The sequence below is a fragment of the Falco rusticolus genome, chromosome 6, assembly GCF_015220075.1.
Source record: "Falco rusticolus isolate bFalRus1 chromosome 6, bFalRus1.pri, whole genome shotgun sequence".
NCBI classification, from domain to species: Eukaryota; Metazoa; Chordata; class Aves; order Falconiformes; family Falconidae; genus Falco; species Falco rusticolus.
In genome coordinates, this window is record NC_051192.1 from 33689604 (window position 1) to 33804535 (window position 114932).

General features: G+C 43.0%; 1 protein-coding gene across 1 annotated transcript; it reads left to right on the top strand.

Moving 5' to 3' along the window:
* The first annotated feature begins 31742 nt into the window (after nucleotides 1-31742).
* Nucleotides 31743-92748, top strand: RSPO3 (R-spondin 3). Its single transcript, XM_037392885.1, has 6 exons — nucleotides 31743-32025; nucleotides 32247-32392; nucleotides 67276-67467; nucleotides 68966-69112; nucleotides 71488-71685; nucleotides 91687-92748. Exons 1-6 carry the CDS (start codon nucleotides 31949-31951, stop codon nucleotides 91878-91880), a joined length of 954 nt encoding a protein of 317 aa, XP_037248782.1. The 5' UTR covers nucleotides 31743-31948; the 3' UTR covers nucleotides 91881-92748.
* Nucleotides 92749-114932: the final 22184 nt, after the last annotated feature.

Below are 114932 nucleotides of genomic sequence, written 5' to 3' on the forward strand. Positions count from 1 at the left end.
ATTTTTGAAAACTTTACTAAATCTTGAGTTTGGGCAACACATGACAAACCTCAGTGCCATCTGTAATTGTTGTAAACCTAATAAATCATGTCATGCCATGCATGACAAATAGATATTTCATCAGCTTCAGTGAAACTTTCTATAACAGTGGGAGCTACTTCACTGATTAAAGAAATACTGAATTCTGTTCCTAGGTATATTTATAGAAATCCAGAATGATTCCAGTTACAGTCAATCAAATTACTTTAGCTCCCCAAAGAAGTTGCACCATGACGCAATTGATATCATCACTCAGTTTTCACTCATGTGGAACATAATATTGTCCACAATCTGCAAGTGTCTTCTAAAAAATCTATTTATAAAAATCTATACACAACTGGAAAAGATTTTCAAGGTTTGCATTTAATCATTTTGCTCTCTGAATTGTGAAGTTTTTCTGCATTGTATCATGGTCATGCTTTGCATACCAAAAGATATTAGTAATGGCTGTTAAAGTATCATGTCATTTTAAAATAATCAAAATCACAAAACTGTCATGACATTTGACAGGATCACAATTTGCAAGAAGAGAATTATATGAATGCAGGAAGCTGAAAGGATGGTCACTTTCTTTATTGCCTCATATTATCTTCATTGGATATTAAACTTCCTACAGTGTTTCCAACACAGACAATTATGTGGGGGAGATTGTTGAAAGTGTTTTCTGTCTGCTCTTAATTGGCTCCTATTGATGCCCATGAATTCAGACATTCACTTCAATAGCAGACTGTGTCCAATGTTAGGCACGTTTGAAAATAGCTTCTGCAAGTTACTAGTGACTGGGAAAAATGCTTTCCTCAGGCTGAGCCCTTCTTTGGTTAAGTATTGTCTCAAAATAGATCCCACAGTGGGACAAATGTGTTTGTTGCTTAGATATGGTCTGCCAGATTTTCATGTGGAATATTTCAAGCTGAGGAGGGAGAATGACCTGTACCGTGCAAGTTCTTCATGGGCGTTTAACACCCACAGTTTGAAACTTTAGCTCTGTTTGTTTTCTCAAATAAAACCCAAGTGCATGTTTCTGGGCCCTAGGTTTGGACCAGACCTCCTTGCCAGTGAGGCCTGGCAGGAATGACTGAATAAGCAACCGCTTTGGGTCATGCTAAAGTAACACTGGCCGCTGGCTGGGGGGAGCAGCCAGAACTTGCAGTTGCTCCTGGGCTGGCAGCTGGCTGACAACTGCAGCCTGCTGTTGCTGGCCCTTCCCCTGACCTTCAGCTCAGCTTTTTGCTACTGACTTTGGTTTGGTCCTTGAATCCAGATCTTCATCCTAAACACTGACTTGGCCCATGTGTGTCCTATTGCTTAAGCAAAGGTCATGTGTTACATTTTTCAAGCGTGGACAGTAAATCTTAAGGGTCTCATGTCTTCATGAAGTGTTTCAGAATATGTCGCCCCTGGTGGATTTAATTCAGGTGCTCCCTGGCATCTGGGTTAGCTGGGTGTGGAGGTGAATGGCAACAGCAGAAAGCCATCCTGCCGTTACTGCATCCAGATGTAAACACCTCTCATATGAGGTGCTAGCACTCGTAAGGACATATCCTGTGACTCACGGTGCTGCATGAAGTGGCACTACTCTGAATCATTTTCATTACATTTTAGGAGACCCTGTTCCTTTCCAGATGCCTACTCCGAAGTGCTCACAGCCCACCAACTCAGTTACATTTCCTTCCTATTTGTTATGCTACATAATTCTGTCTAGGATCTTTATTCTAACAGATGGCAAGACACAGACGCTACAGACCTGTTCTAGCTGTAGACATTAATCCAGTTTCCTTCCATTTTGTAGCCCCAGAACAGATTTTGTGACGATGTGTACAGCAGAGCAACCTGGCAGCTGAGGAAGACAGCTTGGCTTTGTTAAGAAGATCACACAAATTACAAGTGGATACAGCAGGTTTTAATAACTACAGCATTTTCTCATGCTGATTGTCAGTACTGGAACAGAGTTCTAGGACAGTAACACCATGCTTTCTGAGGTAGCCTTTATGAACTTGCATGAGGGATATGCTCCAACCCAGATAAGGACACATAGAAATCAGAAAGACCTTATCAAGCCAGAAATGGGTTGTTATTAACTTGACCTTTAAATGGCCAAAGGTCTGTGGTTTACAACAGTTTAATGCTGACAGTTGTGGACAATATAATGAAAGGTGAGCTGTTGCTGCTGTATCGGTACTGTTGAAGACTTCTAAAATCCCTTAAATCCTCTAACAAATCAAATATTGGGGCTTCCATCTGGTTTGTTGAGTTGGTCATTGTAAGGAAAGAGAAAAAAGACACTGTAGGCTAGTAATCTTTTATTAGCTTTTAGTGCTAACATATTTTGAGGCCCAGGTAGCACTGGAAGAGCTGAACTTGGCTAAGGAGTAGAACCTTGGTAGGAGTATATTTGCCTGTGTTTATGACCTTCTTTAAGCTTTGGTGACAAAAAAATACATTGAAGACTGAGGAAATTTGTGTGTTACAATAAAACACTAGAAGTTAATTCTCCTGCCTTCTCACACTGCATTCAAATTTCTGTCACAAAGGAAATCACTCTGCACCACTGTGCCAGCAGAGATTGAAATTTGGACTAATAGGAACAGGATGCTAAGTGAGGTTGCAGGACCCCTGTTCACTGCAAGCTGCTGTGGGATCTGTACACTTCGCAAGTGCTTGAGGCTTAAAAGGATCTCAGGAGAGCCAGGAGATTGAAGTTACACACTGGGCTTCCAATGCAAATTTCAATTTCCTCTGAAAATTCAAGAGGTAAAGCAAACCCATATAGATCAATATACTTATGCCTGTGCATCCTACAATTTCACTTGCAAGAATTGCTGGATTTTTATCCCTAGTGCCTGTGCTGTGCCCCATTTGGTACCGTGAACCACTTTTTACATATATGAAAATGCAGTTTCTCTACGTAGAGGCTGTCCTGAGTCACATCTGCTGGAGACCAAAAGTAAAATAAAGAAAATAGAGGTCTTGCCCTCAACTAAAGCTTTATGTGAAAAATCTCACTTCAGCTCAGTGAATATTTTACACTTAGGTAAGTGATTTGTCAGTACTAGACAAAAGCTGGACCAGTTAATGGCCCCACAGTAAAAGTAAAGACAGCAGTCCATGGGTTGCTGTGTGGTTGCCTTTTCTCTGTTGTCCTCTCCAGTCTGGTCTTCCTTCTTATCCTTACGGAGGTCAAAGAATCCCAGTTTGAGGTCTTCTTGGCTGAAAGCTGTTTACTTCCCTCTGGTCCCAAAGCTGCTAATGACTGCTCCAGCTCTACTTGCCTTTCTGCTCCTAGATGAGCTTTAATAGCTTCCATTTTTCGTTATGAAAATGGACTTTCTTCTTGGGAAATGGTAAGTAATTGGTCCAAGTCATCATAGTATGGACAGGTTCTTAGTGAGCTACCAGATGAAAACATTGGTTTGGCTTAAGGACACCAAGAATGTCAGGTGCAACAGATTTTCAGAGACTTACTGGGGCAACTCCAAGTGCAAAACACTGCAGACAGATTGTTATGAACAGTTCTGAGAAAGTCTTGGATGAAGTTCAAATCACTGAAATGACTAACGCATTTCAGATTTGGCCAAGAAGTGGCATTTAGCCTTCATTTTCAACAGAAGGGCACCTACCATTAAACATGTTCTCTCTGACACATCACTTTTTACCAACTTCACTGTTGCAGAAATTTAATCACTGGTTACTTTTACTACCAAAGCAAACTGTTATATGAGGTTTGTGTTCAGATAGGATGATTTGTATCGTATGTCCAAAATATGTTTGCTGCAGGCTGGGTTCGCTGCTAAGTAGATAAACCACATCTGAAGCACTAATGCTCTCATAAACTGGCTTGTGCTTTCTGATCATTTCTTTTAAACACAGCTTCTATTCAGCATCAAAAACATTAGCACTTTTCAGAGAAACCAGATCCCTCAGCTTTGACACATGATTTAGCACCCTGATCATTACACAACACATGGTTTCAAAGTGTCTGTTGCAATTTTAAACATGTGTGATGCTACTTGAACTACACTGTCTTTTTCACAAACTGCCCTAGGGATTTTATTGAACATATTTTCAATCAGGTTTCCTGGCACTTTAAATATAGTTTTCTCAAATAGCAGAGAACTTTGAAGCACTACATGAAACAAAATAACGCAGTGTGGACTAAGCAGGTGCAACTTTCATGGCCTGTACTCAGAGGTGTTGTGAATTCACAAGTGGTTTGAGTTATTCCAAGTTATTTTTGATCTGTCTTATCCCATTTTGGCATTTGGAGAGAGTCTAAAAACAAGTATAACACTAATGCCATGGCTGCTGGAAAGCAACAAGAAGTTTCTCCCTGCCACTTTAATTTCCTCCTTTGGTATTCCGAGCCATTTGAGGGAGGGAAACTCCTAGCAGACAGATTGAGCACTTCCGAGGCAGCACTTGTTTATATCAGTATGGAGTTTTTCATGGTCAAAGGAGTGGGTGGAAGAGTTTAGTTTGCAGTGGGATGCCCTCTTTCATCCAGCTCACCACAGGCCCACATAAGTGCTAGTAACAACACTAGGGAAGGCTGTGGGAGGGAAAGACTGAGCCCATAGGACAGGATGAGACCACCAATTTCAGCAGCAGATTAGATTTATACCAGATTAAAATGATCCTGGAGATATGGCATGAGTAATACCCACTGCTCACAGCCACTGAAAAAACAAATCAGCACAGGCTACGCTTATTGCTGAACCAACTCCTTCCTTACAGCTTCAGAAACACAAAGCTGTGCTGCTGCCAGCAATAGAAAAGAGCAAAACATGGCTCAGAAACTCCAGCCTGCAAGAAGATGAAGGAACTGAAGATCTCTGCTCTCCCCTGAGCATCACTGACTGCAGTGCCCTGGGAAGAAGAGGCAGGAAATTAGGGCTGATGGGAGCAGAGCACTTTCTGGGCAAGTGCTGGCAAGGACTTCTCCTTGAGCAGGTTTCTGAGCTGGCTATCTTGACTGCTCATCCCTCCCAGTGACAGGTTTTGTGGATCAACAGCACTGTGCAACAGCTCCCGTGCTGCAGACAGCTGAGGTGACATCCCTGAGCCTCGGGTGGCACTGCCTCATGGCACACATCTACCCCACAGCAATGGCCTGGCTGGGGCTATCTGAAAGCCAGCTGTGTACTTCATAGCTGTAGCAAAAGCTGTGTTCTGTGAAGCCCCTTGATCCTGTCAGCCTTGCTCGCTTTGGCCAGACAAAGGAAATGATGGAGCTTCTGCAAAAACACCTTTTCCTGGGAGTTCGTTCAGTTCCCACCAACTTCAGTAACAAAGTCTGCGCTAAATAAGAGGCAGAATTTAGTCCTACCTATGCTAATTTGGGCAGGTACTATTTCCAGGGCTATTCCAAAGTAAATGGGGTACCTGCCAAAATATCAAGCCCTTTTACCTCATGATTGCTCCCTGGTGTGCCCTTGTTTCAGGAGGAGTAGGTTAATAAGGAAAGAGCCCATTGCATTCCCTTAAGTAGCTGAATGGGGGATATGGTGCCCTGGGGCCTAGCTCCAGTCGGCCAATTTTTCCTGCAGACACTAATACTAATTAGCCATGAAACCAAAACACATACCTATTCTGAAAGGTGGCTTAGTGAGACGAGCAAATCACTATGGGCTGCTTCAAACCAGATCTACAGACTGATGAAAAAAAAACCCTCCCCCTGAAGAGCAAAAGTGAATCCCACCTCGTGGGTAAAAGGAGGTAAGGTATCACTGTCAGTGGTAATTTACTATACTGAGAGTTCCGCGTTGTGAAGACTTGGCTGGAAGACATATGCTTGCTTTTTTGGAAACTAAAAAGATCTGGTTTAAAATCATACAAGAATCAAGTTGCAGAAAGCTGTATAATTAATTAAATCTCAAATTCTCAAATATAGAAAAGACATTTGATAGTCTGCATACACAATTATAATACGAAGGTCTAGTATCAACTGACTTTTACCTCTTCTTAAGCAAGACATGTAAACCAGGGATGTGCCACTGTGAAACTTTGACAAAAATGTATTTTGAGTCACGGCAGTAAAGGCTACTGATCAAGATATGCAACATGGTTGCCCAACCCTTGGAAACACCCCTTGTCACTCTAAAACTTGTTATCCCACTCACACTGTTTTATTCTCTTCTGCTATTTGTCAGTAAGGCACATATCACTATCAGCAGTACACGTACAAGTTGACCTGGCATTTTGTTTCTCACATAGGAGAACTGTTTCATTGTAGGCAGTCATGGTGTTGTAAGATGATATGGGTTTCATGAGACAGCAATCAAATCAATGAAATCATCTGGTTAAAGCAGAAAGCAAAACATATGTGAAATAAATTCTAAGCCAGCAGAAAGAAAATCCAGTGCTGTCATCACCCCAGCACTCTATCACCTGTACAGAAACAGTGCATGTGCACTGAGTGTTCTTGCCACCCACCTCCTAAAATCATGTGCATGCTAACCAGTCCTGTTGTGCTATCATAAAACAGAATTTATGCATGCTACAGCAACTGTGGCAAGAGTGCAAAGCATCCTCATCCCATGTGCTTTCAGAGAATGTGCAGTGAAAACAACCAAAGGCTTTGGAAGATTTTAGGTTGAATTTCTAGGCCAGCAAGAAGCCTTTGTTCATGAGGGATGTGTTCTTTGATAGTAATAGCTTTATATCTCTGGAGTCTTCTTCCCACCTTCATAACAACTTCTCAGCTGTTGAGGACTGTTACTGTTCTGTGGGGAATCCAACACCTGGGTAGTGGGCTTTAATTATGGGAGAAATACCACGTAATACAGAAGCGGCTGTTTTGATTATGCTTTGGTTTCAGGTTTTTTCACAAGGGGTGTAACAGGATGATTGCAAGGCTGGAATTTCCCCAGCTAATATAAAAGCCCTGACTGAGCAAGGGGGGGGGGGGGGCAGCAGAGTGAGCAGCACTGAGACACTGACCATGGTGTCTGTCTGGAACTGGAGCCAGCTCCTGCTCCTCCATTCCCTACCAAGCTCCTACTGTGCCTTGCCATGGGTCCACAGTGACCCAGACACAAACATCTCATCTGGATACGTTGTGGACACGCAACCTTTCTTTCTGCACATAAACCAGAGCACATTATTTAAAATTTGTTAATTTTATGCTTCCAAGGCAGCAACCACAGGACAGACAATGCCTGAGACACATAACATAACTGATGGAGAGATAAGCCAGTGCAATCAACTCAACAAATTAGTACTAGCAAAATTATTTTATTCACTAGCAAGGTTCGTAAATACTTTGCATCATGTTTTTGTGGAACTTCTTGATCTGGTAGGAAGAGCCCTTATGATGAAGTTGCTGTTTTGGTGAATCCCAGCCTCAAGCAATGCCCTTGGTAGTGTCCAAGCCATAATAAACCTTCTGGACCCCACTATGCCAGGTTTGCAGACCAGAAGCTTCCATTTTCCTCCTGCATGGAATCAGAACAAGCTTGTCAGCATTTATTAGCCTGGACAACATTGGAAAGTGGCTGACTGGCCTTGGAAGTAGCATAGGTGACTTACATATTTTGAAGCCTGACTTAGTAAATCCTGCTAAATTGAAATTAGTGAGGCATGGGTCTATTCTAGGGTATCTGCACCCACGGCATGGCTAATTAATAGTCCCTAGATAAAGACCATCCATAGATAAAGACTGACAAAGTCAGAAGTACCCAGTTCAAACTCCTGCAATCTCTACCTTCCTACTCATCAGTTGCTTGATATTTCCCCTCCCTTCCCCACCCTCCTGCATTTCTAATGCAGGCATGTGCAGCACACAATGCAATGTCCTTGGTATATTAGAGAAAGAGGCTGAGTGGGAAAAGACAGCCACACAGCATAAGCTTCCTCTCCAGCCACGTCTTCCCTGAGAAAAAGGAAAGGATTACTTTGGTACTTGCTGTGTTGGCTCTGTCTACACTTTTTGGGAAGGCATGATCAAACCTACAGTCCAGATTCTGCCTGCAAGCCTCTGGCTGAGCATCCCTGCTCTACATGTTAGAGCAGAGCCAAAAAGCAAAAGCTTACTAAATGAAGATTTGGGTTTTGTGTAATGAAAGAGAAGACAAGAAGAGAAAGGAAACAAATCCCTCTGCATCTTACAGCAAAGATTGTTTAAAGTCCCCTGTTGATTTTGCACTGGCAATGATGAGGGCTGTTTCCTCTACAGTTGTGCCCTGGGAATGGCAACTCCCAGCCAGACCCTATGTCCCTACAGTATCTTAGAGCACACTCTCATTGCTACCTGGCACCATACAGCACCAAGCAAAGAGGTGAGCGACAACACCAGAAACAACCTAACCAGAGCGGTGCAGAACTGCACTGAGCAGCTTCTCCCAGCGCAGCTCATTTGCTTGAGTCCCGTGCCATACCGATGTGGTGACGTTCTTTCTGTTCCTGGAGCAACTTCAGCCAGTGCCAGCCCAGAAATTTGGCACCGAGTCTCATCACACAGACTTGTGTTAACTGTGAAATTTATGAATGGTAATTACCAGTCCACATTTCTAATTCCCTTTACTACTTATGTGTCCACTAAAAACTAAAGAGGGTTAACCATAGGCCCCCATGGAAGGACTGAAGTTGGCCTCACATCTCTGAACCTGGAGTCTGATACACACAATGAAGGTTCTTGTCTGTTAATGTCTCTCATATTTCCTCTTCACTGCTTCTTCCTTCTGCCAGCATGTGCTGGCCAGATCTTCCCATATAGGCACAAAGCGTGCAAGAGGCACCAATTGCAGTTGTTCATAGACTTTGCAAGGCTGACTGGTCTGCTTCTACACACAGCAGCACCAGCAACCAGTATGGTCACGGAAAATCTGTACCGGCCTGGTCAATCTTAGCAGCTTCTGTTGCTTTTTTCTGGGCTTTTAATAGCACACATTCATTTTACCAAGGCAAATTCTTTTCTCTGCAACACCCACTGAAAATGCATCTGTGCCCAGTGCGGTGCTCAGCACCATTATGCCACAAAACACCTCCCTAGGGGGTTTTGGCAGCAGTAAAGGCCTAAAAGTTGAAGGAATATATTACATCTCCTGTGTGAGAACCTCACTGGTTTACTGCCCCTCTGAGGAACCCAGCAACCGCACAATCCCAGGTGAAGCAGCAGTCTTGAGGTGGACTCTATCACCAAAGCTTTATTTTACCTTTTGATGGTGACATGACTCCCATGTCCTTGAACCTGAGGGCAAACAAACTGTGAAAACCTCTGAGAAATTCAGAAGCGGTGGTAGTGTTTTGTGGCATTGAATGCCAGCACAGAAAACTCATCTCTGTAAAATGTTCCAACTTAACAATATTTCAGCTACACACTGCTAGAAAAGATCTAATAATAACCCATACATCACCGAGGGCAGGCTTCCCATTCCTTTGCTGCAAAGGCAGAAGTAGGTAACTTGTGTGTGATTTATAGGGAAAGCTCTAACTAGATGAGTGCAACACACACTCTGTGCCAGCAGCAGTAAATCCAAGCCCTGTGTGCTCTCAAGGGAATGTTTCATGCAGTAGCCTGAAAAATATGTGCAATGCCTTTGAAAATCCTGTGGTTGAGGGTTGGTAGAAAATTTCTCACCGCCATCCTATGTGGCTACCTGCCTGTGCTGGAAGTTACTACAACAGCAGCAAGTGCAAAAATTGCTTGGTATCAAGCCTTATATCAGACTCCCCATTTTTGCATATAATCAAAAGGTAAAAAGGTTTATGTTTATGAAGTCTGTCTTACCAGTAGGAAAAAAAAAAAAAAAAAAAGAAAAAGAAAAAGAGAGAGAGAGATTATTATATCTAGCCTTTAAAAGGACACTTTAGTTGCAAGACTTAAGTGTTTTAAAAGTTTTATTCCAGGACTTTGGAAGTAAAAGAAATTATTCTCCAGCAGGGTCCTGAGAATGTGGAACCAATGAGCAGGCAAAGTGGCTGGAGCAGACGGTAAAAAGTACTTAGGAAGAGGAGGAATTCAACGGCCTGTCACCAACTGTAAGTTGTTCCCACTTTTATTTACGGAAATGGGTTTAAAAAACTGCTCAGTCCTGAATGGGAAAAGGAGCTCATTCCTTGCTATTTAAATAACCCCCACAAAGGGCAGAGGGAAACAGGAGAGGTGAATGACTTTCCCAAAGGCAAGCTGTGGGATAGCAGAATTGCTAAGGGGAAAGCAGACTGCCAGGGCTCAGCACTGAGCATCCAGACGCAGGGTTGTGTCTCCACCATCTCCAGCAGCTGGGCTGCAGCAGGGCAGGGCATCCTCAGGACAGGTAGGCATCAGGGCAGCTGCCTCCTGCCCTCCCCAAAGGGAAATTCTGGTCCTGCTGGGTTCAGAGACTGCTGCCTCCACTTCTGCTTCAGCAATGAGGGTTTATTTCTCCCTTTGCTCAGAACAGACTGTTCCAGGTACAGTGTCCTGGGAAGATAAAATAGATGCCAGTCTTCAAAGTAATGGCCTTTGCCTGTACCCGGAGCAGTATAACCACCACTGCAGAGAGGAAGGAAAAATTAAACCACCCTAAGAAATCTGGGAGATGGCAAGTTTTAGCTTCTTTAATAGGATTAATAAAAATAATGACTTCTATTAATATTAGGTATCCAATTTCTAGTGTTGAACAAGAAAAGTGCAATACCTGCCATTTTAAATTACTCTGTCATGTTTTCATTCCTTCCTTTGCCCCTGGGATTTCAAAAATCTTGACGAAATGTGTGTTCACTCTTCAAATATTTCCTGTGGCCAGTGGGGTCCATATGTTCTTAAGAACAAGATTTTCACTCTGTGGGTCATTCCTGATGACATTTAGATTTTCTGATTGGTATATATTGGCAGCACAGAGCTAGAAGATGATGGGGATTTCCCCTTGCAAATATAATGCAATATTTTATATCCTTTAAGGGCAGTGCAAAAGTAATACAGCATTTTACAAAGATTAAGAACACTTCACTGTTGCATTATGGTTACAGCCATGGCTCCTAAATTAGAGTGTTATTGTCAAGGTAAGAATGATATTTTATTTAAACCGCTGCTGAACATATGGTGTTATTTATGCCTCAGACACCCACAGCAGAATTTTCTAAGTCTAATTTATGCTCTTATCAAGTAGCCAGCAATAAAGATGAGACCTAACTGTTTTTATTAGCTAAAAGAATGCTGTTTTAAATCAAAATAGTTAAGGGATGTATCTTTTTGAAGGAAAAAAAACCTTTATACATGGATTTGTACAGAAACCATTACTAAAGTAACTATAGAACTGCATCCTTCCTCTGCTGTCATATCTTGCCCAGGACACCATCTGTGGTTGTCTTCAGCTACCCATTCTACATCATATCCCATGACCTTCCCCTCTATCTGTAGTTTTTGATGAAAGTATAACATGAACAGGTTAGCACAGGGTATGTGTGACAGGGGATAGACATGTCTGCATTCATCCGCTCCCGTGCTGAGAATCATTTGTTCTTTTGCTTATATGGAAGACAAAACTGACCTGAAGTTGAATTTCAGGTCAGCATTACTCCTAAGTAGTGGCAGAAAGTGTAGGAGGTTTTGTGACTGATTTTTAATTTTTAGAAAAACAGGAAATGAAAGAGTACTTTAGAAAAAGGCTCATTTTTTATAATCAAATTAAATGTATTTTAGTTCTGAGTACTGTCTCCCTTCCTCACCTTCCCAGTATTGAGGGAGGACAAAAAGGAGGAGTTGGAAGCCACCATCCTGCTACGAAGCTACGACCTAGCTGCCATTGCTGAAACTTGGTGGCACAAATCCCATGACTGGGGTGCAGCTATCGGTGGCTCCAGGCTATTCAGAAGGAACAGATGAGCAAGAAGGGGTGGACGTGTTGCCCTCTATGTCAAGAAGTGAGCAGAGTGTGAAGAGCTGTCTCTGAAGAATAACAGGTCAAAAGCTTATGGGTAAGAATCAGAGACTGTGGCAACAAAGGGAACCTTGTGGCTGGTGAGTACGACAGGTCACCTCATCAAGGGGAGCCTATGGACGAAGCCTTCTCATTCCAGCTACAGCAGGCACCATGCTCACAGGCTCTCGCCCTGATGGGGGACTCAATCGCCCTGATATCTGCTGGAAAAGTAGTATGGTGAGCTACAGGCGATCCAGGGGACTCCTGAAATGCACTGAGCATAACTTCTTAGGCCAGGTAATAGACAGCCCTACCAGAGGGGCTGCAATATTGGACCTGCTGGCCCCCAGCACAAGTGAGCTAATCGGTGACGTCAAGGTTGGAGGCAGCCTGGGCTGCAGTGGTCATGCGCTGGTGGAGTCCCCAGTCCTGAAGGGTATGGGTCAGGTGAAGAGTAAAGTCAGGACCCTGAATTTTAGGAAAGCAAACTTCCAGCTCCTCTAGGAGTAGTCAGTAGGACCTCCTGGGAAGCTGCCCTCAGGGACAAAGAAGCAGAACAGAGCTGTCAGATCTTTAAAGACACTTTCCATGGAAGAGCTCTCAGTCCCCAGGTGTAAGAAACCAGGAAAGGTAAGGCAAGAGACTGGCATGGATGAGTCAAGACCGACTGGTCAAACTAAAGGGCAAGAAGGACATGCACAGGCAGTGGAAGCAGGGACAGGTATCCTGGGAGGAACATAGGGATGCTGCCTGGTTGTGCAGGGTTGCAGTCAGGAAGGCCAGGGTGCAGCTGGAACTGAACTTGGCAAGGGATGCAAAGAATAACAAGAAGGTCTTTTACAGGTATGTCAGCCAGAAAAGGAAGGTCAAAGAAAGCGTACCCCCCTAATGAGCAAGGCTGGCAAACTGCTAACAACAGACAAAGAGAAGGCTGATGTGCTCAACAATTTTTGTGCCTCGGTCTTCACTGGCAATCTCTCTTCCCACACCTCTTGAGTGGATGGACTACAAGATGGGGACTGGAGGAGCAGAGTACCTCCCACTATAAAAGAAGATCAGGTTCATGTTCACCTGAGAGACCTAAGCATGCATAAGTCTATGGGACCTGACGAGATGCATCCCAGAGTTCCTGGTGACTGAAAAAGGGGGAATATTGCACCCATTTTTGTAAAGGGTAGAAAGGAGGACACTGGGAACTAGCGACCTCTCAGTCTCACCTCTGTACCTGGAAAGATCATCGAACAAATCCTCCGAGAAGTTATGCAAAGGCACGTGGAGGCCTGGGAGGTGGTTTGAGACAGGTAGCATGGCTTCACCAAGGACAAACCCTGCCTGACCAACCTAGTGGCTGCCTATGATACAGTGACTACATCAGTGGAAAAGGGAAGAGCTATGGATGTCATCTATCTGGACTTCTGTAAGGCTTCAACTTGGTCCCACACAACATCCTTCCCTCTAAATATGTACTCATGGAGAGGTGTGGATTTAATGGGTGGACTTTTAGGTGGATGAGGAGCTAGTTGGATGGTCACATTCAGAGAGTAGTGGTCAATGGCTCAATATGCAGATGGAGATCACTGACAAGTAGTTTCCTTCAGGGAGCCATACTGGGACTGTTTATTATCTTCATCAATGACATAAAGGGTTCAAGTGCACCCTCATCAACTTTGCAGACACCAGCAAGCCGAGTGGTGCAGTTGAGATGGCTGAGGGAAGGGATGCCATCCAGAGGAATCTGGACAAGCTCAAGAAGTAGGCCTGTGTGAACCTCATGAGGTTCAACAAGACTAAGTGTAAGGTCCTGAACCCAGGTCAGGGCAGCCCCTGGTATCAATACAGGCTCGAGATGTAGGGCTTGGGAGCAGCCTTGAGCGGAAGGACTTAGGGGTACTGGTGGATTAAAAGTTAGACATGAGCTGGCAAGGTGTGCTTGCAGCCCAGGCGGCCAGCTGAATCGTGGGCTGCATCAAAAGAAGCATGACCAGCAAGTTGAGGAAGGTGATTCTGTCCCTCTGCGCTGCTCTTGTGAGACCTCACCTGGAGTACTGCATGCAGCTCTGGGGTTCCCAAAATAAGAAGGACGTGGACCTGTTGGAGCAAGTCCAGAGGAGGGCCACAAAAACATATCAGAGGTATGGAACAGCTCTCCTATGAAGACAGGCTGAGAGAGTTGGGGTTATTCAGCCTGGAGAAGAGAGGGCTCCAGGGAGACTTATAGCAGCTGTTCAGTACTTAAAGGGTGCTTACAAGAAAGGTGGGGACAAACTTTTTAGCAGGGCTTGTTGTGATAGGGCAAGGGGTTATGGTTTTAAATTAAAAAAGGTTAGATTGAGACTAGATATAAGAAAGACATTTTTTACAGTGTGGGTGGTGAAACACTAGCACACGTTGCTCAGAGAGGTGGTGGATGCCCCATCCCTGGAAGCGTTCAAGACCAGGTTGGATGGGGCTTTGAGTAAACTGAGCTAGGTGAAGATGTCTCTGCTCATCGCAAGGGGCTTGGAATTAGGTGATCTTTAAAGGTCCCTTCCAACTCAAACTATTCTATGACTCTATGATGCTATAACGCTATGACTTGAGCCCATATATTTCACTTTAATGCACTTCTTAACTCAGCTTTGTGGTTGGCCTTTAGAGTTACAAAAGCTCACTTCCTTCAAAGCATGATCCACCTAATCACTTCCATCAGAAAATAGATTTATTATGTTTAAATGTTAACACTTGCTCATATTAGAGAGCTAGATAGGGATCTGCAATACAACAGACTATGCTAAAGAAAAGCTTGATGCGAAATTGTGATATTGATCATTCAAAGGGAGATGGTAAGGATGTGAACAGGTGGAAATGGACGTAAGAATTTTACTTTTCAGCCAAAACTTATATGATTACTTAAAAAAATTATATATTCATATATTTAAAAAATATTATTTTAGGTTGTCCACCATACCATTCATTTGCATAATGCTGTGGCCACCCCCTGTAGCAGACACAGGCACTGTACTGAAGGGTCTCCACAAAATGCCATGCCAGCACAGCCTGGCAGGCTGGGGAAGAGGGTTGGGCAGTAGAGGCAGTGAAACAGCTCCCTGAGCTGGCCCTGCTGTGAAAGGCATCCATGAAACCACACCGTCTGTGGGGCACACAACAGGTCATGAACTGGATTTAGTGCTGCCCTCATGCTCCCACACCCCTAGACGCAGCCCTAACTTCTAGAGCAAGGGCTTCTAGACCTTTTCCACTTGCTCACTGGTGGCCACCCCCCCTGCCCATGCATGGGCCCGCTGCAATCACAGACAAGCGCCAAGCTTGCAGCAGGGCACTGCTGCAAGGACCAGCCAACATGACTAACAGGACGGGGTAGTTCAAGGTTTCTAAAGTATATTTTGTCAAGAGAACCTGTTCATTAAAAAACAGCCATAGCCTTTCTGCCTGTTGTTTAAAAGAAAACCTCATGTTATTGCCACTTATTTCAGCTAATCTTTGCAGAGTGCTTAAGTTTTGTTCAAAGACATTAAGCACATGTTTATATCTAATTCAGCACCATTATTAAGAATCTTCAACAGGGTATGAGCAAAGTCAATAAATCTGGAAAGCAGCCATTTAACAAGTCCTACAACTTGCAGTAAGGCCATTGAGTAATAACACAAAAAGGTGCTTTCAAAGGCAGTGTACAGTAACACCAGACTGTCAGTAGGTAGTGTTATTACTGCAACACCCATGTGGGCCAGCACGCTGCCTCTTTCTCACAGCATCCAGAGATAAGGACTTTATTTCTCAAATTACAGTGTTGAATGAAGTGACTTTGGGCTAAATTTTCCAGTCCATTTCTTAGCAGGCTCCCAGCTCCATCAGAGGTGGTTTTGCTGTGGACCTGACATCCCATCAGCTCTGAGAATGAATCCAGACCTGACCTTCCTGCTGCTTTTTTGCATTCATTTTTATTTCCTGTTTGTTCCCCTATCCTCATAATTCTTCCTGGAAGCCTTCTAAAAGGGTCTTTTCATTTCTTTAGAAATCATTTGTTTGACATTCTAATGCACAGGATATGCTTTTTAAGTCATCTATCCTCAAGCCCTGTGTGTACAGGGCAAGCATGAGGCTCAGACACATGTTGCGCACAAAGCAGATGTATGCCTGCAGACTTGTGCAAGGGGGGGTCTCCAAACTGTTTTTTCACACACCATGGTCCATGTGAAATGTCCAAATTTCATCAGAACCTGGAGTTTTCTTCATGCCAAGGCCACTGACTTTTGAAATACTTGATTATTTTAAATTATAGCATGTGATTATATTTTTTAATATCACGTAGACTGATGTGACCCCCAAATAACTTCACCGAATGAGACATTGATGTCAATCTGGGATAAGCCAGATCTGTCTCTGACAAACCTCCTCAGCTCTGGAGGTGAATAATCGTTTAATTCTGTCATGAGATGATGGTCCCTCTATTTGTTTCCCTTGGTTTGAAGGGTGGGGATGAATCCAGGGCTTTGTTCTGACAGAGAAGGCCTGATAGTGCCAAAGCCATTTGCAAACAGCCCCTGACTTCCAGACGACAAAACCCAAGTTATTCTCATCCTAAACTTCTCCACAGCAGATTCTGCCAATCATGACAAATGGTGTGAAATTTGTGGTGAATTTGTGATGTGGAGAAAAGTCCACTAGGGACTAATTTGACACCGTCAGATGCAGTTTTCCTTTATTACCCTAAGGCAAGATTTAAACTAGTTTCCAGGGGTGAGAGGTTATTCCGTTAACCCAGCGCATTTGCCCCAGCAGGCTGCCACCTAGACAGTTTGGAGCATCATTAAGTGGATGTATTTCTCCTGTTTCCTCTGTCTTTTCTGGGGTTTTAATTTTAGGGTGGCACTTTTATTCTTAGTTTTCAGACGGACACATCATTTCGTAGTCGAACCAATCTCTACCAAAGACTTTTATGTGGCCTTTTTTTGTGGGAGAAAACCAAGGTTTAGGCTCAGTTGTTCCAATCGATCCAGTTAACCTTGTGTTTTCTGGAGTGTGGAGTCGGGGCTGCAGAGGGCAGGGACCCAGGGTGAGGCTCAAATAATACAGGAAGACAGAGATGAGCGAGGGTATGTGCAGCACAGAGTCAGCTCAGGTCCTTCAGGGCAGTGCCAGCTATCCCAGACCCGAGCTGCCTCTGCACACACCTACCCCATGAGTACATGGGCATCTGGGAGGAGACGAGAGCTTTTGCACTGGGCCAGGCTTCAGATGAACATCTGCCTGTGTGTGACCTTGTGCTTAAGGCACCACATCCCCTGGTGTCCTGGGTCTGCATGAGGCTCTTCAAGCAGGCTCCACTCAGCCCAGGCTTCCTACCTTGGGGTTCATCCTCAACCAAAGCAACTACTTTGCTTCTGGATCCCAGCAGGTGCCCTATTCTTGTTAAATTACACCTGAGTTACAAAACTTTAGCATAGTGTTTGCTTGTGTCTCTCGTTAACCAGGGCACAGGTATCCTGCTATCCACACAAACTGCACACCACTAACAAATAACTATGCAGATGTTAATGCTGGCATCACTGGGTGAGATTGCAGAATCATGTTTAATACCCCTCTTACAGTCACTCAGGACCCAGTTCCACCAAAGTCCCCCATAAAAACTCAATGCCACTAGTAAGAACGGCATTTGCAAAAGAACTCAGATTGCATATGCTTTTTTTTCACCCCTTCTGTTTCTTCAGGGTTTTTTTTCTTCTTCCTTCAAGTTAAGTTTATTTTAGTTCTCTCTCCTTGTGCTTCTCGCTTTCACACAAGCACTGACTGCCAGGGGACATGTTGCTTATGTGAGATTTTGCAAAGGACAGAAGGAGAGCTCCTCAGTGTTTTTAGTGATGAGTCAGACAAGCAAGGACAAAAAATGAGAACTTTCCTCTTTAAGCCTGCACATGAAACAGGCTCTTAGGGTGCTGTGTGTAAGTGGTTTAGCTGAACCAGGGAGTTCTGGTGCAGCAGAGGCATAACACCCTGGATCTGCCAATACTGCAGAGTTTATCTTTGGCAGTAATTTGGAAAAGGCACTGCAGAGACGGGAACAAGAATTCCCAGGAGGGCAGATGCAACTTAATCTGCCCCAGTGCTACATTCTCCGTGGTTTTAATAGCTGGCATAAATCCCAAATGGTGAGGTAGTTCCATCTCTTTTTAATTGTCAAGAAAAGCTGTTAAGTGAATTAAAATTAGATAGTTTTAAGAAATGAAACAAAAATATTTATGTAAGGGCTTGGATGGGTTTGACTTCACATCTTTAACTAAATTAGGCGAAGCCAAAATGCCGGAGACGGATGATTATTGCAAAATAATCTGGATGAAGACTGGTTATAAATCTAAAGTTAATTAGCTATCCCTGAAGGGGTTTATATATGGACATTCTTGCTCTGAGGCAGATGACTGGAAAGACTCTGCAGGCTGGATCACCTGAGAGTACAAATCTGGGCCACAGTACTTCTGATGACAGCATTGCATTTCTATCATTAACTAGCATCTCTTGGGGCTAATGCTACTCATTGTCCTTTGAGAACTGCCTCACACCCCTAGTTTTTGCCACATGTCCTCTGCCTTTTTCCCCCTCCAACGGCCTGTGGGAGGCAGACCCCATTGCCATGTAAGAGTGTTTGCAACACACTTCTCCAGGAAGGGGAAGACAGGCTTGGAGGCATCTGCTTTCAAGATCAACAATTGCTTTGGGAGAAAGAAAAAAGAAAAAGAAACAAAAAATAAAAAAAGGCAAGCAGGAAAAGCCATTTAAACTGAATTACTGGCACTACTATTTTCACCTCTCCACAACCTAGCCATGACTTACAGAGCATCCTGAGTTAAGAGTTCAGAATTCCAGCTGAACTTAATGGGAGTATTTACACAAGAATTATGTTGCAATAGCTAATAGGCTGGGTTGTGGGCAAGTCTGTTTTGCTGTGTCTGTGCTGGTTTTGGTCCAAAGAACATTCCCACTGCTGCAGTTCCACCAATAGGTAGGAATAATTGCAAAGCTTTTGCAAATGATCACTGTTAATTCAACAACCATACCATCTAATCATGGCCCAGGGTAGACTGTATTGTTTGCAGTCCATGCTGGTGGCTGCTGCTGGCTTGTCCACACCAGACCTCCCATCATCAGTACCACAACAGAAGTTCTGCTGATGGGCAACTTGTAAGTAAAACGTAATTTTCATCAGGTCCTCTCTGTCTGCTTTCTTCATAGACATGATAACAGCAATGCTATTTCTCAAGGTTACTATGAAGACTAATGAGTAAACGCTTGTAAAGTGCTTTGCAGATGAAAAGTGTGAAGTATTCTGTTTAGTTCTATAATCATTGATGAGTCAAATGTAGCAGTGAACCATCTAATTTAAATAAAATGTCCTTTTGTAATGTTCTAGTGATGCTGGTTTTTGAATGTGACAGAGGGCAGTCAGTCTCTGTACATAATAACACCAGGAGATGCACTTCCTCCTCATGAACTTTGGAAAACCTGATCCATCTCATTTAATAATGAAAAGAAAAATAAGGAAAGGAGAGAAAGAGAGAGACAGAGAAGGAAAATACGTCCTTTGGGCTAATGTGAGGTGTAGGGCAATGTTTCATATTAACCCCAGCTTCCTCTTCATCCAGCTGATTTCTTTGAAAAACACAGCCATAGTTCATCCACTGGTCTGGTGGCCCATGTTGCTCTTCAGGGAGGTTCAATGTTATGGTTAGAAAGAGCTAAAGGAAAAATATCACTGAGAAGTTTAAACAGACTTTTCAATCTAGCTTTGTAAGAAAAGGGGATGCAACAAAGCAAAAGTTTCTCATGGAAATCGTAGCTTCTTTATTGATACTACCAGGGAAAGTTGGACAATTACCAGCCAGGACCAGACAGAAATTGTTGGATTGTACCAGGTTGGGTTCAGTTGGATTGAGTTATATAGAGTAGGGCAGTGTACCATCTGAGGACATGGAGAGCTAGAACTCAAAACCCTGTCCCTCCTAGCTCCAAACAGAAATAAAAAGGTGGCTCTTCCCTGCTGTAACCAGTGATTTCTGATCAATTACTTCCTTTTTTCCCAAATTAGCTTGGACTTTTCTGACAGGAAGGCTGTCACAGAGTAAGGAAGACCTTCCAGCCTGCACTGACAGGGATGCTCAGCTACTGTGCAGAGACCTGGTCACCCATCCCTGATGCTGGTCAGACAGGCAGTGAGAGCAACTTGAGAAATGTGCTACTCCAGAGCTCAAAAGCTGGTAAAAGCATTGATGGTAAGCTGCAGATGATGGGCTGGAAAGTACTGTGTCCACATGATGAACACTGTTAGGTAAGATGTCCCATTCAATTTCTTGCTGCAAGGTCCACAGCAAAGGTAATGGCAAAGAGGGAGACAAGCATGGTTTTCCCACAGAATAGACAAGCGCCCTCATCACCCTTGGAGGCACAGGCATAAGAGTGGAAGGGAGCAGTGCTTCCCAGAGGTTTCTTAAAAATGCCTCAGACTTGTGTGAAACAAAGCCAACAAGAATAATTTTGGAAATCAAAACTATCAATGAGCTAGGATTTAATTTCTCATACTCTACCAGCTGCCTGACCTTCCCTCAATATGTTTTTTTGTCTATACACAACAGCACAAAAGGAGAGCTATTTCATCTAACTTCAGGCATTTACATATTTTAGGACACAATTCAACTCAGCTCTTTTAGACGTCCGTCTATCACAAGGCAAATAGATCAGTTATAAAATACCTGTGTCTCTCCACTGACTACAAAAGCAGTCTAAATGACAAGTTCATATGCAGAGATGAGGTCAGATCAATTCTAACCCCGCTACTATTCCCCCCCCCCATCCTTCCCATTTCCCCCATGAAAAAGTATGGATTCCGCCACAGCCCAAGGCTCAGCACAAGCAGGGCTCTGCTTGCAGATGAACAGGTAGTGTTCATTGATGAGTGAAACCAGGTTGAAATTCAGCTGCTAGCTCTGACCTCCCACACATTATCTCTGCTGCGTGTTTAGATCTCAGGGAATTTGTAGAGTTTCTGGGTTTCCAGATAGCAGATAGTCTTCCATGAGGCAGTGGGTGTAATTCCTTCAATGATTATGGAGGAACCTCTAGAAGGGAACCTCATGAGCATTGCTCACTTTCTCCTCTAAGGAAAGAAACTGAATTCATGGTTTTCTGACAAATTCTTGTTTTCTGCTGTTGTCAGAAAGCCAGGAGACATTTAGCAGCTGTAACAGTGGAAGCTAAATAAAAGCAGAAAATTTCCAGTCTGCTGCTACATTGGATACATATGCAAAGTGAGGTTAAAGAGACGTAGCTCTGCTCCAGGAGAAACTGTCACCTAGGATAATTTTTGAAGTAGCACAGGCCCCACTCCCCTCCCACCTCGATATAAGTTTAATACTTAAAAACACAGTCCAGTGACCACTGCAAAGCATGGATAATTGCATATTCAAACCACGAATCAATGTTAAAAGTGGACTCACTTTTTAAAATAGAGTACGTCCATAGCCTTCATCCAAGATACTAGCGTGTAATCAGTGGGATGTTGTATCTGATTCAGAGCTGCATTTCTAACAGGAGGTTACCATGTAATAGTCTTAGTGTGTCACCAGATACTGAAGTCATACTAAGTACTTGAGAAAACAATCTTCAATATAAGCAATACCTCTACTTCTTTGGGATGTGAAACTCTTTCACTTTCTTTTCTGCTTTTGTTTCCTGGGGCTCTGTTTCCTTCAAAGCTAAAACTGGTATTTGCTGGTTTCAAGGGCTATTTATTTGCTGTGACAGTGACATATCACTCCAAGTAAAGCCTGTTAAGTACTATTAGCACATATCTGATCTGAAAGTGTGCAAACACATTCAAACAAAAATGCTGTATTAATAGACAGGTCTAAAATAAATAAACAGGAAACAAACAGAACTTTTTAGAAGAAAAAGCTGCAGTTGAAATACTTTAAAGATAAATAAACTTTTAGATTTGACTCCCTCTAGAGTATTTTTCAGGAAAAGCTTGACACGGGAGATTCCTTTTTTGTTGCAGAAACTCTCTCACAACAATACCACTGAAATGCACTTCTCTCCAAATGCAAGAATCCCTCTGTGCCCGGCAGCCTCACCTCAGCAGAGCTCTCTGCTGGGTGCCATCCCAGCCAGGCCTCTGCAGGGCTCAGACCAGGGTGCCTCAGTGCCTCACTGAGACCAGAAAACAAAGAAAGATTTTTAATAAGAGGTGAAAAAGCCGTAATAGCACATGCCTACATTTTCCAGAAAGGAGACCAAATTCTGCCTGTGTTCGTCAACCGAAGGTAGCAGGAGGGCTTTCCTTTGGTCTGTAGTGGTGAGTCAGAACAGAGTGCACCCATGTCTGTAGGGCCCTGTTGTAGTACAGGACCTTCACTCACTTTGACTCTTGGGGATTCAAACACAGTGTCGCAACATCTGCAGATCCCAAATGTCTATCTTTTTCTAAAGGAGGATCAGTCACCTATTTCAAAAAGAGCAGGGCCAAAGTAGCTGCAGATGTCTTCAGAACCCTTTCAGTTAAACTCCCTCAGTCCCAGTCCCATTGTGCACAACACAAGAAACACCAGTTCAGCCGTGCTCTGTATCCACCAATGCTCCCACTGCCACTCATGCTGGGAGAGCCACAAAGGGTTACAAGAAGTTGTGAGATATTGAACAGAAGAAAAGGCAGCACAGAAAAAGCAACTGAACTTTCAGGAAAGAGCCCAAGTGGAAACAAGACATGGAGTCTTCCAAAGCATTTATATCTCAGTTTCTAATGAAAAACAAACAGAACATCAAATACATTCCGTAAGTTCCATATGTAAAAATGAAGAGGGAATAAAGGATATGCACAATTTTTCTTCTCTCTTTGCCAGGCAGTAAGATGGAAAGATACCTGGAGAGGAAGAAAAAAAAAAAAAAAAAAAAAAGTGAAATATACTGTAGCTGCCTGGATCTGAAAATAGAGAAACAGGATTTCTTTCTTACTAGCTCAATCACTTCCCAACATGTGATGAATTCTCAGCTGCTAGTTTTCTAAAGACACAAAAGAAAGGGGAAGAAAACCCAAAGCCTAGCATTTTTTTAGCTGCAGAAATGTGTAGATAAATTCAGTCTGACTACAACACATGTACTGCGCTACAGTCCCTCCAGGAATAAATTTGGATCACTATGCCATAGACTCCAAAGGGTCAACATGACATATTGCATCATATCCCCCTACACAAAAAAGAATTCACTAACAAACATCACTTCCAAAAGTGCTCCTTTATTCCCCTTTCACATTATAGTTTCTTATGAAATATTTTAGTGGATGACTTTGGTGCTTTGCCACATTTCTCTCAATCTATTTATAAATGTTTGGTTGGAAAAAAAGTAAATATTACAGGACAAACACTTTATAAACCTTTGCTATTTTCATATAATACTCGAACTGGAATTGGTTTTGCTTAAAAAAATAATAATCCTGGAGTGCTGTGCAGAATGACATAAAATCTCCCATGCTTGTTAAAATGCAAGAAGGAAAAAAATCAAAAAGCATAAGCGAAATTATTTATATCTTATCTGAAAACGCAGAAATTATGTCTTTTATAAGAAGAAAATAACACACACAAAAGAAAAAAAAAAAAAAAAAAAAAAAGAAGTCCTGCCAGGTAGACTCCATCCTGCACAGTATGTAGCTGGTAACAGCTTTCAGGGCAATCAGTGCTGTTAGATTGTAAGGGGAATTGCCACCAGAAAAGCAGCAGCAACGACGAGTGTGTGATCATCCCCCCCAACACACACACCCCAATAATGGATTAAACAAATGTTTCAGACTTTACAGCTCTGGCTGCATTTGGAAAAGCACAACTGGTTTCTCGCAGGCAGGCGAGCGCTGGCGGCCATGCATGCTCCTGCCGCGCTGGCTGCTGATGCACCCTTCCCACCTCACACACCCAGGGACTTGCTGCTTGTTTATTTAAATGACACTGTTGTTTGAAATGATGGGGGCTTCTTATCCTCTTGAGTCATGCATTCTCTGTCTGGGATCCTCTGTTTAGGCACTTTTAGCACCTCATTAATTACTAACTGCAACAAAGTCATGCTGTTTTGCAACTCTATTGCCTTTGTTAAGAAATCTCAGTCCTGTGTTAGAATGTGAAAGGGGACTGCTATCTACCATATGCCCTGCTTGACTCCATATTACAAAATTAGCTTTCTAGCTCCTGAAATACATAGACATGCGCTCTTTATATCCATATCCCATGGATAAACAGCCTGGTTCCATTAAACAGCCTGCCAGCAACAACTGTAGAAGCTACTGTTGGAGATAAAAAACCCTCTTAACTCCACGATACAAATAAATGTTTTATGCAGGAAGATAAAATTTCTAAACAATGATGATGAAGTCCTGCTAGATACTCTTCTGTGGGTCTGTGGGTACTAAAACCCTCTCAAACAGTTAACTATTAAAGATAGGCAAATAACAGATTAAGCAGCTGGAGATATTATTTCACTTTTAGATGGCAGGTTGGTGGGACAGTATCATGTCAGGAAGAGTGAAACTATTCCCTGCAATGTCCTGACTTATATTAGTGTATGTAACTCTGCAGGCACATGAAAAGCAGGTTGGTACAAGAGTTTGATCCAAACAGGGACTTTGATGGCTGTGCAGAAAGCTGTGATCTAAGAATTGTCTTCAGCAGCAGCTTAGCCTGGAAGCACCTAATTAAATTCACAATGTTCTTCCTTGTTTGGGGTGAATGCTCCTCAGGGTTCAGCCCCTGCAGAGACCCAGAGCCAGCCCAGGCAGGACTCCTGCGTGAGCAGCTTGTGGGCCAAAGCCGAGTGTAACAGAGCTAAATTCACTGACAAGCTAGATCCAGGCACCAGCGGAACCAGACCCCTCTCAGCAAGCAGAGTGCAACATCTTCTTTACAGAACAGGGCCAGAAAAAAAAGAAAAGGTACAGATAATGCCTTTGCTTAGTGGTTAGGACATATGCAGCCAGGAGATACTAGTTTCTGCTCATAAATTTCCACTTAATGTGAAATGTGCAAGCAATCTTTAAAAAAGGAGACAGAAATTAAGACTTCCCTTCATGTGCCTTAAAATCAGCTCCTTCTTATGGTCTGACACCAAGGATCTGGCCTACTTTGCTATATGGTGGAACAGATGCAACAAGCAGGCTGTGGAGTGACCCCAGCTGAAGAATCCCATAACTGGGAGCCTGGGGTGTGGGGTGTGATTGCTCCCTGAATCTTACTCATATGGAAGGCACACATGGAGGGAGCATGGGTCTGCAGGCCGGCCAGCTTTCATTTCCATTGGGCTGTTAATCTAAAGGGGATGCTGAAAAAGAAGAGAAAGCTGACCATGTTGAAAGAAAGGATCTGAATTCCTCCCCTGGTGGAGGAGGCTGGCTGGATCAGGCATGGACACATCTTCAGCTGGCCAGAAAACTCCAGCTGGGCTGGGTGTTTCCGTATTGCTGGCTCCTGCTGACTCTCCGTTCAGGATGAATGTTGGTTCTGATAGCATTTGGGAGGGATGCACCTATTCCCACACTTTATTTGGGGAATTTAGATATCTGTGGAGTGTTGGATGTCACTTGCAAAGTCATGTACCTGCAAGGTAAGATTTGTTATTCCTAAATCGAAGATGCCTCCATATTTCATTACATCTGGGCTTTCAAGCTGTAGCTGTCCAATGCCTGGTTTGTAACTTGTTCAGTGTAGTAATGTTGATATTAGCTTAGCAGAAGCTCCACATCCCTAAACCATTGTCATTCCACTACCAGCTACCAGCCTCATATGAAAAACAACTAAGTCCAGAATTAAAATCCAGAGTAGTTCTTTCCAGTCATGAATAATGGTCAGAAATATTCTAGAAGGTACACGGAAATTGTAAGGCTCTTACTGAGGAAAGTGTATCTCTTTGGACAAGCGCAAGGGCTTATTTCAGTTCTGATGATGTCAGTGCAACATATGCATCTGCTTCAAGCTCTCCAGGCATAGGGACTAACATCAGCTTGTGATGAAAAGTTCTTCTAGAAAGTACCATGTCTCGGGTACACCAGGGTCAAGCAGAGAGCATCCTTCTTCAGGACTACCATTTTGCTGTTTTTCAGGACCTTCAATTTACACCTTGAAATAAGCAACAAGAGCATTTGGATACAGAAGTATTTCTTGATTGATCAGCATTATTCGCCTCATATAATCATGTTACTGAAATGTCTCATTGAATAAGTGTCAACGACACATTTACCAATATTTAGTTATTTTTTGTAACACTAAATAGCATAATAGTTGTCTTCACCTGATAAATTTCTAAATAAGTGCCACAAAGTATGGTCAGTGGAACAGCTTTTCCCCCTGTGCCAACACTGACGTGCTTGTTTAGGAGGGGCAGTGCTGTTGTTTCACTGTATTTATTAGCATAGGCCCATTTTGTGTGGCTCAGCTGGATTCCTGTTGCCCCTTCCCTGCTAGCACAGGGCAAAGTACCCCATGCTTGCACACTCTGTGCCACATGCTGTGACAATGGCTGCCCAGTTCCTCATCTACAGCTACTGCCAGCCCTGTAGTACTTCCTATGCATTCACGTCACCAGAGCTGAACCGCTTCAGGATTTCCTGGCAATGGGATGGAGTTACTGAGGACAGCCGGAACCGCAGTACCTGAATTCCACCCACATTGTGCACTATATCTCTCTTCATGACCGCCTGTTCCTCTATATGCACACTAGACAACAAGCCCATCACCCATGGTAGGGTGTGAGCACATGCATTAAACAGGATTCATCTCTGCTCCCTGCCTTTCCAAAGGACCCTGCCTCTGTAATTTCACCTTCAGTAGTGAGACTGCTTCACTGACCCCTTTGAGACACTCCCTGCCCTTACTGTCAGGCTTTTCATTCCCGTTTCCTCATGGTGAACCACATCAGGGAACCGAATCTGCTGGAAAAAAAACCTCCTTTTTCTTTTTTTCAGGATTTCATTTTTTCAGTCCAAACTTTTCCTAATCCAGTGTAGGACTGCTAATGCTTGGACCAGCACAGCTCAGGAAATGGGAATGAGCAAGCTGCTTGGGCAGCTGTGGGATCTGCTTAGGCTGACATTACCACCAAAGAAATTCACAGGAAACACTGCCAAAGTGAGAAAACAGCTCCTAACTTAGGAGTTGTGAATCACCCTCTCAAATACTTAAATCATAGTAAAGTCAATGCCTAGACAAATGGATGTGTCAGAGTCCTGTGAAACCTTTGTTGTTGATTACTCACATCCTCCAGCTTTACCCAGTTATAGTTGCACCTTACGGACTCTCACCCCAGAAGTACACTTGAAAAAACTGATGAGTGAATTTAAACCAGTGCAGTTATTCTGGTATTGCCTTTGGGTGGTTAAAGTTCATCTAGACCAAAAGCATTTTTTTTTCAACTTTGTATACATTACAAAACCATTTATGTTAATCAATTCTGTTCTAGGTTGAGTATTTATACCCAAAAAGCATAGATACTTCCATGGCAATGCTGAGATTTTTTTTCATGTAGATACAGTTGCCCTAGGCACAGGATCTGCAAACATAGAATAGAAAGTTGGTCTGCATCCCAAAGGTTTTACAATCTGATCACAAGTCCAAGAGACAACCAACTGATAGATGAATACAGGGAAACAATGACTTAGCAGTTTGATCATCCTCGAATTAACTGCTAGAATTTCCTCTGTGCCAAAAAGTTCTCATTTTGAGGTCTTCCTGGTCGACTTTCTTAACTGAACTGCATCTGGAAGGTTTGTGCTGCAGAATTTGCCCACATGTTTTTTCCACAAATATACTTCTTTTTTTCCTACGTACAATAAATAGGCCAGATCCAAACCTCTCTCGGACTGATGAAGGGTCAAGCTGACAGCAGCAGGCTTTGGACCTGGCCCAGGCTGAGGGACAGTCCAGACCGACATGCTAATTTAGGGCCTGATCCTACAGACTTTGATTATACTGAGATTTTATTACAATGAGAGAATTGCATGAGTCGGAGATGGGAAAAATCAATTAGGTCATCTAGTCTATTTGCTGCCAGTGTAGGATAGTTCTCTATTGCACATTTTGTTAATGTTCTGCCATTACATATTTTAAGTATCTGAAGCATAAAGACATTATTAAAGATATTGGGACTGGATCTTTATGAATCAGTTCATTTTTTAAAAAGTATACATATTCTCATAGGTTCAACTTACTGTGAGTAAAACATTTCTCACCACTCACTCCTTTTGGTTTATTTAGACTATGCAATTATAATCTTCTGTCTGTGATATTAACAGCTTTTGAAAATGCTCATAATGTTACAGAAGATTAACCTCCGAAACTGAATATGACTATGAAGAACGAATGGGGTATGTTAGAAAACACAGAGAAATGTAACAACTGTCAGATTGGGAAATACGGAAAAGAATAGTAACACAGACACACGCACATAGTTACATATATATAGGGGGTGGAGGGGTGTGGGTTTGGGTAATTTCTTATACATTTGGGCTTCTCTGCATACCTTGCCCACTCTGATTGCCTCAGTTTGTACAGGAAAAGGAAAATTCGGGGCAAAGACTATCATGATCTGGGGTCCTGTGCAGTGCCAAGAACACTGTTGGTATTTAACAAATAGTAGATGTGTCAGATCATGCAACCTTTACTCAGGATGCCTGCTCCTGTCCTCAAACCCTTCTCCCTTCAGCAAATGTTGCTGACCTAGGTCTGTGGGGATGCTACCGTGGTACCTCCTTGGTGATGAAGTCTGACCTATGCCATCTATGCCCTGAGCAACAGCTGAAAAATAAGGATATGTATTGGACATGGTATACTTCACTTTCAAGTTATGTATCAGAAGCAATCCAAGGCCTTTACTGTGTTTCCCAAGTTGAAAAGGCAAATTAGTGACCCTTTTGTTCAGTTACACAAACTATTTCCAGTCTAGAGAAGAATGACAAAGGGTAAGCATTCAGCTGTCCTGTTCACATGGCTAGTTTTTATGGGTAGAGTGCCATTTTAAGCAAGCACAATATCAGTTATTAATTGAATATTATTATCTTATTTTGGATATAATCTGGGCATCTTGAGGCTGTCTTCTTCTCCCCACAATGTTTTAACTATTCATAAAATGAAATTAACATTTCCTAGCTATGGGAAGTTACACAGAGAAACCGCTGGGCAGGAATTACAATAGTGAAACCACCTTACACGATTCCTCTTTAACTAAAGGAATATTTTCCTTACAAGAAAACACAATACATAGCTGATCTTACACTCTCCTGCTGCTGGTTTTAATGTAGTTCAGTAAAACAGAGGGCTCAGATGTCTGTGACTTTCTGGCAACAACACGGACCATCAGCCCTTCTCCCCCTCCCCGTCTTTTTCATAAACCCCCAAACAGAGAGGTGCACAAAACCGCCCTGGGAGCTGCTCCCGATTCACTCGTTTCAGTTGCAAGGAAATACTACATCCAGCTTCCTTCACCGTGTGCACTGCTGCTGGCTCCTCACGTCCCCGGGCCTGGCGGGAGGAGGCTTTTTGCACTCCCGATCCCCGGTGCCGGCAGCCCACCGGCCACAGGCCCGTGCAGCTGTGCGGCCCCACGCAGCCCAGCCCTGGCTCTGTCTCCCGAGGGCTGATGTCAGCCTGAACTTTGCCACTGATATCTCATCGGGATGAGCGACATAAACACAGAATTGCACGCCAGAGTTTCACTCTGGAACAAGCTCCTTCCACACATTTCAGCAATACAAATCTCCTCCTTATACCACAGAAGCGCAGTAACTGTTTATGGGTTCGGTTTGTTATTGTTGTTGGGTGTTTCCCCCCGCCCCCCTGCAGCAGACCTGGTTTGGGGGATAACCTGCCTTTCCAACATCTTCTTGCCCTGCCTCTTTCCAGATCCCATCTTGAGTCAAGGCAAAGCTTTTATTTTCTTCCCAGCCTATGCCTCTGCCCCTCTTCCACAGCAAATAAGCGACCTCTCCCCCTCCTCCTCCGCCTGCAGCTGGTGAAGCATACCCTGCCCTTCTGCTTGGCCCTCGGTTGGCACACACCCCACACGTCAGTTTTGCTGAGGCTGTGGGGTTACCTACGCGGTCCCCAGGACCATCTCCCAACACATCTGCCCCACACATCCCCTCTGTAGCAGGGACACATGGAAGAGAAGGGGCTGGAGAGGCAGCGAGCGGAGTTTCTCAGCCGTGCTTTGTCAGGGGCAAGGAGGGGGAGTGCACTCCCTGTTTGTTTAATGTTTTCCTTATGTTTCTCGCGGAGCGTTTATTTTTTGACATGCTTTCTCTGCCCACTGGTGCTAATCCTGCTCGAGTGGGCTGGCTGCAGGTTGGCTCACATGTGTATCCCGTCCTTTTCCCACAGCCTTGTTTATTTGTGCCACTCGCCTGGCTCGCTCAGAAATTTACACACACACACCAGCACACAAGAAGTCTCAAACTCCAACAAAACAAAACAAAACAGAACAGCAAGGCGAACGAGCTTTCTTCATGTCAGCGTAGCCCCTCGGCTTGTCTGCCGAATGACTTTTATTTTATGCCTTTCTGGCAATTCCACCCCATCCGGCTCAAGTATCCTGGATTAGAAAGACTTTCCCCAGAGTCCTTTTCAAAGGGAGCCTCCCACAGACCTTTAAATCCCCCACATTTTATGGTACAGATATTTAACAGCTCCGAGAGGGGCAGCGGGGGGGGAGAGACTGAGGAAAACAGTTACAAATAGAGTGGCTGCTCCTCACACCGCTGAGGTTCCTGATGCGATCAGCGCCGTGTTATCCGGCTTTCTCTCATCCCAGCGATAGCCGCTGAGATAAGAAGCGAAGCAAGGAAGGGTTCAGTGAAGTTGCCGGGTTTTTCCCCATAACCAGCCTCACCTCCCCTTTCCAGCCCTCCCCTTCTCCCCAGAAAGAGACGCTTGCCGGAGAAAGGAAAGGCGATACCCTTCTGTCAAACAGGCGGCCGTGCCCCGCCGAGGTGCAGCCGCGCTGCGGCCGAGCTGCCACGGCTCCGGGGAGGGTCCCGGCGGGGCGGCGGCTGCGGGCACCCCCGGGCGCTGCGGCCCGGCCCGGCGCCTGCCTGCCCCGCTGCCATCCGGCCGTGGGCACGGCCCCCGCCACACAAGACACGCGGCTTTGCTCTGACCCGTCCCGCCGGGAAGCGGCCCCGGAAAATCCCTGTCCCGGGGGGAGAAGCAACAACAGATAAAACCCATCCCCAGAAAGGGAGAGGCTGGGGGCCCGCGCCCCGCTCCCACCATCCCATCTCCATGTGGAGCGGGGTTGTGAGGGGCAGATTCAGGCTAACGGGGGTGCCGCTGTGTCGCCCTCCGCGGCGCAGGGGCCGAGCACATCGCCCCGTCCCCTCGGCCAGTGCCGGAGGGGTGGGGTGGAGGGGTTCCCCCCCGCCGAGGGACCGGGGCGCGGGGGGCAGCGGCATCTCCGCGGGGGCCTCGGGAAGGCCGGCGGCGGAGGGGAGGCGAGCGCAGACCTCCGGGCGGGGGCAGCTAGCGAGGCCGCAGAGCCCCGCCGACCGCCCCGGCCCCGGCTGCGGGCCCGCCCCGCCGCGCCGCAGGGGGCAGCGCAGCCGCGGGGCCAGCGCGGAGCGGCGCCCCCCGCCCGGCCCCGCCGCTGGAGGATGCTCTGGCGCTGATGCCCCGAGGGGGCCCCGGCCGGGCGCGGGGAGCCTCCCCCCGCCGTGCCGGGGCACTGGGGCTCGCCGCCTCCCGCCCCGCCCCGCCCCGGGGCCTCTCCCCCGGGGCCCCGCTCCGGAGCAGCTCCCGCATGAAGCCCGGGGGCTCCTGCTCGGCGGGCGGGAGAGCCGGGGGGGCCCGGCCCACCTGCGCCCGGCGGCTGGCGGTGCCCGCGGCGCAGAGCGCGGCTGCTCCGGAGCGGCGGCGGCGGGGCTGGGTCCTCCTCCTGCCCCCCCGCCGCTCCCGCCCTCGCACACTCCTCTCCCACCGCCATCCATCCATCCGTCCTGTCGGCACCTCGCCCGCCCGGCGCACACACGGGCGCGCACAGCCGCACCACCCCGGCACCCCCACAACATGCTGCCGGCCGCCGGCCCGGCATGGACCCCGGCGGCGGCTGCTCGGCTCCTCTCCGCTGCTGACTGCCCTCTGAGGTTTGCGGCAGGTAGCGGGGCGGACAGTTGGAAAGTGCAATAGGAAAAGCGGAGGGGAAGGGAGAAAAAAAAAAAAAAAAAAAAAAGGGAAGAAAAAAAAAGGAAAAAAAAGGCAAAAGCCATCAAGCCGGCCAAGCCCAGCTTTGGATCTCAGTGCAGGTATTTCTGCTGCTGTGTTCATCCCTTGCCGCCTACCACCCCGGTTTATTTTTTTTTTAAAGGAAAGAAAAAAAGAAGGAAAAAGAGAAGTCGAACTCTCAAAGGGTTACTATGCAATTGCGACTGATTTCTTGGTTTTTTATCACTTTGAACTTTATGGAATACATCGGCAGCCAGCACGCCTCCAGGGTACGGCGACAGGGAAGAAGTAAGTGCGAAGAGATTTATACTTTGATAACTTCTCCTCCCTGCCGCGCGCTGTTCACCTGTCCGGGGGGTGCTCGTGCCCTGGTGCCCGGGCGGGTGCGCGAGGGAGCCAGCCCCCCGCCCGCGGCCGGCCGGGCTGGTTTGCAGGCGGTTTCATTGAGCTGGAGGGATGAAGGCGATTTTTTTCTCTCTTTCTGCTCTTCTTTCTCACCTCACCGGGATGAGCAGAGCTGGCTCCGGGAAGACCTGCGTCTGCTCCTTTGTATTTTAATGTCTGGTAAAGGGGAACGTCCTTTCTTAGCTCTTTCCACTTCCCAAAGGGAAAGCGCGATGACACGACAGGTAACTTTTTGCCGCGACGCTTTAAGCGCCTTTCTCCACCCCGGTCAAGAAGCCCCCACCCCAAGAAGCAGCAGCACAGATACCGCTGTAGGTGAAGCCTGGAGCCCGGCGGTGCCGAGTGGGGAGCTGGCGTGTCGCGGCGCTGTCCGGCCCGCTGGCTTCCAGCCGCCACCCGTCACTGGTTACCTCGGTGGCACCGTCCGGGAAGCCACTGGGTCATCCAGCGGCACTGCCTTGAGGCTGTGGCCCCCGTTTTTTTATGTTTGGGATTTTGTTTTAGGTTTGGTTTATTTGGTTTGGTTTTTTTTAAAGTCATGGGATGAGGGGAGTTCGTCCCTTCCGACTTAGCCAGCCCCTGGCCAACGCCGCCTGGGCCCGGGGCGGCGGCAGGAGGGAGCCGGGAGGGCCGAGGGGCTGTACCCGGGGGTGCTGGCAGCAGCTTCGTGAGCGCTGCCGTCTGGAGGAGGCGATGCGGGAGGTGAGAGGCGGGGAGACCCCCCGGCACCGGGGCAGGAGGAAAAGCGAGGCAGACGCGATGGTCCCTCGGGAAGGCGCTGTCCAGGCGCGGGGCGCAGCGGCGGGCGGGCGGGCGGGCTCCGGCTCCGGCGTGGCCGGCACCGTCGGGCAGCTCCGAGGACCCGGGTCCGCGGTGACCCGCCCGGCAGGACCGCCGGTCAGAGCCCCGCGGGGCGCCGCAAGGGGCCGCCGACGGCGGCGGGATGCATCAGCAGGGGGCACCGGGACGTGTGCCCCCGGTCCGGCCCCGCCACCCCGCCCGCATCGGGCCCGTCGCCGTTCCTGGGGAGTGAGGCATCTTCTGCGCACCTACCGCGGAGGGGCTGCTCATGCCTGTCCTCCTTCCCTGACAGCTGCAGATACCGAGGAAATGTCATAAAAGACGGCAGCCTGCATTTAATCAGCAAGAAGTAACTGAGTTACTTCCTCAGGGAGGGGACGGGACGTTACTATTATTTTAAATTTTTTTGCTCAGCCCTTGCTCCCTTCCCCTGCTTGGCATGGCTAGTCCTTGAAAGCCTCCTTTGTACGGTTTGCCTCCCGCACACAAGGTCTGATTCACCTAACGTGCCCCTAAAGCGGTGCCAAGGATGAGAGAGACCGGGGCTCCAGCCCTCCGATCCCCACGGCCGCGCAGCGAGGGAGCGCTAAGGGCGAAGTAAAACATGTCAGGGCATCCGATTTATTATTCTTGGCAAAGGAGGGCTCCGCAGCCTCCATCACTTCCCACCCACTCCTTTAACCCCTGGCAGCCGCTGGCCCACAAGCTGCGGCTGCACCCCGTCCCCTCCCCCCTCCCCTCCCCTCCATGAGAGCACCCCGACGGGCGCGGTGTGGGGGTTCAGCCCCGGGTCTGGGGCACAGCAGGGGGAGGGGAGGACCCCCCCCGTGGGGCGAGGGTCGGAGACCGGGCCCTCCTCCTCCCGTCCGTGCTCCGGCACCTGGTGCGCACCGCGCCGGGCCAGAGCCGGGCCGGCGGCGACCTCTGCTGTCCTGTGCCGCAGCGGGCAGCCCGGGCGGCAGGTGCTCGGCACGGCACGGCACGGCACGGCACGGCACTGCCGCTGCCCCCGGCCGGGGCCGCCCTCCCTGCTGCCCACGGCCCGCCTCGGTGCTGGGCGCAGGGCAGCCGCGGTGCCCCGGCGTCGTGGCTGCTGCGCCCGGTGCGGTGGGCTCCTCCTGCGGGCGCCGTCCCACTTCGGTCTTCCTTAGACGCCCTGTTCAGTGGCGTAATTTTCGGGAAACAGAGGTGGAAGTGTTGGCTGTGGCTAATCAGACGGTCGGTACAACGTGGAAGAGGTACTGAGCACTTGCTCAAGGTTTTCTGGTTAAAATGCAAGAGTTAAGTTAAATTCACAGCAGAACAAGTGGCTGAAAAATCTACAGCTAGAAAGTCAGAGTGGAAGGAAATCTGGCACATTATTTTGGCGGTGAAGACAAACAACCATCAGAACACTTCACCTGGACATGGTCCTCTGGCTGAGGTCTTCAAATCGGGCTGGTTGTAAAACATGCTTTGGTGTAACTAGTGGTTATTTGGTGTGAAGCAAAAATTAGAGTGTGTTTATGAAAGTTATTATAGAAGAAGTTATGGTCACCACTTACACTGATTATTTTGGCTTTAAAAAATCTATGAATCACTATTAGTGAATACTGGAACTTGAAAAAAAAATGACAGTGTGTAGATAAAGAAGGCACCTGTCAAATTCATCTACATGGAAGACTTTCTCTGGATTTCTGTTTCTTTTGCCCAGATAGTCTCCTTTAAATCCTAAACCCATTGCTAGGGAAGTGTTTTTGAATTTCCATTTAACCTATGTATTTTTAAATACAGCACAAACCACTTGCCATCAAGCAGTTAGAGAGCCCCCATTACTTCATTTTTTTTATTATCAGAGTCCCATGTTCTATGTATTATATCTTAGACTCCCACATTTTAAGACAAAGGAATAATGAAGCCTGAACCGACTAATTCAGAATATGCTGGGCCGGACTCTCAGTCCATATAAACTGAAGTTTCTTTGTTAATTTACCCCATCAGAAGGACCTGGTCCTGAAGCATTACTTATTTTGTACCTGTTGCCAAAGTAATCTCTACTAGGAGAAAAGTCTGGGCTGCAGTCCTTTCACTCCCCAAACGCCTACTGAAGTTTCCAGTTTAAGCATCCTAAATTTCTGTCTCACGATCAGCAGCAAATGCGTAGCTGGCTGTGCAGAAGCAAAACTCCTCTGAAGTAATCAATGGAGTGAAGACAGAGGATCGAGTCCAGAATTAGACATAGCACAAGATCAATAAAAGTTCAAAAGCAAACATATAATTAACAAAGAGATTTACTTATTTTATTCTGATAAGAACAATTAAGATTAACAAATTAAGTGGCTTGTTTGGGTCCTACAAGAGAGATTAATATGCAGCCCAAGTATAGACTAGCATACAATAAATAAGAAAATCTATGTATCTGCCAGGGATTACGGCTTGCTTAGAAAAAAAGTAGGATTAAGTCAATAGTTCCAAAATATTTTGGCTCTGCAGGCCACCACCAACCCTCGAAACATAGTACTGACAGTTATACACATTTCTCATTGACCTTTTAACGGACAGAAATGAAGCATTATTTGCTATGGGTCTGTGAATGACCGGCAGATCATTTGCCATGACCCTGCGGACTACCAGTGAGCCACAGACTAAATCTGGAAATCACTAGGACAAGCAAAGTGATAGAAAATTCTGTGCATGTACCACAACTACATCTGCGAGTAAAACTATCGGTAGGACTTAATGGAACTGCAATTTGGACGTAGAGCTTCCATAGCGTATATTACTGGTAGTCCATCAGCATCTGATATTGGCAATTGCCTCCTGCCTTTCACTGTAAGGGCACACTCACAATACCTGGCGTTTGTTCTTTTGGTCGCTGCTCCGTCAGTTCCTCTACTCATGTGGGACAGCAGGTCTTCCAGCATCTGCTTCTGGTCACGGCCATGAGTGGAGGGCTCTGCTCAGCAAACACTCTGCCTGAGCTTGGTTTGCATACAACTACATACAAACACAAAATTAAGTAGATGCGTAACAGTCCATTTGAAAACATAGCTATATAAAATAAAACGAAACAGGAAAGAACTGACAAAACAGAAATCGGTAAAACTATGTCTTCAGGTTTTTTATACCTTCATGGGTGGCGTCATTCACACGGAGGTAAAACATCAACAAGAAAAGAGGAATTACATTATTAGTTAAAATAACACTGCATTTTGGAAGCATTTTTTTTAGTAGTTCACCATCAATATGCATATTACTGATCTACATGTATGTTTAGGGTTGGCATGGCACAGGTGGTAATGCTACATATTCTATATTATGATATAGGTGCTGTTACCATGGTTTTAAAAAAATAAATAGTTTAATATCTGAGTGCAATAATTTAAAGCAGAAGCTCACCAAGCAAGCAGACGTCAAGTAAGCTGAATCTGGCCTTGGGTGGGATTAAATTATTCAGTGTTAGTTCTCTTTCAAAGTATCTGTATTCCACTGATAATTTTTTTTTCTGTGATATTTTCGTATTAGTATTGTCAGCTTAAATGCTTTGCTGGTGACAAGTGCATCTTTTCTGCAATGAAACTATATTTCTCTTTTTTGGATGAGATCCTGTTTATTTCAAAATAGACTGTAAAATTCCTATTGCAGTCATTAGAAACAAAAGCAGAGGAAGAACCGTTTCATTGTATTTTCATGAACTGCAAGCAGTTGTAGCAATATCTTAAATAATTAAATATTAGAAAATCACTACCAATTGCTGAAAACATTAGAAGTATTACAGGGATAGCCTGATTGCGTTGTTTTTTTAATGACTCTGTGTGTGTGTACATCTGTGCTTGAAGCATACCAGCTGCATGTGGAATGATATGTGTTATTATCCCAAGAGACTACAGGATGTTACAGACCAGTTCCTATTTCATATCTGACATCTGGAAGGGTGGTAATTTCAAATTTTGTTTCTTTCAGTTGCTGAAGACATTTTTTACACTCCATAAAATTCATGTTAAATGGTAAATACATATATTACCACAACTTCTCAAATACATTGATGTAGGATGGTATATCAGCAAATATAGAAAAAGTCCTATTTCTTTTTGCAGGCAGAATAAAATATTGCTATTATTAATGAGATGGTTTGAGAGCTTGAACCTGCTTTCAGTGGAGAAAGTCCCATGGACTTCACTGGAGTTGGAAAGGGCTGTTTTTCTGTGGGACCTCAGGAAATATTTTGAGTTTGGAAGAATTCCTACGCTAGCGTACTTGCAAAATTGCATGATCCAAATATGTACAACCCCTATATAGGATAAAACAATGCCGCGTACCTTTCAAAACTATGATATATAGCCTGCTTGGGAGACAACTGCTTTCTTAAGCGTATGAAAAGAACAGCTATTTTGCTACTTGCACCTATGGAGCTGACTGAAGTCAGTGAAGTTAACTCTGAGATTAATTTCTTCTTTTAATCTTTGTTGTTAGTGTATTAAGCCTTTGCAAATCCCCAGTCTTCTGCTTCTTGCTGTAAATTTTTCGTTGAAGATAATGGAAGTTATGCCTGATAAAATCTGAGCTAGGACTTAAAATCAGACTTACTCGTTACCTCTTGCTTAGCGTGCTCATTTTGCTTTCTGGTTAATAAAGCTAGAGTGCTGGCTTGACCACTGCTGTTTATTGCTCACATTAATAAGCTGTCCATGATTTTCATATCCAAACTTTTATAGACAGTGACTACTAAGAACACCTATCCGTTAAAACTATGGAGGTTCTTTAAGAACTTTTTCCCCCTACAGTAAATTGTCCTTTTTGCTCTTGAAATTAAATTACAAGTTGCAAAAGCCTGGTGGAGGAGATATAAAAGCTAATAAAAAAATATTTTTGTCTCATTCCTAATTTTGGAGCCTGAACTACTCAAAATCACTTTGCCATTTTTTTACCAAAATAATTCAGAAAAAGCAATCTTATCAGATAACAAAAGGCAGCTGAAACCATGTACGTTTTTATACAGAAGTCTGTCTGCTATTACCACAAACAATGCCACAGGTAAAAATATTCAGACAATATTTATTCATGCAAAACATGTTATGCCTCTCAAAAAAAAACCCCAACCAAACAAACAAAAACCCAGCTACAACTTTCTTATAAATAATTGAATAACTGAGTCTCTGGCAATGGCAGAACGCTTAGTTATTAGACTCCTTGTCATAATAAAATCCAACAGATTTTGTTAATGATTACTTTAACCCTATTTCTGTTGTTAGCAGTGGACATTGCGATGAGCAACACTACTTAAAAAGAAGGAACGATTGTTCTACAGTTATATAGTAGCTGAATAATAAACATTTTTTTTCTTCTATCATCAATTTCTAGACCATGAGCTATAGACCATGCATTTTAAAATGTTAGTGTTATTTATTCATATAATTAAAAATAGCAGAGCCACCAAACTTATTTCCCTCCAGTGCTGCTAGGCAAGAACTCAGCTATTGAGACCAGAGCTGAATTGGGAAAGCCACGAAGGGGAATCTCCCCTTTGGCTGCAGCAACAGCACCGAGGTTCTGCCTGCTCCAAGCAGCACCCCAGCCTTGCACCGATACTTTGGCTCCACACAACACAGTAATTAGGAGGAAGAACATAAAGGAATGCATGTAGTGATACTTTTAAATGAAAGTAAAGCCCTGAATCACAGGTCTACACCAAGTTCTGGTAGCGCTGTTATAAACTTTATTCTTTCAAGCTTCTTATTGTGTGTCAATTTTATATCCTGACACGTTTCATGTTTAAACTTGAAAGGTCCTAGATGGGATTTCAGATGTTTGATATTTCCTGCAGGGTAAAGCAGATTTTGGGGCACTGTAAAATAAAACAGGAGCTCATTGATGGGTGTTGGAATAGCAACGACGTGTGATTCCTGTGGCTTCCTGTAAAGTGCTAGCGCAGACACAGCAAGGCTCAGATCCAAGAACAGGACTTAGGTGCCCAAGGTGTATCTGGGGCAGGATTTAAACATGAGTCCCTCACCTTCAAAGTCCTGCTTAATTGCCACCTCAATCTTGATGCATGAGCATTTCTCAGATGTTTTGTCGTTTCTAACATGAGACTTCAGTTTACTGACATTGAGCATCCACCTGGCATGGGAGGCTTCTGAACTCAGGTCCTTTCCACAAAGACTGAGATTTTCTCTTAAAGAAACTCTGGGCAAAAAAAGGCCATAAATACATCATAACAAATAATAAAATAACAATACAAAGTTCTTCCACAAGGAGCACAGGGCTCTGCAGGCTGTTGCTTGCTGACACTGGAATACAGCCACATGCATCCCTGCTCCCATACCCAGGCCCCCCGAGCCTTTTCCTGTTCTCTGCTAACTGAGTGCAAGCAAATGACCTGAGATTACATGCAAATCCAGGTGATAAAAAATCAGTTTATTAGAGCAGATTAATGCAGGCTAGAGTCATGCTGGATAGAAGAATTAATTTAACTTAGATTTTCAACTCCTGGCTGAATATTTTAGCTGCTAAGGTTTTGGATACGTCAAAGGCAGCAAGGCTGCTGCACCCTTCTTGGTGTGTTTCAAAGCAAAAGAGGTCTTCCTTCTTTTGCTAAAGAACATATTGACTTGCAGGGCTGCGTAGCAGTGCCAGGGCATCTAAACCCCTAGTCAGCCAGGATTTGAGACAGTTTCTGACCCCAGCATTTCCCTCTGACTAGGCTGAGAATCCCCTGTTCAGCATGCTGGTTTTTGTCAGTCCCTTTTGGAGGCAGCCAGCTCTTCCCACGTACTGAAAGGCAACTCAAATGTCTTGCTCAGGGCTCCCAACTGTACTTTGATGGAGGCGTCAATGGAGGGCATTGCTACACAAAGCAGGGATGTTCAGAATAGCCTAAGTTCTGTATTAAGCACCAGCTCATCCACCACACTTCTCTCCAAATAGCTCACCAGGTGCACAGGTTCTCTGGTGAGAGTGTTTTCATGGGAAGTTACAGCAGAGGTAGGGCTTGAGCTCTTTTTCCTCATCTCTACAAAGCGAGGTTCTGTTTCAAGGGGAAGGAAGAAAAGGCTCTCATGTGAACAGGAATGTGGAAGCAACCAGCTGGTGGAACAAGATTTCCATTGCATTTCTCAACTAACATTTGCAAACATCCACATGAACCAGAGCTACTAAACCCTGACATTTTAATATGTTTACAAAGCTGATGTATGTTATCAGCACATGCAATACTCCCAACAGGATTTATTACAGGTTTCTTTAGTAACAACATTTTTTATCATAACAGCTCAACTGGTCAGAGAGAGGAAAACAGCCAGTTTCTTCAGAGCATGCCTCCCACGCACACTTGCCCAGCATTATTGCATTGCTTATTCATAAAGATTACAAACATCAGTGTCGGCAAGTGTTTCATAACCTTGTTTCCTTTTCCTAGAATGTTCATAATTCACTTTTTTCTATGCCACTGAACAAGGAGTTGCTGGCTTTATTTTACTTTATGTTACACTGCCGAGTGAAGAATTGCCCCTCCAAAATAGAACCAAATGGGACCAAAGGATATTTATTTAACATGGGAGTCAGGACACGTTAAGTGCATGTATTTAGCAAATACACAGAGATGGATGAAGATTCCAGAATGTTTTAGTATAACATAGAACTGAAAATAATCAACTATGATGAGATCTGCTTGTGCTGGGCATGATGGCCACAGATGTCATAAAATCTAATAGACAAGATCTTGTAGGCAGGAAAGGTAAATAAATGACACAATTTGGTGTTTTGCAAAAAAACTCAGCTTCTTTTTGCTGTCCAAAAAGAAGTCACATTTGTCTTTTGTGTTTATGTTTTACGAAGAGTTGAGCAATTAACAAGTTTCAAGCTGAAGGCGTATTAAAAGTGAAAGTACAATTCTGTGTGGGAGTGTAGAATATGTAAGTTGTGCTATGTCCTGGGCAAGCATTGTTAAGCCTAAGGCCCTGGCTTTAGGAATGAAATAAAAGTGCTATGTAAGCTACCCATTGAAGGGAAGCTTGAGTGGTGGAAGAATTTATCAGTAGCATTCAGTTGTGAGTGAATGTTAGCAAGAAGACATCCACGTTGCTGCTTAGGTTGTGTGTTATTTCCCAAGAAAAGACCAAGGTCATATTGAGGAACAGTTAAATATTAAAACAAGTTCCCCTGGACAAGTTGTGGACAAAAATATTTCTTTTTCTCTGTTGGCACTATTTATTTCTGCTAACAACCTACAAATCCAGTATAATTTGAGAATGCTTATTCTCTTCCATGACTGAGTACCATGTTCTTTCACCTGAGTAATTCACTGAGATACTAATCATGCTTTAAACCACCAGCTTCTTTCAAATGTATGATTTAGAACAAGTAAGCTGCTCCATTACTAACTGTGTTCAGTATTTTTCAGGATATAATGTGACAAGTGGTGACATATGTTATGGTTGTGTGGTCTCTTCGAGGTCAAAGTGGCTTTGATCACTCCATGGATGTGAAAATTTCGGAGGTGGTTTCAAATAGGCTTTCTCTTACAATTTGCCTACGTATTGTGGCTGGACATTCTGATGAATGCAAGTCTTCCCAAGCTTTATGGAGGTTAGAAGTGCTGGAAGGGAATCTACTGGCATAGGGGGTCTTATTCCTATTTGCCAAGATCTGGCCGGCCACGGAGGAAACTAAACTGTACCTTTTCAAGATGAGGACAGGCTGTTATTCACCTCTTCCTGAAATTGCATCATTTCTCAGCTACCCAGTGAGCGGAGAAGTTAGTTTCTTCCTCAGTATAAATCATACCCAAGTGCAGATAAAATAAATCAATCAAAGGAGTAGTCTTGTCCTGCATTTTCATGTTTCATTGATTATGCAAAAAAGTAGGATTCTAACCATAGCTACCAAGCATTATGGAATTCAATCCATAATCCTTTCTGAAGCCTTGCATAATTTGTTGAAAAATAAGTTATTCATCTATGGAACTTGCTGGTTGAGCATTCCAGTTCAGTTCCATGACTGACTGTGGTTACTGCTGTGTACTTCAAAAATGGCCTGTGTTTTTGATCTGGAAGTATGCAGAGACCTTGGACACATCTTGTCCAAAAGAGATCAGCCACAGAAATTGCAGTACTGCATGTAAGAGAACTTATATAGAAGAAAGATCTTCCATCTCATACTCCCACACTCCTACATAAGCCTTCTCTGGGTTATGTACTTTGTCTCCTGGAATCCCCTAAGCCTACAGCTGTAGCCCTAGAGTTGGAAAAACTCCTTTACACAGTCTGTGCCCATGATCTGCTAAAAAGATCTTTTTGACCATCAGCATATATAACACTTGACAAAGGTGTCAGAAAATGGTGAACCTACAAAAAAGTGCAGGGTGATGTTTAAAACTGTTCACAAAGTACTGAAAAAATTCATAATTTTGATGGAAAATACAATATTTTATAAAACATAGACATATAAATAACAACACTATAAATAATAAGTAAAAATAATATAAATGCTCATACATTGTAATCTCTCCCTTCTCCCCTACTCAATCGTATCTATATTTGTGTATACATATTCACATACATACATACAAATTCATATAGACAGAAGCAAGAATTAAAGGTCTTTGATATGTTCTTAAAGTATTTTCACTTTGAAGTTGTCTTAAAATATAGGTAAAAAGGATACTGATAACTCCAGAGAACAAGTTTTGTTTCAAGCCACACAAAGCCCTTTGGTTTGTCTGAAAACTCCATCTCTTCTCCCACTGTTCTTATGGTCTGTTTGGTCACAGAAAAAAAAGATTTATTAGTTTTATACAGGTTAAACATAAATTAAAAATAAAAATTTGCATGGAAAGCTTGGTAGGGGGCCCTCTGCTCTTTCTGTTGAGCTTAGCATGCTTAAAACTACACCAGAAAGTTATATGGACCCTTCCCTTTTTGGTTGTGTACGGGTGAAACCTTTCTGGCTTTTCACATGATGTGTATCAGTAGGCTGGAAATTTTATTCAGCCACTGAGGAAGAGTATAATGTTCCTTAGGCTGAGCTCTGGACAGGGGAAATTGGTGGTGCTAGCAAAGAAGAATCTACTTTCCTTGCGCTTGTGACAGCCCAGCAGCACTGCCGACATTCCTTGGGGAATGTCCGTGCATATGGGGTGTGGGGGGGGTGTACCTGCATCTGCACATGAAGGAACAGCAAGGAGAATGAATACTCCTCTCTTCTATCAGCAGACATGTCATGGTCATAAGGAACATGGCAGACTAACACGAGGTTTTCAATTAGAGCCTGTGCGTTGTTTTTAATGGGACTTGGTTTAGGCAGAATAAACATCTCATAAAGGTTAAGGGATTGATTCTGCTTCTAGTTACAACTCGTGTCAGGAAGCAAGTAACTCACGGAGCTCTGCCAGCATAAAATTTGCATGTGCTCAGAATCCAGCCTAAATGTTTACACAGGCTATTAAAAAAACACGATAGTTGGTGGGGGATTTTTGTTCTCACTCACCAAGAAAAGAAGCAGCAATGCAATCTTCGCTTCTCTTTGCAAGATGCTGGTAAAGGGCGTGGGGGTATTCTACCATCTTTGTCAGAGAACAGCTGCAGTTTTCCACTTTAAAGTGTGGGAGGGATACTTTTACTGCTTTCCCCATCCTGTACTTACTCACCCTGCCCAGCACTGCATATTCATGAGCTTTCCACTACTTTGCCATCTGCTCAGTTATGCTTCCGTCTTCCCTGCTCTTCCTACAGGTATTGAACTCAGGCACTTTCTCAAAGTAGCGACTGAAGTAATTTGCAGAGTGAGAACATACATCAAAACAGACTAGCTAAATAAGTAAGCACAGGGATAGAACCAAAATACTGCATTTTCTGAAGTGGCAAGTGATAGAGGAACTCTAGATCAGCTCTGTTAGCCTGCCTGATTTAATACAGGCATGGTCCATGTCCTCCTCACTATCCATAACATGCCTGGATCCAACCCAAGCCCACTGGAAACAAGAACTATCAGGTAATGTGATGAACCAGAGACGACAGACCAGAATTCACACGTGACAGGGTTACATATGGTATATGATAATGTACCCTTTGCCGAATGATTTTTTTTTTCATTTTTTTCCTCATCATCCTATCAATTCCTATTCTTCCTTAGTCTCGTCCCAAAGAAACACTCCCTTAGTGTTCTCTCTCCCTCAGTCCTCTATTTGTACCTATAAGCAAGTTTTCTTCTCAGCATACTTTTCCCTTTTGTTGCCAAGCCAGAAGTTATTGCAACTTATGGTTCTGAGCCCAGGGTTTTGAGGAGAAATGGTGGAAACTGTATGGATGCCCTTGTGCTGTGGTGTGATGACTTGATGATAGCAGTAGATTTCTTAGTGAGAGAAAAGAAGCACTGAACAGATTCTTTGATTTACAAAGATACATTGTAAAAATAAGCTAAGGATCTTTGCATATACAAAAAGATGTGAACCCTTGGAGCCTTTATCAGACATGGTCTGGTAGAAGTAAGGAAGGAGCTGGAAAGGTTTGCATACTGTAATAGAGTACATAGTCCTGAGGTCTATCAATTACAAGAATATGAAGGGAGGTGAACTATTTTGAATGGTTCTGTTGCCATGAAACATGGCTATGGCTGTTTGACCAAGCACAGATACCAAAATATTCACCAAGTTTGTCTACTGCTTTGCAAGCAGCAGCTCAGGACCCTTCAGGGACCAGCAGGAAAAGTTCAGTTTGTCCCCTGCATAATGCTTTGCATTGCACCACAACTTTGTCAGGGAGTGCCACGATGGGTGGCAGGGCAACTGGCCTCAATTTAGTACAACTTACACAATCATCCTCCTCAGCTGCAGAGTGACGCAGCATTGCAGAAGAGATGGGCAGCGGAGTTCATCAGCCAAACTGTAACACACAGCACTGCTTGCTGCACTCTAAGCAATTCCCAGCTTCTGTAATGCCTGATAGCCCTAAGTTTCCTTATGCCAAGCCCTTTCTCTGACACATTTAATTCCTGAAAGCTCTGCATATCTCTGTTCTTTCTTGTGACAGCAGTTGAATAATGTCTACAAATGGAAATATCTACTCTTGGCTGGCTGTGGAGCTATAACCCCCTCCCCCAATATATTCAGTGTAAGTGGATTCATAGGGTTAGTCTGACAGTTTCTGAAATAGAAAACCTCTAGTTAGCAATGGAGCCCAAGGACTGCTCTGTCTATAGTCAGGCCAGTGCTTCTTGCCCCTCTTTAAGATGGACTCCCTCCGATGACGTGGGGACAGAGGGGATACCACACCCCATCCAGCCGTTGGCCTCTTGCTGAGACAGCGATCATGACTGCCAGTTCTTCTTGAAGGTTTTACAATGCATACAGTTTCAAATAAACATCAGATGAAAGCAATTTTGAGTCTAAACTGAGCATGGCCAGGTTTGCATTGTTGATTTATTGGTAAAAATCATCAGCTCCTATTACCTATTTCTTAAGCCATCCAGTTCTTTGGCTTTCAGCCATTTCTAGGGCCTGATTCTGTTCCTATTGAAGTTAATAGGAGGTTTTGTCACTGATTTCAATAGAAGGCCTTTAACCTTCCAACTTTCTGTCTATAGAGTCTTGAAGTGCTTCCAGGTTTCCATCATAGTCTGTGGTTCCTCTCTTTAAGTCAATTGGACATTAATGGATTGCCTGGACCCACACCTTTGGATATAGGAAAGCTCTAGATCTGATTCAGCTCTCACTCACACACCAGCTTTATACCTCTGTGGAGTTCCTCCTGATTTATACTGGCAGGAGAGTAAGGTCCAATGTTACTTATGCCTGGGTCATTGCCAGCAGAACACGGAGAGAATTCAAGTCACTTGTTATCCCCTTCCCTGCACCTCTCAATCACAGCATATATGTACGTATATATATGAGAATATATTGGAATCAGCTGGACTCTTATAAGTTATTCACCATCGAAACTGACTTCAAATTCAAGTTTTAAAGTTGAAATAACAAAGAAGGAAAAAAGAGCCAGAAGGGAGCCAGCTGCAAGGGTACTCACAATTTTCATCAGTCTACGGGACACTCCTAATAACATATTTTACTACTTTGTAGTGAACTTTCTTTGCTTCTGCCATAAATATATTCCCTATGCTGTAAATGAATAGCTTGCAAGCTCACTAAAGTTAATATAGAAGAATAAATCTTAACTACCTAATGTCAGGTCAGAAATATAAATCTTATCTAATATACCAGGTCAGAAGGAAAGAATACTTTTAGCTGAAAATAGCAAATACTTTCCAGTGCAGAGTAGGAACTTATTTTTCTCTTTAAAAAAATATGCTGCCCCTAATAAGATGAGTTGAACAGTCTCCTTTTAGAATCTCCAAAAGAAAAATAAACACATAGAGCAGACTTAATTTGTAAAATGCTCCAAAGTTTATCTTGGCAGAACAGTTTCAGGCAGTGAGATTTCTCTCCCTCTCACACACATTCATACACATACACATTCACAGACACACATGCACACACACACACGTCTCAAAATTAGGACAGGCCCTTACAATAGCAAATACTGCAGAAAACTTCTATATCTGGATAAATCCACAGATCCTTATTCAGGCAAAGCTCTCATTTTCAAATCAATGGAAATTTTTCCAAAGCGAGACAACAATCCTTGAAGCCTCTTTGTGTCAGTACAGACCTGCTGTGTCACAGTGGGAGATAGCGAGCCACACAAGTGCCTCCTGTCTCAGGTCCCCCTCCCATGTGCCGGCACTTCTGCCAGCTGTAAAGCAGCGATGCAACTGCCATCCCCTCCTCCTGCCTGCCTGGGGCCCCACTTGTTGGGCACAGCTGGACAGCCTGGTGGGTGATCTGCCAGACAGCTGCTGCTGGCACACGGGTTCCTTCCAGGAGTCACAGGCTCCCACTGCTGCCCGTCCTCTTGTTCCTCCTCCACACCTCCTTCACACACATCTTGCACATCAGAGCCAAGGCAACTTCAGAGAATGTGGAGATGAAGGCCACCAAAGGCTTTCTTCCAGCCTCGCAGGCTTAGATTTTTTCTTTTTTCTTTTTATAGACTGTATGCCTGCAATCAGGCTGTGCCTGGGAGCCACAACAACAGTGGAATACTCAGGCTCCAGATCTAACAGCCAAGACATTGGACAAGTGCAGGGCACAATGCAACCAACAGCAAACAGCACCGGGCCCTGCACTGACACCCCCAAATAGTCTGGAGCTCTACCACCTCTTGCAGCAGCCACTGGCCTTTCAGACAGTTTATTTACTTCAAGGCCTGCAAAGCAAACAGTCAGTTCCCTCAAGATAAGCAAGAATAGAGGCAGATTTACATGGCTGAAGCACAACTCAAGGCCAGTGCATGCACACTTCTCTGGACCATCCTTGCTCAGTGCCACCAAGTTACAGAATGTAGACCCTGACTTACTAAAACCCTACAGAATAATGCAACGAGTTCCTCTTCTCCCCTTCCCTTCCCTTCCCTTCCCTTCCCTTCCCTTCCCTTCCCTTCCCTTCCCTTCCCTTCCCTTCCCTTCCCTTCCCTTCCCTTCCCTTCCCTTCCCTTCCCTTCCCTTCCCTTCCCTTCCCTTCCCTTCCCTTCCCTTCCCTTCCCTTCCCTTCCCTTCCCTTCCCTTCCCTTCCCTTCCCTTCCCTTCCCTTCCCTTCCCTTCCCTTCCCTTCCCTTCCCTTCCCTTCCCCTCCCTTCCTCTTTTCTCTTTCCTCTTTTCTCTCTTTCCTCTTTTCTCTTTTCTTTTCTCTTCCCTTCTGTTCTCTTCCCTTTCCTTCTTGGCTGCTGGTAGGTTGCCAGTAATTTCCAACATTTGGTCTGGCAACTGTTTTACCATAAATATTTAGAAAAAACCATTGGAGATTAAACAAAGTGTAAGTAACTGCTCCTAAGTGATCCTCTTATTAATGTTTGCACCAATAGGTGGTTTACAAATGCTTATGAACGTCCTACTTCTAGGCTGCTTGTAGGAAAGGGCAGAATAGAAGGCAAGAGCCAGAATACCGTGTAATTTGAGTGTCACTGTGTTATCATTATAAATAATCAGTGCAGAGACAGCATTCTGTAATGTGTGCACCATGCTTGCAAATCTTCTAGACAGCAACAGGTAGCATGTGCTATCCTGACCAATGTATTTTAAATTATGTGTATGGCCACTCTAAGTTTATGTCTAAATTATGTCTAAGCCCACAAAAGTACTCAGAGCCCCAGTTTAGATGTCTTTGCATTTCTCTGGTCTGTCCCAAAAATATATATAAAAAAATAAAACCAAAAAACAAACCAACCCCCCCCAGCCCCTCCCACCACAAAATGTATGAAGAGCAATCATGTGTTACAGGCGAAAAGACAAGCACTGCTCTGGTGGAATTTGTAACTTTTACTGTATTCAAAAATTATCCTGACTATACAGTGTCTTACATGTCTTAAGTGTCCATTGTGCAGTGTGGTATCTGTAGCAGAGAAGGGATGAACACTAACAGTGGTCTGGGGCTGACAGTGAGATATTTAAGTAATGCTGACAGAAGTCACTTTCCAGTGGGCACAATTCTGAGGATAAAAAAGGCCACATTTAAAATAAATTGAATGAAGATGTATAAATGCATCTACATGCTAGCCAATTTTTTTCCTGAAAAAATACGATATTCTAGGAACACAGTGAACAGCAGGTATACATCTATGCATTGCATACCACAGCAGAGTTTTCTATCCTAACGAAGATTTGTGATACTGTTCTTTTTCATGTTAATTACATTATTTATTGTGAGTTTGCAGTGAGTGTGTTGGTTCCAATACAGAAGGGGTAAAAAATGCATCGAAAGACTCCAGTATCCACCTTGCACTGGTGAAGTCCTACAAACAAAGAGGCCTGGGGCTTCTCCAAGCCACTTGTGATGCTCTCCTAGGGTGGTAATGTCTGGTTCTCAGAAATAATGCATGTAAGGCAGACTTCTTAGCACCTTACCTAATTTTTGAAGCTGTCAGTCTCCTTCTCCTTTCCTTTCCCCCTACCTTAAAGAAAATGTCTGGATAGTCTCTAGGTTTTATCTATGTTCATACTTTCATTTTAGTTTCATAGCCACATCTGACTTTTCAAATTTAGAGTGGCCATTTTCTGTATGTGAGTTTAGATCTTTACTGAAGAAATAAAAGCAAGCTAGGCAACTGGGAGAGTTGTATGAGTGCTAAGCAGGAACATGCTGACTTGAGCACTCCCATCACTGACTGTGGTGCCTTATGGAGTTGCTGGCTTCAGCAGCAGGGAAGGAGGATGAAACTTGTTAAGGTAAAGTTTGGTGCTGCAGGTTCCCCAGAGAAAGAAAAGGGGAAGATACAGTGCTTGTGATCACCTGAAGCAGCCCTCAGCAAGTTAAACAGAAAGGGAGGTGGCAAAAGAAGTTACTAACGGTCTCCTCAGTAGTTCAGATGTTGAGCTGGTGTCAAGAGCGAAAGGGTAATGTCTGCTCCAGCTTCCCCTCTGCATGGTCAACTAGTACCCAGCTCAAATGAAACAGTTGTTGATAGTACCAGTTCCCAAGCATGAGATGGACTCAAAGCACAGGCAGTGGTGTGTCTGACTCCAGTGGGTGCAGTGCATATTTCACAGTGCTGCTAAGGCAGGGCCAGCTCTGACATTTTGCTGAAGTTAGTAGCCATCTGCCAGAGAATGATGGCTACTGGCTGGATCTGGCCTTGCACACAATGTTCACATCCAAAAGCAGGAGACAGAAAGACATGAAGTCTTCTTTAGGCCTTAGTCTTTCTGAACTTGTTTATAGGCTTCCAGGTGCTGGCAGTCTTTCACCTCTAGAGTCAGTAGCCAGCGGGGGGGGAGGGTGAGGGAACTATCTTGAGCTTCTTGACAGTGGCAAGGCTGATGAATGCCAGGTAGAATGTAAGGCGATTTATCTTCTGTGTCCATGTGTGCATATACGAGAGCTTCAGGAAGTCAGGCAGAAGAGATGCTCATGCTCTAGAAAAGTTACAGAGGGGCAGACTAGATGGTCTCTTCCAGGAAGAGGAACATTAGTAAGCGGTGTTTCTGAGCTAGTGGGCTTGGATAGTTGAAAGGAACTAGACTTGTTCTGCACAAAACTCCCCTAAGTGACTGTATTCACCTTAAAATAACAACAGTAAGAAGCAGCAGCAAGAATGCACCTTTCAAAACCTGTACCAATGTCAGTTCATTTTTTATATTAATCCCCTTGAGAGGTTTGCGGGAGGGCATTGTCATAATTTTCAAAAAGTGAAAAGGAGGCAAATGGGTTCTTTTCTAAGACTAGCCAACAGCAGTGATCTCATTTTAAGACGCACAGACCACTTACTTGCAAATGTTGCTGAAGTCCAGGTAGTCAGACCTCTTTATCTCAAGGAGGAAAAACCACTGGATGATTTGGCAGGGACCTGTTGATTTTTACAGGACAGAGACATTTGACCCAAATAAATAATTTTACTATCTCCCTTGACTGCAGGCATTGAAAGCATAAACACCAACAACTGAACCAGTCATTGTACGTAAACCAGCAACTCCCAGGCCACCTCATCCCTAGGCAGGGGTTTAAGATAGTTCTGATGGGCTGAGCCCTAGAAGTGTCTATTTGCTTCCAATGACTACAAAGTCTGGTGTCTTCAAGCCAGAGGATTTTCCCCACTCCATCCATAGAAGAGTTAAACCTGACAAGCCCCATGTTGGTGGGAGGAGCCTGGACAGATGGGTCGATCATAGGTATCCAAATCCTCAGTGCCTACAACAAGGGGAGATGAATCCCAGCATGGGTCCTTATGTGCAGGCACCTTAATGTTTAAAATAGGATAAAAATCTTTCAGAGGTGCTAAAATGTAGTTGAAAGGGAAATGAACTTCCAGAGCTCTCAGCTCACACTCTGGAGCCATGCTTGAATTTTCAGGGCAGCAGATATTTTAATTGTACATCGTTTCAGGGGGATTGCTGGGATATCATTTCCCCTCAAGTCTGGGATGCTGTGGGCCATTTCCACTTATCTCACAACAGTAATGATCATGATGAAAACAATTGTTTCTCAAAATTTGCTATTCCATTGCCATCGGTACAGTGTAAGCACATAGAATTTGAGTGTGAAAGTGCTGATTGAGAGTAGAAGCACTTTACAGCCACCTAGCCCAGATGTGAATGCATACCCCAGTGGGAGGTCAGTGTCTTCAGTGGGAGGGGGGATCCAGCTTCACACTTTCAGAGCAGGAGCCACAGGCAATGGGAATGAAAGAAAAGTGTAAAAAGAGAGGCTATAATAATAAAGGTAATTTTTCTTCTTTTGCTTACAGCTATACTGGCTGAGGGAATATGCTGTTTAAGGTAATAAGGGGAAATGCTGTTTAATGTCTGTATAGGACAGCACCTTAGACACTGCTCTGAGATGCTAGTTTGAAGAAACTAAGTGGAATACATGCTGTAGTTCAGAAAAACCAGGAGCAGTGTATAACTTGGCTTGTTATTCCTTCTGCTTTTTGAAAGAGGAGTATTCCGTCATTTCACTCCATTTTTTACATGAGACAACCTTCCATCTTTACATCCTCTTTAAAATACTAATTTATTAGTGCATTCTTAATTTTCTTTGATATAAAAAATAAACAAACTGACTGCTGAAGAACATTATATACATGTTTAGGCTTTAAAAAATGAAACAGTACTGTTAATTTTCTTTTGTTTTGCCAGTAATTTCATATGAATGTTACACTGCATTAGACAAGTGGCTAAGACACAGCAAGACAAAATTATGTGAAATCAAAAGGATACTTTCTTGAGATTCTCCCCTTCTCTATCCTGCACAAATTTATCATGGCAAAATCAACAAGTCTCCTACCATCTGTTTGCTTACACTGATGCCTCATCCAGCAGATATGCTACATTGAAACCTTATGAGACATAAAAATCCAATTTTGTTCATAAGGCAACAATGTGGAGTTTGTTTTAAGGAAACTGAAGTTTATTTTATTTCTGAAAACTCCTGTGAAGCAAGTAGTTCTCAAATCACAAAGAAAATATTGGATCATCACCCTATATTAAAAATATGGCAATTTTGTTTGTTTTATCCACAATTACTTCATTCACTTTTTTTATGACATCAGAATCAGATTGATGAGCATAATACAACTCACTGTGAGTAAGAAAATTATGATGTTGCTGATGCTATCTTAAGGCAAAATGTTAACAAATGTCTGGCTCGCCAGCGTGTGCAGCCCCTAGTCAGGGGTACAGCTGTGAGGGATGTCTGAAGGTGCCTAGCAGAAACTGTAGGACCTACTCAATGGTTCCTTTCTCAGGCACAATAACCTATAGCACACTTTTAGAAAGATGTTTGACCTCTCATTTGAAGCATGCACGCAACTGAGATTATACTGCCTCCCTAAGACTATTCCAATGATTTAACTACCAAGGCTTTCTGAAATTTGTCTTGCATAATGCAGTTGAGAATCAGTGATTCCCATGTCCAACCACTGATCTGTCATACCTTTACTTCCAGTAGCAGATAGCTTTATAGCATCAGATACTTTAGGGACAATGCTTAATTACAGACTGATTTCTTTTTCCACCTAAAGAAAGAGGTGTTGCTGTAAAGTGTGCCTCAGGCAAGACTGGTTTTGGACAAAACACTCCACTGGGGTAGATGCAGATTTTAGTATGCTTTTTTATCAATAAGAACAGGCATGACTGAGGCTTTAATGTATCTGATCTCAGCCCCATTCTATGCAGGTGTAACTCTTTTGGTGCTGAATTTCCATGGAGCTGTTCTTTGCTCATAAAATCATAACAAAAGAATTGGAGCAGGGTCTATGACAGTGTTGTTCCTATGTTGTGACCAAGCAACTGTGTTCCTGATGGAAGTGAAGGCCATGAAGACATCCAGCTGCCATATTCCCTCATGGCTGTGCCCCACCTGCCACTAGTAGTTCTCAGGCATGATGTAGTATAAGACACTTCAAAGCTTAGAGATCTTCAGAGGAAGAAAACAGCAGTGAGGTGACGCACTGGCCCTTCTGAATCCTTAGTACTGAACTATTGCTTCAGCATGGGCACTGGGATGGCTGCGCCTCCCCCTTGCAATATAAAGCAGAAAAAGGCCAATAGCAATCAAACAGTGTCAAACATGTGGTGCATTCCCTGTCTTCTCAAAACCTGTTGTTAAAGAGCTGCTACATTCACCTAAGAGAAAGATAATGTAACGCCTAATGCATTTACTTACATCATGGAGCTTCATCTTGCTTCATGGCTGTAAAGTGCCTGGAGGACCACAGGGTGAAAGGTCCTACAGAACTGGACAACATGTATTTGCAGTCTTACTGTTACTGCTGCTGTTGCTATTTGATTATATTGTGTTCTTGGTTTTTTTTTAAGGATGGCTGAAATCACAATGCAGTTTGGAATAATTATATTTATTCTCTTTTTCACATGCCTGTGAAAAACTTTGCAATCATAATAATTTTTCTCTGATCATTTGGCCTCCTTTTCACTTCGCTTCCCTTTGAACACCTCTTTCTAATTTTCTGTGTGAACACCTTTGTTGTACTGGCTTTTTTCCATATGGAGTGTTACATATGATGTTGGTATGGAAAGTATTACACAGTAAACAGCAGATTTAAGCTGAAAAAGATATTTTAGAGATTAACGAACAGACTTTGAGTCTCTCCTTTTATAAGACACCAGTTTGATTCTTAACGAAATCAAAGCAATCAGTTTTCCTTCCTATCAGAACATAGTTTGGTAGCCCCTTACACTATCATTTAATAATCTCAAAGTTGAAAATCTAATCTTTATATTAAAAAAGCAATGGAATTATCATCTGTGTTGGATCTCTTTCTGAGACACAAAGAAACAGGACTGCTAACTCCAAGCACTGTAGGAATCTTAGTCCCAGATATAATGGCAGTGATTTAAAATATATGAACATTAATTTAAGAAAGTTGATAAATTAAAGTAGTTCCAGAAACCTTTCATAAGCCTTTTGAATTCACATAGCTGTGCTTTTCTCTGCAGAATTGGGGAAGATAATTTATTTTTTAAATCTTTTAAAAAAGGAGAAAAGAATAATGGTTTTTCTCTCTGGAACACCGTGAAAACATAGTCATTCTATTGAAAATATTTGATATTTTATTTTCTCTACTACAAAATTACCTAAAAATATTGAGAAGTTAAAAAATGAAAAATAGTTTAAACTTCAAATTAGTTAACACCTGAGAAGTTCAAGGCATTGGTTTCAAAGTTAGCATGTTAGAGTTACACTTTTGCCTACTTCAGGAAGATAGGTGTCTGCTCCAAGCACAAGAGCCTGTATTCAAGAATGTGTCCTTAATTTTAATCAGGTATTTAAGTCTAATTGAAGTCAAGGGGTCTGTAACACATGTGTGAAGGTAACCATATGCTGATGTGCTTTTTCAAATGGAGAAGAATTTAAGCGTGGGCTTACATGGTAATTGTTCGGGGTTTTTATCAGCTGGGTCTGGGCATGCAGAAAGTAGCATAAAAGGGATCAACAAACATTAAAGCTTGTTAACTTGGTGCTCAGTATAGAGGAGGAAAAGGGCCTTTTATTTCCCTGAAATTTCTGACCTTTTTTGTTATTTTTCTTCTCCCTGTTGCTCTTTGCTCACCAACCACAGCTCTCGTTTGCTGTGGACAATTCCCAAAGGGAACATTCCTTGCTGGAGCAACTTACCCAGCTCTTTTCCTTAATTTACAGCAAGTACAGCACCCCTTGCTGAATGCATAGCAGATCCTTTGGCCTCAAGCCAGTGTTAATAGCATGTTTTCCAATAATCTAATCTCTTCAGCCACAGAGCAGAAATCAGAAAGTTAAAAGAACTGGCTTCTCAACTTGTCTCGGTCCACCTTTGAAATGTGTGCATGGAAAGGTTGTGTGAGTGACTACAGTAAATTGTTACCACATTTGCACCCATGACTCAGTAGTTGTGTTCGTAACAATGTGATGTATATGAGAGACTCCCGTATAAAGCAAGGTTTAATGCAGTGCCAGGAACAGAATCGCACATGAAGGCTTGCGTGTGCAAAGCCAGGAATTTCGGCCAAAGCTGAGGACATATTGTAAACATCCATGAATTAAACACCTCAACACTCCTAAGAGATAGGTATCATTTCTCCTTTGCAGATGAAGAAACTGAAGCCCAAAGGTGACAAGGCCAAAACTTTTAAGTTTGGCACTAGAAGTGAAGCAGAAATCCTTTGATTGGACTCCTAAATAAATAGCTGCATTTTCAGACCTCTGACCATCTGCATCTTCCACAGGCACTCTGAAAATCAGGTTATGTACATAGGAATGAAGCAGAAGGTTAGTTGTCTCACTGGAGGCCCTGGATTTGAAAATTAGCTAATACTTTTAACTTTCCGATGCTAGAAGGGGACCATAAGCTGGCAACTTCACCAACCTTCAAATCCAAGAACCCCTACCTTTCTCCAAAAGCCCATAACTTGGTGGTGCTGTTAGGACAGATTCAAATATAGGGAAAGATAAGCTAACTAGATGTTGAATGTTCACCTATTGCTCTCATTCCACGCTGTTTATTTCTTTTTTATCTGTACTGGACTGTGTGTATGTTTGCTTTGGGGGTAGGGAACTGACACCATCACAATCATTTTTCCTTATTTCTAACATTATACAGACCTCTGGTGGTCTACAGATTACAGGTTGGTAATCGAGTCTGTCACTCTACCCGAGGACAGAATCCCCTACACATACAATTTTGCTTGCCATCACTGGGGGCAAGTACTTGCAGGGAACGGCTACCTCTCTGTGAGAGCAAGTTGCTTGACTCGCTCCATGCAACTCCATGGGGTCAAGGAGTCAGTTAAGAAGGATTTTTCATACTAGGGCACAGTTCAACCTTTCCTTTTGCATATTGCATTTTGGCATCTGCTTGTGTCATTTTTTATCACAATTTTTGCTGCAGCAGCCCGGCATTTGGAGTGGTGTTGTTGCGGTCATCCCGTATCCGAGCCCTGTCTCATGGCAGCCCAACGTGGTGCCGCAAGCCACTAGCCACCAGTCCAGCTGCCAAATATTCATCATATTGGATGCTTTAAAAATAACTGCTGTGATCTCATGTTTTTCTAATATCTGGGGGATGTTTGGTTTTCACTGAAGCCTAACTAATTGTTGGTATAACTTCTATTAGACAGTTCTATTTGGAGTAACAGATTCTATTTCTATCATTTATTCTGCATCAAATTAACTTAATTATTTTACAGCATGACAAAATAGAACTGAACAGTCCTTTCTCTTCCTCATTACTGTAGTTAGTAGAAAAAAGTTCAACAGAGCACTGCTGCAAAGTGCCAAGGATATTTTGCAAGCTAGCTAAGGCATCTGCCACCTGAAAAAACAGCTCTCTCATGTCATGAAACAGCAAACGGATCATTTAGTTGTGCAGCAGGTTGGGTAGGAAGAGGTGTCTCACAAATTTGTACTTGCATGTGCAGCATAAGGTTAAACATGTGCCTTTGGGATGCTGCTGTGATCCAGCCTAAATGATGTGACTCCGAACATTGTTATTGGTGAAATACTTTAGCAAAAGTATATTTTTAAGATGACTTGTTCAACTGTGCATCAAAAGTGTCAGATATCACTTTGGGTCTGCATCAGCAATATTAAATAACATATCAGAGAAATAAAACCCAGTCATCCCTAAAAGTTGTACTTCATAGATTAACCATTAATCTTTCCAAATATTTTTAAGTTTAGGCTAAACTGGTTTTAAAGACACAAAAGGCTCTTTTTCATACTTTTCTGCAATTGAGAAAAAAAAATTAAAGTCCCTTCAAAACTTTTGACTTTACAGTCCTTACTATACAATGTTCAATAACACTCGTAACACTGACCCTAAATATCCTAGATATTTAATTCTTGGGTTTATATAACTTTGTTTGTCTTTCTGCACCTAGTATTGGCTATACGTGGTCAATACGTGGCCTCAGTTTATTTTTTTACTTTAGAATTTCCTTTTTCTTTCAAATTGAAATTCTAAATTTTACCATTCCTTACCACCTTTATGTTGTTACTATTGTTATTTCAAATCAAAGTCACTCAGAGGATCATCGACAGAACATAATTCCATTAGAACCTGCCCACTTTTTAAAAATAGAAGTATTTTGTAAAAAAGCCTTGTCATAATTTTGTCTTTTCTTTTTTTTTTATTCTTTAAATAATGGAAACCAATTATTCCCAATGAAGTGAAACAGATTATCTTCTAATCTTTTGTGGAATATTTCATAAATTTTTGCATTTTATGGCAATTTTACACAAATCAGACTTTTTAAATTTCCTCTTTGTGAAATAGCATTCCCATTATCCCCTATAGGTGTGATCCTTACGGGCAGGCATTGGAGCTGAGCAGAACATTCATAGAGACCTTTAATCAATTAAACTGATTTCCCAGTTGCTGCACATCCTCTTCAGGGCATCCTCAAGAGGCTGGAGCAGCCTGGCAGCTTTCAGCCTTAGGATACAAGGGAGGTGGTGGCCATGGGGCTCCTCTTAGCAGGACGAGTGCCGGTGAAGGTGGGTGCGGGGGACCTGGCTTCCTCCTGCATTGACCCAGCAGCCGTGAGGGGTGTCCTCTACACTGGAGGTGGCAACAAGGGGAGAACAGAGCATTTTGGTCTCTGCCCAAACCTCTTCAGGCCACTAACACGCATGATAGGATTGCTGCAGGCAAACTAGCTTTAGAGGGAAAGCTGTGACCGAACGGCTACTGACTGTTGATGCCATAGCGGTGCTGCCTGCCATGTACCTGCGCAGCTGCACAGAGCTCGCCAGGGCTGTGCAGCCTCTGGCTACCACAGTCACTAACAGCCCCAAGCGGTACGCAATTTCTATTTTCAAATACAGTCTGTGCACCAGCTTTCAATTAATTTGACTATCTGGAAAGTTTGATGTGTCAGTGCTATACTGTTAATTGGTTTGGGGATAAAGAACATACTTTTACAGATATTACATTAAAAAAAAAACCCAACACCCAAGCATTTTTAATTCATCTTAATACATTTTCTCTTGCAATCAACTGAACTGATTGGCACGCAAATCCTCGGAGAAGTGGTGGAGTGATGGTACATCCACACATAAAAAAGAACCGTCTCCCTGCTTAAACACAAAATGGATGATAACCTTGACTTCATCACCAGTACCCCAAGAATTCAGCTCAAATACTTCCTAGTGCGGCTTTAGCTCAAACTGCCTGCTGTGCATCACTGCAGTGATGTTAGATGTATTACGGTTTGGGGGAAGTGAATGGTGCTTGGTGTGAGTGCTAAATTTCTTTCATGTGGGTCAGCATGTGAGGCAGTGAAGCTGGTTGGGAGGGGAAGGCTCAGACTTCAAAGAGAGGGTAGTGCGCAGAAGGGGTGATGAAACAAGCCCTAACTACGTGCCATTCATAGTTACTTCACAAGAAGAGCCAGGCACACCAAGCTGTTGAACAGTGTTTCTCAGGAATCAGACGCCTACTTAAATCTTGCCCATCCTACTACTTAATCCCAGTCAAAACAGGCCAACTGATCACACTGCCCTCTAAAAATCAGATAACTGTACTCTGAACCATGGACTACCCTAACACCAATTAACAAACCAGTGAAATCCTCACCCCCATCTCCTCACAGTTTTGCCATTGATTTTGGTGGGCCAGGACTTAGTGAGTCCGAGGTGGCTGGTGATGATGTCTTTAGTCTGTTTTCCATCAGACCTGAATTTGATTTCATGTCATACTGTTCATGCTTTGCACTCAAAAACCTTTGACTTATCTTTTTTTTTTATTTTTTTCCACACTGTGATGGGTCCCAGTGGCATGAGGGAAAGGTGAAAATAGTTGGGTCATCAGTTGTGGAGTGTTGAGAGCAAATACATTGCTACACAGCTACACAGCACTACAGCAGACAAACAGTCACTAGATCTAGGATTTTCATCATTAATTTAAACTTGGAATTTTGGACAGTATTTTTTGTCACTGACAGATAGATGGTCTGGTCAGCCTGAAGAATTTACCGTATTTAGTTTTTGAAAAATTGGTATCAGAGTTTCGGCTTGTTACAAATTGTAGAAAACAACTTTTAAAGACCTTCAAGCACTGTGATACGCCTTAGTGTCTATAATCTGGGTTCAAATCTTCACGTGAAACTTGAATTTAAAGAGATAGGTTCTGCTTTAATGTCTGCAGGCATCAGTCCAGACCAGTTCCACTGCAAACAACATACTTCAGGGCTTTTAGTTAGTTAGCTTCAGTATGGTATGAATTTAATCATTACACAGAAAAAAAATATTTCATTCAGTACAAACTTTTGATCAGTTCCACTCAGGAAAATACACAAAATTGAGAGGATATTAAGTAATTGACCAAAGGCACATCTGAGCAATGCCAAGGCAGTGGGCTGGCTTGCTGTCTGGTTTATTAATTTTTTAACGCTGTAAACATGGTAGTAGAAAATCATAGCTTTGACACGGGATTACAGGCTTTCGCTGTCTAAACCCTTCTCCCTAGTCCCCAGCATGGAAAGTAAAATCTGTTACATCCTGCTGTTCTTTCTGTGGTTTCTGAAACAAAACTTTGAGAGAAAAACTCCGGTCTCAAAAGACCCTGTGGGAAACGAGAAACTTGCAAATGCTACTGTAGTTGTGTAATGTTGACAGTACAAGCTGAGTGATCCTTATACAGCTTGGAAGTACACGAGCATCTCTGTAATACGCAACAATAAAAGCCTCTAGTATGTTAAAGGAACGAAGCAGGAGAAGCAAGCTGGGGGGTGTGAGTGTGGGGGGGAGGAAGGCTCTGGTGCCACCAGCACAACCTGAGCACCAGTGAACTTTGTTAGAAAAGCATAAACAATAGATGGAATGCTAGCATCAAGCAGAAAATCAAGCAGAAAGACTGCATATTTCAAAGAATGAGCATGTGCAATATACAGCTGTGCTTTTTTACTGGATAGAAGTATGTATATCTTGTAGGGAAGAGACTGGGGGGTCAGGGGAGTCACAGTGACGTCGACACCTTTGTTTTTCGAATTCTGTGTGCATGCAAAGTGTAAAATCAGCTGAGGATCTTCATGATGGCGTGTTGCAGGATTTGATTATTAAAATACTGTCTAAATATATGTGCATCAAATATAATCTCTTTCCAAACTCACACCTCCTTTTTTCATCTTGGCACAGGTGCTTTATTTGCAAGTAGCTGAGTCTGACAAATGTCATGACACATTGGTTATGCAAGTATTAGTTTATACAACTGCTAGGTTACTACTCTTTATAGATCCCAAACTTTCCCTTCTATAACAGGTCTTCCTATCTAGGCAATGAGGACGAGATATGTAATTCACTTTTCTATTTTTAAAGGAGATTTATAAAGTATAGTCTTGAAGGCTGGGTATTTGGAAACAGCTACAGTTGACTTTAAAAGTAAGACCTGTAGTTGCTTATAGGATTTAGAACTTGATGCGTGAAGGTATTGAATGACCTGGTCCTACCTTTGCTATCAAAGGCAACTTGCCTCAGGGTTCCTCTTTGGTTCCTATACTGGTTAAACTTCCTGGATGCCTGAATTCTGGTGGTGCTCCATAGTACATGGGAAAAAAAAGTCAATTTCCCTTCTCTCTCCATGAAAAGAATTTTTCAGTGTATTTACAAAACTCTCTGGAATGAGAAGGAGCTATTTGTGGTTGCTGTGGCTGATTTTTGTTGTGCTGAAGATGCTAAGAGACTGCATAAAACTCTGCACCCCTGGTGAGGTTTTTCAGCCTGTTGATGGTCTTTCTAACCAAATTCAAGGGAAGTGTGTTCTGGCAGCCAGTATACTTAATTTTCAGGATGACTTTGCCAGATGTGTTTAATAATGATGAGGCATTCCCCAGTGAGATCTTGGCCACTTGGGCTGATGGCCTTCTTGCTCACAGACACCACTACAAAACGGTTATGGATACTCCCTGAGACTGTGGGACTGTCCCATACTCATGTTGCTGTTGCTTTTTAGAACTGTTGACACTTGGTGAACAAAATAGGTTGGTTTCTTTTCCCTCAGATGGGAAGTGCCTCTTGAGGAAGAAAATACTCTGTCAATCTAGGCAGATGCTTGAAGAAATTTTTTTTTTTCAGTCCTTATGGGATCTTTTTCCTTCCAAACACCGGAGGACACTTGAGGATCTTCTTTGTTAATGTGTTTTGTACCACAGAAGGCAGCAATGTTCTGAAGTAAAATTAAAGTCAGACAAATCTCTAGAGGAGTTACCATCCTCATAGAAAGAAATCTCAAAGTATTTGTGAAGCACAGATCACAAAGAGAAACAGAATATGTTAAGCCTTTAACAGCAGACTTTTAGACTGATTTTTCCTCTTTTCCGCTTTTGCTCCCTCTTTTGCTTTCAAGGCCACCTCAGACTCCTGTAGATCCAGGTGAGGCTGGACGGGGAGTCTACATCCCTCAGCTATCACCACTAGTTCTGTTGCATCCCAGAAAACAAATGGCAAATCCAATGCAGCAATTGCCATGTATGGGTCTGTCTTCCCCGCAGAGCCCAGCTGCTGCCCCATCACAACACATGAAGTCCCTTGCTTCCCTGTGGATGATTTAAGGCCAAGCAATCAAGCAGAGCTTAGTCTGCAAGACTGAGCTCAGGTTTCATCTTGGCCCAGGCTGCCAATCTGTTTAGCAGTGATAACACAAACTTATCAAACCCATGTGTATGTGCTCTCCCAGTGCTGTCCCACCACTCCTGGGCTTTCTCCTTGCTCTGTGCCGCACGTTGCCTACACGTTGGTTCAGTGGTTTTGCCCCACCATTGTCCATTCTGCTTCTAATGCATTTCCACACAGAGAAATGCTGTCCAAGAAAGAGTCTGAGGAAATACACTGTGGTTTGCAATCTGAATTCCTTAATGACTTCCTCATTAGAACAGCTCACTGCCAAATGCTGTTTGCCTTTGCCTAGAGGATGGTCTGCATGATTAAGAGTAGCTCTGCTTTAGATGAAGTATTGTTTTCAAGCCACTGCCACAGGCAGCTGCTTCACACTAGGTGAAAGAGAGCGAACTGAATGCCAGTGAATGCATGGAGTGATCAAGTGACATGAGAACCCGTGGGATATCCTGTCCCAAATCTCCTCCACCACAAGGGCTAGTGCCTACATGGGTGCCGCATGGTGGGTAAAGCCAAGGCAGGGCCTGGGTCCTGCAGCAAGGGGCAGCCCAACCAGTGAGGCTGAATTCCAGAGCAGCTCTGCTGTGAAAATATTTCCTGTGAGAATGCACAAGCCCAAGAAACCAGGAGTAGTGGCAGCTTTTGAGCAGGGATGGATCTCGCTTGTCTATCACATCCGTTTCAAGAACAAAGCTCTAAATGGACGTCTTGGTCATTGAAGACTGGTGATGAGACAGTGCATCTCAGCTGCAGCAAATGGGCAAAGAATATTCTTCTGCCCCAAGCTTTTCCCCTGGCTGTCAGAACATACACCCAGCCAGGTTCCTCCTGCGTTTCCTTAGTTTCATGTTTGATCCCATAAATTTAAATCTATATATAAAGTGTAGCTGCTAGAAAAATGTCATTGCAAATGTTGTAGAATTTATTTGCTGCATGCCATCAAAATCTTCTGTTGTCTCATCATTATAAATTCAGATTCAACTTCAGCTCCTTGTCCCTAACTTTCTATTTTTAACAGAGAGACCACAGCTCATTGTTTCCAGAGCAGGGCTTTGGAAAATATTCTGAGAAAGGAAAATCCCCAGTGATTGCATTTGCTAATTAGGCTTAAAACTAATATCTGGACAAACAGCTTGCACAAAAAAAGGCCTCCAAGCCAAAAAAGGCTTAATGCCAGCAAGGGGAAGAGAATAGTTCAAGATTACCTTAGTGTCTTCTCTGATCCCCAGTATTTAGACTTTATAAGAAGAAAAATGGAGGGATGGATTCCAGACCTAAAGCCAGCCACGAGCCTGCACATACATCCTTTGTACCTGATGAGTCAGCAGGCCTGGCTGACCCACTTGTAAGCAACGGGGAAGAGCTTGTCTGTGGGTCTCTGTGCTCCCACCACTTGCTTTGCCTATTGCTGTGCTGTATTTTTCATCCTTGAGAGCCTAGGTTTTCACCGTGCTCAAAAAGTGTTCGAATACAAGAGGGCAGACTGCTTGGTGGCTGGTAGGGTTATGTCTAATGGAAGACACTGCTTCTAGCAGCCCATGCATAAAATATTTCATCCTCATCGAAGTCAGTTTTGAGGGTTGTGGAGAATTTTTTCTATTTCATTTTTTTTGTCTTTATAGTGGAGCAGGTTGCATCAAAGACCAAGTGGTTACAAGGAAGAGCATTTCTTGGACCTATTCGCAATGCTAAAGCCCAGATCTGGTTCTGCAGCCAGAGCCTAACCCACGAGGCCACAGCACCTGCCCCTCTGCCAAGAGACGGGACCTCTCTGTCCCTCTTACCACATCTAAACTTTTGGCTAACAGGAGCAGTCTGCCCTTCCCTAGTGCTTTTTCACCTGTGGACTTCAAAGTGTTTCTTAAAGTGGATATACATTACTTACCCATTTCTACTGTTGACTTAAGTGTAGAAATTTGAAGTAATGCATGCTTATACCAGGTGTACCGTGGCTGGATTTCACCAGATGGGGTTTGTGTTCCCAGCTTGTTGCGGCACATCACTTAAACTCTGAGCTCACACTGTCTGATATGGGGGGAAACAAGAGGCAAAACTTCTGGTTGCTTCCTTATGGTTATGGTGTGCAATTGCTGGAGTGCTTGAGATCTGCAGGCAACTAACACCTCGCTGCAATGAGGGACGAATAGTAAGGGCCAGTTCTGTAGCCAGCAGTGATAAATTCCCTCCCTGTGGCAGGAAGATGTTTCAGAGCCTGAGTTTGCCCCGTTTCCTTCTGGAATCCCTCTGACCCCACTTGGCCTCTGCAGGAGGAGAGGGACTGGCCCCTACATTGCAGGGATCAGGAAAATGCCTGGATCTCAGCCAGAGAGGGAGGAGACTGAGAGGTAATGAGAACGAGAGTTTCAGCTGGAGCTTGGAGATGCCTTATTTCAAACATGCTATCTCATTGTCTGAATATTTCTCCTCCACCATTTATTTTCTCCCAGGTTCAATGACAAAGCCCAGTGCTGTGCTGTCAAACAGTACCAGTTTCTGGACTCAGCTGTCTCTGCTTTGCTCCTTGCCTGAGCCAGAATAAGGGTCTTCCTAGCGTTCAGAGCAAGCACAATGAGAGACAGTTTTATTACACAGGTATAGGGGTCAAAGAAATGCCAGGCACAATAGGGGACTATCAAAAAAGGATCCCTTTATTAGCTTTCAAGAGAAAAAAATTCTTTCTTCATTTAAAATGTCAATTCTGACTCTTCAACGAGGCTTTTGTTTTATACATTTTCAAGAACATAAGCTTGTTTTGCTTCACACATTGAGTTGTAACATGGCATGAAATCAACTTCTAAATGGAGCTTGACTTACATATTTTAACTTCTTGCTCCGTAATACTGACAATGTGATTCTCCATTTAGATCTACAGGCTTCCTTTTTTGCCATGTTATTTGTATGGGATGTATCTGGGATGCATGAAAGGAGGCAGAAATTATGAAAATGGCTGGGAGTACATTTTATTTTATACTTAATACTTCTGGAGTTGAAAAGGAGATGGAAGTTGGCCATGTAATAGATCTTAGCTACAGAGAATTATCATCTTTCAATAATTAAGTATTGCCTGTCTCAAGGGCTCAATACACACAGCTTGACCTCAGAGAAGTTGCACATAATGTTTTCTCTGTCAAAAGAATCTACTCATAACGATGTGTCACAGGTGCTCACACATAATATGTTTCCCATCAAAAGTTATCATCCATATTTTATACAGCAGCTTTGACGACAAATATTTTGTACTTCAGCTGCTTTTTCTTCCCTCTGTCAGACTTAATGAAGGAAAGTCACAGGTAGTTTTTAAATAATGTCAGCTTCTTAGATCACATTACTGTGCCTGCCTTTGAAAGTAGCTTCATACAAGAGCCAAAAGACAGGGGAGAGAGAGACACGGACATTTTCATTTACTTAAATTTTAAAAGAAAGCCAATTCTTCAGGATCTTAATTTCAAAATCAATATACTCTGTATCTTTGGAATCTTCTCAGAAAAAAATATGCCATACTTACTGAGAACTCAGTCTTTTGAGAGTCTTGAAAGCAAGTCTGATAACTGAATTGAGATTGCAGTTTCTGACTATGCAGAATGCTGTTTATTCTCATAGTAGTGGTGTCTTGGTGGTAAAAACACGTTCCTCCAGGTTTTGCATAAAGTGAGTGCCTTGGGCAGCACAGAGAATTGGGTTCTTATATTCTCATTTAAATTGTTTGTCTGCAGCAAGGCCAAAGTTTGCTCTTCTCCTACATGTTCAGCCCTACTGAGAGAAATAGCCCTCATTCCTCATTCTGTTAATGAAAGAGGAAAAGTGAACTTGACCTCCCTGTGAGGATTCTCAGGTTGAGGAACTGGTCATCAAAACCTCAGAGCATAGAGGAGTGCTTTTCCTGTTCATGGGCCATGTCTTTTCTGCCAAAACTGTAAAGGAACAAAGTACAGAGGTATTCCTGAACTTCCCTGCCACCAGGTAAATGCCCCTGAGGTAGCAGAGAGTGGTGGCTTTCAACCAGCCTTCAAGCCATGAATTCATATGGGCTTCTGCTCTGCCTCCAAGGGATCCACAGAAGGGACCTGACAAAAGCAGGCTCATTGCATATGCAAGCCATTTAGCAATATCTGCAGATAAAAATAAGATCAAAACACTAAAATAGGCAATCAAACTGTATGGCATGTATGTATTTATAAAATTATCACTGGACTGAGCAGAAGGCAGAACAGGAACCTAACAGTTTTTACGAATAGTATTTACAAATGTAAATGAAGACTGGTTTCTCTTACATATGAAATATAACCAGGTGTCTCAGGCTGAGAGATGAAAGCTTACACTTAGAAAAATGCCTGGGTTTTTCATATAACACGAGGCCAAAAAAAAGGGGGCACGGGGTCTGGAGTTATTTGATGCTGAAGTATTTTTCAGATCCAACACTTATTTAAGAATGCAACCAAGAAGGAATTAAAAGTAGGTAACGGCTTCTAAAGTACCTGAGGATGCACAACATTAGGCTCTACCTCTGAGAAGGAATACACTGATTAATGTTTGCTACTGAAAAGATAGTCTGCAATAGCATCCTCTTTTCTGCTACCCCCAAGCCCCTAAAGAGCTGAATAGTCTTAAGCAGTGAGTGTAATAAGTTTTCCTTTCCTTGTCTGAAGAATTAGAACAATTCAACTGAAAGGCAAATATAATCCTACCTATGCTCCATGCTGGGACTGCAGCAGGGTAAATGCCACAGTTAAGTCTGAACATCAGGTTTTAATTGTTAGAGATTAAAAACATGCCAGAGAGAACATTCCAGGGAAAGAAGGAGGGTGAGAAGGATGGCTCTCCTGTGTCTTTTTGTTAAGGCAAATTAGCATCAGATCTTACAAGGGCATATTCCTGCACAGCAGAACTCAATCAAATGGCATTTAGCCAATGAAAGAAATTACACACTAGGTTGATTTTTAATCATCCATCTAGGAAAAGCAAAGATAAGTTAACATGTATTTCCTGCTGAACCAAGTGCATACAAGTCAGAAAAGCCACTGAAAATAACTAAAAGAAAAATAACTGTTCTCGAGGATGCTGCCATTCCATAAAATCTATTTCAAATGTAATTTACTGTTAACTATTTCTGCAAGATGTGAGCACATCAGCTGAGTTTCTCATTTTTATGCAGGTGAAATAATCGCTGAAATGAAATGTCAGGTCATAAGAGACCCAAGAAAAAAATGAAGCAATCTTTAAGAGCTGTCAGAGGGGTAGATGGTCCACCCTTCCAAGTACAGAGAAATCATTATTTCACGGTCTTGTCTAATATCTTGTTCTCTCACCATTATTTTTTCCTTTTTAATCTTTGCCTTCTCAGTGCATCCTAATGTGAGCCAGGGTTGCCAAGGAGGGTGTGCTACGTGTTCTGACTACAACGGATGCCTGTCATGTAAGCCCAGGCTCTTTTTTGTTCTGGAAAGGATTGGCATGAAACAGATTGGAGTATGTCTTTCCTCGTGTCCAAGCGGATACTACGGGACACGGTATCCCGACATTAATAAGTGTGCAAGTAAGTGCTGGGGAAAGGGGAAATGGATTCATGGATTTGTTTGTTCTCTCTTGAATGCTGCATTCCCTTAGAAGTCAAGTCAACAGAGAAGCAGATGGACAGGCTGTGTCTTTATTTGTTCAGTTCTTTTATAATAGTATAGTAAATATTAACCTGAGCAAGAAGTTAAGGTGAAAGATCACAAAACAGCCTAAAGCTCAGGCATCCTGACTCTGCAGGAATGACCTGCCTAAGACCCAGGTGATGGTCTCCTCCTCTGTATCCCATGTGAAAGGGATGCGCCAGCAGGCACCAGGCGCTGCCCTCCAGCAGCAAGAGGGAGTGGTGGCAGCTCTGAAGAGTGAGGGCAGAGAGATGATGAATCTCGGTGGCTGGAGCCATTTAACCTACAGCCCTTAGCCTCCTGACCCTTGCGACAAGGGGACAAGACAGCAGGTGTCATTCTTTGAGGATGCAGTTTGCCCTGGTTTCTTTATAGCGTGTCTCACACTCAGTGTAGTCCTCTGAATGCCTGTAGCAGCTGACCAGGTGTCACCCTGATTTGGGGAAGTTACTGATTCATGTTGCCTCTGGGCTGGGAGACAGAGAACCCAGCTCTGTTCTTTACTGCTTGGGCAAGATTTTGACCTTACTATGTATTTTGAACCATAAATGACTTGGAAAATATTGTAATGTCCTCCCCACTCCTCTTTTTGTTGTTGAATTAACTATTTTTAATCCCACAGGTGATATAAAAACATAAGAATGATGGCCAAGCAACTCTCCCAGTTTTTACCTGGTAATAAAAATTATTTAATGAATGGACCCCAGAGTAAAGTCTTACAGAGTAACTTGACACTGTAAAGTATTTGCTCACTTTTTAGCAGTGTGTGGCCTTGCATTTCAGACATGAGCTGTGCCATACACAAGTTTTTATGTATTTCTTTTAAAAATATCTAAGAACTGGGAAATACACCACTAATGCCAATTTGGGGTAGTTATATGGAGAATACATGAAAACTACAGGACATCTGATTGAACATCAGGGATTCATTTAAAAAAAGAAAAAGATGTTGATGCAAAACAGTCTTAAGCAGATCCTAAATTCTGGCATATTTTTATTCCTCCCGGATGAATGGAGACAGATAGCATGGAACTGGCCCAGTACCGTACCCTGTGGGGTTAATTAGTACCTGTGCTGTGTCAGTGTAGGGCAGCAGCAGTATGCTGTTATTCTGACATGCTGTGCTCTGTCTTCCATTTGCATAGGTCTTCAAGAAGACAAGCAGTGTGAGGCCGTTCAGCATCAGGCCACCCTTATAAAACCCTCACTCGTGCCAAGGTCACTTGTGGCTGGCATCACTGTGTGCAAAGGCCATGAAGAAGATCTAAATATAATTTGCTTCCTTTGAAGATTCTTTAACATTGCTAGAATTGTGTGGTTCTGGTATATGTGAGAGAGCCCATGGTGTTTCATGGCAAAGAGTAACAGCATTGTCGTTTACTGTTTGCATTTCAGAATGTAAAGCTGACTGTGATACCTGCTTCACCAGAAACTTCTGCACAAAGTGTAAAAGTGGGTTTTACTTATACAGTGGAAAGTGCCTTGAAAAATGCCCTGATGGGCTGGAAGCCAACAATCACACAATGGAGTGCACTAGCATCGGTAAGTCCTGTCCCCTCATGTCCTGCCTGGTTTTCTGACAGGGGATGGGGGATCTAGGGAGAGCAGGAGTCCAAAGATCAGTTACACAACCAAGGAATCCTTAACTTAAAATGAAAATGTTCTGTATCAGAAGATGTATTCCCCAGCACAACAAACTCACGGTATTTTCCAAGTCTTTCCAAACATTTCACAAGAGGCACAAGCTTGGCTGTGCCCCACAAACGCAGCCTTGACACTAAGGGCAATTCTGCCTCAGGAAATATGGCCTGTTTGGTCTTCCCTGAGGTAGAACGACATCCATGTCTTACTTGCTCTGTTGCAGTGTTACGCAGTACCGCTAACATCAAAGGTTCAGAAATCCTGAGCCAGACTCCACATGTAGTCAAAAGATTAAAACACTAACTGCTTTGCTTTAGCTCCCTTGTACTACCTGAGCTTTCAAAGCATGCGTGCATCAACATTTTGAAGCTTACCTTCACAAAGGCGAAGGCTAGAAACTAAAACTTTAAGAAAAAAAACCCAACCAAACACCCACAAAAAACCCAAAATGGTATATGTGCATAATCACCTGACTCCAGAAACTGAGGATTAAAATAAAACACCAAATAGTGTGGCACTGTCACTGCAGGAACGAGATTGGCAACACTGGTCCTATGACTCACTGGCTGCAGAGAAGAGACCTGCTTTTGTATCTCTTCAGTCTCTGACTCACAAGCTCCAATTATTCACTCCGGGGCAATTTTGGAGGTCACCACACCTAACTGTCTGCTCCATCCCTCTGCCATCCCTCTGGCTGAAAGCAGAACTAGTGATATATTTGCCTCTGGGCTGGTGCAGTTGGCATCCCCGCCATGGGCATGCTGCAGCTGCGGCAAGGTTCAGCTTATTTTAGTATGCCAGCTGTGAATTGTGGTGGCTGAGGGCTGTGAACTGCGGTGGAAGCGGTAACCTCTTCAGCCACCAGCAACCAGGGAGCACTTAGGCACAGTCTGGCCATGATGGAAATCTCCTCCCCCACAGTATCATGCATATAGCTCTCCCTGCTATCGCGTGTTTTAGAGGGGAAGCAATGCAGGAATAAAAATAATGCCAAAGTGGTTTGGCATTTTCCTTCTCAAATATATATTAGTTCAGGTGGTAGTGATGTTTTTTACGGTTTTATTTTCAAGCAAAGACTTTCATCTTTGAAAGGAATTCAAGGGATCATTTTTGTTTCTTGATGGCTTTTTCCAAGTGCTGTAGACTTAGCTGCTTTAACAATGAGTCAGTCTCAAATAGGAAAAGCCATTTAAAGCTATGGAGGAATAACAGAACTTTTTTGTACACGTGAAGGCCAATTATTTTAACAGGAGAGCTCCAGTGTAATATGAAAAACAAAACTACCCACATGACAATTCACTGGAGAAAGGCTCAGAGATTGCCCAAGGTCAGTTATATTTTCAGGTTTTGAAAAATTTGGAAGTAAATTCTGGAGCCAGAAAACTGTTAACTTACATATTCCTCCTTATAGAGGGTCTGGAAGCCTTTCCTTCTGCAGTGGTGGTTATAGTCTTAAGCACGCATGTGAACATAAAGTAAATATAAATGCTCCCTGTCTTTTATCAAGAGAAGGATACTGAGGAGATGGCACAAAGGAAGGATAGTTATTAAGAGCACGTTTTCAAGCTTCCAAGGTTACTCCCATTTTTGTCTACACTGTTTGGACAAATGTCCAGCTGCACATCTTTTGAATTCCCAATAGTATGGGATGTGCATTCAGACCACTGTGGTTTAGAAACTGTAACCCACACTCTTCTGAAAAGCTTGCACCCCCCTGACCCAAATTCTCCTCTGCTTTGCCTACTTACAGCTTGTATATGCTACAGATGATGGCTCTTTCACTATTTAAGCTGAGTACCAAGCAGCAAATCACCAAAGATACTTGATTCTTAATGTAATGCCTTTTGCTATCAGTTGGTCCTTTATAACTCTATTGATTTCCAAATTCAATAATGTTGAGACCAGCTGCAGCAGCTTGACCCAGTGACTGCACTCTCACATAGGCATGAATAATGTTTAATTCCACAAAACCAAAGCAACCTCAGAACAAGCCCCAGTAACTGATTTCATTGAGACCAATTGTGTTGTTGCCCCATTTTAGGAATGGAAATATGAAACAGCATGTACAAAATAGTAACTGACATAATTATTTGACATTATTTTGTACAGTATATCCTCAGCAGTCCAATTTCTGTCAATTCAATGCTGCAAATCCTGATTAATTCCATTAATTTTTGCCACCTTTCGGCTGATGAAGAATTAAATTAATGTACCGTATGCATTGTGTATACAAAAAAGATATTGGCCAGGCTCAGCTTGTCCTATGTTTATTGCAGTGCACTGTGAAGCTAGTGAGTGGAGTCCATGGAGCCCTTGCACAAAGAAAGGAAAAACATGTGGTTTCAAAAGAGGAAATGAAGTAAGGGTCAGAGAGATCGTACAGCATCCGTCAGCAAGGGGCAATCCTTGCCCAGCTACAAGCGAGAGCAGAAAATGTATTGTACAAAGAAAGAGATGTCAGAAGGAAGGAAAAGGTACCACGTTATCATCATCATAATATGAGATTGGTATTGTGCTTGTTTAATAACTCTGAATCCCCAGGCCTCGATCGAAGGCATCACTAAAACTCCCAGTGATGTGGCGTTCTTTGGGCTGGAGAAAACTGTGCCCTTGCCTGGAGTAAATAAAGTCCTAATGCTGCTCAAAAAATGCGCATTGTGTGATCTAGAGAGGACAGGGTGGGCTGGATGGGAAGGCACATTCTCTCTTGATTCTGCTGAAAGAGCTACCAAGATGAGGGGTTGCATGTGGAGGTCAGAACCAAAAGATCCTTGTAAAACATGTCATGGTGGGAGTTGTTTGTTGGGTATCAGGCAACCAGGTTTCATGCTTCAGCCATGGGATTACTCCAAACTGATTCCTATTTTATGCTTCCCTACAGGTAAGACCCATAACTCTTGCAATTGCAGCACTGTGGCCTCTCTCCCACCTTGAACTCTTTCTGCTAGCTCTGGCTGAAAAATGTGGCCTGATCCTGCCACCTGAATCTGGCTCATGGAATCCCTACATGGGAGAAAGACCACAACACTGCATGGCAGCCAAGGGAAACTCCACTTGGTTTCACCCAATAAGCAAGGGTGCCAGCAGAACTGCCCCTCCATGCAAGCCAGCTTGTTGGACTTATTCACCATCACAGCACCTAGTGAATGGCATCCCACATGTTAAGAATGGGAGATGCTTAAGAAGTCTATGAAATAATAATTTATAAAAATTCCACCAGAGATAGTTGTTCTGTTGTTCCCTTTTCTCCCCCTGTTGCAGCATGGAAGTTTCTTGCTCTGTCAGCAGCACAGTTACTGTGGTGGGCACAGGAGTGTTGATGGAATATTTCCTTTTCCCCATCCCTCCCATTTCCCCATCCTTTCTATTCCCCACTTTTCTCCCAACCCAAAAGCAAGGCTTCACTCCTTTTGCAGGTGACTGGAACAAGTGGAGCAGCTGCCCACGGTGTGAACATCTGTGAGCCAGCACGAGGTGCTGGTACCAAGTAGTAACTTACTGTTTCATTGTTAAATGATCACTAGGGTTGCTGCAGACTACTTATCAAAATGTTAAAGGTGTTTGGAGCTTGTAGCCCTTTTGAAAGTTGGCTTATTCCTTAGGGATATAACTCATGAGAAGGGAAATAACATTAGAATGAGATAGCTACAGGTGTCTCCCCCTCACCCAAGAACTGGGTAGATTACCAATTTATGGGAATATATAGGGTAGATGTCACCTCCTCCGCCTTCTGTAAGGCAGTGCTTTGAAGAGCTACAGAGGTGTATCTGCCTCAGAGGAGCAGCCATGGCAAGCTATTTACAGGTACCCTTATGTCCAAAATGTCCATGCATGCTTCTGCTCCTGCGCAGTGGCACAACTTGAAACAGAGCCTCTTATTAGCCCACTGTAACTGGGAGAAGAGTCTTTTTTTTCTACCAAAACTAATTTTGCCAGAGCTAAAAATATAGGACTGAACTGTAATTTTGGAACTGTGAAATTTTTTTTGAGGTGACAACAATGTTGTATATTTGCTTATGGCAAAAAAGGTAATCTCTTCAGATTGGACATTTCTCTCTAGAAATGCCTGCTGTTCCTGCGTAGTAAGTACTTTAGAAGAAACTGCTCACGTATTTTACTGTCAGTTCTTGTTTTATGGGATCTGAGCCAAACCATAGCTGAAAAATACTGTGCACCGCAAGAATTTCTTCACAATCATGAATCTTCTGCTTTCTTTTTCTCCAGTGTGCCTAAAGGTGGAGGTTTTTTCCCTTCCTTTTGAGCAAGTCACAGACTGTATTCTAGCCTGTTTTACATTCAGTAGACAGTTCCTTTGAAACCAATGCAGGCAGATGGAACCTATTTTTCAAGTCTACCCATGGCCTTGGGATTTGTATGTCTATGTCTGAGAGCCTTTTTTTTTTAAAAAAAAAATATTCTGGAATCCACTGCTATATACTCCTCAATATCCACAAAAGTCTGTCCTATTCATTTTCATACACCTTCACAGGGAGATAAATTAAAAAGTAGAAAAAAAATTAATAAACCTGAGGAAATTAATACATAAAACATTAGGTTAAAACAGCTTTAAGGTATAGATTATGGTGACAAACCACAAAACCGAAAATTAAGCTAAAAGTTTTCCTTCTGTTCCTACTGGAATAGGGAAATGAAGCTTCCCAGCTTAACCCTCAGGCAACGTCTTCTCTACTGCCACTGTCCCTTATTACACAGACAGAAACTGCTGTGCTCTTTGAACAACAGAATAATTCAACGAAAAACCAAGCCAGGCTCTGTTCTTATTTCTAGCTGCGTCCAGTCAGTGAGTGCAGAAGGAGGTAATAAAAAAAAACCACTTTGGGAAAGGGAAGGGAAAGTAAATATGCTTGTATTGAAAATGGTCTTTTGTATTGTACAACTCCCCATTGCTGCTCAGGCATTACTTTGGAGTTTAGCTTTCACAGCATCAGCTTTTGCAGTCTAGCAGCACACCCAGCAGTTACTAACAGTGCTGCTAATCTTTTCTCTACAGCCATGAAGACAGAGTTAGCTTGGTTAGCCTCTGCCATTTCCATGTTGAATAGATGTCTGTGGCCGAGGGAGTTAGGGCTAAGACCACATGATGATGGGGTATGCTCATCACAGATACCTCAATGACTTTGCTCAAGGAGTTGAGGTCAGAGACAGGATGTTAGTCAGTTAAGTCTCTGCTATCGCACAGAAGCAAGGAAATGTTTCTGGAACTGCTATGCAAAACAAGATAAAACAGATGAAGAGGGTTTTTTTTGTTTGTTTCCATCTGCTGGTGTGTCATTAAAGCTGGCGAGACCTATTACAACTCTTATTTTTTTCCTTCACTAGCTATAAAGTTAAGTTTTACTGGAAGAAGGTGCTAGTATTTTCAGTATTGATACAAACAAATGGGAATAATGAGGCTACAAATAGCTTGACTAGCCTAAAAGGTTCTTTTTACTCATATTAGCACTAAATCAGTTGATTCCAGTGTGTTCTGACAATTCCTATGTGTTTGACATACAGGCTCCTTTTATAGTTCAGCCTCGTCCAAACCTCAGTGCAATATATTTCATGATTTTCCTTTTTTAATCCTATGATAGTGAGTTCTTCTTAGTCTGCATGACTGTATGATTTCAAGTTCCAGTTTCTTCCTCTTTCTTTCTTTCCCTCACACTTTTTGTTTTGTTCTCCCAGTGCAATGCACTGTTACCTTTACCTTCCCACACTTAACATCTTTTTGGTTCCTTCCTTTCACTGCTAGACATACCTCGAGAGTCACATGTTTCCTGTAGCCATGTCCATTAATGGCCAATAGATGTACTGGAAAAGCATAACTTACAGAGCTCTTGAAACACTGCAAATCATCCATCAATATTATTTCTTTGCCTCAAATGTGCTCTGGCCAAACACAAGTCCCTTTGGACGGCCGTCTGCAAATGTGTGAGACTGACCTTTACTAGCCAACAGACAAATATCAGAATTGCATACAAAAGTATTTGTGGGGAAGGAATTGCATGTTTTCATGCATGAGTAATTCTGCCAGGAAGAGAACATTCACCATATGACTTTCTGTTGAGTCCCAACTAAACCCCACGGACAGCAGACAGTTTTAAGTGCTTTCAGAGAACATGTTCTGATCACTTTGAAGAGATTAAAACCACTCACCAAAAGACTGTGTGGTTATGAACAAGGAAGACAACTTAGAAAGCTGGGTATTATGCAAGGCAATAGATAGGCTACATTGGTTACACACTTGTATTGTTGTAAACGAATAAACAATACATTTCAATTGTTGCTTGTTCATATATTGATTCATTTGAATGTGGATGGCATTTGGATGTTCAATGAAGAGAATCAATGTTAAATGCAAACACCGGCCAAAGAAAGTTCCTGTTCCTGACTGGCAAAAATTCAAGCATTAGACATGAAGACATAGTGGGATGAATGTAGAACAGTGTATTTCTTTTTCACGGTGGAGTTAGGAATTGCCACCTTGTAGAGTCTAAAAGCAGGATAGTGTTATGAAAGGAAGAGGGGCAATTTTTGTCAAAATTCACAAGTTTACAACCCTCTGGAGGCAAGGTAGCTTGTCAGTTAATTGTGCTGTAAGGAGAATACAGACATTATGCTGTGGTATTTTTTGTAGTGTACAGCAAGAACAAGAGAGAAAGCAGTATTTTTGAGATGAGTTCTAGATGCAAACTGGTGAACAGAAAGGAACCAAGGGAACAGGATTTGGTGTTGAGCAGTTCTAATCAGTGAATGGATATATTTTTTGGAAATAAAGTAAAATAGATGCTTCTATCCTGCACTGCATATGTGTGAATATAAAAATCCGGATTTGATTTGAATAGCTTAGAGAACTGAGTCTCAGGTACTCTCTGTTGTTCCTTTGAGCTAATTCCTCTACCCTTTATTGCTACATGTCCACATAATGCTTCAAGTGTATTAATCAGATCATGTCTGAAAATATTGTCAGTTGTCTATGGTGTAAGGAAGGAATTCTATCAGGCATGCATCAGATTTCCAAAACTACCACTCAGCTAAAAATCCCAAGCCATTCATCAAGAATTGTCTTTAGCTAAAAACAATGTAACTTAATACTAACAAACTTAAACCATTAGGCAACAAACTAATTTCACTCACTCACTTAAACTCATTAAATTACCCACCCTAATGTACACACTCTGATGCCATATGGATCCATGTAACAATGGAGAACAGAGGGCTCTGGAATCTAAAGTGAAGTTGCCCCTTTAGTATTTTTCACAAAGAAAAGTTTCTGCAGTTGGTCTCTGGTTGAGGTGCACAATTTCATTAACAGTCAGTTAAAATGTCCCAGGCAAAACAGAGGAAGAGAAAGCCCCTACTAAAATAAAAGATGTGTAAGTTGCATTACATTTTAAAATGTACATGGAAGTACAATACTGAAGGAAGCCATTTGAAATCAGTGGGAGTTTCTTCACCACATTTTTGTATAGGCTTTGAATCATGGCACACAAAATCAGTGTTTCATGATCTTCACAACCCATAGAAGCTCCTATGTAGCCACTTTAGACTTGCATAAATATATGCCACATCAATGTGCTTATTCATGGGATAATACCCATCTTTCCACAAAAATTCTGGACCTCCAGGCATCTGGAAGAGTTGCTTGTGCATTTTGTGGGGCTCTGTTGTCGCACTGGATGATATGAATTTGACATGGACATGATTTTCTGAGAGGGTTTTGCTATCCGAGTATTCAGACAAGGAATGGCAAGCCTCCATAGGCTTTGCAAGAGCATGATGGGATTCACTGCACTTAAGCTGGACAGCTAAAAATTAGTTGTTTTTGTCAAAGCAAGGGTCATTTTAATGGTGGGATTAATACTGCACCTGGGGAAGGGGGATCCATGACACTGTAAGATGGATTCTAAGAAGGGCAAATTAATTTCCTTCCTAAAGTGCCTGTTTTTTTCCAACGACTGTTAAGGACAGCCTAGTATGAATGATCTGGACTTTTACCTGCTAACTTTTAAATTAAAGGGCACATTTTCTCCATCTGCACAGTAATGACTTCGCAACACAGCAAAATCTAAACCAAGGTTCACCCAGGCTGACTCTGTAAGCAAGACAAGGGTGTTTCAGGGGATCCATAGGTCAGCCACAGTAACACAAAAAGCAGAGTTGAAAAATACTCATTCCCAATACTAATTACATTTAGTGTTGGCAAAATCAGTGTTAAAGCAGTGTTGTGTTTCTTGATAAACATCTAGTAATGGTTGTACACCTGCTTATTCAAAGGTGAACTGCCCTTTACAGAACAAGCTTTGAATAGTATGTCCCTATACAGTCCCCACATCAAAGACAAAAGTCTCTTCCCAGAGCAATGGAGGCCCAGACCAGTCCAGTAGTTCCTCAGTTTACTGTTTTGAAACAATATCTTCTGATTAAAAAAAAAAATAAATGGGGGAAATTCTGGATATTTTTGATACTGAGTCTTTTTACTTAATCACATTTAGTCCTAAGTGTTACTATGTGGGAAAGTAAGATACTCTACGCACATCTCATCCCAAGTCACATCCTCTCCTCTATGTGTATAGCTCAGTGGCATTTAAAACAAGAGGGCTGGAGCATGTGAGCTGCGGAGACATCACAGTGCACAGTTCGCTCGTATAACTGTGAGACACGGGGTGTCCTGTGTGAAGGTCACCAGTGTGGTTATGGTTAACGACCTTACTCCATGGCAGGTCACAGGACTTCTGAAGCCTCAAAATGAACACAAAGCTAATTACTGCATCCCTGTGTTTATATACTGCATACGCCAATGGGTCGTAACTCTGGCCTTTGTAAGCCTGAGTTACTATAATTGAGGAATCTGTCTTGTGAAGAGTTTGGCTGTTTATTTTCTGTTTGTTGCTGCCAAGAGGACCTCTCATTTCCTTTCCTTGCAGGGGTTTTGACTCTTTAACTTTAACACATTTCCAGCCTCCAAGAGTGGGGCTGTTGAGACTGGGAATCTCCAGCTGCAACATGAAGTGAAATGGCGTCCTGGGGATACCCTGAGCCAGGCCGGGCATGGACAGCACGGGGCTGCCCACCGCCACAGGCTGGCAGACATGGGCACAGTCCAGAAAAGAGACCTGGGTGGGAAGGATTAAGTGGGAAAAATTACAGTGAATATGAATCGGAGCAATTTGTGAATCCCAAATAGCTAATAGTAGAGGAATGCACTGGCTCTACAGTTCAAGGGCTGAAAAGGTTGGGAAAAGCCATTTTTAAATTTTAATCATAGCATTTTCAAAATTTAACCACGGGAAGTTTTGAAAGTCTTATTAGGTTCCTCCCTGCAATCTAAGACCTTAAAATCTGAACTAATTAATAGTAATATTGTGGTTTGCTACAAGTATGTTTATTTTGTTTGTGTTAGTGTGAACATTAAATTCTTACCATACCTCCCAGTTCTGACAGACAAGTATCAGCCATGCAAGCAAGTAACACATACACACATTGTGCTGGTATTACACATATTTGCACGCAGTGTGTACATGTGTAACGTGACGAGGTTGTATTCTCTGAATACCATGCATCTTGATGAACAGTCAGGCTGAAAAGAGCTGTGTATATAAACCAGCCTGCCAGGCCCTCAGGTGTCAAAATCAGTTTTAGCCTCACAAGGTGCTGGGTTGACACCGTCTCTGTGCTCCTCAGGAGATGTTCTCTCCTACTGCCAGATCTTCTCTTCCCACCTTCTGTCTCCTCCTTGTCCTGGGGGGCCTGGTAGCAGAGGGGAGGTTGCTCAGCTGCCCTGAGGTTCCCTGGAGCTTGCTATAAATGATGTGCTGGACATGCTGTTGGTAAACATCAACCTTATATTAACAGGAATGATGTCAAAGATGAGAAAGAAATGGGTGGTCCATTGTTCCCTTAAGTGAAGTGAATCAGAAAAAAGCTGATTGCAATCTTCTATTGAAATGCGAACGATGTGAGAGCTGTTCTCCTCAGATCACTAAACCAAATAAGGGATAAAAATTAGTTCTTTTTCTCTTTATGCTCTTCCCTTCTGGTCTCTCCTTGTGCTCCAGAATTGGCTGGCTGACTATCTTTTAGATGCCTGAGTTCTGTTGGAAAAACAGGAGGGAATACAAACCCCTCATGAACTCCTCTTCCTTCCCCTTTCAAAGTGCCCACCAGGCATTCATTCAGCACCAAATTTCCAGCACCTGCCTAAAATCTTCCCTCTTGAATAAAAGTATTTGGGATAGGGAGGAGCAGCTCCAGCTTTAGAAAGTGAAATCCACAGCTATGTCTATACTACTAAAGGAAAGCAGGCAAAGATCCACTCCTTGGCCACAAGGCCATGGGCCACCTTCTGGCTTGCAGCCAGACTAGCTGGGGCTATTCCCTGCATAGCAGATAGGACTGGGGATGAGGGGTGGCTCTTGCAGGTCAAAGAGAGTCCTGAAACAAACTACCAGTTGTGCTGTGCAAACACGCGGGGGTCTGCCTGGTGTCTGGCCTTCTTCCCTGGTACAGCTGCACTTTACTCATCCATGGCACCTTCACTTTTGGTAACTTCGTGTTGTTGAGTTTCAGGGAGAGGCAAACAGGGAACTGTGGCTGTTCTCCCTTCCCAGCCCAGGGCAGAGACCGCGTGTGAAAGAGCAGAGCATTGTTCCCTCTGACACCACATCACTTCCTTGCTCTGCCTGCAATCTTCACGTACCCATCTTTCTCTCCACACGGTCTTCCTATCACTTCTCACAGCTAATGCTTCCAAAGCCCTTGCCCTAACCCCTAGTGCCTGAAGGAGCTCTTTCTGAGGGACAGACATGTTAGTCACAGCCAGAAGAGGAAATGAGCCCCTTCCAGGCTGCGTGCCACAGGAAAATGTATCCATAGCTTCTTTCTCGTGACTCTCCAGAAGACCACATTGAGCTGTTTTCTCACCTTTGGGCAATATTACCATAAAGTAAAAGTGAAGTGACTGCTGACAGCAGGGCTGACCCAGCCTTTGCCACCTGGACATCTAAACCTCTCACTAGTTTGGCCTCTGTGTCCTCAAAAGAAGAACAAATGCAAGAGAGAAGTTTGCTAACACGTCTATCTAATTTAGCCCAAGAATGCAAAACATTTGGGGTATGTGAGCTACAGAGTAAATCTGGCAGTGGTTGTTTCAAGTCTAATGGTGACACATGCAGCGCTGTTTAATCAGCTAAATCCCAGTCTGTGGAACACTTCCATGTATAGCAATGCTGTTACAACACTGCCAGCCGTGGACAGCAATGGCACCCATTCATGACTGTGTTTCAGCTGCCCTTCTTTTTAAGAGCCTGATCCAAGACCCACTAAAATCCCATTGACTTCAGAGTACTTTGGATCTAGCTGTAAAGAAGGGATTTCAGCATTCCTTTGTAACAAGGTGAAAACAAAGGAGCACTTTTTGGCTGCTGTTTCTCCTCATCTTTCTGCATATTTGCCTGTTCTTCCCCACCCAGGCAGCTCTGTTTGCTTTTCCCCACCCAGGTCTCTGCATCTCCAGTCTCATCATCTCTTCTCAGCTCACTCTTCCTGCCAGCTCTGACACCTGATGCAGCCTTAGGCCGCTTCGGCTGCCACCTCCCAGCTCTCTAACTTTGAAAAAGAAAACACTCACTGCCATAGCTTTCCTTTATAAAGGTCCAAAGGAGCTTCAGAGCATTCCCAATGAGATGAGAATGTCCAATGTTATTATCAGAGATTGTAAAGATCAGGAAAGAGGTTGTGGGAATCTCCATCATGGAAGATTTTTAAGGAGGTTAGACAAACATCCATCAGAGACAGTCTAAGTATAGTACTTCAGCTTCACAGCCCAGTAAGGGACTACATAACACTTTCTAAAACTGCTAAAGATTTTCCACAAAATTCTTTCTTGCCTGTTGCCTTCTGTAAGACTTCCAGAGAGACAGCATACTGCACATTCACAGAGCACAAATCCAAGTATCTCTGTCCATTTACATCAATATAAGGCCTCCTGCTGTCTTTACTAAGCTCAGACTTTTATTTGGGCCTGAGTCAAAGAACTGAAAACAACTTTCCTTTCATTCCGTCCGGTTTAGTCATTTGCATTGCTGAGATATTGGTTCACGCTCCTCTTTGCATTCATCAGCTTTGAATCATTGTGATAGAAGGAGTATAAGGCTTGATTTTCTTACAGAAAATTTAAGTGAACTTGTTACACTGATTCATCAGAGAGAGAAGCTAGTACCCCTCTGCCAATGAAGCTATGTATATTTTAAGAGCAGATGAAGATGTGGTCCGTGAGAGGCATATTCCTGTATGCGTAGGCCTGAAAACAAAGAGCTCATTTTCAGGACTGATGCAAACAAATACTATTTTTCAGTAATTCTGAAATTAATTTCAGTAATTTTTCAGTAATTTTTGTTGAAGCAGTTTTGCAGTGGCAAGAAATTAAAGGGGAGAAAAACAACCCTTATCATTTAAAGATGTGGTGACCATGCAAAATTGAGAAGAAGCATTTCGTAAATTTTCTATTTTTAGTTCCTTGAAATCCCAAATGGTAGCAAAACACATGAGTAAAATATGTACAGGTGATATAAAGGTTAGAATGTAACAATTAACTGTGGGGATTTTTCTGTTGTTGTTTGGTTTACAAGCAAAATGACCCAGTAAGGAAATTTCTCAATTCTAATCCAGTCCTCTCCAATATGGCAAACAGTAGCCCCAGGATAAAGATTTACAGCTACAGTTATGTCTCTGCTTTGTTCTTTAGCATGCATTTGCTTTCTGAAATTCTCTCATTTGTCATCTGAAGAACTCCATTTAAAAGGAAAACAGGCTTCAGACATGAAACACAGCTACATTCCTGAAACTTGAGATGAACAACCTTTAATTCATGCAACCTTTCATTTACAGTAATGTTTAATGAATGGGACAGTTTCATCATGGACATTGTTTCTCCCTGTCATTAGCCTGCAGAAAGGCCTAAAACTCTTAAGCATTTAAAGGAACGCTGTTTCAGGCTCGGTGTTCCCTCCTTCCCTCCCTCCCCTGCTCCCCATCACCCCTCCTGACTGCCCTTGTTCTAAGTGCATGATCTAAACACTGTACTCTGCAAATTACACATATTGTTGGCTTTGAGCTTTGAAGGATCCTTCCGAACACTTTTTATACAAACCCTAACAAGGTCAAGGTTGGAAAAATCTCAGCTGGTGGACTTGGATCCCATGAGTTAGTGACCATTTATAATTAATATTAATGAATAGCAGACGACAGATGTTTATTACTTAAGGAGAAATGTGCATTGCTAAACCAGAAGAATTTATTTAAATCCAGAGGAACTGACTTTATTTCTTGTACGGATGTGGGTGGTGGGAGGGCATGCCTGTGGGTGATCCAGCCCCTGCTACCTTTAAGCATGAGCGAGAAAACAATACTCTGTAAAGAAGGATCCTGAGCTCTCTATTTGATTGAAGAATCATGTTTGGTTCTCCAAAAAAAATCATTGAAGTAAGGAGGACTCTGTCCACTTCTGTGACTTTGATTTGAAGCAGCAATGGATTTATCCATAGATCCCAAAGCACTTACCAAACGTAGGGAACTCTTATCACCATTTTACAGTTGTGGAACCTGAGGAAGTCATACAAAAAGACTGTATTATAAAGGAAAAAAAGGTTTGTCACTGAGATGGAGGATCACATTCCCAGGCACAGTACATTTTATGTTGCTGGATTTTTGTTTTTTTTTTCCCTAGTGGTCTATAGCTACAATGGATAAATCTCTTAACTTTAAATGTGACACAGTGAAAGATGCAATATGGAGGTGGAGGAGTCTCTGTGAATCCTTCTGAATGCTACAGGCTTAAGGTTGATGGAACCTCTGTTTTCTAACTGAAAGCAACTCACTCTTTCAGAGCACTTCTTGGACATAGAGACATCTTGGGTAACATTTTCAAAAGTTCATGAATAATTTTAAGTAACTTCTTATAGTTTCTGGTTGAGATTGGAATAAGGGTCTATTTGCTCTGGAATCTTTGGACAAAGCATCCCACTGCTTTTAGTATCTTACTGTAGTATGTGTGCACCAGCTTTGCTGTTTTCATGCCCCTGAAATTTCTACACTTCTGCATGACAGTCTGTAAAATGTTTCTAAGCACGACATACCAGACCCTTGCAAAATATTATTGGTTTTAGTGGCTACAGGGTTGGCCTCAGATGTTATAAGAGTATCTAAGGAGTTGGCTAGCAAAAGCAGGTGGCACTCAGATCTGTAGAAATTGTGAGAAGTTTCTCCATTTGACTAATGTAAATGTTCTTGGAGCAGGCAGAAAGGTGATTAGCTACGGTTTTAAAGAGAAGCATAAACATACTAGTTGACTAGTGTAGAATGGGCTGCTTCAACCGGAGGCAGAAGGCAGTTGGAAAGAGAGACTGCTGGTCCCCACAGTCCTCAGTTTTCGGAGGCTGGAGAAGATCCTGATGTCTTGCAGTACATCATAATACAGCAGATGTCACTCACTGAACTTTTGCTTTGGGTTCCTTAGAACCTTTTTTCATCCCTACAACTTGGTTCCTTTCACCAGCCCTGCCGTATGGGCTGCGCACACCCCGCAGGCACACCAGGAAGTGCAAAGCCTGGGACTGTTACCAATTTAACAGCACTTGCTGTGGCACTCTTAAGACACCAGCCAAGCAAGAAGCAGGAAAATAAAACATGCCTACAGCAAGTTCTGCTGAACTTCCATTGTATGTTATTGGTAGGAACTGTGCTAGACAGGATGCAGGGCAGATCTCCTGGTGGAGTGGCTGAGGGGATACAGACTTTCCTTAGCATTTGGTGGTGCCCTCTGTCACGAAAGCCTGCTTTCTTATCTGAGTGGGGCTGCATCTCCTCTAACCTTCAGGCCACGTGACCTCTTTCATATCCCATCTAAATGGCATGGTGGTCACTTTATAAAGTATACTAAGTGAAGTGGACACCAGTGATGCACTGTCACATGGCATACTCATTCTTCACATTCCAGTTCAAGCTACTCATAAAGCTGGCTGCTCATTTCAGTGTGCAAAGCCTGTGTTACTACAAACAGCTCTAAATGCACAGTTCATTCCCAGAGGGATTTAAAAAGAATAAACTTATCACATTCTTGGGGGAAAAAAAAGAAAGACAAGACAGCCTGGATAAAATTTACATGGACAATTTCTATCTGTGATTCATTCTAAACTAAAGACTTACTGGTAATGTTAAAATATTTGCGTTCAAGCTTTTTTTCATGCATGTCCTCCATGACCCCAACTTAGAAATCCTTTTTTTTTTTTTTTTTAATATATATTTTATGGGGTAGAATTTTGCAAAGGAATGGAAAATACCAGATTATCAAAGTCATCACATTTCCCAGAAACTTGTTGATTTCAGTGAAGCACCAGTGGAAAGTAGGCAGGTTTTGAGACTACTTTGCCTTTGTGTTAGGTTTCTGCCTAGTATCCTGCCAGATTGTCCATTGGGTTGGCCTTTGGCAAGCTACCTGGCAGGCTGACAAGGACCTGAGAGCCTGAAAACCTGAACTCCCCTTGACAGTATCTTGATCTGGGCCACCCAACCTCCCCGAGCTTCCTAGAGCTAAGCTGTGAATCACTTTGTCATAAAACCTTCCTCAGCCTTTTTCAGAAGCAGCCTAAGAGTCTTGGTGATCCTAGTCCCATTCTCCACAAGCTGCTCCCTGCCTGGTGAACTGCCAGGTGTCCTCTTGGTAGGTGAGAAAAAGTCTTCAGAAACATGGAGATGGCCAAAGTGAAATGTCATGTCACATTTTTGAAAGGAGACCTTTTCAGTCTCTGATCTGTATGAAATTTAGAAACCTGACCTGTCATTTTAATCAGCATGAAAATGTATTTGGAAATATTAGCACTACCTAGAGAGAGGAGAATCAATGCTTTGGCCAGCTGAAAGAGCACACTCATTGGAGACACGAAACAGAAACAAACGATAATTTTTCAATACCTTGTTTTGAGAAGTATCCTTGAAGTAAATTCTCCATTTATACCAGAGACTAACCTTGGTGACCTCCACATGTTTAGGCAAGTACAACAGAGGGCAGAATTGGGCCTTCAGTGAATTTGAGTAGTAGCATCCTGGCTTTGGGCTGATGGTTTTGCTGAGTGGATCCGTCAGGGGCTGCCATTCCCCTTCGTGTTAGCTACTGCTGATCCATCTGTCGGGCTGGCCTGGGTTAGCTGTGGGACGTGCAGGGGCTCCCATCTACCTGTCAGCACAGGTGGCACCCCAGGTGGGAATGTAAACAAACTGCGCTTAGAGCGAAGGGGACAAGTGAACCATGCAGAGCAGGGCCAGAGGTGCATCCTGTTGATGATTCCTTGCCTTCCTTTACCTTCCTGGCACATCAGGAAACTTAAGAAGATGTAAGGAGGGGCTCCAGGGGGAGTGTATAGCTTCAGCTACACCAGCAAATGAAACAGTGGAAGATGCCTGGGTTCCCTGGCCCTGGCACCTAATACCGGGGTAGGAACTGCTGGCCTGGCCAAAGTGTTAGAGTTGGCACTTGCAAATACCCTCCAGGATCTGTACTCAATCATCAGATTAACCCAGCTCCAAGCCGTGGATGCTTAGGGGAAAAGGCATTCTTACGGATGCATCCCAACATTGGGATCGTATAAGTATCTTCTGAATTATCAGGTTACATTAATACAATCAGTTTAAATAAAGCCAAGGAAAACATCTTTTCTGGTTTATCTCTCCAGAGCACTCCAAGTACAAATTTGAGAACTAAAGCAACAAGATTCTTTGGGTGTTTTCTCTTTTTTACTATTTTACTAGAAAGAGTTCAAATGTCTGCTGAGGCACCAGCATCTGTCTCTTATCATGTATAACTTTTCTTGATTATTTCTAGAGAGGCAGACTAAACATGCAGCTCTGACATAATGCAGCATCACATTTTTATTTCTGGTTTGCTCAAAAGCCTGCACCAGCTGAACCAAGTCTCAAAAAAGGACTGTATTTATTACCTCAATCTGGGCTAATGGGAAGTCTTGGATTATTGGTGCCTAAAAGGAAAACAAGCTATTATAGATTTCTGCCAATATTCTGATGTTCTAACAACAGGGTAAGGCTTATTGGTACCAATCACTACTATTGCCAATCTTTGTATTGGCATCTGATTCCGTTAGTCTTAAAAGAGGTGTGTAAGGTGGATTTGGACACTGATCTACCTTTTGCCACTTTTAGGAGAGCTGTAAAAATCAAAACCTATTCAGAAGCCACTGTTAAAAATCTCAAAGCAAGCTCGGTGAGGAAACACCACTTTCCTAGATGCTGGCGTGGTGTATGTCACTTCTCACCCTAAGCACTGTAGAGTGGTTTTCTGCTCTGCTAAACAGCCATTACTTTCCTGTCTTTGGAAGCTGTGTTTGGAGTTTATAAGCTGCGGGTTCTTATAAGATGAAACCTGTTATGTAATTATAAAATTGTTGTTAGCACATTAGTCCTGATTAAATCAAGGCTGCTAACAAATTCCCTTAGTCCCAACAGACAAGTGCAAAGGAAAAAAATCCCCACAAGCTCTGACTTGAAAAGACAGCAGTAAATGTCTCCACAAACAGCAAACAGAACTCATTATCGAAACCATCCTCCTCGGTCTGCTGCTTTGACTGGAGGATATTCTGGTATTTTCAGGCACTGGCAGTGTCTTTTCTATGGCACAGGAAAGGCAGACCCAACTAATTTCTATTGCAAAGAGATCATCACAATACAGTTAAGTATTTCCATAAGCCTTGCTTAGGAGATCATGAGTGTAGCAGTATCTTTTTCCAAGCAGCCCACACAAGAAATCATCCCTTCTTACTTCCCATACACCTAATGGGATACAACTTACTCTTTATCTGCTACAGCAGCAAAGCCTGTATCTCCTGTCCTGGCACAGCTGATCTGCTCAGCCTCCTCTCTTTCCTCTTTGCCTGCTTTATGCAAAAGGCTGTTGCACAGATCAGATTTATTCCTGTATTTAGGCACAACATTCTCATTCCACCTAATATACCCACCTCAGCATCGTCCTCTCCTTGCATGGACAGGCTACCACACACATCATAAATAAAAACATTCTTCAAATGAATGCAATCTAGTAGCCTAGATCCTATTTTCAGAGGAAAATGAAGCTCAAGGATCCTAAATCTCAGAGAAAGATTTCTGTGGATCTCAAGCTCCAACATCACCTAGAGTCTACATGTAGAGAAGAGAAGTCTACATTCCCAAGAGAAGACAGAGCACATAAGTATAGGGTAGTTACTCAGTCATGCAGTTGCTCAGCTAAAAGTGTCGATATAATTTGAGATATCTTGGATTGTCTATGATCACCACATAGGACTGTGGATATGACACATGCCTTAAGACCTGAATCTGTCTGGACCGGTATGTGGAAGCCAGGTAGGCTGTCCTCACGCATCTCAACAGCAGGAGAACTTGAACCTACATTATACCAAATTAATTGCTCCTTGGATGCCTTTGGACCTTAGCTCCTTTAAAATTTTTAACCATATTTACTTCCATTGGTGCATCTTCAAGAGTAAGTGAGGCCAGGAGATACACTGAGCTGTGTAGCACGTAGGTAATTCTGAAGTTGTTGGCCCTCACCACTTTGGTCACCTGGAAATCTAGTGATTATGAAATAGGGCCACTACAACTAAGAAAATAATAATTGCTGCTAAGAAAATTATGCTGTTTAAATTTCAAAGACGTACCAGATGAATCAGCTGCTTGTGGCTTGTGAATGAAAGGAGAATGCCCTTTGCATCACTGGGCAGTTGCGGGTTTAGGGGGTTGTTATCTTGGCAAGTAGTGTGAGTACGTGCTACAGCCCGTGTTCCAGAAAAAAAAGTGTCACTCTTCTTGAAAATGAGAGTGATCTACTCATTTGCGTGATATGACACAACTGTATTGTAGATGGAGCTGTAGTAAGTGGATTTAGAGCCTGGGGCATCCTCCTTCTACTGGTATTTTTGCTCAGCACATGTCATGCTATTGTTGTCCAGGTCACATCATGAGGAAAGGGTGATGGACAGTCTCAGAGAACTAAAAAGTCTCTGAGAAGGTTGTGGATAGGTGGGAAGAAGGGTGATGTAGGGTGGTGGCAGTCAGCCCCCAAGTTTTGTCCCCATACCTCATGGGGTATGGAGGTATTGGGGCAATGACACCAGTGCACCAGTGCTGACATTGCTCCAGTGGCTGGGAAAGTGCTGAGAGGTCAGCTGAGGCTGTGAGGGGTGTGAAAGAACACTGTGGCACATTACAGCTGTGGCTTGTGGTCTTTTATTATAGCTATTCAGCTTATTACAGTGTAGTGGGGAGGATTTTGCGGTCCGTGGTGACATGCACAATAGAAGCGTCAGGACCCTTTCAGATAGAAGCCTATTACGTCGGTGCTTGCAACCCCAACAGGCGCCACTCAGTGACTCCTCTTGCCCTTTCTGCTCTCTGAGGGCAAATCATGGGAGTGACCTCTCCAAAATAAATATAATAATCCCAAATGCCTGACACCAGTCTCATCCCTCTGGGATTTCCTTGAGACCTACCTCGTGAAACTGCCCCCATCAAAGCGAAGAAGATTGCACAATCAGATTTTATGCCTTCCTGTAGTGGTTTGGGGTTTCAGTGCCCACGGAAGGAGAAGTGAACAAATACGCTGCTCTGAGTTCCCTGTAGTAATTACAGCTGAGTATAAGGGTGGGACTAAGTGACAATGCCTAAAGTAGATCAAATCTGGACCATGCAGGAGTTAATCCATGTCAACTGTGATTTTTTTCAGTAACTCTCTCCTACATGGTGTTTTTAAGTACCAAGTTCTCCCAAGTTGTGACCAACCCTTCCTCCCTTTACTCCATAAAACACCTGGTCTAGTAGAAACACCACATCTGATGTGATAATGCAAAGATTTCTCTGAAATACTTGCATACTTAAAGATGTATTCAGACATGGATTGCATAAATACAGACACAGGGATTTCTTCAACCAGGGGCTATAAATTAGATTAACAAGAACTCAGCATCTTTAAGCTGATTTGACATGTAATTACATTACTGTCTGAATTAATTTCACATCTAAGTTTAATTTCAACTACTGCACTTCTCAAAATTATAGCATGTCGTTAGATTTTCTTCAATATACAAAGTTGCTATAATTAGAAGTAGTAAAGTATCCCCTATCTGCAAGAAAATTCACTGGACGGTGCCTACAGACTAATTCTTCCAGTACAGTTGGCTGTACAAAGTTTTGGTTCTGGAATAAAAGCTTTCTTAGTGACAAATAATTACTTCACAGAATTATTAGAATCTCATGAATCGACATCTTCATGAGCAAAATAATCTCTTGGAAAACGTTTTACTATCTCCTATGTAAAAAGACTTATCCTCTTTTTCCTTGGGTTTTGGGTTTTTTGGGGTTTTGTTTTGTTGTTGGTTTTTTGGGTTTGTTTTTTTTTTTTGCTATTGAAAGGTTTTACTGAATCCATGAGAAGACATATACATTAGTAGCGTTAGTGCATCACCGTAAGAGAGTAACCTGCCCGGCAATAGCGATATTTGCACGCTGTGGCACATCACGCTGCCTTTTTCTACACCCTCTTCCCGGCACACTGGAAACAGTTCATCGTGTTTGCAATACAGAGCAAAGACCGAAGACGTAGCAGCAGACAAAACGCAGAGGAAGGGAACTGGGCAGGAAACACCCGTTGCTAACTCCTGGAAAAATAACTGCAAGGCAGGGAGTAGGAAACCTCTACGCATGCGGAGCCCTTGGCTCCCCCCGGCTCCCAGGGGCCGGCCCCGCCCGCCCGCGCCCCCGCCCGCCCGCGCCCCCGCCCCGGGCTGCCCCGCCGGCCTCCGCGTCCGCACCGGCCTGGCGCGGCACTGCGGCGCCCCCGCGCGGCCGAAACTGGCACCGGCCATGGCCCGGGGAGACCTTGGGTTAAATGCGGTGTAGCCACGGGAAAAGGCGCTGAAGGAGAGGGGAAGGGAGGGAGGGAGGGAGGGAGATAGACAGACAGACAGACAGACAGACGGACGGACGGACGGACGGGTAGGTAGGTAGGTAGGTAGGTAGGTAGATAGATAGATAGATAGATAGATAGATAGATAGATAGATAGATAGATAGATAGATAGATAGATAGATAGATAGATAGATAGATAGACAGACGGACGGTAGGTAGGTAGGTAGGTAGGTAGGTAGGTAGATAGATAGATAGATAGATAGATAGATAGATAGATAGATAGATAGATAGATAGATGGACGGACGGACGGATGGGTAGGTAGGTAGATAGATAGATAGATAGATAGACAGACGGACGGACGGATGGGTAGGTAGGTAGATAGATAGATAGATAGATAGATAGATAGATAGATAGATAGATAGATAGATAGATAGATAGATAGATAGATAGATAGATAGATAGATAGACGGAGAGATCAAATGTTACATGTTCAAACACACAAGGATTTTCTAACATTCTTCACAAGGGAAACAAATTTTGGGAGAATATTTCCTTCTAAATTCATCTAGTCTGACGCCCCCCTGCCATGAGCAGGGACATCTTTCACTAGATCAGGTTGCTCAAAAACCCACCCAGCCTGGCCTTGAACACTTGCAATGATGAAACATTAAGAATTTCTTCCTTACACCCAAGCAGAAATGCACTATGCAATATTATCTCCCCACAGCCAGTACACAAAGTTTTAATGTTTCTAAGGGGGCAGGAAGCTTTATTGGAGAGGTCTGTAGCAGTAACAAAATCCTCAACGCCTCACCTTTATACGCATATAAAACAATAAAGTACTTGAATACCTAATTTTGTAATGATGGTCTGAAGCTTGACTTGAGACTTGAAACACTACGTTTTAGTCTGAAGAGGGTCACGTACCCATGCTGGAGCTCACACTTTGTCATGGGATTCACGCTGCAATATTAAGAACCCCCCAGGATGGTTTGGTGGATATTAGGGGAGGGGAGAGGGATTTTTAAAAGATGTAGATGCTGAGCATTGGCACTGAAGGGGAGTAACATGATGGCTAATTTCCTTCCACCATAAGCTCGGGGTCCCAGCCCAAGGTAAATTTAGACCAGTCAATAGTTAATGCTACCTGGCTTCAGCCATAGATGTCCCCAAACCAGCTGTGTTTCGGTGGACCACATGGAGCTGTGCCCCTGGCTGTGGGAGACAGGCTATGACTGTGTGAGATATTTATACCAGTTCTAAAGCACCAGGATTCTTCAGGGAGTTCTCAGTTTTCTGCTCAGTCAGACTGATGGGAGGTGCTAGTCCAGTGGCCCAATTTAGTAGTTCGATGAAGAGCTGGACATTTCTAAACACTAGTGCTAGTGCCCAGCTTCTAACAGGAGGTGCTAATCCAGGGCTGGTTTTACAGGCTGCAACAAAGTGAGGGAGTCAGAAATTGCATCAGCCTGAGCAAATCTTCTAACGTGCCATCATTTTTATTTCAGGGAAAAAAAATAGGGAGGAGAAAAGAAAAAAGTCCAACAAAGATGAAAGCAAGGAGACAAGACAGGAAAGCAAAGGGCGAGCAGCCCGGAGACAAAACCGAGAACAGAGAGAAAACAACAACAAAACGCAGCCGAAGAAAAGAAAAGCCCCAAATAAAGAACAGAACCTGGCACCCGTCGACACTGCACATTAACAGCCCTCCATGATTGTTTAAGTCTTATGATGCTGCTATCTCTACCAGATCGCCCTGACAGGTGCTCCAAGCCTTCAGGCCGCAAATGGACAATGCTACCAGTTATTATTAAACTTTAAACAACATTCCAAGTACTTCCTATATTCTCCAAGCAACCATAGTTTATTAAAGAGATTGACATGAGCCAAGAAAAAAAAATAATCTAAAAATGGGATACTTTAAAACTGTTATATTATATGCTTCCATGCATCTGTAAAAGGCAATTAAGAAATTTTGTATATATTAATAATAGGGTATAAAATATAGCAATATAATAATGAATGACATTCAGATGAACAATGTTCTTTTCCTTTGTAAAATATTTTTCAAGTTATTGTTTAAGTATGAGGCAAGAGATATGTCTAAATCAAAGATGCAAATCGTATCCCTTCATATATTGTACGTAAATATTAAGAAAAGAGGAAAACATTTCTGAAGAACAAGTAGGAACCCAAGGTTTTATAACCTCTGGTGGAGCAGGATGGGATTGCCTTGTGGTTCCCTGGTCCATGCTCCAGACATGGGTGAGAAACACCAGGGGAAAGCCAGCAGGGCTTCGCAAGCTGAGGGAAAAGAAGCAGAAGCATCTGCAGCTTTGAAGACTAAATCCCTGAGGCAGAAGGTGATGGAGCTGAGCTTGAGTAGCACTCTTATCTGTGGGACAACATAATGTTTTCTGTTCTAAACAGTGGTACCGTGTGTGCTGTTTTATGCTTTTTATACCTATGTGTAACTTAAGTCTACATTTCAAATTTTCTGGTGAATGACAAATCGTATTTGTAGGAAACAATGTTGAGTTAATAAAAACCAGAAAAATAGATCATGTAAATCATGTGTTTTTCACAGTGATGGTGTCGCCTTTTCTACTGGGGAAGGGAATAATTTCATAGCTTCACAGACAGAAGAGGACACAACTTACATCCACAATGCGCATCAAGTGAAAGAGTATCCACAACTAAGTCTATTGAAGGACAGAAACTACAAACTTCTGTACAATTTTAGTTAAATTCTTGGTTTAGTTCTCTCTGACACAGCAGAGGTGAAAATCTCCACTGATCAGAGGACAAACCAACCCCCTTGGTACTATCCTGGCTGTATTAGTGGTTAGAGTGACCCATGAATGAAGCACAGGCTATGCTATACACTGACTCTGCTCAGAAATGGATTTACCCTTTACAGTAATACGCTGAGGAACCAGCCTGCTTCACAGCATGTGTTTTGCTGCCACGCTTTCCCCCAGGGCAGTTGTCACAGGGGTAACAGCCTGCCCACTGCAGCTCATGGACTAGAAAATGTGGCAGGCGAGCCTTCCCAGGCAGTTCTCATCCCTGTTCACTATTACTGTTTCTTACAGTGAGTTTGACCTTAAAAAAGACTTTGCCCCACACTGCAGCCTGTCTCTCAGGTTGAAGAAGTGTGAGCAACAGGCTTCAGTGACTTTTGGAGGAACATCCTCATCATCCGGATAGCAATAAATGATGGTTTCCTACATTTTGCTTTGTGAGAGCTTTGTCTCTTAACGATATAACTATTGATGCAGTGGTCTAATAACATGGGTGTTTAAGTCTCCCACAGCTTGCCTCCAACTTTGATGAGCACTAGTGAAAAACTTTCTGTAATCGGTAACTGATTATATGCATATATGATATTTTTGCTGGTAAGAAGACCTAAATGCTAAAGGAGAATTTTTACAGAGATAAGCTTCATATGCATGTAGTGCTCATCACATACAACAAAGTTTGAATGGGTGAGAGAAAAAAGCAGGCTGTGCTGACTGCCTGTGAGAGGCACTTGACAGTGGGAAACTGGAGTGGGGGTGGCTACCCATGGGCTTCCAGCTCCACCACATAACTTGTCTACACCCTTCTCCAGAGTGAGCTGGTCTCAATCTCCCACTGCTGACCCTGGCAGCAGCAGCCATCTTCCTCCACCAACATCTTCCCGCCTTTTTGGCAGCAGCAACTGAGGAGAAGCTTGTCTGAAAGAAATGGAGGATGCAGGACCTGTGCTCAGCACTGAGGCTTTGGGTGATGCTGAATGCACAGAGAGGAAAGGAGAAATCCTCCTGCTGCCAGACTCAGTGATTGGCGCCAAAAGATGAGGTGCGAGCCGCAGTTCTGGGTTGAGAGGGTCTGGCGTTACAACAGAAAGCAGCACTTTGGTGCTTCAAACCCTTTCCTGCAGCCGCAGTCATCCATCTGTCTGGGGTGCTGGTGGGTAGACAGGGATTTTCAGCTGCTCAGGAAGAATTTACTGCTCACTTTACTTCCTCCAGGGACAGGCTGTTGGCCAGACAAAGTATCCCTAGTTGGATTCACCAAACTAGACCACTGGCTGGACCACATGGATAAAAGAACCCAGAGAAGCTTTGTCTGCAACTCTTAAAACTAACTAGTAGGATTGTGTCTTTTCCCTGCCTTAATTAAATATAGGAGTTAAATGGCAAGGGGTTTTCAAATGGAAGAATGGCTTTTGATAAAAGCACAAGTAAAACTATAAAAATGAAAAAGAGTGTTCAGAGGGAAATTAAAAAGAGGAAAAAGCAAAACAAGGAGCTAAACCCAGAATGTCCTTAATCTGTTATTCTTTACTACAACACTGGGAGGTGTCAAAGGAATGCCATTTATCTGGCATAGAAGACTGGAAAAGCAGTATCAAGTAGTTCGAGAGCTACAGACTGAAGAAAAAAAAAGGGGGTGAAAGGAAAAAAAGAGAATATAAGGTACAAATGTAAGCTTTGTTATACACTGCCACATAAACCTTTATTACAAACTCCAACATGCCTCTCCCTGCTTACGCAAGTGGCAGTGACAAGAGAGATGGTTTGTCTTACCAAGAGCAAGACTTGAAATACTATCACCTTTCAGCCAGGGATAAAAATGTAAAAGGAATCTGGATTGTGACAGCAATAATTCATAGCAATAGCACCTGACAAACTATGATATAACTTTTCCTGGAAATGATCAAGAAAGATGCCGTCATGTTGTTCCCTCCCACACAGAATAATGTTTGATAATATATTCCTGTAGCCATGGTGAAGCACTAAAAAGTACATCCAATTCGTCTGGGCAACTAATATTTTCTCCAGTTCTGGCACTGAATATAGACTACCCTGATTGTAGGTGAACTACTCTATTGGGACTCCCAAGAAACTGAAGAAGAATATGGGCCTTTGCAGGCCAAATATGTATTGCAATGACACTTCTTGCCCACCCAGTAATAAATATGTAAAATCGGGAGCTGATGATCTCACATGCTAAGAGCGAATGGCGACTCATATGACCTTACTGGAAAAGATCTGATTCAGTACTGCAAGTAGCTCTGACTAAATTTGTGTGAAACTTCTTCCCTGACAATTGCTTCCCAGTTACAAAACACCTCAAAACCTTAAGAGTAAATTTTAAGTAATTTCCAGAGGATGATGAACAGAGTAGGATTATGAACAACTTTTCTTAAAATGGTAACTAAGTTGAAAGGGTGCTAATTTTCAGCCAAATGCATAGTGTGTTAATTATTAACCAGCAGAACTGGAATAAAATGCTAAATAAGTTATGGTCAGTAGATAAACACAAATGAGGTGCTATTTCTGACAGTTAAGCTGCTCAGGGAATTATAATCAGCAACAAAGACACAGAAAAATGCAAAAAAGCAAGTGTTATGGTTCAGGCTTCAGATCTGTCAGATCAAGCTGTAGCTTGTTCTCTCATGTGGCTCCATGTTAGCGAAGACTTGAATGAGGGAATCCAGTGTTAAGGTGTCAGAAACAGTTTAAGCTCTGAACTGCTGAACCCTTCATTGAAATTGTCCCAGTAGCTTTATTCTGAGCCACCAGAGCAGAGTTGCCAGGCTGATCAATGCACTAAATGAACGACAGGTTTTGCTGTACCCTGTAGCAAAGTGGCAGCAGGAGGACACACTGGCAGAATGAGACCATCACCATCACCAGTTATCCCCCACAATGAAGGCCTTGTGTCATACCCTCTAAGAGCTGCCGCTGGATACTTGTGGTTGATATACTGATGGGAAAGCAGCACATGAATATTGCTATTAATTCAGAAGTATTTCTCTATGGACCTCGTGAGTCACTGTATTTTTTGTTTCTGTGGTTTTAGGCTCTGAAACTTACTGAAGGCTTAATTTTATGACGCAGCATGAATGTACCATGACTCTTGCACTTAATTGCTATGCACTGTTATTTTCAGAGACAGCACTGGGTTTCATTTGCATGTTTCACATGAAGTTGCAAGCGTTCAAACAAAAAAATCTGCACAGCATGACATAACAGCTGATCACGGGAGCCATTCTTCACAGTGACATTCTGCAAGTGTCAGTGAAGGTGCAGTTTCAGGCTTTCCTAAGTCCAACAGCTAGGGCTTGGGTGGTATTGTCACATTTCCAGGTTCAGATCTGCTACTTCACTGCCATCACTTAGCACAAAGCTTACACAGTAAAGACCCTGTACTCTTATGCGGCAAGTGTACTCTGCAGTTACACATCCTCAAATACTTCTCCCATATGGCCTCTTGTTAATGGAGGATTACATTTTTCATACTATTTTGTAATTAATTGGCATAATTTAAAGACAAATCAGGATGTTTGTTCACCATTACAACAACCTGTCTTTCCCTTACATCTTCCTCTCCTAACTTAGCTGTGATATTCCTAGTGGATTTAGGCCTGCTTTTCCAGATCTGGAATGCTAATTGCATTTGCCCTTGAGAAACAAGATTACCCATTGATTGGTTTGGCACAGAAACTTCTGAATTTTCATGGGTAGATGAAATTTTTGTTGACACTGTTCTCTAGAGCATTTAATGGCCATATCAATCCCTCATACACAAGACAATCATTCCGTTTCTTAAAAATCAACCTCTGCACTCCTGCAGAAGGCTGACTGGAAGGGCATCTTGCCTGAGGAACATTTGTTAAACATTTTTTTAGATATAAAGCTGTCTGAGAATGATCATGCATATGTCAGCAAGAAAATGGGCCTTTAAGGATCTTTGAAATTGGCCATCTGGTGCTGTTTTTTAGAATTTACTAAGTAGTTCCTAGGAATAGTCTTAAAATGTATTTCAGCATCTTGTGGCTCTGTTTCCATCTCAACCTTATGTCATCCAATCTGGGCTGTTGCTGGAAAGGTTAATGACAGGTACGGTACTCTCCACTTTCTCAGTGCACACACACGTCTGCTCTTACACTCCATACATCTAAATTACTCTGTCCTGCTTGGCTCACATAGATGCTGTAGGTGGATTTGGGTTTGGGTCACTAACCATTATCCTTTCTGACTGGCTTTTCTTCAGTTAGGCACACATTTTTTTCTGAATTGCCTGTCTCCAGCTGTATTTTGGAAGCTCTGGTCATTGTGGTCACACATAGAAGGGAAGAGTGGTCTCACACTCACCTCTACTCTTCCTTCTTCCTCCCATCCTCTCCCCTTTCTGCCTAAGGGTCCTTTACTCCCCCTTTCTTCTGCACGGCCACCATTTCTTTCCTTCTTCTGATGTGCTTTGGGTTTCCTCACTGACAAATCTAACTGACAAATCCGAGTGTCACGCTGAGTGCATTTGACTTTCGTCTCCTCTTTTTCCTTCTCTTCACACCTCTCCCTTGCTTATATTAATGCAGTTGTTTCTTCTTATGAAGGCTATGAAGTAAAGTGAAACCCAACTGCCTTACCACCAGATTCACTTGCAGTCATGGAACCTCAGCCTGGGGAAAGGGGGATAAGGTAAGCAGCCTCTCTTGGATAAAATTGTCAGCACTACTTTTTCTGTAATCGGTACTGTGGAGACACAAGAAATTCTGCAAGTACCACAAAAATAGGATGCAATATAACAAGGACAGGAGGGAAAATAGTTGTCAGGTAGTTCGCGGCCTTATAAAGGGTGATGTGAATAAAATTAAACTAGCAACAGCAACCGCTTTTTCTTGTATAAAGAGAATGAAGAACCAGGACAAATGACCCCAGAATTAAGCCATTAGGTTTCAATTTAGTTAGTTCTTGATGTGCCTATAGGAGGAAACCAGAGATGAGATAAATTAATGCACAGATGGGAACAGAGGGGTGGATGGCTGCAGATAAGTAAGAAGCTGAAAAACACACTGACACTATTATTTAACCTATGCATGAAATAATCTCTAGTCATTCATAGTCTACTCCAGTGCATCTATAGCTAAACAGGTTAATAAAGCCCTACAGATGTTTGTACAGCCATTATCCAGGGGGAGCCAGTGCAACAACCAATACCTTGCACTAGTGCAACAGGTATTTTCCCAGAGCACTGGATTAAGGAACTGCTTTTGTGATTTTGGGGTTTTGCTTGTGGCTGAAAGACGGGAGGGAAGTTCCCCTTTCTACTTCATGCTATAGCACAAAACACCTAGTTTCACAAATGGTTTGATACTTGCTATATTATCATGCCCCGTATAAATATACATCAGTCCATAAAATAAGCTGCTATGAAAAAGGAAAATGTGGATAAAATTTCTTAGGCAAATCAACACAATGTGCTCAAGGGTATGTTTCTTTTTTAGAAAAAAAACCCCATACTGTTTTCTTCCCCTGTCAAAGTTGAACATGGTAGAAACTTTGAAAAACATCTTACAGCAAAAGCGTAATTCAAAATTATAAAGGAAGTTGTTTTTCACAGTGATGCTTTGTTCATAATAAAATCCTTCAGCAAGTAAATGACAACAAAATCTGTCATATAGCTACACTAATAATTCTGCTCTCTGGAAACAGGATTTACAGTTTCAGACAGCAGGAGGGGACTAAAAATGGGAAAATTATTTCCACATGACACTGACAGATACCAGTGCACTAGTTATTGGAAAAGTAATGTCCAAAATAATAAACAAACCCAAGGTTATCCTTTTACCACCCCTTTCTCCCCACTGTTAATCCTTAACGAGTTGATAGAAAAGCATCTGGTTCTGTAAGCCAGAGACTGAATAGCTGGGCAAGGAGCTGTCACTCACTCTGTTTTTAAACAAGGAGAGTTCTTGAACAGCGGCTCACATGCACAATTCTGTCACTTTTGGTGATGGTGCCTCCATGTCAGATACTTATGTCTTGCTGTCAACCTATCTGCTTACAGTATCTGAGATATTACTGCTCTTCCAGTGTCTCCCTTCCATTGCAGTGTCTTTTGACTACTCCCAGATATAATAAGCTTCTATTTTTTCCAGATTCTAGTTAATTCTTTCTGAAACACATTTCTACCCACCAGCCCCTGCCTTCTGTTCAGTAAGTGGGCCACATGTAGGATAACTAACACAGTTCTGCTGAGAACAAGATCATGTGATTTGGACATCCTATGTGCATGTGTATGTGCATTGGGGTCAGGGATAGAAGGCTGGAGGAGGCTGGATTTTGGATCAAAACCCTCTAAAAGAGAGAAGTAAGTAGATGAGCCACCATGATAGTTTTAAACACCTTGAAAGCCTGGGAGGGAGCATTCACACAGCTTAGTCTCTTGTAGTCATCCCTGAAACGAATCCTGAGAGCACAGCCTGACCTCTTGGGCTACAGGTTTGGCCCATTTCTACGTTTGCAATATATTGTGTTATTTCTGTATCATTCTCCTCACCACAGATGCTCAGCTCATTTCTTAATGGGATTTGTAATAAATGAACAGTCTTCCTAAATGTTAATTGTTTACATTATTGTTAATTAATAGTGAAGGCTGAGTCACCCTCTGTTTTTCAATCCTAACAAATCCTCTCTTTGGAGCATCTTTTAGTGATAGCTCTCCAGATCATCTTAAGTACAAGTACATATTCTACTCTTTATGAGTCCTTTTACCTTACTGGCATTACTTAAGCTCCAGTAGCACGTCAAATGATGCAATTAGCATTTCTCATCTGTGGTTTCTTTTTACATACTGTTTCCCATGACCTTATATTTGCTGTGTCTAACGCATTACTGAAGTCTAAGCATATTGTGCTTGCTGCTTAGAGGGAAGAGGAAAAGAGAACCAAGTATTTTCATGGTAGTGGAAATCTTGCTTGAGAGATCAATGTCTTGTTGCAGTTTGGTTTGCCTTTTTAGATAAGTGAGAAATGTCCTTTTTCTTAAGACAATTTCTTAAGCACATGCACCCTGAGACTTACATTTTCAACATTAATCCCAGGGGAAAGAAAAGAATGATAATTAAAAGTGAGTATTTGAAAGTCAGCTGGGTATCTTAAGCTGAGATTCTGGTACACCATTAGGGGGCCATCTCAACATGAGATCTTTAAGAATGAAGCTTTTAGAAAGAAGTTTTATTCAGCCGAGACACACTTGCTCAGGGATAAGTAAGAATTCTTTGCAATTTTCTCATGGATCCTGCAGAATCCTAGGAGCAATTTCATAAATTAGGAAATGCAGGTCCACTGCACTTTAGTGACTGTCAGTGGGTGGTTAAAAAGCACAATGTTGACATTGTACCTAAGCTGTAATTAAAGAGGCATCAAGTATTTTTCAATATAGAAAGCTTTGTCTTCTGTCTACAAGAATAAATAAGTCATTGCTCAGGAATGCTGGATAGTTATAATTTCAGGCCTATAAATCATACTTAGTGTGTTTTGTAACCAGCTTTTACTGAAATGTTACTTTATAAAAAAATCATGCTAGCAGCACCATGCATTGTATTATTTATTACTATAAGTGGGAGCTGCAGAGGTATCCTCATCATCCTTCAGCTATCTATCTCCCCCTGGGGGAGAGCAGTAACTGCCGTGTTTTGAAAAATAGTTGACAGTATCACAAGGAATTTCAATATTAATTTCAAAAGTGGACATTCTTGGCTTGCTGTAAGGCAACAGGCAGTGCAAAGAACTTAGAGGATTATTGAGATGATGCATTAACACCACTGTGTATTTTCTTAAACAGCTTTTAGCTTGATTTTTTAAATACAGTGACACAGATCTGTAGTCAAGGTATCTTTGCATATAATTTTTTGTGTAAGCAATAACAGTGACTTATAATTCCATATGAAACTGTTGGCACAAACACACGTTCCCTGGCGTGAGCTCTGCTGAAGCCAGTCTGAAGCTCACGCAGTCTCTTTGCTTAGCTAAGCACAAGAACAAGTCTCTCAGAAGGCTGCAGCCAAAGGCTGAGATGGTTCCCACGGGCTTCTGTGAAGCAGCAAGATGAAATTCCAAGGGGAGAACGCAGAGCGCTACACGAAGGCACGAATATAAAAATTCACAGAGTAATAAGAAACGACCCCTTGGACAGCAGTGATAATTCACAGCTGAATGCAGACAGTGCCATGATATCACAAAGAAAACAAACATACTGGGGGACACATGCAGGAATATAGCCTGTAATGTATATGAAGCAATCCTGTTCTACTCAGTGCTGCTAGAAGTCTCAGCTCAAGTAGTGTCCCATTAAGGTACCACAGTTCAAGAAAGAGGTGGTCTAACCAGAAACAGTTCAGGCAAAAGCACTGAGAATGGTCAAAGCTCCAGAAGAACGTTCCCATACCTAATGGTGTCTATGAAGCAGGTAACAGACGTACAGCAACACTGCCAAAGATGAGAGGGATATGGCCACAAATGGGAATCAGCTGAAGGAAACAGAACTAAGGAATTATTTATAGATATAAATATCCTCCTTTCCGGATATAATAAACAATAATACTCATTGATGGCAGGTAGCACAGAAAGAAAAAAAAAAAGAGAGAAAAAAAAGAAAAGGCAGCACATGGCTGACTGAGAAACCTAGGTAGGTAAAACTAAAATATCTCTTCCATCCCATCTGTAGCCAGTTCATAATTTCACTGTTTCTCAGGATTCACAGTGCTTCTTAGCTACTGTTTTCATACATTTAGACTAAAAAGAGTAACACCTTTCCTATTATTTTTGAAACAAAATTTACCCTCCTTGTTTTCCAGTGTCTCAGGCACTAGAGTCTCTGACAAAAATTTTATCATCTCCTTTCTTAGAGGAAGAAAACTTGTGCTGTCATGGTGGCCATCTGGCAGCTAGCTGTCCCAGCAACTTTTCAGCTTGCTGGCCAGTTTCACCCTGTTTTGGAAAAACAAAAAACAAACAAAAATCCAACAAAATTAATCATGTACAAGGTAGGCATTTGATAAACATTTTCTGGGCTGCCTGTCAGCAGGTACAGGCTTCTAGATCTGTCTGCGAGGGAGCTGTGGGGAGTGCAGCAGGGTCAGGGTCACTGGGGGGAAAAGGGAAGGGCTGGGGGGTCCAATGACACAAATTCAAAGGAAAACTGGCTTCCTTGTTTGCTGCTCAAATGACTTGTTTTACTTCCTAAACTTAACATTTTTAGTTTATCTTCAGGATTTTAGGGGGAGGAAGGGAGCAGACAAGAAACTTAGGATTTCTTAAATCCTTGGTAGGACAGTACTATGTCCATACAGAAAATGTACCACCAGGTCAGTGGTACCTGTTAGCAGCCAGGATTGCTGCTTGACATTGCATCTGAAGGATGCTGCTTGGAAGGGCAGAGCCCCCGCTAACATTATACACGTGCCTGCCCCCATGTTCAGCAACAGGCGAGCGGTCCCTAGAGGATCCTGCTAATGACCAAAGCAGCTGAACTGTACACACCTTGTGCCACACATGCTGCAGCCCTGTCTAGCTCAGGGAAGGTTTCTCCAGCGTGGGCTTGTGCACAGAAGGCAGCCGAGTACTGCAGGTCACTCCAGCCAGCGTGAGTGTGAGGGAAGAGACAAGGCAGGGAGCACACTCACATCGCTGCTCCACCAGCTCTCCTGGGCACCCACCTCTGTGTGCCATCCCCCCGGTGCTGCTTGGCGGAGGAGCCAATGGGGTATGGTAATGCAGGGCCACCCCAGTCGTCCCTCTTAAGGTGGACAGATGAGATTTTGAGAACAGTTGATTCTGCCATCTTGAGATATGCCTATCTACATTTATATCTAAAATTAATGAAAATGAAGGACTATCCTGGATTTCTTCAGAGCCTTGGAGCTAGATTAGAAATCCAATTCCTTCCTTCCCTGTCACACAGAGCACTTCCCAATATCAAGATCGTACTCTCCTGCTTGGCCCCAAGGGTACCCTGAAAACAAGGTCCATATGGGGATCTTCAGAAAACAGAGCAAAAAGCAACCTAATGGAGTCAAGATTAAACAGTGAATTTTGGGACTGAGTCCCCAGCTGTGTGTATCAATGCCTACATCCACCTAAGCAGGTGTGCCAGTTCATGTGTATGTTGTGATCTGGAAGTCAAAGAAACACACGCAAAGGGACAGGGACAGACTTCTCCAAATACCAAGATCCAGGACAGCAACATTTCACTGGACTAGCAGAGAGCTGGGTTCACAGCTGGATGTCCCCATCTGCAGCAGACACTGGAGCACAGCAGCATTCCTATCATGCAGCTGTCCCAGTTTAGGCCATGCCATGCTAAAGCAACTAGGATGACATGAGCAGGAATATTCAGGTAAAGGTACATCTACTTAAAAAACACCTGTTTCAGGACCTCTTGGACATGTGGGTGGCCTCAGCGCCTGAGCAGCATTATACATGCTCACTGGCAAAACATGGGTGTGCAGGGCAGAAAGCGATGCAGCTGGAGAACTGATCTGGGCATGAGGAAGGAGCAGTTTTGAGGAAGGTAGTGGTTAAAGGAGCCATTTCAAAGGCAAAAAAAGAGGAAGTATCAAGGAAGAATGAAGCTACATGAATAACAGATGGGATAGAAAATTTAATGATAATATGCCAGTAGAACCTATTGCACCTGGAACTTCTTCACCACTTGCTCTGGATCATATTTTCCTCTCAAAGTTTCTACTACAAAAAGAAAAGAAAACTAGTCGTCTTGCACTTGTTTTGACCCTACCCATGCAGGGGATTCCAGACTCTGCTCAATCAGTTTTAGCCTCAAACCTGAAGATAGGATGTGAGTGCGCCATGTTAACGTTGATCTCTGTATTTTCCGGCTCATTGAAGTTTTGCATTTCAAAATTTGAAGTAGTTTTTGCACCATCAGCCATCTCAGTTAACGTAGCAAATTCCTTAGCTACAATGTCCTCGCTCATTTACTTTCTGTAGAAGCTTAGGCCATACTGAAGATCTACCAAGGGACTTCTTAATCTTTGTATTTGTCATCACGCCCAGATGATCTGAATAATGTCTCCTTTTAAATTCAATGGCACATTAATAACACATACGAAATGTAAGATTTTTTTAAGATCTTGGCCTTAACATCTGATGATAATAAGGATGTGGACAAACACATACATACACAGACACTTGTATATTCTTAATTGTAATTTAGAGGGCCTGCTTCGTGGTAGAAACCTTGAAAGATCATCTTTGTCTTTTTTTACTCTATTTCGCATTACTCTGTTTAGACATAATGACCAAGACCAAGACTCCCAGCTGCACCCAAAGGAAAGTGAAATGCAACCCTGAAGAAGGGCATGAGAATTGATTTCGGCCTATTTTTATTAGCTAAAAAAATATCTGTGACCACTGTTTACCAGTCAGAGGGCTTCTGTATAGTTTTCTGGTTTCCAGTAACTAACAGAGCCTGTCACCTCCCAGGGTATTCGAAGTACATCCCAATGAGATTTTGTCTTTCCTGGCAATGTCCTGCCTGGCAGGTGGGTGATGAGAGAAGTGTTATAGTGACTCAGCTGGCCCATGGGGTGTTGCCTCCATAACCAACAGAGAGTCAGGTGAAGCAATCTTTATGTGGGAAAAATCTGAACCACTGATTCAGGGGTTGCTAATTGGGGATCTGAGACTCAGAGGGGCCTAACACTATCATTTTCTTCATTCTTGTGTGGTGGACTCATAATAATAGGTTAATTATGGTTTTAATTTTGGAAATACAGACTATTGTTCTTCAACGCACAGGCCAGACAGATAATGATTTCTTTGTTGCAAGTCTGGCAGAACACAATGCTTCTTGTTTATAACAGCAACTGGGCAATTTATTTGCATGCAGGAGGTAGTTTGTTCCACTGGATACACTTTAGCCTTTACTTCTCCATTGCTCAGAAATAACACAGTATATTACAATTACAATTATATTACAATAAGCCTCAATTATTGGGTAAACCAATTTAATCAAACAAAAGTATGGCTCATACATAGCTGCAATTACCTATAAAGTTACGGGTACTGGCAGTCAACAATACTGTCTTTCACTGCATCATGAGAAACGGCACCTCCTAATTTAAATGTGTGCAACTGTCAGCAAGACTTCCATTGTTAAAGAATATTATGGTAATTATTCTATTATGGTGTTATTCCACCTTACTACCCACAGACAGACAGTGGAATGGTAGAAACTTTGGTGTCTCTTTTTTATGTTGTACAGTCTCTTTGCTGCCATCATAACACAGGAATTTTTCTGTATAGCTCATCATACATGAAAAAGATCACAAGTGTAAGCCCATGTGATGCAATTCTTCAGCACCTGCCATCAGGGCAAAAAAGCCTTGGCAGCCTTGACCAGTGCAGCTATCAATCAGCCCTGTTAGCAACAGCCTCCTTTTGCTCACAGCTGCCCTCAAGACCTTTGGCTTCTACTAGCAGATGCATGCTTGGGCATACCAAGCGTAATTCCCCGCAAGAAAGGACAGTCGCAGGCACAGGAGCTGGTGACTTACTGGGACACAGCCTGTTGGTTGAGTCAGCCTCTGCACCAGACCTGTGTGTTTCAGCTCTGAGGTAAAGGGTGAGGTTCAGCCTGAGATGAACATGCCTAATTTTCACTGCCTCCATGGAGATGTCTGCACAGCTTAGGTGTCTAAAGTGTTTCTGTCGATGGAGAATTGATGAATACAGCCAGTAGAGCCTGGAAGGTGATTCAGCTGTCCAAAGGCAAGTGCCCATGGCCATTTTACATTCCCTATCATATCCCTTCTGACTTCCAAACAGTACTTCAAAAAGGGCATAGGCCTCCTGTAAGGCCTGTGTCATACCTGCAATGATACATGGTTCTCACCTACCCTCTTGTTGTGGTTGAACCCTGGTTGGCAACCAAGCACCACACAGTCGCTTGCTCACTCCCCCCCCCCACCCAGAGGGGTGGGAAGGAGGATCGGAATGTAAAACTCAAGGGTTGAGATAAGAACAATTTAATAGGTAAAGCAAAAGCCTCGCATGCAAAGAAAGCAAAGCAAAGGATTCATTCACCACTTCCCATGGGCAGGCAGGTGTTCAGCCATCCCCAGGGCAGCCAGGCTCCATCACGTGTAATGATTACTCAGGAAGACAAACACCATAATGCCAGATGTCCCCCCCCTTCCTTCTTCTTCCCCCAGCTTATATACTCAGCATGATGTCATATGGTATGGAATACCTCTTTGGCTAGCTTGGGTCACCTGTCCTGGCTGTGTCCCCTCCCAGTTTCCCGTGCCCCTCCAGCCCTCTGGCTGGCAGGGCCCAAGGAACTGAAAAGTCCTTGATTTAGTATAAACGTTACCCAGCAACAGCTAAAAACATCAGTGTCCTATCAACATTGTTCTTACATCACAGCCAAAGCACAGCACTGTACTAGCTACTAAGAAGAAAATGAACTCTATCCCAGCCTAAACCAGGACAGTATTCACCCCTTATTCCATACCATTTACATCATGCCACACTCTCCGATACAACCTCATTAACCACCATCACCCTTCACACCCTTTGACATAATACACAGACATCATTCCCCTAGTCTGTGCACCACCACTGTAAAAATGTCTATAAAATGTCCACAGAATGGCCATTGAGTTCATTTAGTCCATGAACGTGATCTCTTACAGTAGTCACTCAGAAGAAGAGAGGTTGTGTTTTAAGTGGGGTTATCGGGCATCAAAGCCAGCTCAGGTCGGGTCACTGTTCCACTAGCACTGCTTCTTGTAAGGCTTCTTGTAACTACTAAGAAGAAAATTATCCCAGCTGAAACCAGGACACCTCTGAAATGGTACTAGAAGTCACAGCAACTGTTTCCCACCTTTGGTGCCTACTTTAGGGTAAACTGATTTGATCCAGAGACTCTTCTGACTGTACTGCCCAAGAGCTCGGCGCAGCTGCCTGAGCACTGCGTGGAGTGCCATCTGAGATGCCCTGGGACAGCCTGCCTGGAGCCCAGCTACACTGCAGAAGGACATGGGTGTCCCAAAAGTGCTGTGTCAGACATACCAGCCCCAGGTGGGTGTCTCAGAAACCCTACAGCAGGGGTCCTCAAACTTTTTAAACAGGGGCTGGCGCATGGATGCAGTGGCAGGCAGCCATCTGCGGCTGCTTGGTTTCCCCCCCCAGCCCCCAGCGGGAGGGAGCAGGGGGTTTCTGTAAATACCGGGGGCCAGACTGAGGACACTGGGGGGCCATATCTGGCCCGTGGGCCATAGTTTGAGGACCCCTGCCCTACAGCATCTGAAGAGGCACAAGATGTAGAGGAATGAAGGCAGTGGGTTGATCAGCATTGATAACATGCAGCTGTGGCCTTGCCTCAGAGGCAGTAGGTTGATTCACATGGATGATGTGTAGGTGTAGCTCGCTCCCGCTAAGTGGTTAAATAGCCCTGAGGATTGGGGGAGAGGGAGTTGGATGGAGGAGGAGCAGTGTGGTGTGACTTCTGGAGGAAGGAGAAACAGCATGGACAGTAGAATCTGACTGATGGTAAAAGCCTTGTTGCAGCCTACTAGTTTGTTTGTGCTGCAACAATTGGTGCCTTGTGTGAGGCTGAGTTGGGCTCTGATTACAACAAGGAGACACTTGTATGTGTGTCCCTGAATCCTACCTTCATAGATTTCAATGGGTAGCATATGTATAGACACCTACACACAGAGGCTGAGGTGTGTTTAAGACTTGTATTGAATCCTGTGCAGCATGGCCTAGCTATGACCTATTTCCTCTGGTTTAAAAGTTTATACAAAGATAGTTGTGGGCACTCAACTAAGAGCATCAGCTCTTAAACTGTGTCTAGTCTAAACCAAGTTAACAATTTTAAATGAGTTTTAAGATTTGAGCTGCCCCTTCCCTACCTTTCTCAGTCTACTAACCATCCCAGGTACCTCTCCAATATGAGCTTTCATGTTTTCCTGGGAGATCTTGACTGCTACTGCATTTTAGCTGGGTGACCGGTTAAAGAAAGTTCCTTATAGTGTAAAGCTGCAGGCTCTCTCACACCCTTATTTTAGCTACAAGAGCTTTCTACCCCATTGCTGGAGATAATCTTAATGAAAAAAACAACTCCACAGAATCTGGGCTTCTAAAAAAGATTCAGCAGCTCTTCAGCTAATTAAAGAGGAATGATGATAGATGCCATGCACCTCACTGAAGAATGAAGTCTGATGATATCAAGTAAAACTATAGAATGAGTAATCATACTACTGCTAAACTTTTCAGCAAAAATATCCGGCTTCTGCACTTACCTAGCAATCACAAACTGTCCACCACATCTGTCCAGATACAGTGAATTCCCAATACTCCTCTGCAGAGCTGGCAAAGCTTTCCACTCCTCCAGCAGAGTTCTGTAATTTATTCCTCCTGATTTTACAGCAAAGTAGAAACTGAAGTGGGATTAATGGAGGTATAACAAGTGAGATAATGCAAATAACTGCTCCATCAACACAATTACTCAACATGACATCAAGCTGAACCAAAACCACCAGTGCTAATTTACCTGAACATACACAGCATATCTACTTTGCTGGGCCTGAGCATCACAGAAATCTGCCACAGACACAAAGCATGAAGCATCCACAACTGTATACGTGAGGATGTATACAACTACACTCATTCCTTAAAAAACCATTGATACCTTCCATGCTATGGAAATGTAAATGAAAGTGCAGGTCCATTCATCTCTCAAACCAAGTACGCTATGCCTCCTATAAAATGTACTGCTTAATCTTTGAGAACTATAGCCTTGCAGAGTCTGTAATATAAATCAGAAGTTAGTTCATTCATCCATATATGATCACCTCTTATTGCTCACTCTTTAAGACATTACAGTCTCATTCAACTTTGTTACACTATATAATTTAGTTGGAGTTTTGAATGAAATCATATGAATGAATTTGTGATCAGTGTAACCCAGCATCACTTCACTGGAACTCAAGGAGTTAGATGTTCTTACAACAGCAATTTAATCCATGAGCAGTGGAATAACATAGTTGCAGCATCCTGCTCAAAGTGAATAATGGGGGCAGCTTTGAGCCCCAGGTAAACAGATGCCATAAATTCAGTCTTTGTATAAATCCAAGAATTTATACTGGGTATTGATGCAGCCTAGTCATCTTGCTGTTCAGATGCTCTGTAGTTCAGAGTTTACACACTATTCATTCCTGATGTGTGTAGCTGAAAGTCTACTAAACTCCACGGAATGGCACTGAGCTATGCTGGCTGAGTGTGTCCCTGTCACATTACCCAATACTCAGCTGAAGTCAGCAGTCTCAAATGGTGACATGCAAAATGAGGTTTTTTCAGACCTCATTTCAAAGTTAATGGAAATTGTGTAGCCATTTCCTTTACCTGAATTTAAAGAAGCCTATCACAGCTCCCTTGGGGAGAGGACAACAGTGGAAGAAGTGATCATAGTACATCTGAATGAATTAACTGAAATCAGTGAAACTAATTCTACAGTAAAATGCTATCCAGCAAGAACAAGGGCCAGAACTGAGCCCAAACTAACATCTTAAAACTAGGGAGGGTGGTGAACTGAGACTCCTCATCTGTTTCTAATAGGAATCTCTCATAGCTTTTATCAGCACTGTTGGAAGTCAAGAAGCAAGAACACTTTATTCCATTGCTTTATCCTCCAGCTTTCAAACCTCTACATAATCAGAACACATTTAAAAATGCAGCTTATGCGAGAACTTTGAATAAAACAACAAAAAGCCTGATTTATTTATCTTAGCCCTTTAAAAGAATACACATTCTTGCAAATTAATGATGCATTAATACATCAGAAGCTTTTCAGAATTATTAAAACAGACCTGAGCCACAACAAACTCCAACCTAACATTACAGACGTACCAAGAGAAATAATTCACACAACAAGAAGCCCCAGAACAGCACTTTTTATCTCACTTAAATTCCAGCAAGACCAGTAATTATGAACTGGTGCACACAAAGGCTAAGGCTCAGGTGTAGCCATCCCCAGGGTACATCACCACAAACTGAATAAATTACTTTCATCTTGATATCCTATCAATCAAACTAAAGAGAAAAAAAAAAAACGCAGTAAAGAAAATCCAAGCAGAATATAAACTCAAGCATACATAATACACAATAAATTGTAACTGGAGTTTGGAAACAACTGCTTTCCTCAGAGGGTCCCCTGATGACACATAAGAACCTGGAGATGATTATGGTATCAGCAGAATACTACCACTTTGTACTTTCCATCTTCAGAGGATTCTAACTAATGAGTCCTCACAAGGCCCCTGTGAAACAGGCAAGTATTATAATCCATCTCACAGGTAGAGAAGTTCACTACTGCTTTGGTAAAGCTTATGCCAGAGAAGAGATTTGATGTTCAACTTTCTGAATTTGAGGTTTCAAATCCTTCTGTGAACTCCTCTTCCCTGCCTTCTACTTCCATTTGCCTGCTCTCTTCCTTTGGGCCCAGAGAGGGAATATAGTGTTGCTGCAGCTAATTTTTGTCCTCCTGTGAAATGCACAGAATCAGAACAATTAGGACTACTAAAGCTAACAGGGTGAGCAGGAAATGGCTGAAGTTAAGGCATTAAGCATACAGAAGGAAAGGGTATTGCACTCTAGGCTGCAGAAAATGCAACTGTTCTCCCTCAAGATGACGTCATTTATCTTCTGGAGCACCTCTTCCTGACAAATGGTGCAACCAGTATGTCAGCAAACTCAACCAGGATGTAGTTTTGTCCCTCTCTTCCCCTTGGAGAAGATCTACACAAGGGTTAATTGCACTCTCATGGTTTCAAACCCCTCATTGTCCCTTTCTGTAGGAGAAGGCATAAAACCCTTCATATGTGCCTGGGCCAATCCAAGCAGATTGCAAGGTGGGCAGTCTATCCTGCTGAATCTAGTGAAACTACTTGCAAAATGGAAGGCTGTGTGTAAGTACTGGTTTGGGGGCTATGTGGGCAGTGAGAATTAATAACTTTTGACTTTGTTCTTTTTAACATTCAAACGTTTATGTTGCAAGCTATGTTGAATATCCCTTTATCAATGCTTATGGATGCTATTTCCCTTCACTGATTTTGTTAATTAAACTCTAAGATATAACAGGCAGTGTGGCATTACTGATTAATTCATGCCTCAAATCCTCAATGAACTCCTGTCAGCTCAGAGTTCATGTCACTAAGAAATGCACTTTTCTGTGCCATGCTGTCACACTGTCTGAGAACACTTTATAAAATAGTTGCAAAAGCAAGTGATACTGTGTTGCTTCCGTCTGCAACATCACCCTTGTGTTAACTGTTCCACCCTGCATGGCTCTTGGAGAAGACAGACATTAAAATTGGAATTATAATAATTATTTAAGCATTGATTGACATTAATTTCCTTCTAAGATTTTGCCATGATAATGACTCCATCTTCTTTTCAAAAGTCTGGTAAAGCCATAGAAAGAAACCCGCTCTCACAGACACTTATTTAGTCTAAATTATTGGCATTAAAAATTTCAAATAATATTAAGAAGCATTTATCCATGGCAGTACTACTTTAACTGTGTAGTTGAAAAGTGCATTACAAGTCTGACCTAATCCTGTATTCTTTGTAGTATCAGCCATGATAGGCATCTCACTGGGAGATGTGAGCGTACAGAGAAAGAAACTAGACTTCAAATGGGAACATTTAACCCAGTTGTTTTCTTTACATTGTGTTGTTATTCCTCACTCAAGAAAGAAAGAGATGCTGCCACACAACACAGCTACCTGTTGCAGCCAAGATGAATGCTTCTTTTGGGTGGCATTGCTACTCACTCTCACTTTTCAGTACCGGAGCTCTATACTTCACAAAACATTTCTTCTTGCTGGTCTTAAGTACTACAAAAATAGATCTGGTCCCCGAAGCTGGAAAGTGGGACCTGCTTTTGGGGGGGGTCCCCTTCTGCCATGGAGAATGTAATGGAGGATGGTGCTGTGTGTCCGAGACTCTTCTCGTTCGCCGCCTTGGTGCAATGCTGGGGAAGTACGCAGCACATGGCACAGCTCTGTTCCTCACTCCCTTCCCTCCTGAGACCTGCTTCATCTCACTCTTTCTCTCTGCTGTTGGGGTAGAAAGGACATGCCATCTGACAGCACTACCCAGCCAAATCTGGGGAGAAAGTGTGGGTGTTCCCAAGCGTTTCAGGGTGTCTCTTTTATAAATACAACCCAGAGTTAGAGGCCTAACTAGTGTGTGGTTTCCCAGAAAACATGAGCACAGAAACACTCTGCAAGTTTTGCCACTGACTGCAATAGGACCAGGGTTTTGGTACAACAACAAGCAGTTTTAGTTGTCAGGAACAGGAACATGCATTTCCTCTGCAAGTCAGGAGTCTGGTCAGTGCAATAGCTGGATCAGGAAAGACAGCAGTACCTATACTCTATCAAAATTTTTTTGAACAGCTCAGCTTCCGTACAGTTACCATATACCATCTAGTGATACGAAAGGAAATTGCAATTTCTAATTCATTATTCTTTAAAGACAAAGATGGCAATAACGTATTTTTGATATTTTGCTTGCTTTCCACTAAAACAAAATGCAGTCATGAGTGCGCTACCTCCTCTCTGTGATTAACAGTTTTTCCATCTATCAAGAATCTTGTGACTCCAGCTAGTTTTCAAGATTTAATTTCTGAAGATGTATGGTTATACAAAAATTTCAGCTTCAATAAAGCTAAAATAAAGTCTGCCTTATAGCTATAGACCTACATTATATATGTAGCTATAAGTTACTATAAGCCTTACAGATGTAAAACTCAAGGCTAAATGTGAAAGAAACCCAAAACCTTGTAATTTTTTGTAAATCTCATGATTTTGAAGACCCCAAATACTTTTTTTTTTTAAAAAAAAAATATAAGGTTAATGTTCCCTGTTGATGGGGAGGAAGTAAAAGAGAAAGAGATTCTAGTGGTTGTGAGACTAAGGCACAAGATTCACTCTGGGGAAAGGAAGGCTTTAATCCTGGAAATTCTCTGCCTGGGAAACTAAAAGATTTAAACATACTGTGTTGTAAGGCAGTGACTGTTTTGTGGCAGTTTTTTTCTGCTTGTCTGCATTACCATATGGATGACTTCAATTCAACAGCAACATACACTGTGATATGATTCTGACAGCTGGGATAATGGAAAAAGTCAATGTTTACTTATTGGCAGAAGAAAACTTTACCTTGCCTGCCAACTGGGGCAATAAAATAAATTTGTTTTGTATGCTGCATGGAATTTTTTACTGCCACTAAATGAAAGCAAAACAATCAGGATCTCTCCCTGGGAGTTCACAGACAGAATGGGTACAGATCCAGTGAAAGGAACAGATTGAGAGAACTGAGAAAGAGAACTTGCCCTCAGCTCCACTTCTCCCACTTCTCCCCCTCAGCATCATTTAACTTTGTTTTTAAAGCAAAATGTGATTGTTCTCATGACTAACTAGCACAATCCTTCCAAACTGTTAAATAACAGCATTTTTGGCAGAGATTGCTATGTATCTAGATTATGTAAGCAAAACACAGATACTATAATAATACAGTAGTTGCATTTTCATATGCCAATTCAGGCCTTAACTAACACTTTGCTCTGAATCTACAAATAGTGACTGGAAATCGATTTAGCTACAGTGCAGCAGGACTACAAGCGTAGATTGCTGAGATAGTCATGAACCTCAACAGTTTCCAGCAAGTCAAAATGGAAAACCTCTTGCAAACCCAAGATGAGGCTTTGGACTCGCATTGATCAACTTACCTTTTGTACGTCACTGGAACAACTGCAATTGCATTTCAAGGGCGTTGAAGCAAATGTCATTTTGTCTCACTGCTACAGTCTTGGGCACTGCTCTTACACTCTGCCTGGCTGTAGAGAGCCATGACTACCACGTGCCAGGGCCAGAGAATGAGGGAGGCAGCCTGATGCTGGCTGTAAGCTGCCAGTCGTCCCTGGCTAGCCCACGTGGCTCAGGCCGCTCTGCACTGTTAGCATGCTTAAAACACTTGTAGCACAAGGAACAAGGTTGTGTCATGGACTGTAAAAACCATAAGTATCATTTTAAAACAGAAATAATTCTAGAAAATTTGTGTATGTTAGTCTTTAATGGCAGTAAAAAATGTAACGCTTTAATGGTTACATTAACGGTAGTGTAACATGGGGATCTTAAGCTCTATGACAGCTTACAGGAAAGGAATGCAGTAAGTGATAAGCAACAGGGGTTCACGGAAAAGACGTGCCACTGAAACAAAATCAGGATTTGTGTTTAGTATATTTATTTGGAACTTGATCCCCAGCCCCTCTCTGCTAGCATGGAAGAGCCAAAGATATGCTTGGCTCATTCCAACTTTACACCTTCTCTGCTCAGTATAGAGTTTGTTGAAGGTGCAGGAGTGTGGAAACAGCATGATGCCACACATCCTCCACTCCTTTACTGCTAGTGTAACTTGGCAGCAGTTCTGAGGGTCTCCACGCTAACTCCCCAAATGGCTTTGATATAAACTGACTCAAAACCACAGCAGAAGGAGACTGTTTTTCTCCCCTTTCTCCTTAAGCATGCCAAGTGCAGCAAAGATTGAGCTCCTGATGAATATAAGACATTGTCATATCTTCAAAGATTTATATAGTATCACATACGTTTGAAGAAGCAGGAAAAATGCCTCATAAATAGAAATACGGAAATATGGATTAATAGTTCTCCATTGTCAAAGCATCAGCAAAATATTAATGGTGGGACTGGAACACTTAACAGGGGAAGTGGTTTCTTTTAAGGATTAGTCTGGTTAATCTTTACTTTTGGATCCACTGTATTAATTAATAATTTAGTAGCAAGCATCAGACATATTCCAGACTGTTGACATTGTAGACAACAGTAAAAATAAGCAAGGAGAAACAATAGAACACAACAGAACTGTGAA

What these genes read in the sequence shown, in the direction of transcription:
- RSPO3 (XM_037392885.1), top strand. Translation starts at nt 31,949, where the DNA reads ATGCTGCCGGCCGCCGGCCCGGCATGGACCCCGGCGGCGGCTGCTCGG. An exon ending in GGTACGGCGACAGGGAAGAA is followed by an intron (nt 32,393 to 67,275) that starts GTAAGTGCGAAG and finishes TTGCCTTCTCAG; the next exon opens with TGCATCCTAATGTGAGCCAG. An exon ending in AATGGAGTGCACTAGCATCG is followed by an intron (nt 69,113 to 71,487) that starts GTAAGTCCTGTC and finishes TGTTTATTGCAG; the next exon opens with TGCACTGTGAAGCTAGTGAG.